Source organism: Equus caballus, chromosome 22, assembly GCF_041296265.1.
Source record: "Equus caballus isolate H_3958 breed thoroughbred chromosome 22, TB-T2T, whole genome shotgun sequence".
Lineage (NCBI taxonomy): Eukaryota > Metazoa > Chordata > Mammalia > Perissodactyla > Equidae > Equus > Equus caballus.
Window position 1 is genome coordinate 21,900,215 of NC_091705.1, and position 105,132 is coordinate 22,005,346.

The following is a 105,132-nucleotide window of genomic DNA, read 5'->3' on the forward strand; positions in this document are numbered from 1 at the left end:
TATTGTTTCAATCTTTTTACTTTTAATTGGTCTATTCAGGTTCTTATTTCTTCTTGACTCGGTCTTAGGAGGTTGTGTGATTCTAATAATTTATCCATTTCTCCTAGCTTATCCAACTTGTTGGTGTGTAGCTTTTCATAGTCCTCTCTTATAATCCTTTTTATTTCTGTGGTATCCATTGTAATTTCTCCTCTTTCCATTCTGCTTTTATTTATTTGAGCCTTCTCTCTTTTTCTTTTAGTGAGTCTAGCTAAGGATTTGTCAATTTTTTTTGTCTTTTCAAAGAACGAGCTCCTACTTTCATTTATCCTTTCTTTTGTCTTTTTCTTTTTTGAGGAATATTAGCCCTGAGCTAACATCTGCTGCCAATCCTCCTCTTTTTGCTAAGAAAGACTGATCCTGAGCTAACATCCATGCCCATCTTCCTCTACTTTATATACGGGATGCCTACTACAGCATGGCTTGACAAGAGGTGTGTAGATCCACACCCAGGATCAAAACTGATGAACGCTGGGCTGCTGAAGTGGAATGTATGAACTTAACTGCTGCGCCATCAGGCTGTCCTCTCTTTTGTCTTTTTAGTCTCTATTTCATTTATTTCTGCTCTGATTTTTATTATTTTCTTCCTTCTACTGACTTTGGGCTTCACTTGCCTTCTTTTTCTAGTTCTTTTAGGTATAGTGTTGGATTGTTTACTTGAGATATTTCTTCTTTTTGGAGGTAAGCCTGCATTGCTATATACTTCCCTCTTAGTACCAGTTTTGCTGCATCCCAGAAGGGTTTGGTGGGTTGTGTTTTCATTTTGTGTCCAGGTATTTTTTTATTTCTCCTTTGATTCCTCCATTGATCCAGTAGTTGTTCAGTAACATGTTGTTTAATCTCCACATATTTATGACTTTTCTAGCTTTTTTCCTATAGTTGATTTCTAGTTTCATACCATTGTGGTTGGACAAGATGCTTGATATGATTTCAATCTTCTTAAATTTGTTGAGGTTTTTTTGTTTCCCAGTGTACGATCTATCTTTGAGAATGTTCTATGTGCACTTGAGAAAGAGGTGTATTCTGCTGCTTTGGGATGGAATGTTCTAAACATATGTATTAAGTCCATCTGGTCTAGTGCTTCATTTAAGACCAATGTGTCCTTGTTGATTTCTGTCTGGATGATCTATCCATTGATGTAAGTGGGGTGTTAAATTCACCTACTATCATTATGTTGCTGTCCATTTCTCCCTTTAAGCCTCTTAATACTTGCTTTACATATATTTTGGTGCTCCTATTTTAGGTGCATTTATATTATTAAGTGTTATATCTTCTTAGTGGAATGTCTCTTTTATCATTATATAATGTCCAGCTTTGTCTCTTGTTATCTTTTTTTGGCTTGAAGTCTATTTTGTCTGATATAAGTACAGCTACACCCACTTTCTTTTGGTTTCCATTTACTTGTAGTATCACCTTCCATTCCTTCACTCTGTGCCTGTGTTTGTCCTTAGAGCTATGATGGGTCTCCTGGAGGCAGCATATTCTTGGGTCTTGTTTTTTAATCCATCCAGACACTGTGTCTTTTGAATGATAAGGTCAATCCATTTACATTTAGAGTGATTGTTCATCTGTGGGGGCTTAATATAGCATTTTTTCTTTTTTTTTCTGGTTGCTCTATATTATCATTGTTTCAATTTCTTTGTATTTCTGTCTGCCATTTCAATTTGGTGGTTTTCTGTGATGTGTTTCTCAGTTTCCTCTTTTTTAATATTTTTTGACTCTGCACTGACTTTTTGTTTTGTGGTTACCTTGAGGTTTGTGGTAAAGATCTCATAGATGAGACAGGCCTTTTTCCTTTGATAGCATCTTATCTCCATTAGCCCATGCAGGTTCTGTACTTTTCTTCTTCCCCTCCTGTTTTTGTTGTCACAAATTATCCATTTTTGTATTGTGAGTTTGTTACCATATTGAAGTGGTTATTGTTATTTTTGATTCTTTCTTTCCTTTTAGCCTTTATGTTATAATTGTTTACTAACCTATACTGATATAGAATTGCAATATTCTGATTGTGTCTGTCTATTTATCATTGTGCTCAAAGCTTTGTAAACCTTTGCCTTTTTGTTCCAGTTAGGAGGGTTCCAATCCACATTTCTGGTAGGGCAGGTCTAGTGTCAATCAAAGCTTTTATTTCTCCTTCATATCTGAACGATAACTTTGCTGGATAGAGTATTCTTGGCTGATAGTTTTCATCAGTCAATACTTTGAATATTTCATCCCATTCTCTCCTAGCCTGTAGAGTTTCTGCTGAGAAATCTGCTGATATTCTGGCTGGGGTTCCTTTGTAAGTTATTTTCTCTTCTCTGGCTGCCCTTAATATTCAGATTCCCCACTAGTAGGGGAGAGGTCAGGGTCTAGGTCACCAGCACTGCTGTTTTTCCTGAAGCATCAGGTGTTCGTGCCCCCCTGCCGCTCCAGGAGGAGCAGGTGCTAATCCACGAGTGCTGTAGATGCTCCTCCAGCCTCTGGTCTTTGGCACCTGGGCACTTTTTGAAATCTCAGGTCAGAGTACCACTACCACTGACAGAGGTATCCATGTTTTGTATTACCAGAGCCAGGGGAATGGAAGGGGGCTGCTCCCCTTGTTCCACTGCTTCCTGGAGTCCAGTCCACCCACCTTCAGATGTATAGATAGATAGATCTGTCAGGTGTCCTCATGTGCTGTGCATGGAGTCCTTTGTTGGTCGGCTAATGTCCTCCTGGTTGTAGCTTATAGGGGAAAGACTAAGGGTACAACTCATTCCATAATGATGCTGATGTCACTCAGGAGGTATTCTTTGACTTTCAGATTCCTTTTGGAATCAAGGCTGCAAATCCAGGAGCTTTCATTTTTAGATATATGCAGGGATCAGGACTAGGACTCTAGCAGCATTCTTGTGTGCAAAAAGTCTGGAACCCCAGTTGCCTGGCTCCACAGCCCTTGCCTTTTCTAATCCTATCCAGCCCTTTGGGTCCAGGGATGAGGGAACTGAATATCTGAGTGACTCATCCAGTCACAAGGACAGACCTTATCTCCTGCCTGCAGAGAGTGCTAGCAATAAAGCTCCCAGGCATTCACCCCTAGATTCTATTCCTCCTTCACTCCTCTACAGCTCCACCAAGAAGAAGGGGTGGTGCTTCCCTTCCCCAATTCCATACAATCTTCAGGCTGAAATATCTCAGCCTTAACACTTGACTGCAGGAAATGGCAGAGATTAGGGACTGCTGGGAGCCAAAGTCCCTCCTAGGAAGGCTATTATTTAAGACTGGTTCAGCTGGAAGTTTCTGGGTGTCAATTTTAAAGAAAGCACAGGATTCTTTTTTCTTTTTCTTTAAACCTTTTTTTAAACGATTGGCACCAGCACTCACATCTGTTGCCAATCTTCTTCTTCTTCTTCTTCTTCTTCTTCTTCTCCTCCTCCCCAAAGTGCCCCTCCTCCCCCCACCCCGGTACATAGTTGTATATTCTAGTTGTGAGTGCTTCTGGTTGTGCTGTGCTCTATGGGATGACACCTCAACATGACCTGATGAGCAGTGCCAAGTCCGTGCCCAGGATCTGGACCAGTGAAACCTGGGCTGCCAAAGCGGAGCACGTGAACTTAGCCACTCAGCCATGGGGCCAGCCCTGAGAGAGAAGAATTCTTGACTGAGCTGGAAACAGGCTGGGTGCAGGTGCAGGGTTTTCATATTCTCTACCTCTCTCTCTCTCCTTTCTCTGCCTTTTTCTCTCTCCTCCTCCTCCTCTTTCTCCTCCTTCCCTCTTCTGCCCATCTAATCCTCTTTCTTCTCCTCCCTCTGTCTCACCCTTTGTGTCCTCAGATGACTTTCTCCACTAGGAGGTGGTGCTTTCTAGCAGTTCAGACCCAGACGAGCATGGAATCCAGGCTCTCAAAACAACACGCCTTCACAACAGGGCTGTGACCTGCATTCTGTCTTCCCTGACAGAACTGGCCTTTGCCTGCCTGCTGTAAGAATTCCCAGGGGATGATCCCACTCACCATTGAATTTCTCTGAACCCTTTTTTTGTTAACCTGCAGAAATAAGAAAAACCTTCATCCAGCGGGATATGCAAATCTGTGAGAAAACATCCAAACTGGTCCTTTCTCATGAGAAGCAAGCTACATTGACTCCCTGAGTTTTCTCCTCTCTGTCTCATTTTTCTCTTCGCCTGCATACAGAATATCTGGCCCACTGCTGCAAGGATAACCCTGTGAGCACATCACTTTGATTCCACCTCTCCTATGCAGCTCTTCCAGGCGCCCTGTGCTCTGCACCTGGGAAGGGCAACTTCCCTGCCTGACCTTCAGGCCCCCTTCTGTTTGGTGTTAACCTACCTTTGCAGCTCCATGTCCCAATCTGGCCCATAAAACCCTCCTTCAGACCCCTTTCCTCATGTGCTTCCACCTCTGTGCCTCTGCTTATGTTTCGCTGACACCTGTAAACCGTCCTGTGTCCCAGGCATCCTCACCTGTGTTATCTGACATACGACAGCCAGGAAAGGCAAAAGAGGAACCAAGGTCTCAGAGGTCTCAGAGCTGGGATTAGAAGGCAGTGCTGTGTGTTCACAAATTCAATGTGCTATTTTGTGCTATTCTCTTCCATCCTGCCTGAGAATACACACCTCAGTGTTATCTCAAGTCTCCTTTCAAATTTCACCCTTAAATACTCCATTTCTGATGTTTATTTCTTCCTGAACGGTCATATCTGTCCACATCTTTCAGTTCTCACAATTGCCACTTAACTTATGGGACTTTCTGCAAGCCCTCGACTAGGGGTTTCATCCTGTTTCTGCGTCTCCTCCATGAGGAGACCCTCACACCCTCGAAGCAGACACTGGCTCTTATGTCTGGAGGTGGCCAAACTTTGGAGTCAAACAGATCAGTGTCACATGGCAGAGCTGCAATAGGCCATCTGTGACCTCAGGCAAACACTTCCCTTTCTGAGCCCAGTGTCCTCATCTGTGCAATGAAAACTGCTATGCCCACCTCATGGGGACCTGCTGAGAATCCTCCTTGATGCCCGCTTGACATCTGGACAATGGGCACACAGTTGGTGCTCTGTGATGACAGATGTAGTCTACGTGGTGCCCAGCCTGGGTTGGGCTCAGAGTAGGAAAATGCTGAATTTCACTGGTTATTATGGGGCCAACTGTGGAGAAGTCAAGACAGCTGTGATGGAACAGAAAGAGCCTTGACTTGGATCAGAAGTGCTGGGTTGGAATGTGGGTTCTGTTCACTGTGAGGCCCTTGGGTGAGTCACTAACCCTTTCTAGTTCTGTTCTTTCTCTGTTAACATTAGAAATATGATTAATAACAATTCCTCAGATGGTTATTGTGAGTATATGATGCTGATAGTTACCATTAATAGAGTCATCACTCTGTGCCTCATATTCTGCACTAGTTACTTTACTAACTTACGCATTAACTCTGAGAATTAAGAATTTTCCCCATTTTACAGAGGAGGAAACTGAGGCGTAGAGATTTGAGTTGCTCAGGCTCGCCCAGTGGAGGGGCTGGGGATGAAAACAGGCTGAGTGTGACCCCCAAAGCCTGAGCTCCTGACCTCTTCTCTGTGCCACCAGCTTTCATGTGACCCAGGCTGTCTGCAGTGAGGGGCTCGTCTCTTTCCAGGAACTGAGGGCAGAGCTGAGCAGTGGTCATGAGCACAGACCCTGGGGCCAGACTGTCGGGCTAAAAACCAGCTCTGCCACTGACTAGTGTGGACCTTGGACAATTTACCGAGCTTATCTGGGCCTTAGTTTCCTCATCTGTGAAATGAGATGGTAATAGCTCCCCCTCCTAGGGCTGCTGTGAGAACTCAATGAGTCAGGCAGAGCCCACAGCAGCGGCCTGGGATATGGGTGTTTGCCGTGAGGTGAGGGTGGGAGCCAGCCCCTTACAAACTGCTGTGTCCCTGTAGTTCACTGTCTGGCCTCTGATATCAGCTTGAGAATCAAACTCCTATCAGACGTAACCTTTAAACCCTGTGGAAGATGAGGCACTGGGGCTTCTCGACAGAGACACCGAGGATTTGTTCACGGGGATTGAGGCAGTTCCTTTCCCTCTCACAGGAGGGGTCTCTCCTTGCAGGCAGGAGTGGCCACTCTTACACCTTGCAAGGCCCCTTCAGTGATCCGAGCCGGGCGCAAGCAACCAACTGAGGGACAACTTCTCCAGATGCCCCACACGTCAGGCTCCTGTGACCTGGCTTAGAAACAACCACAAGCTGTCAAAGCCCCAGACCAGCTCCCACCCTAGTGGAGACCCCGCAATGTGACCAGTAGTGTGCTTGTACCACTGCAGGCTGACTATGTGCTGTTCCTCCTCTGCCATGTGGAGCACAGGTCGACCCTGGTTTTCCAGAAAACCATCAACCTGGACCAGTAACTCCATGGAAAGGACTTTCTCTTTGCTCAACACGGTTAGTGCATAGTTGGCTGTGGACATCTCTGAGCCTCAGTTTCCTCATCTGAAAAATGGCACATCTCTCACTTGGTTGTGGCAAAGATTCAATGCAATGATTCCTGTAAAGGACTGAACACATGACTTGCTCACGCTAACCACTCAGAAGTGGCAATTGTTGTTGTTATTTATTATCATTTCTATTCACATCACCTCTCAGAACTCAGTTATCTCAACTTTAAAATGGCGACGAAATGTCTTTCCAGAATTTAATTTTATTATTATTATTTCATTATGAAGAGGATGTTAAAGTCTTTGAAACACAAATTTTAGGGACTATGATGTCTTTTGATCCTTACACATACCTGGGTCACGGCCTAATTTCTCATCTCTTTTTTTGCTGTTGTTGATTTTTCTGGCCTGGACCGATGCTTGGCAGGCCTGTAAATTCAGTGAGGTTGGGATCTATCATTCCCAAAAGGAATCTTAGTGATCGTCCCATTGTTTATGACAACTAAAAAGCTCAAAGAAGGCAAGTGAGTCATCCAAGCTTACACAGGCATAAAATTAATTCCTTAAATGTATATAGGACTTCAAAGTGTGAAAAATTTCTTCTTCACTTTTGTACCTATATCATGGAAGTAAACACATTATTTTACATCAATAACTATATGCTAATGTCTCATGTTAATGTCTCTACCGAGCCCAGCACACGGTCAGTGAAGTACGGTCGTGTGGGTTGACTCAGTTACTGTGCACTGCTGCCCTCTGCTGTTTCCCCCATTCGTGGTTTACAGAAGGAACCTGAGGTTCAATGATGGAGGGCTGCCCGAGGTTGTAAAGCTGGCGACTGAGAGACTTTGACGTGAATTCAGGCTTCTGACTCTGCCATTTACCAGCTGTGGGATCTCCTGCTAGTTACTTAAGTTCTCTCAGCCTTTGTACCTTTGACCGTGAAATAGGAAAATGATAATTCAGGGGATCCCTTTTATCTCAGTATTTTTTATGTAATTCCCTTGGAGTTAGGACAATTGTGTAGAGAAGCAAAAATCGTAGAAAATAGAAACATTCACACAAGAACTGATTTCTTATAAAATTAGCCCCCACTCCGAACCCCTCCCTGGTCTACACTGCAGGCATCTCAGTTGGGTCTCCAGTCACAGAAACGTCTTTGTGGGCGCCTGTATTTGGTTTCCTCTGAAAGCAGAGCCTGAACCTAGGACTTGGGTGCAGGTGGATGGGAGATGATCCAGAGAGGCTGGGAGAAGGGATGGGGAGGGTGAGACAGAAGACGGACACCCAAGAAACGATGAGTTATTGAACTGGGTGCCCCTGTGGACGACTGAGCTCAACGTCACAGGGGACTTTCTGAGGAACCACATAGACAATTCCTCAGGATTGTCCCATGAACGAGGGAGGCTGGGATGTGCCCGCATGGGCTGGTGACATTTTAAGGTTATGGAGAAATCCCGAGGCAGAGCATCGGGCAAGTGTTTGGGAATTTGAGGTGGGATGTGGCACCGCCCAGCACCACCCCCTGAGATCACACACCTGGGGCAGGTGGTGTGGAGCCCAGAGACCTCTGCTCTAGGAGGCGGGTCTTGCCTTGATTGAAGTGTAGCAACGTGAGACCACACAGTACAAATGGAACCCACACCCCCTGCAAAGTGGACTCAGAGATCTGGGAAAAGTTGTATTTCAAGAATTGATGCAAATGATGCTGGGAATTGCTGGGCTCATAGATGGAGCCTCTGAGTGGTTGAAGATGGAAGGGGAAGAAAACAATCTATGATCCTAATGATACTTGAGCACTTCAAAAGCGAACACTTTGGTTTAAGGAAGGCCCTGTGAAAATTGTGGGAAGAGTCAAATTATTTCAAAAAATTTTTCAAAATTACCTTGTAATAATTGTGCTGAGAATGTGAACTTTGAAAATAAGGAATTGTTGGTACCATAGTATAAGTTTATGGAAAAATTACAGCAACTTCCGTATACTCCCAACATTTGTTCCTTCTGAGAGTTGGTGTATTTTGTGACTATATTCCATATTTAATTAAAACATAAATTAAATGAAATTATTTTTGTTATTGAAAGGTTTTTCAAGATGGAGTTTCAAGAAATTTATTTCTGACAATTTTATTGAAATTGACACCTGATCTTGTTAGGTTCCCTCGAAGTGGCTTTTTCTTGTTGCTGTTTTCTGATAGAGTTGCTGTCTGTGTTTTCTTCATTTGGTTTTGTAAGGATTAAATGAGATAACACGTGCACGTTGCCTCAAACACCACATTCAGGGCATGGAAGCAGTTATCATCAGCTGTGCCTGGGTCTCCCGCTTCCCGACACCATGACACTGCCCTGGAGACACTGCCCTGGACACCATACAGCCAGGAGAGCTCACTGGTGCTTGGGATGGGCAATCTAAGCCTCTCCATCCTTCTATTGGTCCTTGCCGCCCTCTAGAGCCCAGGACACCTGCTTGGTGGTACCTGACCCAGGCCTGTTCTCCATGGGAACCACCCTAGTTACCAGGCCTTCATCATCTGGGGTCCTTCCTTCTCAGGGTCCTGCTCTTTGCTTGGTATGAATACCTGCCTGAGTGCTGAGGGGGAAAGACTGAGTACAGAGAGTGACCTTCTGGGGACAATGTTTTGCCCTGGTTGTCCCACCCATTAGCAGCAGCATCAATAGAATTTTATAGGTTATGGTGGGTTGAGTATGGAGAAAGGATTTTGGGGTCAGATGTCCCTAGGTCCTTTAAATAGCACTATATAAGGAGTTAGTTTCTCTTCAGTAGACAAAGAGCTGAAGTCTGTCTTAAGTAGACTGTGAGAGCTGATCCAACTTTAGACAATCTCATAATTTAAGAGTCTTGGAAACAGAGGGAAACTGAGTTTGACAAGCTCTCACAGTTGGTTCTGGCGTCAGTGCAGGGACCAGAATCTGGATCTCCCAGCCCTTGGTTTAGTGTTAGTATGGCACCACGGTGTGTTCATATGAATTCTGTTGAAATATTTAATGTTTTAAAGTATTTAAATGTCTCCCAATTTTCCTCCTTATGAATACATTCTATTGCATGGCTGAAAGTCTGGTTGAAAAAATTGTAGAAGTCATTAGACCATGATTTCAGACACCTGGAATCATAAATACTTATAGCCTTTGTTTTCGGTGTCAGAATAGCATATTGGTAAACCATACAATCTCTAGCATAATCCCAGCTTTGCTACTTGTGACCATGAGCAAACTACCTACCTCTCTAAATCCAAGTTCCTTCCATGTAAAAATATCAGTGTTTTGAAGTCATAAAGATTAGAGTCTACGAATCTTCATCATTTCTTAGAGTGAGTTGACTAATTCTTATGTTCTTATATGGAATTCAAAGTGTACCTTTTCATCTATAATGGTCAAAGTAGAAAACAAAAGATTAATATGGCCTTATCAATCCCACCCATCCACCCATCCATCTGTCTTCCGCCCATCCATCCATCCATCTGTCCGTCCGTCCGTCCATCCATCTGTCCATCCATCCACCCATCCGTCCATCCAAGAATGCATTCACTCACGCATTCACACTCTCATTCAATCATACACTTACTTATGCAACTGTTAACTGATACCTAAATCCTCTTCTGTGGCAGGCCCTGGGCAGCTGACCATATCCTCAAGGAGCTCCCAGGCTCCCACAGTGGACTTCCCACACTAATTGTCTGCTATCTCTGGGCTGTGTCAGTGCCCCCTGCAGTGACAGTGTCCCAGTCTTCACCCTTCTCGGACACAGTGGCTACTACCCACTACATACAGAGATTCTATCCACAGAGTGTGCATCTCACCTGGATGGCGAACTGCCATAAGTTCAAGGGAGCTGAGCAACACACATCCAAGCAGAATAGCGATGGGACCTATGCCCTGGAAAGCTTGCAGTTGGTGAATGCATCAGTGCAGGTGTCTGAGTGGGTACTCACCTGTAAGGTGCAGCATGAGGCACAGATACCCATCTGGGCCAATCTTATACTGTCCTACACCACATACAAGCCCACTGGGAGCCCAGAAAAGCTCACCTCTACTCCTGTGAGCAGCTGGTTCACCTCTGTCTCCAGAGTGGAGTGAGCTATTTAAACTCACAGAGCCCCATTTGGTGTGTCCTTCTGCCCATTGGTATGTAGGTCCAAAGATGCCTGCCTTTATATTGTCTCTTCCTCCTGGGCCTTAAGGTGCTGCTGGTGATGAGTTTCAGTCACCTACTTCTGCAGGTGGCAGAACCTATAACAGGTAAGTTGGGAGCAGGTCTTATTCCTTAGTGAGGGAGGTCAGGGCCACCATCATGGGCTGGCAAGAGGAGTCCAGAGTGAGCCCACAAAGTCACTTGGTGCCAACAAAGGTGACCCAGCCTCAAGAAAAGGTTGTGAACACTCATTTTTCTCCAAATGTTTCTTGAAATTCTCAGAGCCTTCCAACTCTTATGCATTGTGTAGTGCCATGAAGTTTGAAGGTTTTCAAGTGAAGTTCTTTGGGACGCTGGAGGTGAGATCCAAGGAGTGGAGGTTGGATGAAGGTCAAAGATTTGAGACCCACACTTCAAAGAATCCCCTCATAAATTGTTTTCATATGATATATCTTTGGATTGAATAAAGAAACTATTACTAAAATCAACTACTAGAACCTGAGTGATTTGGAGGTGCTGACTAGCGGCAAAGATGAATGTGGGTATGGGAGAGAGCTCAGAGAGAGGTGTTGGGGTGTAGTGAGTAGGGTCTTCATTTCTGATCTGCACCGCAAGCCCAGGCCAAGTAGAGTGCCTGCCACATAGTAGCTGCTCAACAAATATTTGTGGAATGAATACATGAATGAATGAATGCCTGTTTTTCCCTACAGCTCCTGCGTGCCCTGTGACACATTGCCTCCTGTCCTCTCCAAGGGGCTCAAGTGGGGAGAAGAAGCTGCAGGGACCTGTATGTACCCAAGACCCCTGCCCTTCACTCTGCCACCCCCACCTCCACCATGGACATGCGCCCTTCCACACACCCTCCTGGTGTTCCTTCTCTCTGATGTTTGCAGCTGAACCAAGGAAGGGCTCGGGGAGATCTGGACTGTGATGCGTCGAGCTTCAAACCAGCTATTCCTTCACCCAAAGGAGAATCAAGCAGATCAAGAAAAGGGGTTTCCATCCTGCCCCTGATGATACACAACCTTTAATTTTCAGAGCAGTTTTTACTTTTATCCAGAGTTTGAAGCATAATTTCATTTGAACACATACGTATTTTGAAATCACTGAGTTGAACGAGCATTTTTCTATTCCGAAGTATATAAAGAATAATATAAAAAATATCCATGGACTTGCCATCCTATCTTTGAAAAATATTAACATTTTGCCATTATGTTCTTCTGTTCCTTTGAAAAACACTGTCCTGAATTTGGTGTTTATCATTCTCAAGCGTGATTTTAACTTTTACAACACAGATATAAATCATTAAGCAATATTTAATATTGCTTTGCAAGTGTTAAATTTTATATAATTGCTGTTACACCATATGCAGCATTCTGGAACATTGTTTTAATTTTTATACTTAACACAGTTTGTGGGATTTATTCAGGTTGGTATATGTCACTCCATTTTATTGATTTTCCACTGCTCTATAGTTTTCTATTGTGAGATTATGCCACAATATCAATTTGTATCATGATGGATATTGAAGCTTCATCTAATGTTTCATTTGTACAACTTTGCAATAAACTTTCTTATCTTTGTTTCCTTGGGCACATATGAGAGAGTCCCTCTTGTTGCTCTAGTGTGGACCCCAAAGCAGGTGTTGTTATCATTTGGGAGTTTTTGTCACAGAATAAAAAGTTTTTAACTTTTGATCAACTTCTGCCTTTTCCATTTATGCCTTTCATCTAGCTAGACTTTTCTGCTGTGTGTGTGTGTGAGTGTGAGTGTGTGTCTGTATATTAGAGCTGGTAAGGGTCTTGTTTTTTTCCTGCATATGATAAATTATCCAGCACTTACTGACCTGCCTACCACCCTTGCCATGTAGCAAGTTTCCATAAATTCGTGGTTGTCTTTATGAGGTCTTTGTTCCATTAAGCTTCTTGTCTATCTCTCTGTCAAAACTACACTCTTAATTAGAATGGCCTCATGATAAGTTTCGATACCTCTTTTTGGGCAAATCTTCCCACCTCTTCTGGTTGTTCAAAACTGTTGCGACTGTTCTTGGCCCAAATGCATTTTTGAACCACTTTGTCAAGTTTCATGAAAAACACTTTTAAAATTATAACTTGATTGCATTGAATGCATATATTTATTCAGGCAAACTGATGTCTTTCCAATACTGAGTTTTCCCATTCACGGACGTGCTATACCTCTATTTATATAGGTTTTCTTTTATGACTTTCAATTCACAGTTGTACAGGGAGTTGTTTTTCCAATTAACGGTCTTAAGTGTCCCTAGTTAGAGCTATCTTTAATACTTTCTAGTTTATGCAATCTTTAAAAATTATTATTACTGTTTTCACTGGTTTTTGACTATCGTACGGGATTGTAACTGAGCTTTAAACATCACTCTTATATCCAGCAAGCTTATAAAACTCTCTTACTAGTGTTAATAATGTGGACATTATTTTCATGTGTAACTCTGATAACATTAATTAAATTACCTAAAATTAGCTTCAATTTTATCAAAGCTACATACACACATGGTTTAAGAGTCAAATAGTTCTATATATGAAAACTAGAGTCTCCCTAAACTCTCATCATTTTCCACCTCCCAGAGGCAACCATTTTCAACTCTTTTGACTGATTATTTTAGATTATACTGCCATATTGCATACACCATGGTTATATTCCTATTTCTTGATTTCTTACTCTTAGTCTTTTTGTGTGTGTATGTGTGAGGAAGATTAGCCCTGAGCTAACATATGTGCCAATCTTCTGTCACTTTGCATGTGGGTTGCTGCCACACCATGGCTTGACGAGTGGTGTAGATCTGCACTAGGGATCCAAACCCACGAGCCAGGCCGCTGAAGTGGAGCATGCTGGTCTTAACCACTACACCACTGGCCTGACCCCTCTTCAGCATTTTTTATTGACTTCCCACTATGGAAGATGGAGATATAATGTTCTGTTACTCCCGACCTCATGCCACACAAGCATACTTTCTATTTTCCATCACCTTGATATAATTATACAATTTTGGCTAACTTCTAGTCAGCGTCTATGTTATAGCGACCATGAGAGTGTTATTTATAGCTGAATCTTGTAACATTCCCAGCTTTTGCAAATATTGGTGCTCTTATGTGTGTGTTTGTGTAACCACCACCATTATCACAATGCAGAGCCATTGCATGACCGCAAAGGTCCTCCTTGTACAGGCCCTTTTGAGTGACACCCATCCCCACCACACCAGATCTCTGATAAATGCCTATCTGTTCTCTATCTCTGCAATTTCTAGAATGTTATATAAGCAGAATCATACACTATGTGACATTTTGAGATTGATTCTGTTCACTCAACAAACTGACTTGGAGAAACTTACAAGTTGTTGCACACATAAATAATTCATTCCTTCTTATTGCTGAGTACAATTTCCTTGTATGGATGCACCAAAGTTGTTTAACTGTTCACTTATTATGAACATTTTGGATATTTCTTGTGTTTTGCTATTAGAAAGAAAGCTACTATAAACATTCATGCATGGGTTTTTGTGTGGACATCAGTTTTCATTTCTCTGAGATAAACGCCTGGGAGTGAAATTGCGGGGTCATATAACCCACTTCCTCTCCTGAAAGAAGTCAGGAAATGATTTCTTTTGTTGACAGGGAGGAAGCCTTATTTCTGCTAGGCCTGTCCATGACTTTCTGAAAACGTAAGATGAGTAACTCCTCAAGCGTAGCCACCTATGCCTGATTCCTATTTCACAATCTAGAAGCAGGAACTGTCTAGAATCTACAAGCAGGTTGCTGTCACAGCCACATCACCCCATCATAGGCACTTCCTCTTATGTCACAGAAGGCAGGCCTTCTCTCCCCTCCACAGAGCAGGGGCGTCAGGGTTCTCCCCAGCACACACACTTGGACAGAGCAGCTCCTCAGGCCTCCAGTATGCCCGTTCCTGCCTCCTGGCCCCACCGCCCTCCTCCTTGCCTGCTGCTGACTCTACTGCTGGGACTCACAGGTGAGCATTCCTTGGGTTAGAATTCCTTCTCCCTGACCCTGGACTTTTAGGGCCTCCAGGTAAACACAGGTACACCACCCAGTGCTATCACAGAAGGCCCAGGACTGGGCACTATCTGACAGCATGAAATCAGGGATCTGAGCGTTTTCTCTGTGGATCCATCACCTTCAGCTGGTTGCCAGAGGCCTCGAAACAGATGATGCTTCAAACAGCAACAAGGAGAACTTTGTGCATGTTAACTCATCTAATCCTCACAACAACTCTGTGTGATAGCTGCGACTTTATCACTGATTTTCAGCTGGGGAAACTGAGGCAGAGAGCATAACTTGCCCAATATCACTTGCATAAGGCAGTGGAGTAGCCCAGATTCAAACCCTGGGCGACCAGCTCCAGAGTTCATCCCTTTAACCACGTTATGTTGCTCAGCTTCTCAGAGGAGGCTAATTGCAGAAAAACTAGAAAGTACAGAAAAGCAAACAAGAATAGTCGTCAGCATCATGGCGCCGAGAGGTCAGCAGAGTTCAGTTCTGCTGTGTGCGCTCGCAGACCTGTGTTAGTGATGCGTTGGGCGGTTCCTATGCAACATATTTTTACTGAGCTTTTAATATGTATTATATCTTCATTTAACCATCAAAACAACCTTGTATACTAGCATGCCAGGCCACACTTTTATATCTATTTGTGAATGCATGTATTTATGTGTGTATATGTGTGTGAGGGGGTGTGAGGAATTATGCACACATGCACAGGATTTTTGAAAAGACTTTCCTTATTGCTCTCTTCAAATGATTTTCAGTCTACATGAAATACACATTGAACAGATGCTTAACTTTCCCTTTCTCTCATCCAGCATCCTTCCTACTTCTCTAAATTTACCCCCTTTACACTCCCCCAAGCTCTTCAGAGAAGCAAACTTCTCTGTTTGTGCAGTACTGTCATGGAGTCCCTCTTCCATACTGGATAGAAGTGAGGGGAAGAGAAGAGGATAAAGATACAGAGACTCCTGCCTGTATGATCTGTGTCTATAATTATATCCATATCCATATCTGTATCTATGTCATCTAATGTCAGCTGAAGCCTCCATACCTCAAGAAGCTAATGAGTAATAACTTTAATTTCTTGAACACTCACCATGTCCAGACACTGTTGGAAATACCAACAGCTGCTATCTCATAAATTCATCACATCCAAGGTAGCTACTCTTGTCACCTCTACATTACAGATAAGAAAACGGGAGCACAGAGAGCTTCAGGGTCACTCAGAGGTAAACGGTAGAGCTGTGATTTGAACTCAAGCAGTCTGATTCTAGAACTCATGGGTTTAACCATTACCCCACCTCCATAACATGAGATTTCTGCAGCTGCTGCCACTGGCTATGGGGAAGGGTGGGGTGTGGGGAAGCGGGTTTGTGGTTTTCTTCTCCTGGGCTCTTCTGCTTCCTGCATATGTGCAATTTGCTTTTGTTTTTCACAAAGTCATCTATATGGGAAACTCAGGTTTTGACATAACTTCCACAGAGATTATCCAATTAAAATTGACTTCAGGGTCCCAGAGAGGAGTCACATGGGGCAATTCACACATCATCCAAACAATTTTTAGATACCAACTATGTGCCAGGAGCTGATATAGGAACTTAGGGTGCATTGATCTATAAAAGAGACAAAGTAGTTGCCCTCATAGAGCTTATATCCTAGTGGGGAAATGACAGTTACAATAGACATAGCAAATAAGTAAATAATATAGTGCATCAGAAAATGATGTGCTAAGGAGAAAATTAAATTATAGTGTGGGGGATCAGACTTGGCCAACCCAAAAATGTGTCTCTTGCCTTGATTATTTTTAAGAACAAAAGACTCTGAAAGGAACTTTGATCTTCCCCATAACTGCCTAAAATAATTTAAGATAGAAGACCTGTCCCCAGGACGGGCCATCACCATAGATAACTCTGGGTATCTGTAGACAGACTGTGAGGGTCCTTGCTAAGCCCATTCTTAGCAAAGTTCTGTCTACCAAACATTTGGATTTTCCATCTCCACGTAAATTTCCTTCCTTCCCTTTGAAGTCCCAAACCACTATCCTCAACATTCTCCTTTGTCTTTAGCTGAAGATGCTACCTAATGTGACAGCTTTGGCCATTCCGGAGAGTTACTCAGTTTTCCTGGGTTTCTCCCATGTATACATGTTATAAAGCTTTGTTTGATTTTCTCCTGTTATTCTGTTTCATGTCAATTTTAATTCATAGACCAGCCAGAAAGACCTAGAATGGGTGGAGGAATTGTCTTCCTCCCCCATAAGAGGTAGAAACAGAACTGGGAGACACTACAGGGTGGGATATGCTTAGTATGATAGTCTGCATGGGCATCACTAAAAAGAGGAAATTTGAGTAAAGAGAAAAAGAAGGTGCAGAAGTGAGCCTTGTAGTGCTATGAGGAAGAGCCTTCCTGACTATGAACAGCACGTGCAAAGGCCCTGTGAGTAGGATCTTCATGCTGTGTTCAAGGATTTGGGCTTTTGCTCTGAGCGACTTAGGGGCCACTGCAAGGATTTGAAGAGAGAATAGATGTGACCTGCCATGAGCTTTAAATTATTCCAGCATTTGATTGAGAAGAGACTAAACAGGACGTAGACAGAAGCAACTAGAGCAGGTAAGAGGTCATTGCCTTCACGCAAACAAGAAAAAGTGGCTTGTACCAGGGCAGTAGCTAGTAGAGATGGGGAAAGAGGCCGATTTTGGATGCCTGCTGGAGTCGAGCCAACAGGATTTCCTGATGCAGAGGATTGGGGGTGGGAGAGAAAGAGTCCAAGCCTTTGTGACCTGAGCATCTGGAAGAATAGAGGTGCCTCAGCTGAGACACAGAGGGCTGTGGGGAAATTCGGGAGTTCGGTTTGGGACACGTTAACTGTAGATGTTTATTTCCATCCAAGGAACAAGGTCAGTGTGAGGCTGACATACAAGTCCAGAGTTCAGGGGAAAAGCTTGGACCAGAGATGGAAATATGAGAATTATAGACACACAGCTGGCAGATGGGTCTCGACCCTCTGGTCCCTCTTCTCTCCTCCATCCTCTATTCCCTCCATTTCTCCTCCAAGATTCATCCATGTTTCTCCCAATTTTTGTCTGAGTTTCCAATCTTCTCCTCCAAACTTAAAAACCCAAACCACCTGATGTTCTGGGCACACCAGGACCTGCCCTGTAGTAGCACGTGCCCTCCTTAGGAGGCAGGTTTGGGTACAAACAGTGCTAAGTGGGTGCGTTTCACCAGCTCACAAACTCCAAAGGTGAACACAAATTTTCTCCTGAGGAGTCGCTAAGAAATAGAAAAGAACACAGAATTCATTTGTGGTCCCACAACACCCTGCGCCTCTGATTTATATTCCTGCCACCAGAATCCACCTGTTTTTGAGAACACTTCAAATAAGGAGGAATCTTTTTGTATCTCTCTCTGAGTCCAGATACTGGCTAGTCACTGAGGCAGTGACGTGGAACTGGAGAGTCTTGCACCTGTGCTTCAGTGATTGGCCCAAAGGTGACTCGCGTCCCTTCAGATAATAACTCATTCTCCAAGCACAGTCAACCACCCACAATTCTCTTCAAAACACAATTTTGAAGTCTGTGGTTTCCTTGCTTCCTCCCATGGTCTTATCTCTCCATCCAAGTGCACGTTTCTGAAATCTATCAGCCTTTAGAACCACACGTTTTATCTTTTTCCTTGAGCCATTTAGTCCAATTCAAAGGCTCTACATGGGGGGATTAGCTTGTCTTAGTACATATTTTTAATTGTGGTAAAATATATATAACATAAAACTTACCATTTTAGCCATTTTTAAGGATACAATTCAGTGGCATCAAGTATATTCACAATGTTGTGAAAGCATCACTAGTATACATTTCCAGAACATTTTCAACATCCTAAGTAGAAACTCTGTTCCCATTAAACAGCAAGTTCCCATTCTTCCTTCTCCTCAGCTCCTAGTAACCTCTGCTTTTTTGTTACTATGAATGTGCCTATTCTAGGTATGTCATATAGGAGGAATCAGTGGAATCAGTTATTTGTCCTTTTGAATGTGGCTTCTTTGACTTAGCATAATATTTTCAAGGTTCATCCATCTTATAAGATATATCAGAATAGCATTGTTTTTGAGGGCTGAATAACATTCCATTGTATGTATATGACCACATTTTGTTTATCCATACATCTCTTGATGGAAATTTGGATTCTTTCTACTACTTGTTGGCTATTATGAAAAATGATGCTATGAACACTGAAACACTGATGTACAAGTGTCTGTCTGAGTCCCAGCTTTTAACATTTTGGAGTATATACCTAGGAGTAGAATTGTTGTGATCATATGGCAAATTCTATATTTAACTTTTTAAGAAACCACCACCGTTTTCCACAGCAGCTGCACTATTTTATATTCCTACCAACAGCGCACAAGCGTTTCAATATCTCTACCTCTTGGCAAACACTTATTTTCTGTTTTTATTTTGTTTTTGATAATAGCCATCCAAAAGGATATGAAGGACTTATCTCATAGGGGTTTTGATTTGCATTTTTCTAATGACTAGTAGTGTTGAGCATCTTTTCATGTGCTTACTGACCATTTGTATATCTTCTTTGGAGAAATATTTATTTAAATCCTTTATCCATCTTTTAATTGGGTTATTTGTTATTTTGTCATTGAATTATAAGAGTTCTTTATATATTCTGGATATTAATCCCTCATGAGATATACGCTTGCGAATATTTTCTTCCATTCTGTGAGTTGCCTTTTCACTGTCTTGATAGTGTCCTCTGATGCACAAAAGTTTTTAATTTTTATGAAGTCTAATTTACATATTTTTCTTTTGTTGTCTGTGCTTTTAGTGTCATATTCAAAAAAATCATTGCCAAATCCAATGTCATGGAGAGTTTTTCCTATGGTTTTTCTTAAGAATTTTATAGTTTTAGCTCTCATATTTAGGTCTTTGATCCATTTTGAATTCATTTTTGTCCATAGCATAAGGTAAAGACCCAAATTCATTCTTTTGTGTGTGGATATCCAGTTTCCCCACCATCATTTGAAAAGATCATCCTTTCCCCATCGAATGGTCTTGCCATCCTTGTTAAAAATCACTTGACCACATGTGTGAGGGTTTATTTCTAGGCTCTTTATTCCATTGGTCTCTATATCTGTTCTGATGCCAGTGCCACATTTTGATTACTGTAGCTTTGTAGCAAGTTTTTAAATTAGGACGTGTGAGTCCTCCAACTATGTTCTTTTTCAAGATCATTTGGTTATTTGGGGTCCCTTGAGATTTCATATGAATTTTCAAATAGGCTTTTCTGTCTGCAAAGAATATCATTGTGATTTTGAGAGGAATTGTATTGAATCTGTAGGTTGCTTTAGGTAGTATTCAATACTCATCTTAACAATAGGAAGTCTTCCAATCCATGAACATGGGATGTTTTTCCATTACTTGTGTCTTCCTTAATTTCTTTCAGCAATGTTTTGTACCTTTCAGTGTACAAGTCTTTCATCTCTATGGTTAAATTTATACCTAAGTATTTATACTTTTTGATGTTATCATAAATGGAATTGTTTGCTTAATTTCCTTTTTGGATTGTTCATCACTAGTGTATAGAAATGCAACTGATTTTTGTCTGTTGATTTTTTTTCCTGAAAATTTAGTGAATTTATTTATTAACTCTGTGTTTGTGTGTGTGTGTGTGTGTGTGTGTAACCTCTAGAATGGCTACATATAAAATCATATCATGTGAAAATAGGAATAGTTTTACTTCTTCCTTTCCAGTTTGAATGTCTTTTATTTATTTTTCTTGCCTAATTGCTTTTTCTGGAACTTACAGTGTTGTGTTGAATAGAATTGGAGCAAGTGGGCATCTTTGTCATGTTCCCAATCTTAGGGGAAAAAACTTTCAGACTTCCTCTCTTGAGTATGATGTTAGCTGTGGGTTTTTCATACGACCTTACCATTTTGAGGAAATTTCCATCTATTCCCAACTTATTGGTTGTTTTGTCATGAAAAATGTTGACTTTTATCAAATGTTTTTTCTGCCTCAAATGAGATGATCATCTGTTTATTTTTCTTTTCATTCTATTAATGTGGTTTATTACATTGTTTGATTTTTATATGTTGAACCATTCCTGCATTCCAGGAATAAATACCGGTTGGTCATGGGGTAAAATTCTTTTAACGTTCTGTTGAATTTGGTTTGCTAATATTTTGTTGTGGGTTGTTGCATCAATTTTCATAAGAGGTATTGGTCTGTAGTTTTCTTATAGTGCATTTGCCTGGCTTTGGTATTGGGATAATGCTGGCCTACAAATGAGTCTCAGAATGACTCTGAATGAGATAGGAAGACTTCCTTCCTCTTCAATTTTTCCCCCTCCCCAAAGCCCCAGTACCCAGTTGTATACTCTAGGTGTAGGTCCTTCTAGTTCTTCTATGTGAGCTGCCACCACAGTACGGCTGCTGACAGATGAGTGGTGTGGTTCTGCACCTGGGAATGGAATCCGGGCTGTCAAAGCAGAGCATGCCAAATTTTAACCACTAGGCCATCAGGGCTGGCTATCCTCTTTAAGTTTTTGAAAGAGTTTGAGGAAAATTAGTGTTAGTTCTTTAAACATTTCGTAGAATTCACCAGTGTATTCTAGTGCTCCTGAGCCTTTCTATGTTGGGAGATTTTTGATTATTATTTCAAATCTCCTTCCTAGTTATAGGTCTATCCAGATTTCCTATTTCTTCATGATGTAGTCTTGGTAAGCTGCATGTTTCTAGGAATTCATCCATTTTATCTAGGATATCCAATTTATTGGTGTACAATAGCTCATAGCACTCTTTTGTGATTCTTTTAATCTCTGTAAAATTTTAGTAGTGTCCTTTCAATTCTGGTTTTAGTTATTTGAGTCTTCCCTCTGTTTTTCTCAGTCAGTCTAACTAAAGCTTTGTCAATTCTGTTGATCTTTTTGAAGAGTCTCTCTAGGTTTTGTTGATTTTCTCTGTTGTTTTTCCATTCGAGTTTTATTTATCTCTGAACTAATCCTCATTATTCCCTTCCTTCTGCTCACTTTGGGTTTTGGGTTTATTTTTCTCATTTTCTAATTTGTGAAGAGGTATATAGTAAAGTTATTGATTTATGACCTTTCTCTTTTTAAATGTATGCATTTACAGCTATAAATTTCCTATTTGCCCTGCTTTTGCTGCATCTCATAAGTTTGGTATATTGTGTTTTTGTTTTCATTTGTCCCAAGGTATTCTCTAATTTCTCTTGTGATTTCTTTTCTGACCTAGTGATTTTTTTAAGAGTGTGTTATTTGACTTCTTTGTATTTATGAACATTCCATTTCTCCTTCTATTATTGATTTCTAGTTTTATCTTACAAACTGTTTCACCAGTGCACTGCTTGAATAGTGCTTCTTTCAGATTCCGATAAGTTGCTCTGTCATTCAATCTGTGTGACAGTGCCATATACATAGGTTTTTGATAAGCAATTGGTTTCTGTAACAGTGAGAGACGTGTGTGGTAGACAGAAAAATGGCCCCTCAAAGAGGTCCATGTCCTAATACGCAGAATCTGTGAATTTTACTTTATATGGCAAAAGAGATTTTGCAGAAGTGATTAAGTTAAGACTCTTGACATGGGGAGATTATCCTAGATTACCAAGGTGGGCCCAATGTAATCACATGGGTCCTTATAAGAAGGAGGCAGAAACATCAAAGGTAGAGAAGAATAAGTGACAATGGAAGCAAGAGGTTGGAGGGATAGGAAGATGGGAACCCTTAGAAAAGGCATGTGGGCAGCCTCTAGAATTTGGAAAGACAAGGAAGAGAGCCTCCAGAAGAAATGCAGCTTGGCTGCCACCTTTATTTTAGCCCAGAAACACCATTTTGGGGCTCCTGACCTCCAGAACTATAAGATAATAAATTTCTGTTGTTTTAAGCTACTAGATTTCTGGTAATCTGTTACAGCAGGATTAGGAAACTAATATAACATGATTATGCTATGGACACAAACCCCAGGAACTGGAAACAATGTCTGACTTCTTATTTAAACTATATGCTCCTTGTGCATTGGAAGCTCTGCCCATCACTCTCACTCAAGTATCCAGGCTGATGGAGCAGATCCCATCATGAGCGTGTGGAAGAGGGAATTGGAATTGGGAAATTGATGTGCAGAGGTTCTTGAAGTTAAATGCAAATCCCAAAAGTACTTCCATCACTTCTGCCCATAAGTCAATGGTCTAAAGAAGTCTCATGGTCCCACCCAATGCAAAGGTCCAGGAACACACCAGGAGGCCAGAGAGTGAACAGCCAGAAATATTTGATGAATCATAAAATTCCCAGAGAGACACTCAGTGTGGCTCTCTGTCACATCAGTTAACCTCTCTGCACATCAGTTTCCTCATTTGTAATCGGGTCTCACATTACAGGCTCATTGTGAAGATTATGTGCAATGATACATGCAATGTACTCAGCTCAAGGCCCACTCATGATGTGTACTCAGTCAATGAGAGCTATTGTTGATAAACACTGGAGAAAACCTACAGGATCACATAAGGATGAATAATCAGTCTGTTTTCCTCCAGCAGCGGCAGGTGAGGAAGAGCTGCAGGTGATTCAGCCTGAGAAGTCAGTGTCCATCGCAGCTGGAGAGACGGCCACTCTGCATTGCACCCTGACCTCCTTGATCCCTGTGGGGCCCGTCGAGTGGTTCAGAGGGACAGGGACAGGCAGAGAGTTAATCTACAGTTTCAAAGGAGGACACTTCTCCCGAGTAACACATGTTTCAGACAACACAAAGAGAAACAACGTGGATTTTTCCAACCGCATCAGTAGTATCACCCCAGCAGACACTGGTGTCTACTACTGTGTGAAGTTCCGGAAGGGGAGTCCTGACGTGGAGTTTAAGCCTGGACCAGGCACCCAGCTCACCGTGAGTGGTGAGTACAGAGTGGGCCTCCTTTGTCCCCTCGTGTGTGACAACAAATCAGTAATAACGCCTTCCATTCTTTGAGTAACAACAAGAATCAGATGTAGCAGTGGGTGCTTATTCATGATCTGATGTCACCCCCTTCCACAGATCAGGGAAGTTGAGCCTGGAGAAGTCGTCCTAGTTGCTTAAGGCCCCACAGTTGGTAAAGGGAGGGAAAAGTCTGAACCCCCATCTGCCTGGATCCACAGCCCTTGCCTTTTCCAATCCTGTCCATCATTTTGGTTCCAGGGATGAGGGAACTGAAAGTCTGAGTGACTCACAGAGTCACAAGGCCAGACCTTGCCCCTGCCTCCAGAGAGTGCCCCTCAATATGAAGGAGGCTTCCTTTACTCAGCAGTTACTAAGCACCTACTATGTGCCAGGCTGTGCTCTGGGTTCTGTGGAAGCAGCAGTGGACACAGTAGGCCAAGGCTCTTCTCCCAGGAAGCTCACATTCTCTTGCCTTCCTGTGAGAAAAGTAATCCATGCAGGGCAAGGAGAGGAGAATGTGTGTTTCAACACTTCACCTTCAGAAACATCACATTGAGAGGAAAACCCTAAGAGGCACAGAATCACTGTTTACTCTGAGGAGATGCACAGAGGTTGGGTGTTTGCTCTGTGTCTGTCCAGAAAACCCTCGTGTGATTCAGGAACCAACTCACATAGTCACTGAAGGCTCTGGGCAGAGCTGGGAGATCTCAGAATGTCCCTCACCCAGGGAAGAAGCTCCCTATGTGGGTGATTTAGGGCTTCTCCATTGAGGCAACAACGTTGCTCATTCGGGGTTTCCTGCCAGAGGCCCAGAATCCTGAATCCTAAAACTTCACAATGGACATTTAAACCCACCTAGTCCAAGCCACTGTGTACAGATGGGGAGACTGAGGCCAAGAGGTGTTGGGGGACTGGCCCTCAGTCACATGGCCAGTGAGTGAGGGGATTGTTCCGGAACCTGATCTCATTCTGGGAAGACTCCTTGCCCTGGCATTGGACACTCTTTCCATGGAAGAGCTTGGCCCATAGGAAGCACTGAATGAAAACTTGTTAAACCAAACCATTGAACAGGGAGCCAGCGTATTTCCTTTTCATCAGTTTCCCAAAGGTTCAGAATGCCCATCACATTCAGCCCCTAAGGCCCAAGGTGACTGGGAACTTCTCCCAATTTTCAAGCACATCATCCCCAATCAAGCATTCCATATCAACCCTGAGAGCTGCCATTGTTTCCACAGCTGCCTAACACTCCATCGTATGGAGACAGAATCCCTCATTTTACAGTCATCTATTGATGGATGCAAAGTTGTTCTCAACCTTGAGATATTAAAACAGCACTGCAGTGGGGCCAGCCCAGTGGCGCAGCAGTTAAGTGCGCACGTTCCACTTCTTGGTGGCCCGGGGTTCGCCAGTTTGGATCCCTGGTATGGACATGGCACCACTTGGCACGCCATGCTGTGGTAGGCGTCCCACATATAAAGTAGAGGAAAATGGGCACGGATGTTAGCTCAGGGCCAGGCTTCCTCAGCAAAAAGAGGAGGACTGGCAGTAGTTAGCTCAGGGCTAATCTTTCCCCCCCCCCCAAAAAAAAAGAACCAGCACTCACCACTCTACTCAAGTGGGAGATGCCCACTGGAAGTGGCACTGCTAGGTCAGTGGGTATGTGTATTCTAATTTGTTGGATTTTTACCTAATTTCCTTCCTAGATGTGGTAGCAACAGAGTCTCCCCAGAACCCTGCCCCCTACTCAGAGTTCACCTCTGGAGCCTGTTGTCCTCCTCTGTAGGATGAGAGTGATGACCCGCCCTCCCAGCACTAATAGAAGGATTAAAAAATAATGTATGTGAAGGCTCTTAGTGTCACACGCTTATGATCAGTGATATAGTCACAGTCATGTTTATTGTTCATAAATGCTCCTTTTGTAGCCAAACCCTCTCCCCCCATGGTATCGGGCCCCACGGCGAGGGCCCCGCCTGAGCAGACAGTGAGCTTCACCTGCGAGTCCCACGGCTTCTCCCCCAGAAACATCACCCTGAAATGGTTCAAAAATGGCAATGAGCTGTCAGCCTCCCAGACCAACGTGGACCCAGAAGGAGACAGCGTGTCCTACAGCGTCTCCAGCACAGCCCAGGTGCTGCTGGCCCCGGGGGATGTTCGCTCTCAGGTCATCTGCGAGGTGGCCCACGTCACCCTGAAGGGGAGCCCTCCTCTTCGTGGGACGGCCAACTTGTCTGAGACCATCCGAGGTAGACGCCCTTCACCCCCAGCCCAAGCCCGCACCTGCACCCAAGCTCCCAAGCCAGCTCCTCCCCCTGCTGTTTCCTCCAGGCCTTGAATTTCCCTGAACCCAATTCCTGACAGTCCTTCCCAATCACCAGGCTCCTGGATGTGCTGGTCACTCACTCCAGTTTCAGTGGTAGCTGTGAGGTGAACACCCATCACATGCCAAGCTCTGTGCTAGGTAGTGTCACCTACTTACCAGTAGCAGCTCCAATTACTGAGCACCTACTCGAAGCCCAGCCCCTCTGTGCTTGGTGATTTCGTTTATTTCACTACAGTTATTATCTTCCCACTGTGTGCCAGGGGCTGTGCTGGTTGATTTCACTCATTGTGACCCTAATAGGAGCTACCAGTCCCTGAGCACCTACTGTGTGCCTGGCACTGTGCTTAGTGATTCATTCATATGCAGAGAGTACCTTCACTGTTTGAGCCCCTGCAGCATGCCTGGCACTGTCCTGGGTGAGTCCCATCTGTGGTGGGAGCTAAGTTATGGAGCCCTCCTCTGTGATCTGTCTGTTCCATAAGGTCAGAGCTTCTGCCCTGTGCTGTTTCAGTTCCGCCCACCTTGGAGGTTTCCCAACACTCCATGGCAGGGAACCTGGCGAACGTCACCTGCCAGGTGAACAAGTTCTCCCCCGGCACCTAAAGCTGACCTGGTTGGAGAACGAAAATGTGACCCGAACAGAAACAGCCTCAACCCTCATAGAGAACAAGGATGGGACGTTTAACTGGACGAGCTGGCTCGTAGTGAACTCATCTGCCCACAGGGAGGATGCGCGGCTCACCTGCCAGGTGGAGCATGACGGGCAGCCAGTGGTCACCAAACACCATACCTTGGAGGCTTCTGCCCACCAGAAGGAGCAGGACACAGGTGGAACCCCTGGTGAGCCCTCCACTCCAACTCATGTGGCTCTTTTTAAATTTTATCCTTTTTTTAAATGCTAAAAGTAGCAGTTATGGGGCCGGCCTGGTGGCGCAGTGGTTAAGTTCACATGTTCCGCTTCAGCAGCCCAGGTTCACTGGTTCGGATCCCAGGTGTGGACATGGCACCACTTGGCATGCCATCCTGTGGTAGGTGTCCCACATATAAAAAAGTAGAGGAAGATGGGCACGGATGTTAGCTCAGGGCCAGTCTTCCTCAGCAAAAAGAGGAGTATTGGCAGCAGTTAGCTCAGGGCTAATCTTCCTTAAAAAAAAAAAAAAGTAGTAGTTAAACTTGTTATAGAATAATCTAGAAGTCTATAAATATAAAGTAGAACTTGGAAGTGATCTCCCATCTGCCAAATCCCACACTCCAAGAGTCACCACTGGTAAGAGTTTCAGACATATCTTTACAGATCTTTTGACCTAAATACACATTAAAGAAAGAAGGGAAGGATGGAAATCATCTTGTTCAGAGCATCCTGCCTCCTGCTTTCTTCACCTGGCCATGATTACGTCACCATCCACGTCAGCCCACCTCCTTCCCCCTTGCTCATTCTAACCTCTGCCTAGTCCCTATTCTACCCTGGACTTTTCCATTCACATCAGTAATGTCACCCCAGCAGATGCCTGCACCTAGTACTCTGTGGAATTCTGGAAGGGGACCCCTGAGGTGTGGGGTTTGAGCCTGGACCAGGCACCTAGTCAACCCTGAGTGGCCACAGCTCGCCTCCTTTGTTCCCTGATTTCTGACAATGCACCAACAATAATAAGAACCTCTCACTACACATTTACTACGCGCAAATTCCAGTTCATCTGTGATCTCCTTTCCTGCTTCAACCACCTGTGAGTTTGGAGTTTTACAGAAGAGACTCAGGGAGCAATGGGTGGGGGGGGCGGGATGTTGTTGAAGACATCTTGCCATTAGACCAGGTGATTGGGCTACACTAGTCAGGTAAATCTGAGTCCCTGAGGACAGGGACCACCAGCCTGTACAGGAAATATGTGCTAATTAGAGACACCTTACCCCTCAGCTGGGCATTGTCCAAGGACCTACAGAGTCCTCGTTTCTAGGAAAAAAATATGTCTTATTTCTCTCTCAGGTAACATCAGAAGAGAATCGAGTCAGGTTTCCAGGCGTCTTTACTCCAGAAAACCCTTCAAAGGGCCATATCCCTTCCCACATGCCCGATGGTGTTGTCCTGATCTGCTGAGTCAGCCCTGGGACACCGAATGTCCATGGCCCTGCCTGCTGGAATAATAAAGATAGTAAATTGTCTAATTCCCCTCAAAAAAGGAGACATACAGAAGTTACATAATTGTGTCCACTAATAACTTGTCATGTGTGCACATCTAGATGCAAGTGGAGTCCACTACTGTGTGGTCATGTGATTAACGACGTTGGCTTTTCTACAAAACCAATACCATCACACACTTAATAAAATTAACAATATCATCTAAAATGCATTATATGCTCACATTTTCCGAAATATCTTTTATAGCTGTCTATTTGAACCAAAATTTGTATTAATTCATCTATAAGTGCTTGGTAGAATATTCCTGTGAAACCATCAGGGTCTTGAGAGGTTTTTTTCATGGATTTTTAAATTATCAATTCAGTTCTCTCAATAGTTTAGGTCTATTCAAATTATACATTCATATTGAGTGAATTGTGGTAGGCTGTGCTTTTTGAGGAATTTGGTCCATTTTCTATGGTTGTCAAATCTGCCTGTAGGGTTGTTCACAATCTCCCCATATTATCTTTGTGATGTCTGCAGGGTCTGTGGTGATGTCCCCTCTTTCATTCCTGATACTGGAATGTGTCATTTCTCCTTTCTTCATCGTCAATCTTGCTACAAGTTTTCAATATTATTGATCTTTTCAAACAACCTGTTTTTTGCTTTAGAGGTTTTCTCTATTGCTTCTCTGTTTTCAATTTCATTGATTTTTCTCCTCTTTTCTTTACTGTGTCCTTCCTTTTGCTATGTTTACTTTGCTCCTCCTTTTCTCATTTCTTGAGGCAGGAACTGAGATGGCTGACGTTACACTTCTCATTTGTCTGGTCTCCTCCTGTGCTGGGCAGTTGGGAGAGTGGAATCTAGACCCCCAGCTGCTGGGTTCTCCCTCCAGTCCTCAGGAGCCAGCCAGTCTGCTTCTTCATCCTCCTTCCAGAGTCCTCCTGTACTTGTACCTCATGTTGTTTCTAAGGGTCAGAGTTGTACTGAACAGAGAGAGCAAAGAGAGTTGGGTCTATGCTGTCCTGTCTGAACCAGCCTGGTTTTGCTCCTTAGTCTCTATCTCCTGTGGGGCTCGGAACATGACTGTTACTTCTGGGTGCTCTCAGTGTGCCTGACCGAAAACGCTCACTAGCGTAATGAGGCTGGACATGGTTTTTGGGTTGTCCTGGTTGGCAGGCAGGAGCAAAGTGCAAGATGCATTTGAGATCCTGCTGCAGAGGGATGCCCAGCCTGCCCTGGGCATCTGATGGTTCCAGCCACTGCAGTATTGGGTGCAATGGTTTTAGCATGAAGATGCACATCTTTATGTTTGTTTTTATGGTATTGGGATGTTTTACCATATTACTAGTTGAACGTTCCTCTCTTCTCTCAGTACAGCACAATCCAGGTATGTTAATGGAGTTTGTGTTGGTTGGTTTTGACAGTGGGAGAAAGGTTCTGAGACCTCTGAGTTTTTTGGTTCTCTTTGTCTTTTTAGACCTTACATAACCCTCCCCTTGATTTCCTTTTTCTCTTCACCGTGAAATTGCCAAACACTACTTCTTCCTTATTTTTAGCCTTTTTGCCCCACAAGTTATGCACTTTAAATTGAGCCTGTCCCTTTAGTCACATCTGTCCTTTAAAATGTCCCAGCCTCCTTGTATTAGGGTCCTATTGCTGCTGTAACAAATCACCACAGTTTTAGTGGCTTTAAAGAGCACAAATTTATGACCTTACAGTTCTAGAGGTCAGGAGTCTACAACGGGCCAGGGCTGCACTCCTTCTGGAGGCTCCAGGGGAGAATCCGTGTCCTTGCCTTTTCTAGCTCCTAGAGGCTGCCCCCATTCCTCAGTAAGGGCCCCCCTCACTCTGACCTCTGATTCTGTCTTCACATCTTCTCCGAATCTCCTGCCCCCCTCTTTCACTTATAAGGATCTTTGTGATCACACTGGCTCCACTCAGATAACCCAAGATGGTGTCCCCATCTCGAGATCCTTAACTTAATCACCAAGGCCAGTGCCTTTTACCATGTAAGTAACAGATTCACAGATTCTGAGGATTCTGTGACAACCTTTTTCAATTGGACACAATTTGAAACGCCTTCCTATGGTCTATGTTCTCATGTGCAGGACACTTTTCCAACATTTTCAAATTTATGGTGGATTTACTATTGGTGGTGGGATTTCCAAATAACTCTCAGGCTCCTTTGCTAGCTGTCCTGTCACTTTTCCTGGCGGCTGGGTGAGACTGGGATGGCAGCCTAGTGACAGATTCTGCACTATGGTTTGGTGATTTTTTTTATTGACTCAGTTATTTTGAAGTCTTAGCATTTTTCTCTTCAACTAATACTGAGAGCCACTTTGAGTAGAATTTACTTTCCCCTCTTTGTGTTTTCTTGTGGTTTGAGAGGCCATTTTTGGAGATAAGGAGTTGTGCTGCTGCCATTGTTCTCAGCACCCAGAAGTCACTGAAGATTCCTGAGTGCTTCGTCCCATATGTCCCTGTCCCACATCTCAGGGTCCATCCTTCCCCATCAGGGCCCAATTCTGGCAGAGCAGGCCACTAAAGCTGAGAATTCAACCTCCTCTGTAGCTCTGCTAATGTAATTGTGTCCTGGGCCCATCCTCACTTCTTCCACCCTCTGGCTCTAGGAGATAAGACTCTGCAGTGCTGCCAGGTAGTCCTCTGGCCCTCAGACTTGACCTTTCCCCTGTGATTAATCTCTCTAAACTTTTCATTATCTTTCTCCAAAGGATTGATGCCCCAGCAACAGCCATCCAATTCCATAGTGCTTATAATTACAATTTTTCAGCTCAATTTCAAATGCCTGATGCCAAGGTATTCCCTTCCTCTGGTTACACCCTCCCAGTTCACCACTGGTGAAGTCTGAACACTTGCACTACAAGGGGAGGCCAGGCCTACCTCTGCTCCACTTCCCACCAGTGCCGGGGTCCTCTTGGTCAGCCAGTCCAGTGATCCAGTTCCATATTTGCATTTAGAGTTTGCTTTCCAGACCACTTCCAAACGAACTCCCATAGGTCGGTTACACTGGGAAGCAGACTCTGAAATGGAGATGAGAATGCGGCAGCTTACTGTGGCGTGCTGCCCGGATCAACATGCCTGTGTGAAGGAACGGGACTGGGAAAGGGAGCTGTTGACCAGAAAGCAGGCACAACAAAGACTCGACCCCTCTCACAGAGCTGTACAGCCAGGGGGTCTTTCTGAACTGTTCTCAATGGAGGGGAGCGGGCTGAGCCTGTTGACTCCAGTTCAGCCAGCCCTTGGATGCAAGCTGCCCTCCAAAAGGAGGTGAAAACTTGGGCAACACCGCTGCCTTCATCTGAGAGAAAGTCTCAAAGAGGTGCTCAGTGAGAACTGTCATCCTGCAACACCCCCAGGAACACAAAAGGGTGAGGTGTCCTCTCCGTCCTTAAGGATTATTTTACTTACAAAAAATTATTTTAATACCTTTATTTATTTAATTTTAAAAGCAAAAACTGATTGTTGTAAAAATGCAAAGAACCCAAACAGTGCTTCCTCAGATGACTACTTTCCAGGTCAAACAGAAGGATTTCAGCTGACATGGGCACTGGGCTCCTGGTGGGCCGGATGGTGTCTGAAGCCCCTCCCAAGCATGAGATCTCTTCCTAGACTCACCAGAGTGTTCTCCTGCCTGGTCTCAGGAGATCAGCCCACCCTGAGGGCTCCCTCGGCTCCTGAGAACATGGGGTCATCCAGCCTCACCCCAGTCTGAAAGGGGGCACCCTTGCAACTCTCTCACCCACCGTGAAACCTGTCCTCTCTCCACTTGCATGCTGTGTGGACATTCATTCCTATGACCCTGAGACGCTGGACTTGTCTTGGTCCAAAAGGCGAGGTCTCTGGGTCATTCTACAGGACAACAATGATGGATTTCCCTAGGTTTGAATCTCACTAATCTTGTGACTCTCTGAGCCTCAGTTTCCTCATCAGAATGAGGATAATGGTACCTGCTCCGTAGAGGTGGGAGGATCAAGTAAGTAAACCAGGTGCCACAATTATGAGTCACTGAGGACACATTCTCTCCACACTTCCCTCAGGAGGACAGCCCTGGCAGCCTGAGAAGGGGGTGAGTGAGAATGAGGAACCTCTGAACCCTGATTTCTGCCTCAAGCCTGAGTGCAGGGCAGGATGCAGGTTCAAAATCTTCAGAATGTTGATGGCCCAGGTAGCCTCAGATGGACTCAGTGTAGCCCTGGGAACAACTCTTGTGTGGCCCCTCTAATGGCTCCTCATGTTCCTTGATTTCTAGGCCAAGAGATGTCTTCTCCACTTCTGGCTGTCCTCTTCCTAGGCCCAAAGGTGCTGCTGGCCATCGGCGTGTTTGCCATCTATGTCCACAGGAAGTGGAGGGCCTGACTGTAAGTGCGGGGCCGGGACAGCAGGATAAGGTCTGTCCCAGAAAGGGCAAATCAGCAAGAGGGGCCAGCCCACAGGTCACACAGGGTCAGGACCCATGTGGAGTAAGGAGAAGGTCACACATCTCTCTCAATACCCTCAGGAGTATCGTGGATCCTCTAAGAGGTTCTCAATGCCAGGAACCGTGTGGAGTCCTGCAGAAGGTGGGCTGGAATAAGGGTTTTTAGAGGGCATCCAAAGAGTTCCGGGGGTTCTATGCAGGAAGTGGGCAGAAGCGGGCTGAATGAGGGGCAGCTAATGGGATGGTTCCCTTGGAGACCATCTCTAGATTATTCTAATGCTGGGGCTCCAAGAGGCAAGAGGAATCCACACTTTACGTTAGTGTTGAGAAGTCTCAGATCTGCAGCTCTGACAGTTTTTCCCACTCTGACCCTCTGAGTGACATAGTAGAAGGGATGGGGAAGGGGGACCAGGATGTGGGGAGGAAGGCTGAGGTGGCAGAGTCCTTCTCAGTGGCTGCCTGTCTTCTCACTACAAGTTTCCCAGCAGGAGAACAGCACCAGAGACATAGGAGGCACTCAGGGAAGATTTCTGTAACGATGAGCAGACAATGAAATGTGGACATGTTTCCCACAGCTCCTTCTTTCCTCTCCTGCTACATACCACCCTCAGTCTCTGTTGCCTTCTTCCTTCCCTGAGGGGTCTAGCTTAAGAGAAGGAGCCTACAGGAAGTTTTCACGACTCTGCTCCTAATGCCCCCCATCCGCAAAGACCTGCCTGTTCACACACTCCTGCTGTTCCTTCTCTCAGTCCTTGATGCCCCCAGAGCTGGGTCTTCAAATACGGTCCTGAACAGGAGCCATGGGAACTAGCTCTGGGGACTGACTCAAGACATCTCCCCAGAAGGTGAGAAACAAGTCAAATCTACACATATCAGGATGGCTCTCATCCATCATCTTGGGACTTGGCCACGAACTACACACTCATGGCCATGCTCTCAAGAGTTCTTCTGTCTTCTGGATTCCTGTGTGGCCCCAACTCCCCAGCCTTGTTGAGGTTTCCTATCGCCTCTTGAGGTCAAAGGAACCCTCATCCTAGTTTTAAAATAAAATTTATTCTCCTTTCCCTTTGCCTAAATGTCCTACTCCTCAAACCCAGAAAGAACATTTCCCTCCTCTCTCTCTGATGAAAACAGTGATTCTTCTATCATCCTGCATCCTTCCCAACCCTGTTGCTCATCGTACACATGCTGTCAGTCTAAAAGCCTTGGAGTCATCTTTGATTTCTCTTTCTCTTCTACCCAATATTCAATTCTGCCTTCAACATGCTTATGTCCAGTGGTGAGATGGCAAATGTTTAAAAATTGATTCTCCGAAAGAAATTTTTTAAAAAACTGATTTGTAGTGCTTGCCAATTTCCGTGGTATTTCAAGCTATCAACAGTTTAACAATCAGCTTGCAAAATTCCTGAAAATGTAACAATCGGCTTGCATGAGGCTGTCCAAGCCTTCCCCTGCACACCACTGAGTTATAGCCCTAATCTGCACACGTCTCACCCACCACTACTCCCTGGTCCCAGCCACCATCATCTCTTCCTGCACCATCGCTATGTCTCTAACTGGCTTTTGTTTCAACCAGTGATTCTTTGGAAATATAAATCAAATCATGTCACTCCTCTGCTGCTTCTCCCAATATGTCTGCATGGTTCACTCATTCCCTTCTTTCAAGTCTCTGCTCAAATGTCACTCTATAAACTTTCCATAAGCCACCGTATGTGAAATATCAATTCCTCTCTCTCACCTGGGATTCCGATTCCTCCTAACCTGGTTAATTTGTTTCCTTAGCACTTATTACCATCTGACATACTAAAGATACGCAGTAGACTTTGCACAGTAGTGCAGGACCATAAAAATGACCACGCAAACTGAAACCATGGGAAGTGATCTCCATAAACGGTGGGATTAATAATGATTGTGCTGTGACCTTTAACGGTTTTTCCAAAACATTAGAAATTCTCTTACTGTCAGTTTTAAATGTAGAGGGAAATGAAAAAATAGAAAAACTAGTATTTATTTATATACTGTCATTTGAAACATGAGAAACGTTGAGAATTAAAGTGTTTTATTTCTTTGTAAAAACTTATCCAGAGCAGTTTGAACAGTGTTTGCCTTCTTCGTGTTGTGTAATTTATGATATAGAGCGAGCATCTTTTCTGCGCCTTGGTGAATCATCACACTCCTTTCTAAGTTTGCATCAGCTTCCAACATTTTGTCCCTTGTGCTTTCAATGTCCTGAAATCTTTACAAAAGTTCCTTTAATTTGAAGTATTCGCTGGTGTCACTGCCTCTGGGACATTTTCACCCTTTTCCTCACCATCACTTTCCTCATTTATGTGGTAAGTGTGCCTTCACTGAGTTCCTTTGGCTGCACATCTGGAATCTTTCTAACAGCATCAGTGTCAACATCCCCACAGGCAGCCGTTTCTTCTATAACTCCATGTACATTTTATTTGAATTTCACTTCCAGTATTACAACTTTTCATTCCTCCACTGCATTTTCATCTGTTTCCCATTCTCTTTGGCAATAATTGATTTATGCAGAATCTCATTGGGTTCATCACTGGGAGACAAGAAGACAACACAACTACATGCTTTGCTGTCTGTACATTAACTGAGTTACAGAATCACAGTGACCAATTACTACAGACTTTGAAAGAAGTCATGTGATGTGTCACTGACCATGATGAGCACCTGTTCGTTACATAGTGATTTGTGGACTGGAGAACAGCTAGCAGCGAAGTTTCTACTTGTGCAACTGCTCATGGTAAATTTACTGTGGTAACTGGAATTTGAACCATGTGAGGGGGACTGATGCTATTTAACTAAACTGTAGTAGCTGAAATTCATGCATATCAGCACCATGCAAAGTGAGATCTGCTTGTGTGCATGTCTCTTCTTCAAATAGGATGTCAGTTCTAACAGAGAAGGGACTACTTGTATCCTCAGTTGCCACAACGGTGACTGCCGCATAGTGTTATCATCACATTTTTGAAAAAATAAATGAATGAATACTTCATTGAGAACATTAGTTTCTACTAAATGTTGGGTGTCAAAATAAAATGTTTCTTCATTCAATCACCTGACACTTGTCTTTTAAAGCCCTTTTGTTAAAGACTAATCTCACCTCTTTGCATTTGAAAAATCCCATCAAAAATTCAACACATCCAAAAAACAAATAAGTGCCAAAAAAAAAAAAAAGAACCCGCCACCAAAAAAAAAAAACCACCCATTGATTGGAGTATGTCAAACGAGTGCACAAACCAACTGAAAGAGCTCCCAAAGGCCAAAGCTGGAACAATTTGAGCAAGAAAATCAATTAAGTATTTGATTATTCTGTGGTATGAATGTTCTTTTCCCCATGAAACTGACATATTATAATCCTAATGCCCAACGTGATGGTGTTAGAAGATGGGACCTTTGGAAGGTGATTACATTATGAGGGCTCCATCCTCATGAAGAGGATTAGTGCTCCTATAAAAGAGACCCCACAGAGATTCCTAAACCCTTCCACTATGTGAGGATACAATGAAAAACCTGTTTTCTGGAAGAGGGGCCTCACCCATCCTTGCTGGAACTCTGATCTCAACTTCCAGCCTCCAAAACTGTGAGAAATAAATTTCTGTTGTTTATAGCCATCCAGTCTATGGTGTTTTGTTATAGCAGCGCCAGCTAAGCCAAAATCTAAATAAACTATGGACTTTGGTTTATAATAATGTACCAATATCAGTTCATCGATTGTAACAAATGTACCATGCTAATATGAGATGTTAATAACAAGAGAAACTATGTGCAGCAGTGTATAGGAACTCTCTGTATTATCTTCCCAATTTTTCTGTAAAATCTAAAATTATTAAAAAGAATAAATCTATTTTAAAAATTCAAAATCTTGTCCTCAGCTGGATCTCTGCTTCTTGCTCCCTCCAGGGGAACAACACAAGGAAATGTGTGGCAGGGAGAATTCTGTGTTAATACATGCAAGTTTTATCTCACTTCACGGGTCTGAGGTTCCTTCTCTTCCTTCCTCTGTCCTCTGCCAGCGCTCACCCCAGAGCCAGGCACTCAGAGATCCCAGAGGAAGCTGCTTCTCAATCTCCCATGATATTCATCTTGAACTTCTCCAGTTAGTAAAGCCCAGGTCAGACTAAATGAGGTCAGAGAACTTTGGGTTACCTGGTTATGGTGAGGTCACATAAAGACCTAACTCTGGGAGAGTTAATTTGGAATTGCCTCAGCTGAGAAGAGCCACCTTGCCCAAGGTCATGCCTGGTAACATGCCACATCCAATGACTCATCAACATAGTGATATAAAGGCCCAGCCCTCTCCAGCTCAGGTCAACTCTTAAGGAGCATCCTAGCACCAGAGCTCAATGGGAGGCCAGCTGAGGTCTTCACTGGGAGTTCATTGCAGGTCAGCTTCTCCTTCTATACAATCCAGCTTCCTTCTCCTCCCTTCCACAGATATTGATCCTAAATGTAATCCCTGAAAAACGGTCTATTTGTTAATCCTCATCTCAGAGTCTGTTTCCCAGGGAACCAAACCTGGGACAAGTAGGCTGTGTTGAGTACCAGACAAATTGGGTACCCCTTCGACTCTAGGGGCCACACAGTGATGGAAGGAGAAATTGTTTACGCCACCTTATTTCATATGCCATGTAGTCTTACTATACCAAGAGCAATGAGAATCCACACAAGTGTTTATGCACGAGAGGGGTGTAATCAGATCTGTGTTGTAAAAGACCCCTCTGGCTGAAGTAGGAGAAAGAGATTATTGGGGGGGAGGCAAAAGAAGATGGGGGTAGCCTAGTTAAGAGGTAGTTGTTTTCATTCAGGCAAGAGATGATGATGGAGATGGAGAAACAGATTCAAGATATATTTCAGAGGTAAAACTAACAGGATCTGGTAGGAAATAGATACAAACGGACAAGTGAGGGTGTAGAACATGGGTCCCTTCTTGGTTTTACCTAATGGGTAGATGATGTGCCACATACTGAACAGGGTGGGGTGGGAGAAGAGAATGTCTGAGTGCAGATTACGAACTGAGCTTTGAATATTTGAGGTAGACAAATGAAGATTTCAAGGTCAAAGGATATATAGGTCTGCATCATGGGCTCAAGGCTACTCAGATACAAGGAAATAGATTCAGGACTTGAACCTAGATTGCATCTAGTTCCAAAGTCAGTGTTCTTGAACATCAAGGCACTAAAATTCCTACACTCTGAGAGGTTAGAGTCCGATGGAAGGTGTGAAGATTGCTGGAGATTCCTGACCCTGGACATCAATCACAGATGCTCACAGCCACGTCTTAGCTTCTGGATTCAGGATGGAACCTCAACATGGATGAAGTCTTCCGCCCAAATGCCCAATATCTCCCGATCCAAAACAAAGGGATCCTCAGGCAGGCAGAATCTCTACTAGTCTGCATGATTCCACTCACCCGTTTCCAACTAGAATGTGGCCACATCCTGGTGGCAGGTATCTGAGAGGTCTCCACAATCCAGTCAGGAACCTCGTTCACCACACAGGAAGTCAATGAGTGTGTCTGCTCTCCCATGATGGCCAGGATTCTCTTCTGGGAAATGGTGAGACCAGAAGGAGGGGCCCTGTGAGTCCCTAACTCCCAAGTCTTGTTTGGAAAAGCCCTCTTGGCGGGGATGAGTCACTCTCCTGAAACTTGAGCTTCCCCTGGTCTGCCCTGAGAGTTCTACTCCCAGCTCTGCTGTCTCTTATTCTCTGAGGACAACCAGTGTCTCCTCCTCCTTACCCCTCCCTGAATTAATTTCACAAAACACAGTGAGATTAGGGAGTCTCTCTGTTCTGCCAGAAAAACTGGTCTATCTCAGTAACGTTTTCCTCCAGTCCAGCCACATTCTACTGTGTCCAAGTGGCTGTGGAAAATTTACACATTTCTCTCAAACTGAAAAATGTGAGCGTAGGTGGCTTACCTGCCATTCTCTCCTGGCCTCATCAGCCAAGAGTTCCATTGTCTTCCTAATCTGCATCTTAAACCATCTGTGATTCTGATGATTTGCCAACCTGAAAGGAGAGATTATTACCAGGACCTGACACAGTTTGGGGTAATGATGTTGGTGGTAGTGGGGGTTGGGGACAAGTGGTGGACCTTCCAAAATGGATCAGTTCCTTGAAGTTCTACTCTCTCTTTATTTAGAGAATAAACTGTCCCTCTCTTCCCTCTTGAGGAGATAAGCAGAGGAACCATACTCTACCTTCATGGACATAGTAGTCCCATATGCACACCTGATTCTTTAGGTTTCCCATATCCTGATTTCCCCTTTCTCCACATCTCTCAGCACTAATTTTTCCACAAATTCAGTAGGAGAGATGAAGGTCAATCCCAAACTCCCTGGGGGTGTGCGATGGGCAGAGAGTTTTGATGTAGTAGTCACTCAATACATCTCCAAATGTGTTCAGTGATTTTTGGCAGTTAGATGGAGGAAGAACTAGTCTCTCTCTATGAACAATGCCCATTCATAATACTAGCCCTCTCACTCCATATCCTCCTCTTTCCTTAGTTAGAGGCTGGGAAATGTAACTAGGGAGGCGAAGCATCCTCTGGACTGACTCCCCTCTGACAGCACTCAGAGTAGGAGCTGCCTCCACTTGCAGAGGCCTCTCAAAACTCTGTGTGTGGCTGCTCATATATGTCATTAAAAGAACTAATGGATGAGGCTCGAGCATGATCTAGATCCATGTTCCTCAGTCCTGCCTAGGCCAGAGCATGGGAAATGGGATTTGATTTTGAGTTTCTTTCCTGGAACCATAGATGACATATTCCAGGTGCAATAAGATGTCACAGACTGCATCAACTGGGGAGACAATCACCTTGAGTTGCAGTGTACCAGATTCACTCCCAAATGGACCTGTCTTATGGTTCAAGGGGACTGGGCCAAACCAGGAATTAATCTACAATTTCGAAGGAGGTCTTTCTCCCAGAATAAAAGAAATTGGAAACAACACCAAATCTGACAACACAGACTTTTCTATCTATATCAATGAGATCTCTCTTGCAGATGCCAGCACCTACTTCTGCGTGAAGCTCAAGGGAAACCTGATAGGGAGTAGTAGTCAGCTTGGGACACTCAGGTGCCTGTTATTGGTGAGGATGTCTCCTCTACCCCTTGGTGTGTGATATCATCTCAGTAATAACGTTCTCCATTCATTGAATAATTGCAATATGCCGAATATTATTGAGACTACTATGTATATTTGATCTCGTTTAGTTCTCTCAGCAGCTTGTCAGTTGAGTATTTTACAGGAAGGGAAACAGACTCAGAAAAGTTAATGGAGTGATGAAGAATATTTTTATCGATTTCTTAACATTCAACCTACTCCCAACAGCTAGACTAAAACAATTAAGATAACTTCATGTCCCTTACAATTAGTTGACTCAAATATGGGACTGGCTTAAGCCAATTTGTTTCTAGAAGAGAAAAGGACAACCCTGCAGAGAAATCTTGGAAACTGATCGATCCTCTTTCCTATTGGATGGAACAAGCAATTGTGTTGCTCATATGCCCCAGACAGACATCATCTCATCATGAAAGGAATCAGTTGAAAAATCTGCTCTAGATGAAAGCAGAGATGTAGAGAATGTGGGTTGACGACACGGCATGGCCATATTGTCCTGGTTTCAACTCCACCTCCAGACTCCCAATTAAGAGAGAGAAAACATTTTTTGTTAAGCCAGTTTGTGTAATGTCAGCACTGTCTTAAGAGATGCCAGGTGATAAAGATCCCACATTCAAAAAGTGTTGAAACACAATTGCAAATTTTTTTTTGCTCCCAAAGCATTAATTTTTCTTAGTTTTGCTACTTGTAATGACCTCTGAACTCTGAGCAATACCAACCTAGGAAATGATTAAATTCATGATACTCTAACACTGTTTATTGAGCATCTACTATATCCTACGCACTTTTCCTACATTATCGTATTTACTCACATAGCAAAGTGAGTATAGGAATGTTTGTCCTCATTGTACAGATGGGGAAACTAAGACTCAAGGAGATTCAGGAGTACAGACAGTAGGACAAAGAGGTGAGGTTATTCTGGGCTCTGTCCAGTAGGCTCTATGTTAGTGAAGAACCTTTTCTTACAAGGGATAAGAACTCAACACATTAATTTAAGCCAAAAATAGGAGTTGAGTGTTCCTGTAGCTGAGGAGAATTCTAGCTTTGTCACAGCACCCTAGGCAGAGCTTTAGGAATCAAGGACTAAAGCTCTGGACTTAGGGCTCAGTGACTCCAAGATTCTTATTCTCTAAAATTCTCTCATCTCTTTTCATCTCTGCCTGGTTTCATTCTCACCTGATGCACATGGATCTTCTCCATTTTATGGGGAAGACAAATGAAGAAAATGTTAGCATTCATTCCCCCAGCTTTGCAACCAGGACGGAAAGAGAGCTTCTTCTTCCAAGCCTCCATAGATGAGTTCCAGGGAACTATTCAAATTAGCCTTCCCTGTGTCATTTTCCCAACATGTCATTTAATCATTGTTGCTACAGAGGAGGTGCTGTGGTAAGGAACCCATCAACCCAAGGAAACAAATGCTAAACAGACTGAAAACGATATATATCCACTACAAATTCCAATCCCTTCACTTAACATGAGGAAGTTGAGAACCAGAGATTGGACTTGCCTAAAGTTACACAGGCTATGAATACTGGACCCACATCACCTATTCCCAGAATTCTTTGGGTTTTTGGCTTTGCCTCCTTCCTAATGACATTCTAGTTAGAGTGGAAGTGTGGGAGTTTATGAAAGTTGTTTAGAGTAGGAATATTGTGAGAGAATTCAATGCCATTTCTATATAACAAATTTAAAAATACATACTTTTTTTTAAAGATACTGAGCTATGTATTAGTATCCTGTGGTTGGCGTAACTGACAAAAAACAAAGTTGGAGGACTGATACTATCCAACTTCAAGCCTTTTTATAAAGCACAATAATCAATACAGTGTAGTATTGGCAAAACAGTAAACAAATAGATCAATGGAGCAGAATAGAGAGCTCAGAAATAGACCCCCATGAGTATAGTCAACTGATCTTTGACAAGGGAGCAAAGGCAACACAATGGAGCAAAGAGAGTCTCTTCAACAAATAGTGCTGGAACACATGCACATTCAAAAAAAAATGAATCTATACACAGACCCTCACAAAATTAATTAAAAATGGATTATAAACTTAAATGTAAAACACAAAACTATAAAACTCCTAGAAGATAACACATAGGAGAAAACCTAGATGTCCTTGGGTATGATGATGCCTTTTTAGATACAATCTCAAAGGGACGATCTGTGAAAAAATAATTGATAAACTGGACTTCATTAAAATTTTAAAATTTTACACTTAAAGATTTAAAATTTTAACATTTAAAATTTTAAATGTTCTGCCCTGTGAAACAAAATGTCAAGAGACTGAGACGACAAGCCACAGATTAGGAGGAAATATTTGTTGGGTTTTTTTGTTGGTTTTTTTTTAATTTTTATTTTTTTGGATGTACATCATATTTCAAATTCTGGATACGTTACATCATGTTCACCACCCGAACACTAATTATAGTGCATCCCCTCACATGTGACCCTAATCACCCCTTTTGCCCTCCCCCCTCCCCCCTTCCCCAAACATATCTGATAAAGGCCTTTTAGGATGAAAAAGAGCAATAACAAAAATTAAGAACTTAATCAATATGTTTAAAAGCAGATCGGAAACAGCTAAAGAGAGAATTAATGAACTGAGTGAGAGATCAGAAGATACTAAACTGAAGCACAGAAAGAGAAAAGGATAGATACTAGAGGAAAAAAGTGTAAGATATTTAGGACAAAATAAAAGTGTAACAAAATGGAACTCATTCCTCAAAAAGTAGCAGAAAAAGAAGAAAGCAGAAGCAATAATCTCAAAAGTAATGGTCAAATTGTCCAAAACTGAACAAAACTCTGGAAACCAAAGACAAACAGAAAATCTTAAAGCTGTTAAAGGATAAAGACATTACTTAAAAAATAACAATAACAAACCCTGATGGTTGACTCTTCAACAGAAAAATGGAAGCCAGAAGACAATGAAATGATATTTTTCAAGTGCAGAAAGGAGACAACTATGCCCTATGATTCTATAAACAACATAAGTAGCTTTCAGAAATAGAGATGACATTACAATATTTTCATTCAGGAAAAAAAACAGATAATTTAGGTTTGATGACTTTCAATAAAAGAAATACTCAAGAAACTTCTTCAGACAAGAGAAAAATAACCCGAAGCATAAATAGAGAAATGTGAAAAGGAATTAAGAACAACTAAAAGAGTAAATATTGAGTAAATATAAATAATTACTATAAAAGTGACTATAATAATATTATAACATATCATTTGTAGAAATTAAAATGTTTATAGAACTTAAGTATACAACAATAATAGGACATAATTGAGGAAGCCAAAGTACCCTTTGCTCCTTGTCCTATCTAGGAAGAGATAGATGCTAATTTAAATTATTCTTTGATAAGTTAAAGTGCCTTTTGTGATCACTAGGTAATCACTAAATAAATGTATAACTATAAGCCAATAGAGAGAGAAAGAAATGAAGTAATTTAAAAATAACTATATGGCAAGAAAGGAGAAAAAGAGGGACAAAGAATAGACTGTGAAAATAGAAACCAAATGCAAATATAACAGATTTAAGCCTAAATATCTTTGTATTTATATTAAATGTAAGTGGGAAGAATGTTCTAATTAAATGATGAAGATTGTCAGACTAGATAAAATGAAAACACAATCCAGCCATGCACAATCCAACTACTTGCAAGAAATGTGATAATATAGCAACACAGGAAGACTGACCAGAAAATAACAGAGAAAAGTATGTCCCGCAAACCAAAAGAAAGCTCATGTTGTTATATTCACACCAGGCAACATAGATTTTACAGAAAAAATTACTGTAAAATGTGACATTTCATAATGATAAAAGGTTCAACTCACCAGGAAGTTGTAACCATCCTAAATGCATATGCATTTAATAAGATAGCCTCAAAATAGGCAAAATGACAGGAATGAAAGAATAAAGAAATTCACAATCATAGTAGCAGGATATTGACAAATCTGTCTTAGCATCTATGCTGCATAACAAATAACCCCAAAACTTAGTGGTTTAAAGCAACGAACAGTTATTATCTCACAGTATCTGTGGGTCAGGAATCTAGGCACCACTCAGTGGGGTGGCTTTGGCTTAGGGTCTCTCACAAGGCTGCAGTCAAGGAGTCAGCCAGGAACGCAGTCATCCAAGGGCTCAACTAGAAAAGAATTCACTTCCCAGCTCACTCCCATGGCTGTTGTCAGGCCTCAGGTCCTTGCTGGATACTAGCTGAAGACATCATTTACCTTCCATGTGACCTTAGGGCAGCTCACAACATGGCAGCTGGGTTTTCTCAAGGAACAAGAGAGAGAGAGAGTGAGGAAGATAGTAGGACAAGAAGACAAAGGTTATCTCTTTATAACCTAGTCTCAGAGGTGGCATTCCATCATTTCTGCTCTTCTATTCGTTAGAAATAAGTCACCAGACCTGGGGAATTATAGAATGGTGTGATGACCAGAAGGTGGCGGTCATTGGAGACCATCTTAAAGGCTGCCTACCACAATAGCTCTCTCAGTAACTGTAGCCGCTGTAGCTGAGCCCAAATGTGAGTGAAAGGGCTACCTAGCTGAGGCTGGCAAAGCATTTGGGCCAGATCAGTCAGGCACATGAGAAGAATGTTTCAACTTAAAAGTAGTGAAGAGCCACTTGGAGTGACATAATCAGATCTCTCTGTTCAAAGTACCACCCTGGCTACAGCAGGAGGAGAGACTGAAATAAGGAGAGATTGAGCAAGGCAAATTGATAGACTGTCCAAGCCAGAGATGATAGAGGAGAGAGAAACACAGGAGGATTAAGACGTATTGACATGAAAGGATAGGGGCAGTGAGGGAGTTGTCAAAAATGACACCAAGGTTTCCTGGTTTGACTACCGGGGTGGATGTGGCTGTCAGACACCGAAATAGGGACACAGGACCAAGACCCTGATGGGAGAGGTGAGTGATAAGAAAAGTTTGTAGATGCTAAGTAGACTGTAGGATTAGACAAGTAGATGACTTGCCCACTGTCATGCACGTATCAGGTGGGTCCAGGCTTCCAACAGAGGTCCTCTGGGCCCCAAAGCCTGTCTCTTAAGGTTATGTTCAGTGGTCCCCGCCAGCAAGGAGAACCAAGCCCAGTGAAGGAGAAAGATACTAATAAGCGAGGATTGGGAACAAAGTCATCAAGGGTGGTGTTCTGGTTACTATTGCTACATAACAAAGCACTCCAAAACTCAGGGGCAATAAACAACCATTTCATTATGATCAGTGATGCTGTGAGTCAGAAATTTAGACAGGTCACAAGAATGGCTTGTCTCTGCTGTTTGTTGTCTGGGGTCTCAGTTGGGAAGACTCAGTTTGGGGGGCAACTTCTATGCACTGAAATCATCTAGAAGCTTCTTCATTTATATGTCTAACAATTGATGCTATTAGCTGGCTCCTTAGCCAGGCTTTCAGCTAGAACTCTTCCTTGTGTCCTTGCCATGAGGTCTCTGTGTGTGTGCTGGTTTGGGCTTCCTCATAGCATGATGGCAAGATTATAGAAATGAGCATCCCAAGAGAGCAAAGAGGAAGTACATGGAATTTTTACGGTCTAGCCTCAGAAGTCATCCTATCATCTGTTGTAGTCACAAGCCTGCCTATATTCAGGGAAGAGGGAACATTTACCTACTTCTCCATGGGAGGAGTGTCAAAGAGCACAAGGGGATATTTCTGCAGTCAGCTCTGGAAAATACAATCTGTCACCATTGAAGAGAAAGAGCGGGTTGGGATGATGGATGCTAAAGGGAGCACCAGCCAGTTCCTCCTCAAGGGCCCCACGTGGAAACTCAAAGGAAGAAGGAGCTTGTCATGTGACAGAACAATGTAATCTTGTCTCTCACTTCCTCTTTGGTTCTGCCCCTTCTCATTACCAATGCACAGTCAGCAGCTGGGAAGGAGGCTAGGGTTGGGAGCAGCAGGGAAACTGAGTCACAGAAGGCAGTATCTGGCATGGATCTCACAGAAGGAAAGGGCTCATGGCTGAGAGGCTCTGGATACAATCTTGTGTGCTGGCTATCACTGCTCAGAAGAAAAAAGGAGGTGCCTTCCTGATATGGGAGTTTCTCCTGCTCATCCACTCCCCTCTGCTCTGAGCTGGACCCAGACTGGGGCACACAGAAGAGGCCCCACCCCTCCTCCTGGCTGTGATTCTGGGTGGGCTGCTGTCCCTGTAAGATGAGTGTGCTAAGGCCCCTCCCCTCTACAGGCCTCCTCCATTTTCTAAAACAGAAGCCATCCTCCCCCTCCAAAGACGTAACTCCTTGCTCACCTTAAGCCACTTCCCCCACAAGTGTGCTCTCAAAGTCAGAGGTGCTCATAAGACACAGCTCATTTACCACTGACATCTTGGGAGTGGGGAGAAAAGGACCCCATTCACTTGCGGCCCCACTCCCAGGGGTTCTCCCCCTGAACAGGAGCACACTTCATCAGAGCCCAGTTTTTGGACTGTTACAGAAGACTGAACATACCCTCCAGTACAGCAAACTATGCTCCTGGGGCTCTGGGGTGAGGAAGGGCCCCCAGCACCTCTGAGATGGAGTGGGGCCCAGGGGACAGAGCCTAGGCAGTAAGGGGGTCCGCCAGGGCCTCTCCAAGCATCCTGGGACCCTTATATCAGTAACTTCTTAGCTTGTGTCTGATTTCTATTTCACAATCTAGAAGCAGGAACTGTCAAAAGCCCACAACAGCACTTTTCCCCCATTATAGACACTTCCTCTTATATCAGGGGGTTAAGGCTTCCCCTCTCATCCCAGAGCACAGAATCCTGGGTTTCTCCAGAACAACATTCAGACAGAGCAGGCTCCAGTGGTCATCACGATGCCCGTCCCTGCCTCCCCGCCCTGCCTGCCTCTGCCATCCCTGCTGCTGCCTCTGCTGCTGGGACTCACAGGTAAGCACCACGCCCTCGGGCACCACTGTGCAGGGAGGCTCACCTGACTTCCGCAGCGGTGCTGTTTCCCCATTGGCAGTGGGTGGATGGATCTCTGTTCCAGGGCCTCTTTCTTTGCTGCCCCCCTCCCCCTCAAGACTTTTCTCTGAATGGTTTCTTTTACAAGAACGACCTCTCAAACAAATCCGCCCCAAATTCTAATTACTTGGAGGGTCCTTTCCTCTCCCACCCAGGTCCAGACAGCATTTATCCTACCAAGATATTTCTCACTGACAGGGGATTCCCAGCCCCTCCTCGCCTTCCACACCCCTGACACCCTGTGAGGCTCCCTGACCCCCTGGGGCCTGATCTGCAGGACTGGGGGCCATCCTGAGGGAGGAGATGGAGGTGCAGCATCTGACTCCTCTGTCCTGCTGAAGACACAGACCTGGGAGGCAGGGCTGCCTTAGTAAAGATGGAGATGGATAGATAGATAAGTCACAAGTCCTATATACGCAATACGGAACTAGTGAAAAAAAAAAATTAACTGGTTCTGTTTAGACTATTAAGTATCCAGAATCTCAGAATCCTAGGATTATATTCTTGATGTGGCAGTTTCTCCTGCCTGTCCTCTCCCTTCTCCCCAGAACTGGACAGAGAGGCGAGGCACCCTCCTCCTCCCAGTGGTATTAACATTTCGGTTGAGAGGACATCTAGTAAAGTGGATAAAACCACAGATATTTCTAGAAACAAACCTGCCAGGGTTGACATCCAAGTTTCATCACTTATGGCCTGTTTGACTTTGGACAAGTTGCTAAACTTCTCTGTGCCTCCATTTTCTTGTCTTTAAAATGGGGATAAATAGCAATGCTTTCAAATAGGGTTGTCATGAAATTTAATCGAGTTATTAATATATTTAAGTGTTTAGAGTGATTTGTGTTACACAGAAGCTTCTATGGAAAGTCTGGCTGTTATATCCTTCCAGGGTTTAGTAAATGCAAATACAAACATATAAAAATGGTCTCGCTGATTCTGGCCATTACAACACTCCCTCTGTGCCCCTACAATGCCCGTGTCCTCATTTAAAATTCACAGCAGTCATGGAAAAATGCAATGACCCCCACGCTTGACAGAAGAGGAAACTGAAAGCAGAGGAGGGGAGTGGGAGTGGCCTTCCCAGAATCACCAGGCTTCTCAGCGCTGGAGCCGGGCCCGAGCCCATGTCAGCCTGGTGCCCAGGCCAGGAACCTCCCATTGGACTGAGAGGGAAGAAGGTCATTCAGGCACAGTCCTAGATGTTTTTCAAAGGTTTTCAGTTTCAGTCTGACAACAAAACCAGAAGAGAAGTCCCCTGGGCCAGGCAGGGGACTTGGAGCTGACCTGTATTTCCTTCCAGGAGCAGCAGGTGAGCAGCTGCAGGTGATTCAGCCTGAGAAGTCACTATTGGTGGCAGCTGGAGAGACGGCCACTCTGCGCTGCACACTGACCTCCCTGAACCTCGTGGGGCCCGTCCAGTGGTTCAGGGGCACAGGGCCAGGCCGGGAGTTAATCTACAGTTTCAAAGGAGGCCACTTCCCCCGAGTCACAAATGTTTCAGACAACACAGAGAGAAACAACATGGACTTTTCTATCCACATCAGTAACATCACTCTAGCAGACGCTGATATCTACTACTGTGTGAAGTTCCGGAAAGGGAGCCCTGATGTGGAGGTTAAGTCTGGACAAGGCACCAGGTTGTTTGTTGGTGGCACCAGGATATTTGTGCGTGGTAAGTCCAGATCCCTGAATATCCAGCCCACTGTTCTAAGACAAATCACAAGGCCAACGTCCTCAGCGCAAGGCTCCCCTATCATTAGCACGTGTGTCAAGACTGATGATAGAAGAGCCAGTTCTGATGGCCAAGTGGTTAAAGTTCAGCATGTTCCACATCAGTGGCCCAGGATTGGTTCCTGAGTATGGAACCACACCACTCATCTGTCAGTAGCCATGCTGTGGCAGCAGCTCACATGAAAGAACTAGAAGGACTTACAACTAGAATATACGTTTTTGGTGGGGTGGAAAAAAAGGAAGATTGGGAACAGGCATTAGCTCAGGGCAAATCTTTCCCAACAACAAAAAAAGACTGAGTACAGAAGACAAGGATAGCAAGAAATCATAGTGAAGGAGCAGAGAGAAATGTAAGCCCAGGGCCATATATAAATAGAATCCTAACCCTTTCGAACTTCACAATTTTCAAAGGCCACAAAATGGGCTGGACAGCAGAGCAGATGAACGCACAGACTCCAGGGGCCAAATGGCCTGGGTTCAACTTCAAACTCTGCCATTTGCAAGTTATGTGACCTGTGTGAGATTCTAAAACTCTCTTGCCTCAGTTTCCTTATCTGTAAGATAGGGATAATAATATTACTCACCTAGTACATTTGTTGTGAGAATTAAAATCTAAATAAATTTACAAATGTAAAACATTTAGAAGAGTGCCTGTAACATTACAATTATTATATTAGTGAATATTGTTAGCATTCAGGTATCAGAAACAATCTGACTTAAAAACATAATTTAAAAAACTTGGAACCATAGATTCAAAGAAACAAAGAATGATAGAATTATTGAGGCAGAAAATTATAAAAATCACACTTTTAATGTGCAATATGTAATCCTTACATTTCCTAAATTTTGTCCTTATTTCTACTAGTCCTATCTATTCTTGGATGTGGTCCTGGCTGATAGAGTAATACTGAAGACAAAGCCTGCAAGACTCTAAAGAGCATCCACAAAGGGAAGCCTGGGAAGCAGAGCAGTTAGCTCAGGCCTGTTTGTGTTGATGAAGTAATGATTGTAATGTTTTTTCTGTAAAAGATGAGCATGATAACTTACTCTAACAGAATCATAGAAACATACATCAGCATAATTTCTGAATCTGTAAAATTTTAGCATGTCAGGGCAATGGAGAAACAAAGAGAATGATAGGCAGCCTTTGGGGACAAAGAGAAGGTCATATGATTTTCAAGAACTGAAAATAAAAGGCAAGTTGTACATGAACCATTTGAATGTAATCAGCATGAGATCTCTAAGGACGAAATTGGATGCTAGAAGACAAGGAGTAGTGCCTTCAAAATTCTTAGGGAAAATTATTTCCAATCTAAAATTCTATACCCTGTTTGCCAAGTTTGCAAGATCACTAAGAACTACCTTTCATGCACACTTTTTGCTTTACCAAAATAGGGGTTAACAAAGAAAAAGTAAGACTTGGAACCAGAAATAGGGAATTGGAGACCCCAAGATAACAGCCATGCAAGAGGCATAGGAATAGTCACTGGGCCATTCCAAAATGGGAGGACTGAGCAATTTCACAGGGACATCTCAAAAAGATAGAATTGCTAGAATATTAAATAGTCTTCAAACTCATGCCCACCATTTCTAACACTATTTAACATTGCATTGAAGTATTAGCCAATGCTATTAGAAAGGAGAAAGCAATGCAAAGCATAAGAATTATAAAGGAAATGGGAAAACTATTTCTCTTTGTAGATGATATGGTATCTGCAAAACTTAACAGAATCAACATTAAGCTTTACAAACAATAAGATAATTTAGTATGTAGCATGTTATAAAATCAGCAAACAGAAATCAATAACTTTCATATATACAAATAAAAACTAGTTAAAAGATATAAGGGAAAGGATGACCACATAGACAATAGAAAATTTAAATGAAATTAAACACTTAGGACAATTTCTACCAAAACAGTGATAAGGATTGGATTTAATGTGCACTAAAAGTCTGGGCAAACTATATGGAACAATGTTTGACAAGACATTGGATATCAGGCAACAAATGACAGCGATCTCTGAGAGATGAGAAACAAGTGAGGTGAGACCCAAGACTGCCTCTAGCTTACTCTCTGAGAAAGATTCCAGGCCTCCATGCAGGAAGAGAGAACTGAGGCGGAGCCTGGAGATCTCCCTAAGTTGATAAGAAGGAGCTGGATGTCCAAGGAGGGCAAGGTGGCTAAAATCTTCTGAGTAGAGAAATAAAGAGGACAGAGCTTCACACGGAGAGAACTCCAAAGATCTTGAGTATTCAGTTGAGTACTGAAGAGTGTATGTACATGAGGACATACATATACATGAGAGTAGGTACATGGCCTCAGGGAAAAAAAAATCCCTGGAGTGTACCGAAGGCCAAGAATACAGCCTTATCCCACCAAGCTGAGTGAAAAACTTCATAATTCATGGAACATCAGGGAAAGTACGCAGAGGCTTCTGCATCAGTAGACTTAAAAGAATTAGCCCTAGACCAAATGATGCTGTGGTCCTGCCTCACAAAGCTTAAATACAACATATGAAGACAGCAAACTGTTTCCAGGTAATTTAGCCATGTCCCAAAACGAGCTCGAGCATATTTATAGAAAAACAAAATATGCAACACCCAACAAAATGAAATTCACAACATCTGGCATGCAATAAAAAATGACCAAGCATGTAAGAAGCAGAAAAATACAATTTATAATGAGAAAAATCAATCATCTGAAACCCAACTAGAAAAGACAGATGATAGAGTTAAAGCGCAAGGGCATTTAAGCTATTATAAGTACACCCTGTATGTTCAAGAGGCTACAGGAAAGATAGAGTACGTGAAGTAGAGGCAGGGAAAATATTTTTTAAAGATCCATATTGAACTTTTAGAGGTGAAACTGACACATCTATGATAAAAATAGACTGGATGGGATCAATAGGCAGATAAGAAATTGAAGAAAAAATATTAGTGAACTTAAAGACACAGCAACAGAAACTATCCAAAATTACACACGGAGAGATAAAAGACTGAGAAAAGGTAAACAGAGTATCAATGAGCAGTGGGGAAACTGCGAGTGACCTAATAAGTATGTATTGCAGGCTCCAAAGGAAGAAGAGGACAGAAAGACTATTTGAAGAACTAACGGTTGTACATTTCCAGGTATGATGAAAACTATGAACCAAACTATGAACTACGAACCACGGATCCAAAAAGCTCAATGAACCCCCAGCACAAGAAACATGAAGAAAACTACACCAAGATGCATCATAATCAAATTGTATAAAATCAGTAATAAAGAAAAGATCATTAAAACAGCCAGAGGAAAGACGAAATATTAGCTACAAAGGAACTAAGATAAATATGACAGCAGATTTCTCATCAAAAATGATGCAAGACGGAAGACAGTGGAGAAACACTTTTAAAACATTGAAAAAATATATAACGGTCCTAAATATTTATGCACCTAATAAAAGAGCTTCAAAACACATGACAGAAAAACTCATAGAAATGCAAGGATAAACAGACACATCTAAAATTGTAGTCTGAGATTTCAACACTCCTCTTTCAATAACTGGCAAAACAAGCAGACAGAAAATCAAAAAGGATCTCGAAGACTTGATCAGCACTATAAACATATTTGAGCTGACATTTCTAGAACACTCCACCCCAAACAGCAGAATACATGTACTTCCCAAGTGCAAAGGGAACATTTACCAAGATGCACAGTGTTATGGGACATAAATTAAGTCTCAGTAAGTTTAAAATGTCAAGTCATACAACCCGTGTTCTCTGACCACTGTAATTAGATTAATAACAAGAAGATTTCTGGAAAATCCCAAAACACTTGGAAATGAAATGACACACTTCTGAATAACGTGTTATAAAAGAAGAAATAAAAGGAAAATTAGTGAGTATTTTAAACTGAATGAACATGAAAGCACAACATACAAAATGTGTGGGATGCAGCCAAGACAGCACTCAGCAGGAATTTATAGCACTAAATGCCTTCATTAGAACAGAAGAAAAGTTTGACTCAGTCATCTTAAAAATTAGAAAAAGAAGAATGAGTGAAACCCTAGGCAAGTAGAAGAAAGGAAATAACAAAGCAGAAATCAGAAATAAGAAATGGAAAACTACAGAGAAAAATCAACGAAATCAAAGCTGTTTCTTTGAGAAAATCAATAAAATCGATAAACTCCTAGCCACACAGTCAATTAGGAAAAAAAGAGAGAGAGGACACAAACTACCAGTATCGGAAGGAAAGAGGTGACATCACTGCAGACTCCACTGATATTAAAAAGATTATCAGGGAACTTCATGAAAAGCTTTACACCAATAAACTCCACAACCTAGATGAAGTAGACAAACTCTTTGAAGACGCAGACTACCAAAGTTCACTCAAGAGGAAATAAATGGCCTGATTATCTCCACATTTATTAGAGAAATGGAATTTGAGTTTAAAAAGCCTACCACAAATGGTAGTCCAGGCCCAGATGACTTCACTGGGCAATTCTACCAAACATATAAGGAAGACATACTAACAATTCCTCAGAAATTCTTCCAGAAAACTGAAGAAGTGAAACTCCTCAATCAATCTGTTAGACCACCATTACTGTGATATCAAAGCAGGTGAAGAAAACTGCAGAGCAATATCCCTCATGGACATGGAATTATTACAAAGCTACAATAACCATACAGTGTAGTATTGGCATCAAGGCAGACAAGTAGATCGATGGAACAGAACAGAGATTCCAGAAACAAACCCATACAGTGGTGAATCGAATTTTTTTAAAAAGCGTAAAGATAATTTAGTGGGTAAAGGGAGTCTCTTCAACAAGGGTGCCAGATGAGCTGGAGCATTAGAAGGCAGACCAATGGAAAAGAGTAAAAAATCCAGAACTGTATATAGTTCCTCTCACCATACACAAAAGTAAATTCCACATGGATCAGAGATTTAAATGTAAAGAGTGACACTGTGCAAGTATTAGAAGAAACTGTGTGTGACTTTTTTTATAATCTGGAAGCGGGTACAACATCCCCAACTATAATTCAAAATGCAGAAACAAAAGAGAAAAAAATGATAAATTTGACCATATTGTCAAAAAGAAACTTGTGTATGGAGGTGTGTGTATAATATTTTGCAAAATAACATGTAGACAAAGAATCACCCCTAATATAGAGAGAGCTTCTAAATTTTTAAAAGAAAAAGATAAACAACTTTATAGAATTATGGGCAATAAATGGAAAAAGACAATTCATAGCAAATGAAATACGAGTGTCTCAAACGTATAAAAATGTGTTCAACCACCTTTGTATAAAAAGAAATATATATTAAAACTACACTGAGACACCATTTCTCACCTATCTGCATTGGCAAAAATCCAAAAGTTTAACAGCATATTGTTTTGGGGATGCTATGGGGAAACAGCTACTTCCTATTTTGTGGGCAGAAATGCAAATTCATATAATTCATAAGGTGGTGAATTTGGCAATATCTAGCAAAATTGCATATTACATATGCATACTAAAAAAATAACACATTACGCATACCACATGTTAAAATTACACGTTACCCAATACCCAACAATCCCACCTGTAGAAATTTATCCCAAAGATGTACTAACATAAGTGCAGAATGACTTATGCTTAGGCTTTTCATTACAACACTATTTTTAAGAACAAAAGATGAGCTGCTAAATAAATTGTGGTACAGCCACATAATGGGGCACTTTGCAACTTTAAAAGAAAGTTTTAAAGGAAGAACTTAGCACACTGCTTTAGAGGGACCCATGGATATCATCAAACAAGAGAGCAACATGTAGAATGGTGTGTGGTGCACAGCACCTGTTATTTTAAGGAGAATAGGAATGACAAGCATATACATATTGGTTGATATTTTTTTAAAAAAAAGAATAAACCAAAATCTAATTTTAAAAATTTACCTATGGGGAGGAAAGGAAAAGGATACATGGGATAGGAATGAAACAGAGATTTTCTGACTGTCCTTGATTTAGGTTTTGACTTTTTAAACATATGAACATTTTAAATACTTAATAAACAAAATTCAAAATGAAAAAAGTACTCCTAAATATCTAAGTTATTAAATCAACAATGAAACTCATTTAGCTACCTATAAATTGACGGCTTCATCAGACAAAGACAAATCATTTCAAGAGACTTTAAAACATAGAATTTTACCTTGGATTCACCAAGCAGCAGACCCCAAGACAAGTATTTGAGTGAAGGACCAACAATAGGAAAGTGGTGAAGTCAGACAGTCAATAAAGGGTGTCCTCATGCCCACCACCACCGTGAGCGACTGGAGCGTAATGCAGTTGGGAAATGCTGGGGATGATACAGATACAGAACATCAGTCTCCGATTTATTCCTCTCGAGAGGAAAGGAATTTGGGGTAATTATATACCAACTCCTTCTCACTCACTGATTGAGAGCTGCTCCCAGAGGGTCTTAGATGCCCAGTACTTCTAATGTGCCATGTGCACAGGCAATCTTCCATAAAAACAAACTTCCAAAAAAGTTTTCAAGCAAAAACATGCAAATAGTGACATTTGCAAGTAGACCTGAGTGCACTGGAGTTGTGAAAGGCAAGGAATTGGGGTGGACCTTGGAGATTGTATGCTACACATAATAATGTGCATCTGTATCTCCAGTGAAACAAAGCTAAGGACAACAATAAACACAAAGAAATCTCAAACTCTGTTCAATATTTATACTGTTTGGAAATAATATTGCTCTTGGTGGTTATAAGTATTATATGTATATTGTAATACAAAGCAAATAAGTGATTGTGTTGATGTCCTTGGGAACTGGAATTTTCAGTATAAGAGACATAACAGAACAGAATCAAAGAAGTTAGGTTAAACAGCTGCATTAAATTTGAATTAGAACTACCAGTATTAACCCATTTAATTGTCTTTCTACTAGAAAATCCTTACTTCATACCCTGTTCACCAAAAAGACCTGGAAGCAATGACAACCCAATAGTAATGAGCACTACTCGTACACAGAGTCTGGTCTCCAAGTAGCAGGTCTCTAAAAAGAATCAGGGCTCCTTAGGGAAATGACTGGTTTCAGATCTTGAAGAAGAAATGTGAAAAATGAGTCTGGAATATTTTGTTGTACCAGAAAGCAAGGAAGTTACCAATGTCTACCAAAGTCATTTCAAAAAGACTCAGGAAGTAACATATAGGAGAATCCCACCAAGATGGTTAAATTTGAGCATTAAAAAGGATAAAGATTACAATAGATTGAAATTCACCAAATATGTTAAAATCCATGATTTCATAATAATACAAAAATAGAAGAAACTTCATTGGTCAACTTTGGAGGTGCTAAGGCACCAACACATTGTTCTGAAACTCAAAAGATGGTAAACAAAGGCATTTTCCTGCCTTTCCCCAATGAACTGTATGTCAGAGTAACCAAAAATAGTTGATGAGGGAAAGAATAATTGCAACTAATGAAGACAGAGGAATAGTAATATTAGGCTATCACCACTGTGAAACCCCCAATGAAAGGATGGAGCTAGACAATAATTATCTATAGTTGTTAAAGACATTGGGCTAAAGGTTGAATGGGGAACTTTATAACAGGTGGATCAACCTCACAGCACCCAAAGCCATTAATCAATCTGAACACCATAAAAAGAGAGACGGCCAGATATTACATCTCTTAATATAATGCAATAAAAAGTTGTCAGCACCGCCTATGAAGTAGTCTTGCCAAAATTATGAACCTGGTTTAATCAACTAGATCCTCCAGATCCAACTACAGGCAATACATATAATAATAAGCAATTAGGAATTATTATTAATTATTATTAAATTTTTAAGTGTGAAAATGGCATTTGGATTATGTTTTTAAAAATTCTTAACTCTTAGGTATACATGTGGAGGTAGTTGTGAATGAAATGATAGAGTGTCTGTATTTACTTTAGAATAAACCAGTGATGGTAGGAGAAGTATAGATGAAACAAGATTGGCCATTTGTTGAAGACTGTTAAAGTCCCATGATGAGTACTTTCTATTCTTATGCATTTACAAATTACCAGAATAAAAGGTTTTCTATTTTATTCCAAGCCTGTATATCTTCCCAAGAAGTCTTTATGCAGTCCCAGGTACACAGATACCCTAAACTGAAGTCCACTACAATACTTAGCAGTTTCATACATACTGGGAGGAGTTATACATATCTGGCAGAAAGTTTAGGGATGAATTTATCATAGATTCCTAGGAAACCAAGCAAATGGAAAAAACAAGACCATACACCCAAAAGAACTAGAAAAGGAAAAACAAAACCAAAAGTTAGTAGAAGTAAGGAAATAATAAAGATCAGAGTGGAAATAAATGAAATAGTGACTGAAAAAACAACAGAAAAGACCAGTGAAACTAAGAGTTGGTTCTTTGAAAAGATAAACTAAATTGACAAATCTTTGTCTAGACTCACCAAGAAAAAAAGAAAGAGGGCTCAAATAAATAAAATCAGAAATGAAAGAGAAGTTCCACCTGATACCAAGGAAATACAAAATATCATAAGACACTATTATGAACAATTATATGCCAAAAGTTGGACAATCTAGAATAAATGGATAAATTTCTAGAAATATACTATCTTCCGAGACTGAATCATGAAGAAATAGAAAATCTGAATATACCGATTGCTAGTAAGGTGATTGAATTAGTAACAAAAAAAAACTTCCCAACAAACAAAAGAGCAGGACCAGACGACTTCACTGGTGAATTCTACTAAACATTCAAAGAAGCTGTAATACCTATCCTTCTCAAACTCTTCCAAAAATTGAAGAAGAGAAAACATTTCAAAATTCATTTTAAGAAGCCAGCATTACCCTGATACCAAAACTGGACAAGGATACCATAAAAAATACAATTATGGGCTAATATTCATGATGAACATAGACGCAAAAATCCTCAACAAAATATTAGCAAACAGAATTCAACAATACATTAAAAGTATCATACCCCATGACCAAGTGGGATTTATTCCAGGGATGCAAGCATGGTTCAACACCCACAAATCATGTAACATGATACACCACATTAACAAAATGAAGGATAAAAATCATATGATCATCACAATAGATGCAGTAAAAGCATTTGAAAATAACAACACCCACTTATGATAAAAATTCTCAACAGTGTGGGTATAAAGGGAACATAACTCAACATAATAAAGGCCATATATGATAAACCCACAGCCAAGATCATACATCACAGTGAAAAGATGAAATCTCTTCCTTTAAGATCAGGAACAAGACAAGGATGCCCCCTCTCGCCACTTGTATTCAACATAGTATTGGAAGTCCTGCCAGAGCAATCAGGCAAGAAAAAGTAATAAAAGGCATCCAAATCAAAAAGGAAGGCATAACACTGTCACTATTTGCAGATGACATGTACTATATATAGAAAACCCTAAACACTCCACCAAAAAACTGTTAGAACTAACAGATGAATTCAGTAAAGTTGTAGGATACAAAATCAAAATACAGAAATCTGTGGCCTTTCTATATACTAATAAGCCATCATAAAAAGAAATTAAGAAAACAGTTTCATTTACAATTGCATCAAAAAGAATTAAATACCTAGGAACAAATTTAACAAAGGAGGTGAAATACCTGTACATCGAAAACTATAAGACACTGATGAAAGAAATAGAAGAAAACACAAATAAATGGAAAGATACTCCGTGTTCATGGACTGGAAGAATTAATAATGTTAAAATGCCTATTTAACAAAGCAATCTACAGATTCAGTGCAATCCACATCAAAATATCAATGGCATTTTCACAGAACTAGAACAAATAATTCTAAAATATGTATGGAACCACAAAAGATCCCACATAGCCAAAGCAATCTTGACAAAGAAGACAAAGCTGGAGGTATCTACTCCCTGATTTCAAACTAAACTACAAAGCTATAGCAATCAAAACAATATGGTATTGGCATAAAAACAGACACATAAATCAATGGAATAGGAAAAAGAGCCCTGAAATAAGCTCTCATATACATATATATGGACAATTAATTTACTATAAAGGAGCCAAAAACATACAAGGGGAAAGGACAGTCTCTTCAATAAGTGGTGCTGTGAAAACTGGGCGGCAACACGCAAAAGAATAAAACTAGATCACTAGCTTATACCATACACAAAAATTAACTCAAAATGGGTTAAAGACTTGAATGTAAGTCCTGAGACCATAAAATTCCTAGAAGAAAAATAGGTGATAAGCTCCTGGACATCAGGGAGAGATATTTTAGCAATACCTTTTGGATCTGACTCTAAAGGAAAGGGAAACAAAAGCAAAAATAAACAAATGGGTCTACTTCAAGCTAAAAAGCTCCTGCACAGCGAAAGAAATCATCAACAAAGAGAAAAGTCAACCTACTGAATGGGAGAAGATATTTCCAAATCAGATATCTGATAAGGGGTTAATATCCAAAATTTACAAAGAATATGAAAACATTAATCTGAAAAGATATATGCACCCCTATGCTCATTGCAGCATTATTTATAATACCAAGACTTGGAAACAACCCAAGTGCCCATTGATGAATGCATGGATAAAGAATATGTGGTGTATATATATATATATATATATATATATATATATACACACACACACACACACACACACACACAATGGAATACTACTCAGCCATGAAAAAAGAATGAAATCTTGCCATTTGTGACAACATGGATGGATCCTGAGGGTATTATGCTAAGCAAAATAAGACAGAGGGAGAAAGAAAAATACTATATGATTTCACGTATATGTAGAATCTAAAAAACAAAACAAATGAGCAAACAAAACAAAACAAACTCATAGATACAAAGAACAGATTAGTTGATACGAGAGGGAAAGGAGGTTGGAGGGTGGATGGAATGAGTGAAGGGGCTGAATTGTATGGTGATGGATGGTAACTATACTTATGGTGGTGATCAATTTCTAGAGTATACGAACATCAAATTATAATGATGTATGCATGAAACTTATATAATGTTATATACTAATTTTCCATTAAAAGAAATATAAACATGAGACCACTAAAAATTCTCCTGAGAAAACAAAAAGCTGTTAACAGAAAGGAAATGTAATCATGATGTATTGCATGGCCCAGTTATGAACGATGGTCCTTTGGTCATAATAATATAAATGTTGAATTCTGACAAAATAAAAGATTTTGCTGTGTCTATGATAGGAGGCTCTGAAGAGGGAAGTGTGATTGGCAGGTGGAGGGAGATGGAAGAGAGCTAAAAATCATCTCCCCTAGTAGTAGGTCTATCAGTAACACATAAAACTGAAAAACAGAGAAACACCGGTATAAGCAAGTTATTTAGAAACACAGAGAGAAATGTCCCAAGAATCAGGCAAAATAGTTAAAAGTGGTTGATCTGTCATTTTTGCAAGGAGAGGAAGATAGAAGTCTGATGTTCTTCATTATATACCTTATATGACTTTTATACAATGTATTTTGGGAAGGAAGGGGAGGAGAATGACAAGGTCAGATCTTCATTTCAGCACGATCACCATGGCCTGGTTTCTGAGTGTGGGCGGGAAGGTTGAGAAGCAAAGTCAGTGAGGCCAGTTGGCAAGCTGTTATGATAAGAAGAGTCATTGAAAAGTTATGAAGAAAAGAAAGAAGACATGAGAGATTGGGGTAAGTCCAGCTGGCTGAACGATAAGGGCAGGAATTGTACTAGAGAGTAACTTACCGTCTTCGTTTCTCTCTTCTCTCCTCCTTGCCTTGATCAAAGCTAAGCCCTCTCTTCCCGAGGTCTCTGGCCCTTCCAACAGGGCCAGCCCAGGCCAAGGAGTGAATCTAACCTGCAAATCAACTGGCTTCTTTCCCAAAAACATATATCTGAAATGGTTTGAAAATGGAGTGGAGCTTCCAGCCCTTCAGACTGACATCTTCCCACCTGGAGACGCTTTCTCTTACACCGTCGTCAGCACCACCCTGGTGACTCTTGCCTTCTCCTCACTCCACTCCCAGGTCACCTGTCAAGTGGCTCACAGTGAATTGCAGAGCCCCCTCAGTAGCCATGTGAACATCTCCAAATTCCTCCAAGGTAAGGATCTCCCACTCACCCAGAAGGCCAACCCTAGGTGACCACCCCATGTCCCTGCTTGAAGCACTTCCCCTGCGTCCCCCTTTTCACTCTTCACTCTTCAATAAGCCCTACATGAGGTGGTATGAGGTTCTCCATCTTATATGACCATCCTCTGCTCACACAATGCCTTGATCAGGTCCTTCTTTTTCAGAGCTCCCTTCCCTCTAGTGTATTTGAGAAGTGGAAGTTAAATCATTCATTCAACAAGTCTTTCTTGAGCATCTGCTGTCTGGCAGCTTTACTCTAGGTGTTGAGGAATCCATGAGAAACAGAATACACATGGTTCTGCCTCACTAAGTCCACAGTCCTGTAAACCCCATCAACCAAGATGCAAACAATTATATGGTTATGACTTCTAACATTTGTTGAGAGGGGAAAGAACAGAGTACTGAATCAATAGATAAAAACAGGAGAAATCTAGGGGCTGGCCCCGTGGCCGAGTGGTTAAGTTCGCGTGCTCCGCTGCAGGCAGCCCAGTGTTTCGTTGGTTCGAATCCTGGGCGCGGACATGGCACTGCTCATCAGACCACGCTGAGGCAGCGTCCCACATGCCACAACTAGAAGAACCCACAACGAAGAATACGCAACTATGTACCGGGGGGGCTTTGGGGAGAAAAAGTAAATAATAAAATCTTTAAAAAAAAAAAAACAGGAGATATCTAATTAACTCAGGAAATGCCTCTTTGAAGAAGTGATGTTTGAGCCAAGACATGAAAGACAAAAAGGAGTCAGCCAAGAGAAAAATAGAATGTTGCAGGCAGAGGATGGGGAGTGGTGGAGAGCAAGTCATGTTTGAAGCTCAGGGATAAAGCTCAAGTGGGTTAGTGTGAAGAAGGTGCATGGAAGGGAAGAGGCTAGACAGAAACGAGTAGGGACCAGATCATACAGGGCTTCCAGGTCACAGCAAGGACGTTTCTGCCACTTGGACTCTTCATATGGACTCTTAACACGATTGTCCAAACCACCACACCACCACTGCTTTGCTGTCAGTCACTGCCTTTGAAACAAGCTTCTTAAACCCACCTTGGCATCAGGGGAGGGAACAATGCAGACAAGACTAAGCCTCCACCTTTCTTACTCTGACCCCATAAAGCCAAAGCCCTTTACTGTTGTGTTGAATAAGACTTTGCAGAAATATGAAACAACAGGCAAAGGAAATGAACCTCACTCCTGGGTAAGTCCATCTGCCCAGGCCTTCACAAGGAATTTCCTAAGGGGTCTGTACTCTTAGCCACAGCACCTCCCCTCAATAACCTCAGCATGGCAGAGTCCCACTTATCTCCTGCAGATGATGAATTCCTTCCAGGGGTCCAGAGACCCAACTCTCCTTCTCTCCAGCTCCAGCAGAGACAACCAAAGAGCACCCATTAATAATATCATAACACAACACCCCCTCCTCATTGCAGACAGTATGTGGTATGATTGTAAAGAAGACTTTAACTCCTTCTTAACCAAATTCCTCCAGCCCAAAGTAGGAGTTGGGCTTTGCTTAACCTAAAGACACCACGTGAGAGCTGCAGCCTGGAAATGGAATTCTAGCCTCCACCTCGAACATCCCAAAGAGACTGTGTGTCCCTGCTTCATGCAGATGACGAATCAAGGCCTAGACAAGAGAAGGGACTTGTCCAAGGTCACATGGCTCTTTATTAGTGAGCTTTAATTCGAATCCAGTAACACACCTCTTCAGAAGACCATCTCTGACCTCCCTCCTGTAAGAACTCCCCAGGCAGAGCTCCCAGAGAAGGGCAGGGTCCCCTTCCCCAAGAGGGATGGTTCAGTCATGATCAGCCCAGAGATGGGCATTGTGCTGCTCTCTCCACTTTCTCTAAACCCTTGGCTCCTCCTGTTTCCCCATGTCAATGAAGAGACTCTCCATCAACCCAGTCAGCCAAGCCAGATACCAGTTCTTAGCCAATTCATCTCCAAGTTCTATCAGATTTCCTTCCAAAATCTCCTCTCAACCTACTATCTACTTGCTATCTACTACCACTACCCAGGTTAATACCCAAGGTCAAGCCAACATCACCTCTTACCTGTATCCAACAGCCCCACACTCATATCCACCATGACCCTCCACAGTCCATCCCCCAACCCCATAGCAGCCGAGGGCATTTTATCAAGGAAGTCAGGTTGTGTCCCTCCTTTGTTTAAAACCTTTCAGTGTTTCACCACTGCTCTTACAAGAAAGAAACAAAATCCTTACCAGAATGTTCAACAGTGATCTTCACCCATTTTTGTTCATTTACCCCTAAAAAAATTGTGAAGAACTATGTGGCTCATCATATATTTTAAAGTTATCATCTAAATTGTTCATCGTATGCTTAAATAGTTGCAGAGCACATAACTCCTGGGGTATTACAAATGTTACATCATTCTGAAAATACTCAATGGAAAAATAACATCATACAGATTTGATTTCCACCATAATTCATTTCAACGCATGTAAACTAGCTCTTCTTTATAAATCAGAAATTTTATATCATTCCATTTTCATCCTAAATTTGCATTTGCATTCTAACTCCAGGGAGAACTTTATCCCAGTGTAGCATATTTTATATTTGAAAGTCTTTTATCGACCACAACATCATCCAATCATAGAGGGCTATGAGAACACAGGTAACTAGCACAAAAAAATATACAAAGTGAATTTCTTAAAGTTTTTTCTTATAACCATAAGGATCTAAGTGTTAAAACAGATTCTTTTGGATTGAATTACACAATGGATCAAAAAATCTAAATATATGATAAATTTTGATAAATCATTATTAAAATAATCCTTAAAATGTTGACAGAAATTCAGTGAGATAGATGGGGAAGCTTATGATGCTTTGATTAAAGCTGGCTTTCTGGCCAGTGGTATTTTGAACTGCCCTTTTATTTTGTGTCCCAAAGTCTTTACACCAAGGACAATGTACCACAGCTAGATTCGGGATCTGTGCAGGAAGGCCTTTCTTTTGTAACAATGGGAGAAGGAGAATTGAGTAACAGCAAGCAGGAGAAGGAACCAACCTCAGTGTTCATTCTCAACCAGATCAACTTCAGGAAAGAGTCATATGAGGGTTCGGCATCTGGAAATTAGTTGTATTAAATCATCAAGGTATATCTCCTTAGGATGTCCTTGTGTCCCCCCAGGGGTATGTGCAGCACCAGTAAGTGCAGACAGGCTTCAAACTGGCTATGAGTGTGGCTTCATCTCGCCCACGCTTCCCCTCACTCACTTTGGTCATCTTTCTGCCCTTGGAACATCCTAGGCTTCACCTCAGGGCCTCTGCCCAGGCCCTTCCCTCTGCCTGAGATTCACTTCCCCACAGTCCACCTTTTCCAGTGCCCTCTGGCCACTGACGCTCCCCCAGCCCCTTTGCCTAAAGCTCCAGTTACCAGGACTGCATAACAAATTATCCCCAAACTTTATTCCAATATTCTAAACTTACTCCAAATCCCCAAAATTATCATAACCACATATTCTATAGGTCAGGAATTTGGATAGGGCCTAGCGGGGACGGCTTGTCTCTGCTCCACGACTCTGGGACCTCAGCTGGATGATTCACAGGCTGGAATCATCTGAAGGCTCCTTCACTAACATGTCTGGCCATCGGTGCTGGCTCTCAGTTTGGGACGTCAGTTCTTCTTGACATGGGTCTCTCCTTATCAACTTTCCACATGGGCTAGGTTGGGCTTCCTCATAGCTTGGTGGCTGGTTCCAAAGGTGAGTGTCCCAAGAATCCGAGGTGGAAGCCACATCAACATATCTGACCCAGCCTCAGAAGTCACAGAGTGTCGCCTCTGCTAGGGAGTGGCAAGGTCTGGAAGACATTGCGGGGCTCGCTGTGGCCATTTTTGGAAAATACAATCTGCCACATGTAGTTAATTCCTCTTCATCCTTCATATTTCTGCTCAAAGTTCACTTTTTCCAGACACTCCCCCTAACCTGCCCCACCTCCAGACCAGGTCAGGTGCCCCTGTGTAGGCTCTCAGACCCCTTATGGGGTTGTGCAACTGCTTTTTTCCTCAACGTTATTCCCCCCAGAGCAGGAGCTCCATGACGCAGGGCCTGTGTCTGTTTTGTTCACTGCTGTATCCCAAGAAACGAGTGTAATGCCTAGAAATGTGAGATGCTCCTTGAGCATCTTTCGTGTGAAGGAAGAAAGTAACAAAGGAAGGGCTATTATTTCAGTTGTACCCACAGTGAACATATCGACACACCATGTCCCAAGTCTCCAGGCGGTCATCCTCATCTGCCACGTGCAAAGGTTTTACCCTGATGGCATACAAATCACCTGGCTGCAGAGGAACAGATGGTCCAGAACCTGTGAGTCCTTCGCCCCCACCAAGAACCCAGATGGCACACTCAGCCAAGACTGTCATATCCTGCTGAATGCCTCAGAAGACCAAAGCCTATTCACCTGCCAAGTGGAACTTGAGGCTCAGACACTGGTCCAGGCCAGCGTGCAGCTTAGCGAATTTAGAGAAATTCAAGCAAGTTTGGGTGAGTAGGGCTGGAAAAACCAAGCAGTTCAAGGTTTGGACCTGCAGAGAGACAGGCCGGGTTCAAATGCTGGCTCTGTGTGTTCCTCATGTGTGACCTTGGGAAAGTCACTTCACCTTTCTGAAACTCAGTTTCTTCATCTAGAAAATGGGACAACAATTATAGCAACCTCTTCAGAGAGTGATGCCTTAGGTACCAATAACAGTGAGTGCTGCTCTCATCACACAGCTGCATCCTGAACATGCACCCATTCTGTCAGATATTGCTGTGAATAACTAAGATAATATGAAACATCTTTCCCCAATTCCCACCCATCCTCCCCAAAGCCGTTCATATTCAGTTACTGAGCATCTATTAGATACTTTCCTTGGGTGCTCCCATTTGATACAAAAATATTATAAAGTACATGTTACAATTCCCCTTTTAAAGGTTAGGAAAATGAGGTTCTGAAAGGTGAGGTGACTCTCTCCAAGACCAAGGTACAGTCTTGGTACCTGAATCTGGGGTGGGGCTGAGCCTGCCTGGGGGCTGATCAATGGAAGCAGGAAGCAAGCTCATCCTGCTATCTTCAGTCACAGGCGCCAGAGAATGCAGCTCCCTCTTTGGGACCCTCCTCCTGCTTGGCTGGAAGTTGTTTGCCCTGACTGCACTTTCCATCATCTATGTCCTCAGGAGGAGCCTCCTTTCCAGGTAAGGGGGACCCCAGGTAGGAGTTGGACTCCCAGAGGTGGGACTCCAGGCGAGTAGGGGGCATTGTGAGGAGAAGGCTTAAGGCACTCCAATTTCATCTCCACCTGAACGCATGTTGAATCCAGAGGGTTCCTGAGAGTTGCAGCCCCAAATCTTCCTCCTTCCCCTCTGCCTCTCACAGCTCCAGTCTGAGGATAAACAAACATGCAGGCTCCCTGGTGCAGGCGGGGCGGGGGGCGGGGGGGGCATTTAAGGAGGGAGACAGATTGGAGCCAGTATGAAGGGAGCACTCTTGAGGTGGCCTCTGAGCAGAGGTCTGAGAAGAACAAGAGTTCACCCAGCTCCCTGATTCCTCTGCAGGTTAAGGCACTGCAATCCCCTCCTCAGCAACATAGGACCCAGAGCTCCCTCCCAACCTTTTCAGGAGGACTGACCCAGGAGGGATATTTGCTATGACGCCAGTACTGCTATGCCAGCTTCTCCTGCTTCATCAGCCTTCTGAGACCTGTCCATCACTGGCTTCCCCTCCCTGTCTCCTGCAGCCCCCAGAGCAGGTGACAGCCTTGGACCAGGAAGGTCAGTAGTGAGAGGTGGGCTCTCACATCCTATGCAGGAAAGAAGTTTCTCTCAAGATTCAGGGCATGAAGTCCATGACACTGAGCAAGAAACCAGCAGAGGCAGGACAGGCTCCTGCCCAGGGGGAGACACACACTTGCCGTTCTGAAAGCCCCTGCCTGGCTCCTCAAGGAAAGCACACTGTGGGCACCCAAGATCTGCCACATAAACTTTATGGCCCCGTCGTTCAAATGGGGTTAAAGGAAACACTTGTGGCCAATAAACATGTGAAGAGGTATCCAATCTCATCACCAGTCATGAAAAGCCAAAGCCAAACCACACTGAGACGCCATTTTGTCCCTATTCAAACAGCAAAAGTGAAGAAGCACCAGGCTCTTTTTTACCTTGCTGATGGACATGTAAAGTGGCACAGCTGCTTCAGAAAACAGTCTGGAAAGTTGTAAGTTGAACATTCACATACCCCATAACCAGGCATTTCCACTCTTGGGTTACACCCAAGAGAAACTCTTGTACACGTGCACAGGAGATACGTACAAGTACATACATGGTAGCATGGCTTAAAATTAGGAAAACCTGAGAGCAGCCCAAATATCCATTTAGAGGACAATGGGCAAATAATTGAGTACAATCACAGTATGGAATGTTGTACAGCAGTAAAAATGAATGAACTACAGCTACACACAATAATATGGATAAATCTGGGCAAAAAAATATTAGGGGTGAGTAAGCCCCAAAAGATTTCATGCAGCATGATATTCTTTTATAAAGCTAAAAACATCTAACAAGTGACCTTTGTGAATACACATAAATATGATAAAGCCATATTTTCTTCAAAAAAGGAACAATGAACCCAAGATTTAAAATAGTAGTTGTCTTAGGTTGGGGAGGGAGAGGGATGAGAAGGGTGGGTACATCTAGGTAGACGGAAGTTAATATCAAGATTCTAGCTTCCATACTGGGTGGAGGCTTCATGAATGTTTATATCACTACAAAGAAAAAAATAGACAGAACGACAATATAACATTGATAAATAGGTATGTAAGGAGGTAGATAGAGAGATGGATGGAATATTGGAAGGGAGAAATGGAGAAAGAAAGGGAGAGAAAAAAGGAGACAGCAAGAATGGATGGATGGATAGTTGGATAAATGGATGGATGAGTAGCTAAGTGGATTAATAAAAGAGGATCATGCAAGTATCAATGATGAGTGTTTTATGAAACAAGATTTATGATATGTACAGTTCTATGTACTTAAGATCCAAAGGAAAAGAATAAATGGAAGGGTGTTACCTAGAAAGCCCCAAGTTTCCTTCTTATTATGACAATCGGCAATTCTACATAAGGAGGAAAACACGGTTAATAGGTGCACCATGGGTCTGGAACTTCACATGCTTTATCTTATTTCATCCTCATATCAATCCCACAAGGTGGACACTCTTCCCCAATTTTCTCAGTGTTACTCAGATAACAAGGAGTGGAAAAAGAAACCCGGGTTCAAACCCAACTCTGCTCAGTGTTTTCCAAGGAGCCTCGCTGTCTATGGTTCTAGGGCCAGATGGGGAGATCCTGACGCATCCTCATCCTACAGCTTCCTGACCTCTCAGGCCTGCTGTTCTGCACTCAAGCCCACTCCATGTCTCCGGGTGGGGAGAAGGAAAGAATGCTTGTACTTCCAGGTTTGACAGGTGGTCCTGGAGTAGATTTAGGATTAGTCCTGAGCCCCAGCACGGCCCTGGTGAAGATCTGGGGGAAGCAGTGTAGTCCTAGTTCTGGAGAAAGGATCTCTATAAAAGGACAGATAAGCCCAGGGAAATAGGCATCTTACTGTATTTGATTCACTGTGGCCTTGAACCTCTGTAGTCACAGAGATGGAGGCACTGAGCCCACTTCCATCACCCCTCAGACATGAATCTCCTCTTCAACATTTTCTATTCAAAGCAGAGCAGCTTCAGCCTTAACATCTCCAAACCTGACCTCCAATACGGGGAGCCTTGGGGATGTGCTGGCCTCCTTCTCCTTCACCTCTGTCCTGGAAGCAGGACCAGGACAAGAATGAGGCAAGCAAAGTGTTCAGGGAGCAAAATTTGAAAAGATTCTTTATTAGGGTTTACAAGGACAGCATCGGCACTTGTACAACCTCAACACCTCACATTTTGAGTCCTAGATGCCCTTGGTCTCCAAGTCCCATGAATTCTGTTCCCTCCCATTTATCTTCATGGTTGCTCCAACCCTCACTGGCACTTACCTAGATCGTTCCAACTTCCTCCTCACAAGTCTCCCTCTGGAGTCTCCAAATCCATACGCTAAACACACGTGAGAATAATTTTTATTTAACTTTCCTCAAAAACTTTAGATAGTTATTCATTCCCTAAATTATACCTCAAGAAAGTGATAGGGAATGTCCCAGGTGTCCCATACCTTGAAACCAGAAAAAAAAATGATGAATCAGCCAGCAGAGTCCCAGCTTGGACATGAAGATTCCTCACCCCTTTAAGGTAATAGCTCACGTCCCAAGCAAGCCCAGTCCAGAGCTTCCACACAAATAATTGCTCATTGAAGAGGAGGTTTTGTCTTTATTTATTCCACAAATATTACTGAGCTTTAAACTATGTAACAGGCACTATGTTAGACACAGAGAAAATATTTTGAACATTGGTATAAACAGTCCCTACCATTGTGGAGTTTACAGTCTGATGAATACAAACAGAAAAGAAACGATGGAGACAGAGCAGGAGGGAGGGAGAGAGATAGGAAGAAAGAAAGAGAACGTGATGAGTATCCTGAAGAAAATAAAAAGGTGCAGAAAATAATGTAGATTGTAATGACAGAGATCTCCACAAGCATTAGGAATTAAGTGGCTGCTATCTAGAAAGAATAGTAGAGAAAGCATTTCTGAAAACAGAATATTTGAGCTCATATCTGAAAGTCACAAGAGCCTGGGGAAACACACTCTTGTCACAGGGAACCCACTGGCCCAAACCCCAAGGTATGAAGGGGTTTGGGATGTTCAAGGAAGAGGAAGGGGGCCAGTGGGGATGGAATATGAGAGTGATGGGACATGGAACAAAGGCGAAGAGATGGAGAGGAGACAAATCAGACAGGGCTATCAGCCAAGGAGGGAGTTGGGATGTTATTTAGAGAAAAATGGAAAGACATTGGAGAGTTTTAATCCACAGCGTAAATGATAAGATCTGATTTATATTCTTTGAAATCATCATGATTTCTGTGAGGTAAGTAGATTAGAGGAAAGCAAGTAATCAGAAAATTCAGATGTGAAGCTACTGCAGCAAACCAGGGGTCATGAAGGTGCCTTGAGCTATGATGGTGCCAGTGGAGAGGGAGAGAAAATGACTAATGGGGAGGTGTATTTATGGGTTGAAATGAGGGGACGTGTTTGGGGACTGAATGTGAAAGTAATGAATGGGGTGGAATTGGGTATGGCTTCCTGGCTAGGCTGAGCCATGGATGAGATGCGGAAAACAGGTGGAAGAATAGGTTTTCTGGTGGGAACTAAGGTTTCAGTTTCAAAAACGTTAAATAGAATGTTTGTTGGTCATCTAAGTGCAGATGTTGAGTAGGTAGATGGACATACACATCTGGAGTTCAGGAGAGGGGTCAGAGCTGCAAAGATATTTTAGACTCGCTGAGTCTGTAAAGCCGGTTGCCAGGGCAGCCAATCAGCAGAACTAAAATAGCCATTGTTCCTTTTCCATCCTTCTCGCCTCTCAAAAGCCCTTGGGTACAATGCGGTCTCCAGGATCTGGTACAGAAGTGGTACTTATGTAAGCATGGACTGGAAGGAGAAGCAGAAAGCCAAAATGTTTCCATTTGCCCTGATGGCATGATTGTACATATATTATTCTCTTGCATTTTCATATGATCTCTGAGAGAGCTGGGAACATCCCCCTTGTCCCTGTCACCTTGAGCTATCCTGGAGATTTTCAGGAGACTGGAGACTGGGGAAAGGACTGCAAAGAGAGTGTCTTATGGGGAAAACTTTCACAGGTGGGCAGTGAAACATCGGAGATTCCAAGACTTTAGCATCATGATCAATCTGAGCTGGAAAAGCTCTTGATACCACCTAGTCCAACTCATCCTCCTCAACCCTAGTTTACACATGGGGAAGCTGTATTTTGGAGAAATAGGTGTCATGATCAAGATTTTAAAAACGCAACTCTAAAGCCACCATCCCAGGTGTGAAAAAAACATTACATTTTAAATTTTTTCCATAATTTAACATAAGTTCTACTTTAAGCACCCTTTCCATGGACTTAATCTTGGTCAATTCAAGATCTCCTCAATCAAATCAGTGTCATCCCCCCACCCCCACCCTCTCCATCCCCAGTGGTGTCTAAGATGTCTTTGTGACATCAGTCCATGCAGGCAGCTGCTGAAAGGTCCATCACCTTCTACTGCCCTTGACTACAGATCCATACAGGTGCCCCTAGCATCATCATCTTCCTCATCTCAGGGATTCCCGGCATCCACTCACTTTCAGCTCTGCTCACAATCCTCTCAAGCGCATGGGAAAATCTGGCTACCTGGGACCTCTGGAAAGGCTGCAAGGTGATCTCAGGTCCTCTCCACTTAGTAAGAGCACCCATACCATTCTGCTCTTCTGTTGCCAGGCCAGGCTGTAGACAGGAACTCCACAAGCCACGTCACCAGGAACAAAGGCAGAAGTCCTCCTGACTCTCCAATGCAAATTGGACCTGAGGTTTGAGGACCCTTCTCAGGACCCCACCAGTGTTGGTTCCCTCCAGTTCCCCTCTCTCTCCCACATATCCCAAAGTGTTGTCTACTCTCAAAAGGTAACTGGAGTGTGGGGGAGGGAGGTGGAAACGGAGGGGCTGCCTCTACAGGAGCCTGTGTTTTCCCAAACTTTTGCGTCTTTCATCCGGCTCTCAGCTTGTGAAACTCAAAGGTGCATTTATCCCCCATTTCTGCAATGGCAGTCTCCCTTGAGACAGACGCATTACATTTAACTGCTGCCTAATTTGGTCACAAGAAAACACAACACTGAGAGGAAGGCAGCTGTGAAAACTGGACAGCAGAGTCCTGCAGTGACACCAACAGGCACGTTATACAGCTACATGTCAGAAGTACATACACTAAAATCCAGCACATCCCAACCCTAGGAACACACTCAAAATCATTGAATTGTGCACTTTACATGGGTGACTTTTATGCTAGGTGAATTATATCTCAATAAAACTATAAAAGAAAAAAGATGAAGTTACAACAACATGTGGATATTGTATAAAGTTATTTAGGTTTATTTTCTTTTTTTTTTTAAATAAACACCAATTTGACTTTGGGGGAAAAAATGTAACACATCCAACCATACAAAACATCAATTCCCTATGTACCTTATTCCTACAAATTTTTTAAATTCTCCGTTATTAATGGGCAGGAAGAGAGAAAATAATGAGTCTCCTGAAAACCATTGGACTTTCATTTTTTTCCCAGATTCCCTGATGGAACCGATCTCAGGATCCTGGGAAGAAGCAGGAAAGTCATGTAGAGGGCAAGTTCAGACAGTGGGATATATTACCTGGTTCTCAGACCTGAAGCTCTGCATCTTCCGTTTCTATGATGCTGTAGTAAAGGTAATATTAGACTCGCCACATAGAAGGTTTCTTACCAAATCCACTGTCTGTGCACAGAGGCAGGCAGCTAGTGGAATTTTTTTGGCCTGAAGCCGCCTGCCGACTTCCTTTCAAATCTGATTGGCCAGAATCTCAACACGTGTCCCAGCCTCAACCAATCACTCAATCAATCACTGGCCAGGGGGTGAGGCTGCTTATAAATTATTGTGGACCAATGAAGATCCATCCCCTGGGACTGGGGAAGGGCCTAGGTACTGCCGAAACTCATTGCCGGTGGAATTAGGGAGTTCTGTTAGCAAGGCCGGAAGGGGATACGGCTGCGGAGCATACACAAACAAGGGCGGTTCCACAGAGTGGGTGGTGAAAGAGTGAGCAGTGGAAAATTGCACCCTGGGAAGATGCAGCACTCCAGAAGTGTTGGACCTGGGGGCAGGCTGCCAAGTGCATGCCAGAGAAAATTTGGCTCCAAGAACCACAGCTCTTATACTACAGCCCAATGGCGGGGTGAGAAGCCAAGGAAAATATCTACTATTCCCTCTCTCCAACCTTGGTGGGGGAAGTACTCAGACTGGATTTAATCGGAATTAGAAAAAAACTGTAAGTGACGTATTTACTCATTATAAAGAAGAAAAAAGAGTAACGACAGTGTTAATGCCTGGCAGACACCATCTTAACCAAGCAATCAAAGTGAACATCACCAGCGATGAGACAAATTGAAATCGTGTGCTTCCTGATTGCATGCAATGAGAAGAACACAGCATCACTTCTGGACATTTCTGCCAAAGATGCAGAGCCTGACTCTGATCATCAGGAAGTATCAGAAAAATTCAAAATGATAGACATTCTACAAAAGAACTGCCTGTGTTTTCAAACATGTCAGGATCATAAAGTAAAACAAAGAGGAATTGTTCCATATTAAAGGAAACTAACAAGACATGACAATTAAATGAAGCCAGAACCTTTTTGTATAAAAGACATTTTGGGAACAATTTTAAAAACTTCGATGCCATCCGAAGATGAGATAATAATAATGTGTCAATGTTAATTTCTTTATTTGAATGGTATCATGGTCATGTAGGAGACTGTACTTATTTGGAGGAAATGTACACAAATATTTAGGTTAATAAGGGAACATGTCAGCAATTTATTCACAGATGTTTCTGAAAAAAATATATTTGTCCTCTACTTGCAGATTTTAAGGTTGAAATTATTTCCAATTTTCCAAAAGTTTGGTGACATTCTGGTGTCATGGAGAAATTCATATCTGTTGCAAAAAGAATAACCAGCTAGCGTGTGCTGAAAGCTTACTGAGTGCTAGACTATTCTGAGTACTTTACATGAACGAACTCACAACAACCAGATAAGGTATGGCCTATAATCATCCACATTTCAGAAATGAGGAAACTAAGGCACACAGCCGGTAAGTGGCTGGCTGAGTTTGAACCCAAGCAGTCTGCCTCAAGCTCCCCAACACTTAACCACCACAAGATGTCCTTTGATGCTCTTGTCCAGCCCAGTGACCTTAAGTACCATTGATAGCCCAAGGACTCCCAAATTTATTTCTGCAGCTGGGGACTCTTTCTGGAATATTATCTCTACCTGCCTACTCAGTAATTCCACTTGGATGCCCAATAACATTTCAAAAGCGACATTTCAAAAAATGACCTTCTCATCCTCCCAAACCTCCTCCACCCACACACTGCCCCATTTCAGTTGATGGGAGCTCCATTCCTCCAGGAGTCTGAGACAAAAATCTAGGAGGCATCCTTGTCTCCTCTCCTCTCTTGTCTCACATCCTTTCTATCAGGAAATTGTGTAAACTTGACCTCAAAAGGTCTCCAGAATCCGACCGCTTGTCTCCATCTCCACGGCCTGGATTCACCCACCGTCCTCTTTCTCTAGTTGCTGCAATTAGCTCCTCACTGGTCTCCTGCTTCTGCCCTTGCCTCTCTCATCCTTCTCAATACGGCCAGCAGGGGATCCTTTAAAAACGAGAGTCACATCCTGGCCCTCTTCTACTTCAAACCTTGCAATAGCTGCTCACATCACTGAGTAACAGCCAGAGTCCTTTCCTCAGTCCCATGGTCCCTCACCACCAACACGCCTCACCCCTGCTTCCTCGCTCTATGCTTTCTCCATAGGACTTACCACTTTCTGACATACTGCATCATTTACTTATTTGCTTTATTCGTTATTTATTCTGTATTGCTGTCTTCCTCCCACCCCTTGGAATGTAACTCCAAAGGGCAGCGAGTTGTGTCTGTCCTCTTCACTGATGTCTCCTAAGCACCAAGAACAGTACCTGGTACATAGTGGGTACTCAATAGTTGTTGAGTGAATGAATGACTGCACTATACAATCTCTCGTGCTGAATAGGTGAGAGAAGAAATGAAGAGAAGGATAAATGGAGGGCAGGAGGCAGAAAGGGAGGAAAAGAAAGGGGCATCCTATGGTCTAGGGCTGCAGAAAATATTCCCTGATCCTGCCAGCTCCAAAAGCTTATCCCGTGATCTGTGACTAGAAGTTTCTAGGAGACCACAATATTTAGGCAAATCATTCTTTTGGAAAAGCAGCCATGAGTACTAAGCAATGAAGAGGATTTGTGAGGTAGTTCTGAGCTCAGATGCAGGGCTCATCAATGTCTGCCATTCCTCTGGCTACTCAAAGACACATTCTCTGATGTGGGACATTGTCACCTGCCATCACCAGGTTCTGGGAGGGAAGACAGGGAAAAAGTAGCTCTTTACTTCATCTTCTCTGAGGGGTAGGGCTGAAATCCTTCATATCTCCTCTCTGGACCCAGACACTCTCCTGTCCCTGCCCCTTCCTTCTTAGAGTAGATCTGGTTATCAGAGCATGACTCCCTAAGCCCTATGACAGGCCACATCCAGCCCACCCATGCCAATGCCTCTGGTCATCTCCGCTGGTGACACTACTCACAGGACCCTCCTGAGAGTAGGATAAGGGACAGAACAGGAGTACCAGGGAACTGAATCCAGAGGCCCCTCACGTTGCAGACTAAGAGAAGAGTGAGAGAGAGTGTGTCTACTCAAAAGACCACAACGTTCCCCGACCTCTGTCCAGGTGAAGTTCACCCAACCCCCTTGAAAAGACTCCCTTTGTGTTCCTGTTCTTGTAGCCAGTTTGTTGGACGTACTGGACTCCGAAAGGTTCAAGGTGAAAGTTGCTTCGTTCTTCCTCACACCGCCTTTCAAATAAGCTTAAATCATCCCTCCTTCTAGGTAATAATGGTACCTGTTATTCAGGTAATAGAAATTGCAATCTCTCTTTCAGTAGGTTCCTCTCCCCTGGGGGGACCAACCTCAGGTTGGGAAACCTGTGTGGGGCTGAGTGGTGGATGGGCTTCTTGGCCATTTCCCACCTTGGTTTTCCATTCATTCTCCCGCCCACTGCTGCCTCTGGCTTCCCCATGATTGAGAAAGATGAAGGGAAGAGAACGAGGGAGTTCTCTACCCACTTTCATTTCTTTCTTCCCCCTTCAGTGAGACCTTAGTAACCAACTGGTGGTAGAGAAGTCCAAATATAGTTCTTACAAGCGACACTTTTGTGAGTTCTTGGGCATGTCCCCCAGGGAACTCCAAGCTGCTTTCTGAGCAGGTAGCCAGCCCCTCACTCTACATTGTCTGGGTGTGAAACACTGAAAATTCCAGGATACACATGTCAAGCTTGCTGAGGGTCCTCTTAAAGCCCTCAGTCAGCCTGAGGTGGGGTTAAGCTCTCTTCTCTCCCCCAAGCATGTCTGTAATCCATGCTCTAAAGAAATCCCATTCTAATGTCTCTCATGATTAATAGCCCAGCCTCCCCTTATATACTGTCAGGGTAGGCATCGGGGTATCACCAGCAGAGGTAGTCTTTGGCCATCCCTTTTGCTAATCCTGTGTAGATGGGCCGGCTCCTCCATTTGCAGAGATGCCTGACATCACTTTTTCTCAGCTTTGGGGCCTCAGTGATAGAGTCTCATGAGCTTCCTGTTGTAAAACTGCATTTAGTATTGATGCTGTGCCAGGCACTTTGTTATGTCATTTTATCCTCATAAGGGGACATAGAGGCAGAGGATATGAAGATATTTTTCCAGAGGAGATTTACAGATGGCCAACAAGCACATGAAAAAATGTTCAACATCACTAATTATTAGGGAAATGTAAATCAAAACTACAATCAGATATCACCTCACATCCATCAGAATGACTATAATTAACAGGACAAGAAATGACAAGTGTTGGAAAAGATGTGGAGAAAAGGAAACCCTCATACACTGCTGGTGGGAATGCAAACTGCTTCAGCCATTATGGAAAACAGTGGGGAGATTTCTCAAAAAATTAAAAACAGAACCATCATATGATCCAGGCATTCCACTTCTGTGTATTTATCCAAAGAACATAAAGTCAACAATTCAAAAAGATATATGCACCCCTATGTTCATTGCAGCATTATTCACAATAGCCAAGATGTGGAAGCAACCCAAATGCCCATCAACAGACGAATGTATAAGGAAGATCCAGTGTGTGTGTGTGTATATATATATATATATACACACACACACACAATGGAATACTACTCATCCATAAAAAAGACAAAATTGTCCCATCTGCAACAACATGGATGGACCTTGAGGATATTATGCTGAGTGAAATAAGTCAGACAGGGAAAGACAAATATCATATGATTTCACTAATATGTGGAGGCTAAACCAACACATAGATAAGGAGAATAGATTGGTGGTTTCTAGAAGAGAAGGGTGTGGGAGGAGGGCAAAAGAGGTAAAGGGGCACATATGTATGGTGATGGATAAAAATTGGACTGCTGGTGGTGAACACAATACTGTCTATACAGAAACTGAAATATAGTGATATACACCTGAACTTTACACAATGTTGTAAGCCAATATGACCCCAACAAAGCAATAAAAAGATATATTTGTACATAGATGGAGGTTCTGAAGAGAAACAGATTATGACTTAGCACCACACACATGGAGTTTAGCTGGATTTTATTTATAATTATATACAGTATAGATAATAAATCTGCATAGGCACATGTGTTCAATAAGTATGAATATTAGCATACAAAAAAAAGCTTTCTGATGAGAAGGGGTGATGCCAGTAAGATAGTGAAATAGGAAACCTCAGACCATCCTTCTCACAAAGATACAGATCTGACAAGAATACAGGGACTGATTGCCTTTGTGAGAAATCCAGAAACCAGTTAAGAGGTTCCTGTACCTCAGGCGAGCTATAAGCCAACCACTGAAGCAGGAGAGGAATATTCCTGACGTTCATGCATCACAACCCCTCCTCCTGGCATAGGGCAGCGTTATTGGGAGGAAACCCTGAACTCCCAACCTTTCCCTGGAGAGGGAGAGGAGTGGAGCGAATCAACATTCTGACTTTTCTGGGTGCTGCCAGAGGGGCTGGTTTCTGTCTTGCCTAAATACTGACAAGAATGGGACGCAAAGCTGGGGGCTGTTGAGAACAAGAGCAATCAACACGGCTTGGTCTAGCACCAGAGTTTGCGGGACCACAGATATACATTAGGTGGCGCTCCAGCACTGTGGCTTACTACAACAGGAGCGAGGCTGCAGTACTGCAGACAGACGCAGGGGGAGCTCCTGGGTAGAAACGCAAAAACCTCTTCGTTTAGGAGATAAGTACAAACCCAGAGAGGACACATCCCCAGAAAAGGCTTGGGACGTCTCCGAAGCTCCAGAAGCACCAGACTACAAAGACGGAGAGGTAGCTGAGTTTTCAAATTCCAAAGTGCCATGGAAGACAAGACATGCAAGGAAACCAGGAAACATGGCCTATTCAAACAAATAAATCTTCAGACATTGACCCTAAAGAAACATAGATATATGAATTATCACACAAAGAATTCAAAATAACCATCATAAAGATGCTCAATGAATTCAAAGAGCACAAATAGACAACAAAATGAAGTCAGGAAAATGATGAATGAAGTGAGAATAACAACAAAGAGAGAGAAACTATAAAGAGGAAATGAACAGAAATTGTAGAACTGAAGAATATGGTAACTGAATTGAAAAGTTCTCTAGAAGGACTCCACAGCCAATTTGACCAGGCAGAATAAAGAATCCGTGAACACAAAGACAAGACTTTTGAAATTACCAAGACAGGGGAGCAAAAAGAAAAAAGAGTTAAGAAAAGTGAAAAGAGCCTAAGGGACTTACGAGACACCATCAAGAGGAACAACATACAGATTATGTGAGTCTCAGAATAAGAAAGAGAGAAAGGGGCAGAGAGCATATATGAAGAATTCGTGGCCCAAAACTTCCCTAATCTGAGGAGAAAAATGGACATACAAATTCAAGAATCTCAAGAGACTCCAACTAGGATAAATCTAAAAAGACCTGTACTGAGACATCATGATTAAACTGTCAAAAGTCACACAAAAACAGAGAATCTTGAAAGCAGCAAGAGAAAAAGCAACTCGTTATGTACAAGGAGATCTGTTAGAGGATCAGCTAATTTCTCAGCAGAAAATTTGCAGGCTAGAAGGGAGTAGAATGACATATTCAAAGAGCTGGGGGAAAAAACCTACCAACCAAGACTATACCCAGCAAAACTGTCCTTCAAAAATGAAGGCAAAATTAAGACTTTCGCAGATAAATGAGAACTGAGGTAGTTCATCACCGTTAGACCTGCTCTACAAGAAATGCTGAAGAAAATCCTTCAGGTTGAAGCAAAAGGATGATAAACAGTGACATAACTCCCTGATAAAGGTAAAATATACAGGCAAATAGAGTCTTGTAGTGTGTAAGTCACTTTTAAATCTGGTGTAGAATTTTTAAAAGAAAAGCATAAAATAAATATAAATCTACATGTTAATAGTATGCAATATAAAAAGAGGTAATGCGAGTCATCAATAACATAAAATGGGGGGTCAGAGATGTAAAGAACTCGAGTTTTTATATGCAATTGTTAAATTAAAATTAAAACAAATTAAATTAAAAGTTCAGTTGTTGTCAGTTTAAAATAGATTATTTTAACTTTGAGATCTTTTGTGTAGTTGCAATGGTAACTGCAAAGAAAATGTATATAAAATATACCCAAAGGGAAATGAGAAGAGAATCAAAATGTATAACTTCAAAAATCAGCAAAAGCACAAAAGAAGGCAGCATGGGAAGGAAAGATAAGTCCAAAAAGCTACAAGACATACAGAAAAAAATTTTAATAGTAGTAGTAAGTCCCTCCATATCAGTAATTACTTTAAATGTAAATGGATATAACACCCCAATTAAAAGATATAGATTGGCCAAATGGATTAAAAAATAAGATCCAACTATATGCTGTCTACAAGAGCCTCACTTTAGATCTAAGGACATACATAGGCTAAAAGTGAAAGGATGGAAAAAGATATTCCACACAAATGGGAACCTAAAGAGAGTAGAGGTGGCCATAATTAGACAAAATAGACTTTAAGACAAAAAATGTCACAAGAGACAAAGAAGGATGTTATGTAGTGATGAAAGGGTCAATACACTAGGGAGATATAACAATTATAAATACATATGCACCTAACATTTGAGATCCCAAATATATGAAGCAAACATTGAAGAACTGGAGGGATAAATAGACAGAAACATAGTAATCATAGGAGCCTTCAATACCCCACTTTCAGTTAGGGATAGAACAACCAGACAGAAGATCAGAGGACTTGATCAACACTGTAGACCTGTTGGACCTAAGAAACATATACAGAACCCTCCACCCAACAGCAGTCTAACACACAATCTTCTCAATCACACATGGAACATTCTCCAAGTCAGACCCCATCTTAGGCCACAAATGAATCTTAACAAATTTAAGAAGATTAAAATCATACAAAGTATCTTCTCTGACCAAAGCAAGATGAAACTAGAAATTAACAGCAGAAAGAAAACAGGAAAATCCACAAATATGTGGAAATTAACTCATCCTTAAACAAACGATGGGTCAAAGAAGAAATGACAGGAGAATTTGAAAATATGTGGAGACAAATGAAAACAAAAACACAACATACCAAACTTATGGGATGCAGCAAAAGCAATACTAACTGGTAAGATTATATGGTCAACACTTACATTAAAAAAAAAAAAAGAAAGATCTCAAATCAACAACCTAGCTTTGTACTTCAAGGTACTAGAAAAGAAGAACAAACCCAACCCCAAATTAGCAGATGGAAGGAAATAACAAAGATTAGAGCAAAGATAAATGCAATAGAGAATAGAAAACCAATACAAAAAATCAACAAGACTAAGACTTAATTTTTTGAAAAGATCAACAAAATCAACATCTGCTTAGCTAGATTAACTAAGAAAAAAGATAAAAGGCTCAAATAACTAAAATTAGAAATGAAAGGGAACGTTATAACTAATGTTACAGAAATAGAAATGATTATGAAAGACTACTATGAACAATTATACACCAACAAATTGGATAACCTAGAAGAAATGGATAAATTCATAAAAACATACAGCATACCAAGACTGAATCATGAAGAAATAAAACATCCGAACCAACCAATAATAAGTAAGGAGACTGAAGCAGTAATCAAAAACCTCCCAAGAAAGAAAAGCCCAGAAACACGTGTCATCATTGGAGAATTCTACCAAACATTTAAAGAAGAATTACCACCAACCCTACCTCCAAAAAATTGAAGAGGAGGGAACACTTCCGAACTCATTCTATGAGGCCAGCATTACTCTGATACCAAACCAGGAAAAGACACCAGAAAAGAACTACAGACCAATATCCCTGATGGATATTGATGCAAAACTCCTTAACAAAATACCAGCAAACCAGATTCAACAGCATACTAAAAGGATTATACATCATGACCAAGTTGGATTTAAACCTGGAATGCAAAGATGGTTCAACATACGAAAATCAGTCAAAGTAATACACCACATTAACAAAATGAAGGGCAAAAACCACATGATCATTTCATTAGAGGCAGACAAAGCACTTGGCAAAATTCAAATTCCTTTCATTATAAAACACTCAAAAAACTAGGACTAGAAGGAAACTCCTTCAACATAGTAAAAGCCATATATGAAAAGCCAACAACTAATGTCATACTCAATGGTGAAAGACTGACAGCTTTTCCTCTAAGATCAGGAACAAAGCAAGGATGCCCACTCAAGCCACTACTGTTTAACACAATACTGGAAAATCAGTTAGACAAGATAAGGACATAAAAGGTATCCGTATTGGAAAAGAAGTGAAATTATCTCTATTCTCAGATGTCTTGATCTTGTATGTAGAAAGCCCTGAAGATTACACACACACACGCATGCACACAGTTTACAACTAATAAATTAGTTCAGCAAAGTTGCAGGATACAAAATCAACACATGATAATCAGTTGCATTTCTATAAACTAACAATGACCAGACAAAAACAGAAATTTTTTTTAAATCCTGTTTACTATACCATCACAAAGAATAAAATACTTAGGAATAAACTTAAGCAAGGAGGTGAAAGACTTCTACAGTGAAAACTACAGAACATTGCTAAAAGAAATCAAAGAAGATACAAATAAATGGAAAGACATTCCATGCTCATGTGTTGAAAGACTTTGTATTGTTTAATGTCCATATTACCCAAAGCAATCTGCAGATTCGGTGCAATTCCTATCAAAATCTCAATGGCATTTTTGAAGAAATAGAAAAAAAAATCTTAAAATTGATATGGAATCCCCAGGGACCCTGAATAACCAAAACAATCTTGAAAAAGAGCAAAGTTGGAGACCTCACACTTCCTGATCTCAGAACATACCACAAAGAAATCAAGACGGTGTGGTACTGGCATAAAGACAGATATATAGACCAATGTAACAGAATAGGAAGCCCAGAAATAGACCCTTCCATATATAGTGTCTTTTGACAACAGTGCCAAGACCACTCAATGGGGAAAGGACAGTCTCTGGAACCAATGATGTTGGGGAAACTGGATACGCACATACAAAAGAATAAGTTGGACCCTTACCTTATACCACATACAAAAATTAACTAAAAATGGATTAAAGGCCTAAACTATAAAACTCCTAGAAGAAAACATATGGGAAATGCTTCATGACATTTAATTTAGCAATGATTTTTTTGGATAAACACCAAAAGCCAAAGCAACAAAAGCAGAAACAGACAAATGGGACTATATCAAAACTTAAAACTTCTGCACATCAAGAAAACAATCAACAGGGTGAAAAAGCAACCTATGGAAGGGGAGAAAAGATTTGCAAATCATAAATCTAATAAGGATTAATAGCTAGAATATATAAGAAACTTCTATAACTCAACAGCAACAACATCAATAACCTGATCAGAAGTGGGCAAAGGACTTGAATAAACAAATCTCCTAAGAAGATATACAAATGGCCAACAAGCATATGAAGAGATGCTCAACATCACTAAGCACAAGAGAAATGCAGATCAAAACTGCAATAGGATATCACCTCACACCCAGTAGAATGGCCACTATGAAAAGAACAGAAAATAACAGGTGCTGGCCAGGATGTGAAGAAATTGGAACCACGTGCACTGTGGCTGAGAATGGAAAATGGAAAACAGTATGAAGTTTCTCAAAAACTTAAAGCTATGATATGAGTCAGCAATTCCAATGTATACATCCGAGAGAATTCAAAGCAGGATCTTGAAGAGATGCGTGCACACTCACGGTCATCACAGCATTATTCCCAATAGCCAAGAGATGGAAACAACTCAAATGTCCGTCAACAGATCACTGGGTAGAGAAAATGTAGCATATCCACAAAACGAAATATTATTCAGCCTTAAAAAAGAAGGAAATCCTGTCACATGCTATGACATGGATGAACCTCGAGGACATTATGCTAAGCAAAATAAGCCAGCCACAAAAGGACAAATACTGTATGATTCTGCTCATATTAACTATCTAAAGTAGTCAAAATCATAAAAACAGAAAGTAGAAAGGTGGGTTCCAAGGGCTAGGGAGAGGGGAAATTAGTGTTTAGTGGGTACAGAGATTCAGTTTTGCAAGATGGAAAAAGTTCTAGTGATCTACTGCACAGCCATGTAAATAGACCTAACACTATAGGATTGTATGCTTAAAACTGGTTATGATGGTAAATTTAATGTTGTGGGGTTTTTTTTACCACAATAAAGAAAAAAGAACCCACAAATAAAAAACCACCTTAAGATGAATGAATTAATCCAGACACCACTCATTGCATGACTCTATATGAAATTCAAGAACCAGTAAAACCAATCTATGGTGATAGAAATGAGATTGGTGATTGCTAATGGGGCCAGAGATTGAATGGGAAGGAGTAAGAAGGAAGCTTCTATGTCTTGGGGTTGTGGTTACACGGGTGTATACAGACATGTAAAGCCTAAAACTTCAGTGAGCCACTCATAATATTGGTGCACTTACCTACAGTAGTATGTATAATGCTCAATTATTTAAAATTTAAATGAAAATAAAATTTAAATTCTGTTTTTCAATAAGAATTTAAAACAACACCAAAAAGCAGGTCATGGGATTTGACGCAAAATATCAAAAGGGGTCAAGAAAGGCAAAGCAAGCCGCAGGACAGGACAAGTTGCAAATAGTAGAAAGTCAGGTTCCAGGACTTTAGAGGCTTCAATGAAACACCAAATGCTTCCCCCTAAATGAAGAGAGTGGCAGAAAGGATGCCAGATGAATTCCGAGGTTAGGTCGTAAAGCCCTGCACTCCTGCTCTGTTCTGGTGGAAGATGTGGGATTTGGTGCTTACAGAGCACTGGAAATCCCCCACGGCTTCAGCTGCCCAGTTCACTGCTAGCCCTCGGAGAATCAGGAATCTGCAAGACTCGCAGAAACCCGCCACCAGCGATCACAGCTGCCTGTGATTTGCAGGTAATCTACAGAACAGCGTGGGGACCACTGCAAGACCCCACGTTTGCATCCGCTGACGCACACACACCTGCCCCTCTCCATGTCTAGAGGAGCAATCACGCCTCTCCTCATTCACCTTCCAAGTCTAATGCAAGCTTCTCTCCTCAGCAGAACCAAATCCAGACTAAATCTGGCAAGGAGTTCCCGGAAAATACAGTTCCCAGGCTTTCAGCCCTTCCAATAAAGAGAAGAGCAGCGAAAGGAATGGAGATGAATGCCGATTGCAAAAACATCTGTATCGCTCTTTTTTTAATTGGTGTTTATTTGATCGCTAATGAGGTTGAATGTTTTCCCTAGACTTACTGTGTTTTCCATTTTGTGGTAAAGAAGGAAGAAATTGTTGTTTTAACAAAGTTCCATTTCTGTAGGGAGTAAACAGCTCATGCAAATGAAGACTTGTGTTTTATTTGTACCTGAGGTGCCCCTGTTGAAAACAATTTAGGCTGACTTCTCAACATAGTGACAGTCACTGCTGTTCCTGCAAAGACCAAGCCCCCTGACAAGGGAAATTGCTGTTCCTTGTCACCGAGCCCTTGCTGGGAGCCAGTGCCCCCCCGCCACAGTGTCACATGGCATGTATTTTACAGATGAGCAGGACAGGCCTGATATTTTTTAAGCACTTCCACGTTCATGTCCCTCTCCTGGGAGTCCAGTTCCCTCCAGCGCAGCTCTGTTTCCTTCAAAGCTGGAGCCTGCAACTTGCTGCCTCGAGGAGGTGGCTGGAGAGATTCCAGCCAGAACAGAGGAGACTATCTGCTCAGAAGAGGGCTGAGGTTAGGAAAGTCCCTGCAGAAGGAAAGAAGGGAACGCCTCCCCTTATGACTTGGTGAGGGTGGCAAGAAAAGGGGGGAGAAGGGCAGGAGTTGAGATGACAGACCCTGGGGTCAAAACTGGGGTGGGGTAAGAATGGAGTATAGAACTCTCAGGTATGTTTAGAGACTCCTAGAGCAGAAGGGACCATGGCCTGTCTTCCTAGGGTATCCAGGAGGCCACCCACCTCAGCAAGGGGCCATGTCCAACCAGGCTTCTGAGCAATAGATCAGAAATAGTGGAGGAATTAAATATCTCCAGAAATTGGTGCCTATGGATAACCCTAAGGAAGGTAATATCTGGAAGTCCTATAAAGAAAGGAGACTTTGAATCCTGTGGATTCTGAGCCCTGTAGATGCCCATGGTAGACAGATTGTAGTTCCTCACCCACTCCGTGTATCCATGCCCTTTGCAATCTGATTTTGCTGCTCCTCCTATCAAGAGCTGAAGTCTATTTTCCATGCCTTGAATCTGCTCTGGTCTTGTGACTTGCTTTGTCCAAAAGAATGTGGGAGAAGTGACGTTGCATCCTGCAACTTCTGCTCTCTCTCAAAACTGCCCATCTCAAGTAAACAAGCCCAGGCTAGCCTCCTGGAGAATGAGAGACCCATGGCGGAGAGCTGAGGTGGCCCAGGTGACAGTCAGCCAGCCCCAGTAGCAGAGTTACCTAGCCAACCTGCCGCTAAGCTCAAGTGCATGAGCGATCCCAGTCAAAACCAGCTGAGATGAGAACTGGAGAGCGGAGCCCAGACAAAATCATCAACATACATACCGAAGCACGAATTAAATGTGTGCTTGTTTTAAGCCACAGCCTTTTGGGGTGGCTTGTACACAGCAATAGTTAACCACTGCAATGCCTTTCCTATTAAAATAAATAAAATTAACTTGAAGCAAAACTTGAGAAGAAACGACACAGCTGAAAAAGGGATCCGCACAGGTGGGCAGGTGATTCAGAAGTTCCCCTGGGAGGATGGTGCTGAGGGTCTGTTGGAATTTTCGAGGCCTGTGGTCAGTTAAAAGAGGCTCCAACATATGGGTCTCCTCAACAGGAGACGAAATAGAAGGAGCAATGGGATTTAGCAGCAGTCCCAATGCAAGGCCCCAAGCAACCAGACGGGACCAGCCACCTCGGCAGACCCAGTGCACAGTGGTCAGGGACCAGGTGCACCAACCTCCTCCTGGCAGACACCAGACCCCAGACAGTGCTCAGACCCAAGGCCCGGCCTCCTGCCCCAGAGAGAAACTCCAGCTTCCTCTGCACCCAGGACCAGCTGGAGTAGGACTGAGAGAAGGAAGCGCTGAAAGCCTCAGCTTCCCTTTTTTTCCTGGAAAATACTAAGTTAACCTAAAAGAGAATGACAGTGGCTTATCCAGTGCTTACTCCACCCGTACGTCCAACCATGTTTTCGTTCCTGTTTTACAGACCAGGAAACTGAGGCACCAAGTGCTCAAATGATTGTAATGATTGGGTAAAGCCAAGATTTGAACCCCAACAGTGCTGCTAAAGAGGCTGTCAGAACATAGAAGAGCCTGGCATTGCTTAGTAGGCAAACTTCAGCTTTGCCTTCCTGATAGCCAGTGTGATGGGGGCTCCTGAGGAAGTTTAGATCAGTTACAGAAAATTAAGATGCCACAAACACAAATTTTTGTACAATCTGAGTGTCTTACATTTGGACTCCAGGAAACGGAGATTTAGAGAGTTGTCCACGATGATACATTTAGGAGTGGCATCTGTGCCCTCCGTGTGCTGCCAAAAAGAGGACTCCATGGGGCTTGCTTTATAATAAATCCTTCTTAAGCAAATGTCACCTCATCTATTTCCTACCCTTCATGAATAATGATGGCCAATATGTTTAGCATTTACCTTGTGCTGAGCCCCCACACATGTATCTCGTATAATCCTCAAACACCTTTCTGAGGAGGGGATTGCAACAGTTTGTGATTTGCAGATGAGGAAACAAGGTCACAGAGACGGCAAGTGAGTTTGAAAGGTCACACAGCCAGGAAGAGACAGACTCAATACTTGACGGAAAGTCTGGCTGACTCGAACAGACGCTGTGACAGCCGTGTCCTTCTCTCTGCCAGGGTGCCCAGGACAGGGCCTAGGGCAAGAGGTCATTAAGATTTTGACAGAGTGATTATAGGAACTACTGCCAAGATGTGGAAGCCGGAAACCCCTCCACCCAGCTCCTTCCTCTTGCACCAGCAGCCTTGTCTTGCTGTACTGAAAACACTTCCCCAAGGAGCCTTGGCAACAAGAAGCAGAAACAGCCTTGATCACGGGCCCCACTTCAGACACCAGCACCCATCAGAGAGCAGACCAGCGATCAGTCTTAGGAAGCACAGAAGGCGCGTGTGCCCCTTGCGATGCGCACCTCCACCCACCCCTGCTCCCGACTGCTCGTGCTGCTCCTTGTCCTCTCAGGTGAGTGGGGTCCGGGACAGAACAGGATCCACCCCCGGCTTGTCCCAGAGAGGGGCGCCACATGCTCTGGCATGCCTGGAGGGGCTGGACCGCACCCAGATAGAGCCGGAGAGGGGAGCTGAGAACATTCCTGTCCCCAGCAGAGCCCAGACCCAGTGTCCCGAGAAGCAGGACTTCTTGGGAGGCAGCACAGTGAAGTTAAGCTGCCAGGCTCTGGGGTTCCAGCTGGGACACTTGTGTGCCCCTGTCAGCTGCCCTGGCTTGTCAGTCTCCTGCAAGACAGGCCTGCTAATAGGACCTTTCCTTAGGGGTGCCATGAGTATTCAACACAAAAATGGTGAGGCTCAGCCCAGGACCGCTACATAACTTACGGGGGCCCAATGCAAAATGAAAACGCAGGCCCTTGGTGCAAAACGTATTAAGGATTTTAAGCCAGCAATAGCAGAGCATTCGCGCGAGCGTGGGGACTCTCTAAGCACAGGGCCCTGTGCGACCATACAAATCGCACACCCTGGAGCAGCCCTGGCTCAGCCTGAGACAAAGCCGGGCTCAAAACTCACCACTGATTACTTTAAATAACTGCTCTTCAAACCTCTGTGCCTCCACCTCTGCGGAATGGGGCTCATTGCAGGACCCACCTCACGACTTTGTTTAGAGATTCAATAAGGTAATACCTATAAGCACCTGGCACGATGTAAAGATTTAATAACTGTTGGCAATTATTATTGTCATACCCAGGTCTCCTCTAAGTCATTGTCAGGCTGATTTAACTCCTGAGTCTTTGGGCTCCTGGGTACAGCTCAGCCTCTGAGCCCAGAACTCTCTAATCCACCAGGCAAGATGCTTGGCTCTTAGTTGGCTCATTCCATTCCCTGCCCATCTGAGTCCCTCCCTGCACCAGGCCCTTCTGAGAGCCAGATTCTGTTCATCACACCTTGGGTCCTCCAGGTTGGTCACCCCCAGGAGAGGCCTTCGCGGGACCCAGGTGTGGGGTCAGACCTGGATGCTCCTTCGCTCACTGGCTGTGACTTGGAGCACCGCTTCACTTCTCCGAGCTGGCTTCTTCGACTGTAAAATGTGAATCGAAATTCCTAGTCATTCATTCCACAGATACTTTTGAGCGCCCACTACGTGTTAGGCACTAAGCTAGAAAATCATATATCTAAACTACCCAGGATGAAATAGTTTTGAAAAATATTGATTGTCTGCCAGACTTCCGAAAGGGAGCCCCTCAACAAAGATTATGAAAGACAGGGGACGCAGATAGAAATAGATGGAAAGGAATCCCAGAGCGGTAGGGAAGGGGCTGGTCGAGTTCCACAGACAAGGTACCCAGGACATTTCCCAAAGTCCATGAGACAACATGGAAGAAGAACCAAGAAGGAGAGGGGAGGAGTAGGGGTGTGGGGCGCGGGGCCTCATTCTAGGCTCCACTTTCCTTCCTGCTGTTTCACTTTCCCAAACTCACCCCTAGCTGGTGCTTTCTGAGGCCTCACGTCCTCCCACTACCTCTTCTCCATTAGTTTTCCCTTTCTCATCACACACATGCAGGCTTCATCTTCATAAATTTTTTTTCTTTTTTATAACAGCTTTATTGAGGTAGGGTTGACATACAATAAATTATATACATTTAACATGTACAATTTGATATGTTTTATAGGAAATTGGATATGTTTCACACTTGTGAGCTCAACGCCAAATTCAAGATAATGAACATTTACAACACACACAAAAATGTCCTTGTGATTCCTTTTCGCCACTCCTCCTCCTCCCCAGGCAGCAACTTAGCTGCTTTCTGTCACTATAGAGGAGTTTGCATTTTCTAGAACTTTATAAACAAAAATCATACAGTATGTCCTCCTTTTTGTCTGGCTTCTTTTACTCCACACGATTATTTCAAGATTCATTCATGTTGCTGCACATATCAATAGTTCATTTGTTTTCCTTTCTGTCCATCGTCTGGATAAACCAGTTTGTTTTTCCATTCACCTATTGACAGACACTTGGGTTGTTTGCATTTGAGGCTATGACAAATAAAGCTTCTAGGAACATTTGTGTACAAGTTTGTGTGTGGACATATGCTTTCCTTCCTCTTTGGAAAACGCCTAAGAATAAAAGGACTGGATTGTATGGTAAGTGTATGTTTAACTTTTTAAGACACTACCAAATGGTTTTTCCAGAATGGTGGTACCATTTTACATTTTCATCAGCAATATATGAGGATGACATTTCCTCCACATCCTCACTGACACTTGGTATGATCAATCTTTCTTTTTTTCTGCTTTTTCTCCACCAATCCCCCCAGTAAATAGTTGTAAATTTTTTAGTTGTGGGTCCTCCTAGCTGTGGCATGCCGGACACCGCCTCAGTGTAGCCCAATGAGCAATGCCATGTCTGCGCCCAGGATCTGAACCAGCAAAACCCTGGGCCCCCGAAGTAGAGTGCACAAACTTAACCACTTGGCCATGGGGGCCAGCCCCCAATCTTTTTAATTTTACTCATTCTAATAGATGTGTAGTAAGATCTCATTGCGGTTTTAATTTGCATTTCCCTGATGTGTAATGATGTTGAACGTCTTTCACATGTGTCCTTTTCGGTGAAGTGACTGTTCAACTCCTATTTTTAAATCATGTTTTTTATTATTGAGTTTTGAGAATTCTTTATATATTCTGGTTACAAACCTTTTATCAGATATATGCTTTGAAAACATTTTCTCCTACTCTGTGGGTTGTCTTTTCATTCTTTTACCAGTGCCTTTTGAACAGAACAAGTTCTTAATTTTTATGAAGTGCAGTTTATCAAATTGTTCTTTTATGGATCATGATTTTGATGACATGTCTAAACGTAAGGTAGAATTCACTAGTGAAGCCATCTGGGCTTGGAGTTTTCTTTGTAGGAAGGTTTTTAATACAAATTAGGTGTTTTAAATAGATAATAAGGCTATTCAGGTTGTCTATTTCTTCTTGAGGTAACTTTTTGGTAGTTTGTGTTTTTCAAGGAATTTGTACATGTTGTCAAAGATATATAGCCATGAACTTGTTCGTAATATTCCCTTATTATCCTTTCAATACACTGATGTCACCTCCCTCATTCCTGATTTTAGTAATCTAAATGTGCGCTCTCTCTCTGTCTCTCCGTCTCTCTCTCTCTGTCTGTCTCTCTCTCTCTCCCCGCCCCACCCACCCCCCCATTCAGTATGGCTAGAGGTTTATCAATTTTAATGATTTTCTCAAGATTTTATTCTTATTGATCTTCTTTATTATTTTTTCTTTCCTACTTCATTGATTTTCACTCAGACTTTGTGGTTTCCTTTCTTTTACTTACTTTGGGTTTAATTTGCTCTTTTTTCTAGTTTCTTAAGGTGAAAACTCAGGTCACTTAAGTCCTTTCTTCTTTCCTAGTACAAGCATTTAGCTATAAATTTCCCCCTGCTTTAATGGCATCCCACAAATTTTAATGTTGTGTTTGCATTTTCATTCAGGTCAAAATACTTTCTAATCTCCCTTTTATTTTGTCTTTGACTCAGGTGTCACTTAGAAGTGTGTTATTTCATTTTCAAATATCCAGGGGTTTTCTGGGTACCTATCTGCTATTGATTCCAGTTTAATTCCATTGTGGTCAAGGACTATGCTTTTCATGACTTGAATTCTTTTAAACTTATTGAGACTAAATGACTCAGAATACGGTCTGTCTTGGTAAACGTTTCTCTTGCACTTGAAAAGAACTGTAGATCCTGCTATTTGGGCGTCCAGTGCTCTATAAATGTCAGTTAGGCTGAGTTCATTCCTAGAATTTTTCAAGCCACCTATATTCTTTCTGATTTTCTGATTACTTGTTCTATCAACTACTGAAAGAAGGATATTGAAACCTCAAACTGTAACTCTGGATTTATCCGTTTCTCCCTATAGTTCTATTGGGTTTTGATTCATGTATTTTGAAGTTCTGTTATTAGGTCCATAAATGTTTGGGATTTGTATGTGTTCTTGATGAATTTACGCCTTTATCATCATGAAACGACTTGCTTTATTCCTGGAGATATTCTTTGCTCTGAAATCTATTTTGTCTGATATTATATAGCCACTCTAGCTTTCTTTTGATTAATGTTAGTATGCTATATATTTTTCCGTCATTTTCCTTTTAACGTATTTGCACTTTTATATTTAAAGTGCATTTCTTGTAGGCAACATATCCTTGGGTCTTACTCTTTTATTCAATCTTACAACCTCTAAATTTTACTTAGGATATTTTGATCATTTACATTTAAAGTAATTTTTAACATGATTAGATTTAAATCTGTCACCCTCCTATTTTTTCTTTATTTCCTTTTTCCATCTTCTTTTGGTAATTAAATATTTTTATAATGCTATTTTATCCTGCTATTGACTTATTAGCTATAACTCTTTATTTTGTAGTTTAGTGGTTGTTTTCGGGTTTGTAGTACACTCAGCCCTCCCTATGTGTGGATTCTGCATCCAAGGATTCAACCAACTGTGGATGAAAGGCCTATGATGGTTGTGTCTGTACTGAACATGTACAGATTTTTTTTTCTTGTCATTATTCCCTAAATGATGTAATATAACAACTATTTACATTGTATTAGGTATTATAAGTAATCTAAAGATGATTTAAAGTATTCAAGAGAATGTGTGCAGGTTATATGCAAATACTGCCCCATTTTATATAAGGGGCTTGAGCGTCCTCAGATTTTGGTATCTGCAGGAGGTCCTGGAACCAATCCCCCAAGGATACTAAGAAACAACTGCATACACCTTTAATTTATCACAGTCTACCTTTAAGTGATATCTATAATTTCCCATGTAGTATAAGAACCTTACAACATTTCCCCCCTCCCAGCCTGTATTCTGTTGTTGTCTGAACTTTACTTATACATATATTATAAGCCTCACAATAGAATGCTATTATTTTTTATCATTTTGGGGCCTTGTGTTCCAGATTGGTTAGGTGGGACCAGAGCACTTGTCTGTGGGTAGAGTGTCTCTTCCGGGTGGTCTACCCATTGCCCTGTGGATCATGAGGTTTTCCAGGTAGGCAGGTGGGAGCAGGTGCTATTCTCAGGCCCATGCTGAGTGACGGGCACTGTTCAGTGCGTGTGTAAGGAAACTACCTGAGGTCAGGGAAAGAAACACCACAAGGGATTAGAGAGAAGAGACTCAACTGACTCAAATAACAGTGTGTGGGAGTGGGAGGTGATGAACTTCTCAGAACTGAAGACACCAAGGACAAAAGGAATCCACAGAATTGAACGTGGGGTATCACTTGGTCACAAACATGAAGCTGTTCTTAGTGGCTCATAGCACATGCCTGGCTGAAGACGAGCAGGAAAAGAATTTAGAATTCCACAACCCTTCCCCAGACCCTCCTAGAAGGGAAGGTTTGCTTCACCTCCCTACTCCCTCAGCTCACTGGCAACTGAGAAGCACCACAATATAAGTCTTGGAGTACGACCGAGTTATTCACAAGACCTAAAGGGAGCACAAACCAAGCGAAACTCAGGTCACAAAGCTGATGCCCTTGTGTTGAGCAGAACCTTATGTCACCTGATCTGAGTTCATTTCCCAGCCATGGCACCTACTGAATGCGTGGTTCACCTCAGGCTTATTCACCTCTCTGAGCATTAGTCTTCTCATTTCAAAAATGGAGGTGGTAATAGCATCCACCACGTGGAGCTCTTGGAGGGAGTGCTTGTGACCACGTTCGTAACCCAGGTATGCAGGGACTGCCATGGGAGGCCCCAGTGCTCTTTCTCTGCTCCCAGTCCTAGGCCAAACTCAGCACTCCAACCCATCCACAGAGTTGACCCGCAGAGTCATGGGAGGCAGGGAGGGTATGTGAACACCACAGCACACAAGCTTTGTGTGACACATTGGAGGGTTAAGAGCAGAGACTCCAAAATCAGGCTGCAAGGGCTTGAATTGAGGCTCTGTCACATTCTTTTTGGGTAAGGCATTAGTTTGCTTGGGCTGCCATAACAAAGCACCACAGGCTGCTGGCTGAAGCAGAGAAACTAATTTTCTCACAATTCTGGAGGCCAGAAGTCTAAGACAAAGGTGTGAGCAGGGTTGGTTTCTCCCGAGGCCTCTCTCCTTGGCTTGGAGATGGCCATCTTCTCCCTGTGTCTTCACGTGGTCTTCCTCCTGTGTGTCTGTGTCCTGATCTCCTCTTCTCACAAGGACACCAGTCATGTTGGATTAGGACCCACCCATGTGACCTCATTTTATCTTAATTACCTGTTTAAAGACCCTGTCTCCAAATGTAGTGGCAGTCTGAGGTCCTGGGGATTAAGACTTCAAGATACAAATGGGGGATGTGTGGCCACAATTCAGCCCAATGAAAGGTATGTAATCTTTCTGGGCTCTCAGTGTCTTCTGTTGTAAAATGAAGATGAGGCTGCCCACCTCGTAGGAGTGTTGAGAGGAATAAGTGAGATAATACATGCAGTGCCTGCATGTGGGGAGCATTCAAGTGCCATCTATTATTTGTAAGTTCTCCATTTGATAACTGTGTTCTCTCTCTCCAGCCAGCTGCCTCATGTCCTCTTTCACTTCCCTCTCCAACAACACCCTTCGAGTGTCCTGAGCAATTGTTCTTGGCCTCTAGCTTGCCTCTTAGGGCTCCAAGTTCTTCCTGCCCAGCCCAAGGCGCTTCTTCCTCTGTTGTAGGAGCCTCTGAGCAGAGCGATGGGAATGAGTGGCAGGTGCAGCAGCCGGAGGGCCCCATGCTGGTGGCAGAAGGTGAGACTCTCCTACTGAGGTGTACATTCGTTGGCTCCTGCCTTGATGACATGATAAAATGGGTCAAGGTGAGCAATCAGGACCAGCAGGAAATTTATAACTTCAAACACGGCATCTTCCCCGGGGTGACACCCATGATCCAGAGGACATTGGAGCCACTTAATTGCGACTATTCCATCTATATCCACATTGTCACCAGGGAGCATGCTGGAACCTACCACTGTGTGAGATTTGATGGCTTAAGTGAGCACCCAGAAAAGAAGCTGGATGAGGGCACCTCAGTGCTCGTGAAGGGTGAGTATCAGCCCTTTGGGTGCCAGCATTCTGCTCGGCCCTGTCTCCCTGCATCAGTCACCTTTATCCACAGTCACGCAGTACACACAAAACATCAGGGGAATACAGTTGGTATATCTCACTCACACATTTACAGGCAGCTGGGGGGGCTCTATCCCTCATGGGTCATTCCAGGGCCCAGACTGGCTGGAGTGCGTTTTTCTCATGAAGCTGGCAGATGCACAAGAGGGCAAGTCCCAAAGCCCCAAGCACATTTCAAGCTTCTACTCGCATAATGTCTGCTAACAGCCCATTGACCAAAGCAAGTCACACGGCTAAGCTCCAAATCAAGAGACAAGGAAGTGTCCCTGCCACCATGAGGTCACGGCAAGCATATGCATGTGCCATGATACCAGAGGAGAGTCAAGAACTGGGGCTGATAATTTAATCTACCACACTCCCCGAGTAATCAGTCATACCGTCTGTAAGTCCGCCAACAGTGACCTGGATGCCAAATCCTGGGTCTCTCTCAACAGGAGTGTGTTCTTAAATTGGTCACTCCAGCTCTATATAATTCAAATGCTTAACTTGTAAAATAGGTAACATAATTCCCTCTTCAAGGGCCATTCAGGTGATGAAATGGAAGAATGGATGTTTATGAAAATACCCCCATAAACTGTTGACAAGGAGAGTATCTGGGGGTGGGGGTTCATTTTAACTTGATGCAAGCATTTCAGGACAGCTTCTCTGACTCCTTCCGAGCTGTGACAGGTGTCTTCTCCGTGGTCCTGCAGTCCTCTGGGTTTCCAACCTCAGGGGGATTTTCTGGACCATCTCCACCACCAGACTGGGAGCTTTCTCAGGGCAGGACATCTCTGTGCCTTGCTGAGTTTCATTTTCCCCAGTCCTAGCATCAGCACACAGTAGGCACTAAGAACCTCTTTACTGACTGAATCAGCTAGTGAGTAATGAGGGAATGCGGAAGGGAGGGGCTGAGTGAGGAAGTCAGGGGGAAGGGAGGGAAGATACGGGGGAAGGAAATGCATGGGCGATGGAGGAAGAGAGGGCACTCAACAAGAACCTCTCTTTGGCTTCAGGAGCTGGGGACTCAGAGCCAGACCTCTGGATCATGCAGCCCCAGGAGCTGGTGTCGTCGACCACTGGAGACACTGTCCTCCTGAACTGCACAGTGCTTGGAAATGGTCCCCCCGGACCCATCAGGTGGTTTCGGGGGTCTGGTCTGAGCCGGGAGGCCATTTACAACTTTGAAGGCCTCTCCCACCCCAACGTGACAGCGGTCCGGGCCTCCAAGAGCGATTTCAGCATTCTTCTACACGGCGTCTCCACTGAGTATGCAGGCACTTACTACTGCGTAAAGTTTCAGAGGAAACTCAACAGGCAATACCTGTCTGGACAGGGCACCAGGCTGAGAGTGAAAGGTGAGACGGGTAGTCTAGGAGGTGTTGGGAGAGAGGGGGAGGTGGTCCATAAGGACCTTTTCACCATGTCCCAAAAAAAGCCAGCTCTTCTCAGCCTCCATACCTTTACATATTGCCGTTCCCTCTGCCTGGAATGCATTCTCCTTTTCTCTGGAGAACTCCTACTCATCCTTCAAGGCCCAGCACACATAGCCCTCCCCTGTAAAACCTTCTCCTTCTCCCAGGCAGTTAATTTCTTCCTCTTCCGGGCTCCCCCTTCTGGGCTCCACAGAACTTTTTGTAGACCTTTAATGATTCAACAAACATCTATTGCCTACTGCCTACCCTGCACTGTACTAGGTACTGCAACACAGCAATGAATCAGACATTGACCCTACCCCAGAGATGCTCAAGCAGGTCTAACTAGTCCTTCATAGTTATAGGGTTTGAATTCTAGCCCCCATTCCAGGTAGAAACTGGAAGACTCGTCTCAGTAACCCCAGCTCCTAGCACAGGGCTCAGGAACTGGCAGGACAGACAGAAAGGGGGAATGCAAGACCACCTCTCTCCCTTGCAGCAAAGCCCAGTGCTCCCCAAGAGACAGAGTTCATCAATGAGCGTGTAGCCAGGATATTTCCATCAGGTGAGTACACCTACCTCCAGAGGAGTTAACCAGTCCTCCCCAGGCAAAGGGGGCCAGAAATGGCTGGTCCGTGGAAAGGGAGCAGTGCCGGACTTTTAGGGCCCATATGCCACCAAGAAAGTTCCCAGGACTCCATCTCAACTACAGAACCAGGAACCCGAGAACCACGTTAAAGCTCAAACAAAGAAAAGACTTTCTTGGGGGCCGGCCCGGTAGCTCAGCGGTTAAGTTCCCACGTTCCACTTCGGTAGCCAGGGTTCACCAGCCTGGATCCCAGGTACGGACATATGCACCACTTGTCAAATGATGCTGTGGCGGGCGTCCCACATATAAAGTAGAGGAAGATGGGCACGGATGTTAGCTCAGGGCCAGTCTTCCTCAGCAAAAAGAGAAGGATTGGTGGCAGATGTTAGCTCAAGTCTAATCTTCCTCAAAAAAAAAGAAAGAAGGAAGGAAAGGACTTTCTAACAGCCAGTGCTAACTGTTCAGTGAGTGGTCTTGCTTGAGAGGTAGTGAGCTCCCTGTGATTCAGTGCAAGGATACGGTGAAGCTGTGCCTAACAGTGCTGAAGAACAAGCCTTTGTAGCCAGCCTCCTGGATTAGCCCCTTTCTAGCTGTGTGATTGTGGGCAGGTTGCCTCGCTCCTTGAATCTCTGGTGTCCTCCTTTAAGAACTTGGGGGAGGGAGGATAAGAATCCAAGAGCCTCCCTCATGGGGTTGTATGCAGATCCACTGAGAACCCAGAACTGTGCCTGCCACATCACCTGTTACACTCGGGGGTGCTCGGTAATGGGGGGAGGGATACAGGCGGCCAGGTTAGCCCCCCGATGCTCACCCTGTTCCTGCCATTCCTGGGAGCCAGACCACCTGGTCTCATCATTTCTTTGACACATGGGGCCCTGAGCAAGTCACTTCCCCACTCTGAGTCTGTCTCCTCATCTAAGCAAACTGCATGGTTATCCTACTTCGCAAGATTAGTTTGAGGATTATATTAGGCAATTAGGACTGCTTAGCTCAGCGTCTGGGGCAGAGAGCAGAGCAGCCAATAGATATAAGCAGTTTTCTATTATTATCAGAGGTCAGGGATGCTGTCAAGATGATTAAAGGTACAGATAAGATATTGGGCAAAGCCTCTTCAGCCCAGGACAGAGGGAGGGGAGGTCTTTGACTCCCCACAACGTAGAAAGGATGTGGCCCCAGAGGTTATACAGCAGTTGGGCCCAACCTCACCACGGGGGCACTGAGGTGTGGGCTGTGGGGGATTCACCCGGGGGTCCTCCCTGAGCTCTCCCCTGTGTCCCCTAGGCCTCCTGTCTGTGCTCACACTTGTGGTCCTGGGGCTGAAGGCAGTGACCTTGGCTGCCTTCCTGCTGGCCCTGGCTGTCCGCCGGAGGAACCCTCGGCAAGAAGACTGCAGGACCCCAGGCCCAGCAGAGCTGTGCTCATTTTAGCATGCGGCGTGGGGCATGGGGCGTGGGTGAAGGGTCAGCCCCTGAGTGGGTTCTCTGAGTAGGAGAGGGGCTGGGCTCCCCAGTCATTTCTCTGCCTCCAATCCCAGCCTCCAGATACCCCCAGGCCTCATGATGAACTCCAGGATCCCTACACGTGGTTTTGGTTCACCTGGTGAAATTCCCCACTTGGCACAGCGCTCCCCTCCAATGTGTCTCCCTTTCCTTGTCCTTCAAGGCCTTGCCTGGGTCTCTCCTCAAGGCCCTTGCTCCTGCTCAAGCCTCTTCTGGAATGCCTGCCCCCTTTCTCCACCTCCCCACATTTTCTTCCCCTTCAAGCTCCAACTAGAGTCCTTCCTGGAAGGTTTCCCTGAGCGTCTCTAAGCTCGCCCAGCCAGACACCCTGTGCCCCTCCATTTGTGTCCTCTGTCCCCCTTTCCTGCTTCCCTCCTTCCCCACCGTGGCTGGTCTAGGTGTCTGTAATAGTCAGAATGCAGGTTTGGCAACTTGAACAAAACTTTTAAATAACAGTGGCTTAAACCACAAAAAAAATTGATTTCTCTGGTAATATCTAAGCACAAGCAGGCCAGGCAATATGGGGACTCCCTGGTTTTGAGATCCAGGATTCCCAGGTCTTGGCGCTATGAGGTCCACATTCTAGGCCTCAAGACCAGGGAAGAAGGCAGTGAAAGGGAGCATGACCCTCCCCTTCAAGGGCACAGCTAGGAATCACCCACATCACCTCTAATTGGCTGGAATGTGGTCACACGGTCACACCTAGCTGCAAGGAAGGCAGGGAAATGTAGTCTTTATTCTGACCACAACGTGCCCAGGTGAAATTTGTCACTAGAGAACCGGTGGGCAGATATGTGTAGATAATCAATAATCTCCACCTCAGGGGCATTGAGGCAGCCTCTTACTTCCTCTGCGTGACACCAGAGTTCGATTCCCATCTGAAACGACCCCTCTTTGTACCACCAGCTCCACTAGGGCTGCGTAAGGGAGGGTGGTAGTTCTCAAGAAGGGGAGATTTTGCCCCCACAGGGGACATTTGGCAAAGTCCAGAGACATTTTCCGTTGTCACAACTTGGGGGGTGCTATCGCCATCTAGTGGGGAGAGGTCACCGATGCTGCTAAACATCATATGATGCCCCCACCAACATAGAGTTGTCTGGCCCAAAGCATCAGCAGAAGCCCTGATGCAGGGAAAGCGTGCGTTCCCCGGGGTCAGACACGCCTGACTTCTAACCCTGAAGCCCCGCCTCCCTCCCCGTGTGGCCTTAGTGACCAATCAGTCACTTCACCCCTCGGAACATCGATGATGGTAACATGGACTTCCCTGCATTGTATGAGAACCAATTCAGGTCGTTTACTGAGGGCTTACCATGTGCTGTGTGCTCTGTGTACCCTCAGATCACGTGAACTCCCTTTCCATGCGCACATTTACTAGCACCTACTATGCGGGGAAGTGGATTCCTCTGGATGATTTTGTTATAATAAACAGAAAAACAGCTTGAACAAACCTAAGCCAAACGGGACATTAATTTAGGCCGAGAAGTGAATAGATCATTGAATTACCAGACATCGGAAGAAAGGGCAGATATGGTAAACTCAATAACGTCTCCCCCGCAAAAGATACCCACATTCTAACCGCCAAACCTGTGAATGTTACTTTATACCACACAAAAGGACTTCGCAGATGTGGCTAAGGATCTTGAGATGGGGAGGTTATCCTGGGTCAGCTCCGAGGGGGGGGCTCTAAATGCAGTCGCAAGTGTCCTGATGAGGGAGAGACAGAGGGAGATTGACACAGAAGAGGAGACAGCAGTGTGACCTCAAAGGCAGAGATGGGAGTGATGCGGCCTCAAGTTGAAGGATGCTGGCAGCCACGAGAAGCTGGAGGCAGCAGGAACAGAGTCTCCCCAGAGCCTCTGGAGGGAGTATGGCCGCTGACGCCTTGATTTCAGCCCAGTGATGCTAATGTCAGGCTTCTGGCCTCCAGAACTATGACAGAATAAATTTCCACTGTGTCAATCCACCAGGTTTGTGGTTGATTTCTTACAGCAGCCGCAGGAAACTAGTAGCAGGGAAGCCCGGAAATGGACCTCCGAAAGAACTGGAGGTGGTTCCCTGCTCGGCCCCGGAAAACCGCCTCATATGGCAAGGCCCTGATGAGCTGGTCCTTGTCACCCCCAATCTCATCTCCCATCACCACCCCTTAAACTGACCCCCCTCCAACGCCCACCTGAGCCTTGACGGCGCCAAGTTCTCTAGTTCACCCAAGTCTCCGCCCACCCGTTTCTTTCAAGAGGCCTCCCCAGCCCGTCGTATCCACCATGACATCTTCATCCCTCTCAGTTCCCTCAGGCCGCTTACAGTTCCCTCACAGCACTTACTGCTGCCGCTTGAAATAAATGTATGTGTGTGTGCGCGTGTGTGTGTGTGCGCGCGCACACGCAGTTGCTTGATGGCTGCTAGTTGTCCCCGCTAGAATTTGAGCTCACTGAGGGCAGGAACCTAACTTTTCACCGTTGTAGCCTCTTTCGTCCAGTCATAAAAAGTGGTTGAAGGCAGACGATAGCCCAGGCACTAATCAGCATGCCGAGAATAAAGCAGAAAAGTCAGCTCTCAGAGCTCACTTCCTACTGCAGCGAGACAGACAATGGGTGACTAAACATAGATAAGTCGTACGTCACACGGTTGTGAGTGCTGAGGGAATAATAAAACAGTGGTCGGGGTGGAAGTTGCCAGAGATAGGAGGAGGTGATGCTATTTTATTTAGGGTGGTCAGAAGGGGGCTGATCAAGAGATATTTGAGCAGAGACCTGAAGGAAGTGAGGGAGAGAATCTTGCAGATATCTGGGGGAAGAGCTTAATAGGCACAAGGAACAGCAAGTGCAGAGGCCCTGAGGGAGGAGTGTGCTTGACATGGCACAGGCAGCAAGCAGAACGTTTGGCACTTGTTAGACCCCTGTAAACATCTGAGGGGAATTCAGGGGAGAGGCGAAGTTCGTGATCTTGGGAACCTGACTGCTCAGGTTCAAATTCCAGTTCTCCTGTTCATCTCTTGGGTGACTTTATTTCTCTCAGTGTGGCTTGGTTTCCTTATCTGTAAATTGCTAATGGCATTAGCACCTCTCTTCTGAGGCAGTTTTGAGGCTAAAATGCATGAATGCATGTTATCTCTGCCTGGCACCTGGGAGGCACCAAATAATTGTCACAATGTGTTGATGGAATAAACTGCAGTCAACGTCCTTCACATGGCAGGGAGCAGGGCAGCCCACGGTGCCTGAGTCCCTCATCTTGTGACGTCAGCCACCCTCCTCAGATTTCATTGGAAAATCCTAGGGAAAGACACTGACGTGACTTATAGGGACACGGCAGGGCAGGGGGGTCCAGGCCCCAAAAGAAGTGGAGAGGGTGCTGGCAAATAAAACACATGGTGGATAATTCAGGGCCCTCGGGGAAAACCTGGTCCTGACAGATGGAAAGAGCAGGAAATGAACTGGAGTCAAAGTTCGCAGTCCAGCCCCTGCCCTGCTTTGGGGCCTGGGGCGCTGCACAGGCAAGATGACAGATCAAAGACAGAGAAGGGGGCAGGCCATGGGGTGGCCGAAGCTCCCATCAGGGCCAACAGGCCGCTGGCGGCTCATCCTGCTTGGGTCTCGGGATCTGAGGCAGGAGGTCAGTGCCCATACTCCAGGCCTCCCTGCATCGGAGCGTCTGTTTCTCTCCCTCCTCTTCTTCTGTTCTCTCCTTTCCTGCGCTCTTCTCTCTCTTTTCTTCCCTTCCCATGGTTCTTGCCCCTCTCCTCGTCCTGCCCTAAGGAGACCCTTGACCCCAAGGAGTCAAGGCTGCCCAGGGCCCAGTCTGCATGGCAGCTCCTTGTGAGAGAGACGGGTCTATTCACGTCGCTCTCCTCAGGCCGTGAGGGCCTCTCACTTCCTCCTGCAGAGAAGGCCCAGAGCTGGAGAAAGAGGAGGGACAGACACTGCTCCACAGGGAACTCCTGTATCCTGGCATCTGGAGCACGGAGGACGGCAGCCCTGAGGGTTCAGTGTTGGGCTGGGGTGAGAAGGGACGCCAGGCCTGGTCAGGTGTGCTCCACCACCATGCACAAGACACACACTCGCACAGCTCAGAGGGCAGCTGTATAGCTTTGGGCTGGGGGTGAGGGGGTGCCGGGCCTAGTCGAGCATGGTCTTACACATTTCTAAACTCTAACTAAATGGCACTATATAATGGCACTTCACTACACATATCATCCCAACCTTGCTTTTTCAGCTCAACATTTGAGATTTAGCCAGATTGGTTACCTATAGCTCTGATTCGTTCATCTTCACAGCTGTATAGTATTCCATTGTTTCACTATATTCTAGTTGTGATTTCTATTGATGGTTGGAGACTTAAGTTGTTCCAGTTTCTCACTGTCACCACAGACAGTTTCAATGTGTCTCCTGAGCACGCATGCAAGCATTTGCCTAGGATATATGCGCACAAGTAGAGCTAGTTATATAGATTTTGGGCTTCTTCAACTAGATTTGCCAAATTGTGTTCCAATGCCTTTGAGCCCACATTCACTCCCACCAGACATGGGACGATTCCTGTTGCCTGACATCCACACCACTACTTCATATCATCGGACTTGTACACTGTTTTGCTGGTTGGCTGGGGCTAAAGGGCATGTTGTCATAGTTTTGCTTGGGTCTCACTGCCAACTAGTGCAGCCAAGCATCTTTCCATACACAGGGTGGCAGTATTGTTATATTATTATTACTATCATTAGTTGGTTTGGGGAAGTCATGAAAAGAGAGAGAAATAGTCCCGACTTTGCTGAGGCAGTGATGGTAGGGAGAGGGGAGAGGTGCCTCTATGTATAGAAGCCTCTGGAAGATTTGAGTATCAGTTGAGAAATCAATAGGATCCTCCACCTGGCAGCTCTCCCTGAGCCACTAAGCTATAGAGGGTCTAGTGCTTGGGGGCCTAGACAGATCAGTGGAGACACATGCCCTGGGGGTGCATAATCCCCACCCACAATGACATCACCACTAGTGGGGGGACAGCTGAGGGGATGCCAAAGGAAGGTAGGGAGGTGGTGGAGGGTGGGACTAAAGGGTGGGACTGGGGTGAGGCTAGGGTGACAACCAAGATGGGGATGAGACTGGATGGAGGATGGGGAAGTGGGGTGCATGTAATACTGGGGGTGAGATTAGCGGTGACAGTGGGGCTGGGTGCACCAGCAGGTGGTAGTGGTGGGTCTTCAAGGGAGAGGTGAAGCTGGAGGTGGCAGTGGTGGTAGGACTTGGGATGGGGGTGGGGGTGGGGCTGGAGGTAGGAAGCGGGGGACTGGCATTGGGCATTCAGCACCCTCCCTACACCCAATTTTATTAAGGACATTTAGATACATGTTATGAAAACGTAGTTTCAACTTCACACCCTCACATGCCCTTCTAATCAAATTGCTGCCGTAAACACCTCCAGTCAGATCATCTGGAGCCAGACACAGGAATGGTCCAACATAGTCCTACAAGACACGGAGAGACAGCCTCATGTAGCAGCTAGGAACACAGGCTTGGAGCCCTGATGCCTGGGTCCATGCTCATTTAGGAGCCTAGGATTCCCTCTCCATAAAACAGAAATGGTGATAATAGAACTCACTTCATCGAGCTGTTGAGAGGATGAATGAGTTAGTGTATTTAAAGCTCTTTTAAGAGTGTCTGGGGCATAGTAAATGCTCAATAAACATGAGCTGCCATGTAGTGTTACAGAGGAAGGACGCCCTGAGGCCTCAGGAAGAGGGGTCAAGGATCCTCTCACCTAAGAAAGGGCTTTCCTCAGTGGCACAAAAGTGAAGAGGGAGTGGCATCTGGGTTCAGGGACTCGAATACCAGCCGAGAAGCTGGATCTTGGGAACCCCATCACCCACCAATCTTTAAGCTGAAGCAAGTTGTCAGTTTCCAGGCTGGAAAGACCTTGCTAGCCGCCTAGCGTGGACATGGTCTAGAGCGAGACTCCAGGCCTCCGGACTTTCTGGGAAGTTGGGGGCATTTGGGGTTGACACAGCAGCAAAGAGAGCAGGGACTGGGACCAGGCCTGGTGCTGGGTGCCCTTGCAACAGAAAGCAGAATCTCAAACCATGAAGAATGGTCCCTCCTCCCACACGGCTTCCCACTACTTGCTAGAAACCTGCTCATAATAACCTGAACCTAGACCCTAATGCATTTGATGTAGTATAAACTTGAAGCATTTTTTTGCCCAGTTTTAATGTACACCAGATTTCCCAGGAACGCAATTACTGTGTCAATCAAGGGAAGACTGAAATTTGTCTTGTTCTTAACTTTATTGAGGCTTTTTTTTATCATTTTGAAAAATTGTATTACCCACAGCAACACACTTAGAGTATTTCGATCACTCATAAAACAGCCAAGTACATAGAGGTAAGCATCTAACTGCTTCATTTTGTCCTGTTTTGTGCTTATACCTGAGGATTGAAATACAGATCATTCTATCCCAAATTACTTTCCCTTCATTTCTCCAGTTAGAGCATGATGTCGATTTTTTCAATATGTGTAGGTCAGTTTTATTATCTCTGAATTCCATCTAAGGCAGTAAAGGGTGATACAAAATGTTTGTTATGAACAGGTGAATGTGGGCCTGAGCAGGCTGTGAACACTTGCTGGCCCACTTCCCACCCCCCCCCACACACACACACACACACCTTGTTCAAGTGTAGGCCCTGAGGCCCAGAGAGGGCAAGAGGCCTGCCCACGTCACCCAGCTTGTCAGAGAAGAGCCTAGCCGGCAACCACAATGAACACTGAGGGCAGTGGCTTTGCAGCCACGTCAGCTTTGGGACTCTGTGTTTGTGGTTCTGAGGGTCCAAGCCGTTTCTCCTCACCACAAAGGCGTCTGTTTTACGGAAAATGAAATTTTTTATTTATTGAAATTAGATCACCCCATAGTCAGCTCGACACTCCTCAGGGGTCCGGGTACGTGCCCTGCATCCTTGTCCTCGGATTCTGACCCCTGCATTTCTCACCTGGATCTGCAGATACCCTGGGTTTTGTTCATTCACTCCTTCATTAATTCAGCAAAGAGTCATTAAATGGCTATCTAATGCCAAAGACGGCAATTCACAGGAGATAAAGTGACTGCTAATCTGTGCTGAGGGCTCACTAAATGTCAAGCATTGCTCTCAGTTCAGACTGAACCCTCACACGCTCCTCTGAAGTAGGTCCTGCTAGGAGCTCCATTTCACCCATCAGGAAACCGAAGCTTAGAGAGAGAAGCTGCCCAAGATCCCACAAGCGGTAATATCTGGGCTTCAACCACAGACTGTCTGAGTCCAGAGCATGTAGTCTTAAGCCATATTGCGCTGGAGACAGCCACAGCTCCTGCCGTCACAGGGATCATGGCCCTTGGGGAAGGTGGACACAACATGGAGTCACAGAGCATGCACGGAGACTGTCTGATGGCACCTGGGGACATAGAGAGGCCTCCTTGTGGAGGGGACACCTAAACTGAGCCGAAGGATGAGCAGTAGCTGAGAAAGGGAAGATGAAGAGAAATGCATCCCAGGGAGGGTGGCAGGAGGCAAGAGGGCAAAGAAGCTGAGGACCTCAAAGACAGGGCTGTGTCTGAGAAGGTCCCCTTTGAGCAGAGGTCTCCGAAAGTGAGGCAGC

General features: G+C 43.5%; 3 protein-coding genes and 1 long non-coding RNA gene across 8 annotated transcripts; all 4 read left to right on the plus strand.

Moving 5' to 3' along the window:
• Positions 1-14,388: 14,388 nt before the first annotated feature.
• Positions 14,389-35,600, plus strand: SIRPB1 (signal regulatory protein beta 1). The gene is given in 7 exon segments (XM_070247735.1): positions 14,389-14,580; positions 23,169-23,522; positions 25,468-25,788; positions 26,377-26,451; positions 26,454-26,705; positions 32,252-32,360; positions 32,908-35,600. Coding segments are annotated over 6 exon segments (1,182 nt in total). The 5' UTR covers positions 14,389-14,507; the 3' UTR covers positions 32,359-32,360; positions 32,908-35,600.
• Positions 35,601-46,271: 10,671 nt separating this feature from the next.
• Positions 46,272-67,436, plus strand: LOC100067609 (signal-regulatory protein beta-1). Of its 3 annotated transcripts, none has more exons than XM_005604526.4 (6): positions 46,272-46,462; positions 47,838-48,209; positions 60,032-60,346; positions 64,563-64,874; positions 65,447-65,564; positions 65,925-67,436. In XM_005604526.4, exons 1-6 carry the CDS (start codon positions 46,390-46,392, stop codon positions 65,995-65,997), a joined length of 1,263 nt encoding a protein of 420 aa, XP_005604583.2. In that variant the 5' UTR covers positions 46,272-46,389; the 3' UTR covers positions 65,998-67,436. The 3 variants fall into 3 exon arrangements, with proteins under 3 accessions (XP_005604583.2, XP_070103837.1, XP_070103838.1); XM_070247736.1 differs by having other exon boundaries at positions 46,275-46,462; positions 65,989-67,436; XM_070247737.1 differs by having other exon boundaries at positions 46,329-46,462; positions 47,537-48,209; positions 65,989-67,436.
• A 3,127-nt stretch (positions 67,437-70,563) lies between these two features.
• LOC138920210 (uncharacterized) lies at positions 70,564-72,941 on the plus strand. The gene is made up of 2 exons (XR_011431021.1): positions 70,564-70,950; positions 71,609-72,941. It is a non-coding gene; the product is annotated as an uncharacterized lncRNA (long non-coding RNA).
• Positions 72,942-86,704: 13,763 nt separating this feature from the next.
• SIRPB2 (signal regulatory protein beta 2) lies at positions 86,705-99,488 on the plus strand. Of its 3 annotated transcripts, XM_070247738.1 has the most exons (6): positions 86,780-86,916; positions 87,865-87,993; positions 93,597-93,962; positions 95,039-95,380; positions 95,937-96,002; positions 97,308-99,488. In XM_070247738.1, exons 3-6 carry the CDS (start codon positions 93,653-93,655, stop codon positions 97,451-97,453), a joined length of 864 nt encoding a protein of 287 aa, XP_070103839.1. In that variant the 5' UTR covers positions 86,780-86,916; positions 87,865-87,993; positions 93,597-93,652; the 3' UTR covers positions 97,454-99,488. The 3 variants fall into 3 exon arrangements, with proteins under 3 accessions (XP_001916151.3, XP_005604594.3, XP_070103839.1); XM_001916116.5 differs by lacking the exon at positions 87,865-87,993 and having other exon boundaries at positions 86,705-86,916; XM_005604537.4 differs by lacking the exons at positions 87,865-87,993; positions 95,937-96,002 and having other exon boundaries at positions 86,705-86,916.
• Positions 99,489-105,132: the final 5,644 nt, after the last annotated feature.

What these genes read in the sequence shown, in the direction of transcription:
- LOC100067609 (XM_070247736.1), top strand. Translation starts at nt 46,390, where the DNA reads ATGCCCGTCCCTGCCTCCCCGCCCTGCCTGCCTCTGCCATCCCTGCTG. An exon ending in CACCAGGATATTTGTGCGTG is followed by an intron (nt 48,210 to 60,031) that starts GTAAGTCCAGAT and finishes CCTTGATCAAAG; the next exon opens with CTAAGCCCTCTCTTCCCGAG. An exon ending in AGAAATTCAAGCAAGTTTGG is followed by an intron (nt 64,875 to 65,446) that starts GTGAGTAGGGCT and finishes TGCTATCTTCAG; the next exon opens with TCACAGGCGCCAGAGAATGC.
- SIRPB2 (XM_001916116.5), top strand. Translation starts at nt 86,859, where the DNA reads ATGCGCACCTCCACCCACCCCTGCTCCCGACTGCTCGTGCTGCTCCTT. An exon ending in GCTGCTCCTTGTCCTCTCAG is followed by an intron (nt 86,917 to 93,596) that starts GTGAGTGGGGTC and finishes CCTCTGTTGTAG; the next exon opens with GAGCCTCTGAGCAGAGCGAT. An exon ending in AGCCAGGATATTTCCATCAG is followed by an intron (nt 96,003 to 97,307) that starts GTGAGTACACCT and finishes TGTGTCCCCTAG; the next exon opens with GCCTCCTGTCTGTGCTCACA.